Below are 119,698 nucleotides of genomic sequence, written 5' to 3'. Positions count from 1 at the left end.
GTGGCTGGGGGGGGGGGGTGTAGCCGCAGTGGTAGCTCAGTGGTAGAGCATCGGACGCGTTATTCGATGGTCGGAGGTTTGGTTCCCGCCCACGGCAAGTTATCTTTTCACCCACTCTTCTTTCTTCACATTTACATTACAACTCGGTCTAATAACTCCCCAATACTTTCTTTGGCATTATTGTCTGTTACATCTCATTATAATTGTGTCAAACACGGTAAAACGAGCCCTTAAGTATACACTTCTTTCCCTATTCATTAACGAGGGTCTCGTACTGGCAGACTTGGTGCCTTGAGGTTGTACACGAGAGACTATTCGTCAGCTGCCTGCTCGCAATAAGTTCACGTGCTATGTGACATTGAACAGGCTTATAAAAGAGTGTACCACACCTCCCGTCATGGTTACTGGTGGCGCTGACTAACACTCCCGCCTTTAAGTTCGCATATATACGCAATAAAGTGGCTGGGGGGGTTGCCGCCTTGGTAGCTCAGTGATAGAGCATCGAATGCGTTATTTGAAGGTCCCAGGTACGGTTCCTTCCCACGATATATATATATATATATATATATATATATATATATATATATATATATATATATATATATATATATATATATATAATGGCTATTTTACACATTACACAGTCCACCAAGCTTTTTTCCTTTTTGGCATTTGAGAGCGGAAAAGTTTTCCATTATGACATCTTTACATTCAGTAATATAGATACCACAGTCTTACTGACATATCTAACTTCATTTGGCGCTTTAAAAGACATATGAGTATATTTTGCGTGTCTGCCTAAGCTGGGAATGTGTTGTATGACTGCGCATCCTGCTTATTGACGTTGATATTGCATTAGCGTCACAATAACAATGTTTCTCAGAAATGGTTCGTATAAAGGCCGCAATGCCACAGCTTCACGCGGTAATATAAGAGACAGATGGGTGTGCATCTTAATCAGACATTAGCCAACTTATAGACTGTCAAATGCGTTGCGGCGCATTTAGTGCGAATAATACATCGTATGTATAACGAGGCGCTACTAACAATTAACTTTGTCATTTCATTGGCTGCAGCAACCGCTGCCCGCATAATTCACGCAAACGTTCCTCACCTTAGTGAAGTAAGGGAAGAGGGCCTGGAAAGTAAGAAACAAAGGTGAGTATAAGGTTGAGTGCAACCAGAAGCTTTATACCATAGCAAAGTATGAATAGTAAAGTTTGAATACCATAGTAAAGTTTGAACGCGAACAATCATTGACACATACTACAGTTATGTTTTGTTGCATTACGTGAATAATCATTGACACATAATACAGTTATTTTTTTGTGCTTACGTGAATAATACTGACACATACTACAGTAATATTTTCGTGCATTGAGTGAATGAAAAGCTGCTTTAAACCTCGGACACGAAAAAAAAAAGATTTTCTTATTATGCTTTACTGCGTCTTTACGGAGGGTTCATTCAGAAACTCTGAATACAGCAATCATGAATCAGTGCTTTGAATTGGTGCCTCCTATGAATCATCTAATCATAATCATTGAATGAATGAATGACTCAATCAATCAATTATCAATATATCAATTAATATATCAATAAACCAATCAATTAATCAATCAATCTCTCTTCCAGCATAAAATTTTGATAGCATTCAAGACTGAAAGCTTCTCTAGACAGCTTGAACGTGATTCTGAGGACACTACTCGGGGACAACTTTCTGTAGCAGTTGAAGGGAAAGTTACGGAGGCGGAGCTACTGCCTCTGCACTCCTCCGCGAAGTAGTCCGGTTCCGCTCGCGTTTCACATGACGGTCGTGTTCAGGGGTAATCCCACTGCACACATTTTGATACGTCTGCTTGCACAGCTATTTGTGAGTAAAATTCGACACAAGCTCCTTCGGCAAGTCGTCGGAATAGCCGGAGGGCAACGCGCGGTTACCTAAAGAAGACGACGCCATTTTTGACTGTGAAGTGCTCGTAAAACGTGCGATGTTTTCAGACGCGCGAAAAAGCGAAGCGCCTCTTCAGAAAGCAAGCATATATACGAATACCTCCTTGGCGCGTGCAGCGTCTTTTCATAAACAGCATCCAGTAGAAAACACTGTTCTTTTTATTATCTTAACGTGAAAAATGCGGGTGCACTTGCGGCACTATATTCTACAGCGGTGGCACACGCCTGCTTTGGCTCCATGGCCTTCCCTTCATTGCCACAGAAAGTTGTCCCCGAGTATACGGCTGGCAGCGCATGACGACCATGGCTCAAACATGCTGATCTGGTTGAAATAAGAGCGTATGTAGGCAATATGTAAGAACATAGTTTTAGCTGGCATGACTTTCCTTTGGCTTCCAATAACGTACATGATATGAAGGGAGTTGCTGAAAGAGCCGCGCACGATATTCAAGAAATGTTAATTAAATTTATCGCAGAAACGTATAGCTGTTCTAAATGCACATAAAATATCACAAAATTGAAATTCGGAAGAAAATTACGAAGTACACGACTAAGATGGTACAACACGTGCAGTTGCGCTTGCAGCAATAACACAACGTGCGTGGGTGGTCGATTCGAATTTCTGGGTCACTACTTAAGGAATGGAAGGGAAGACGCCTCAACATTACCTCAAGGGAGACAGTGATGGCGAGCGAGCCCGGGAGAACCAGTGGAATTGAGGCATACTCGGCTGGAACTGACGACTCGGGGAAGCTGCAACGATGGCCCCACGGTGAAAGCAAGCGAAGGAGTGTGGTTTAGTTCGGGAATGCTGTTCGAGGGTCACGCTCGACTCGCTGGAGAGACAAGTTGGTTTCTTGCTTGTTTGTTCCTATATGCCATGGCTCGTACCCACTGTGGGGGATTGGCTATTAAATCGGCAGTTATTGTAATGAAGAGAAGCGAATCTTTAAATTTTGTTCAAAAAATAATTATTGAGTAATCTGTGGAATAATAGAAGTAGATAATCATATGTTGACTTACAAATAAATTAGGTAAATAACTAATAACTGAAAGAAATAAGTGGATGGTAATTCCAAACAACTAAAATTTCATTAGTTAAAAAATAAGAAGCAAACCTTTTTGCGTCTTTGAAAAATTCACAAACTGCTACTTAGACGCCCCTGTTGCTGTGACCTAGAGAATAAGCCCCAAGGAAAAGGATATTTTCAGAATTATGGGTAATGTTCAATTTTCTTAATATAGTTTCTAAATGTTTCTTCGTGTGCCTTGTGAAACGTGGGCAACTCAGCAAATATCAAGCAATATGATGCACATCAAGAGCTGCCTTTTCTTATTCTCAAAACTAATGATATATAACCCTTATGTGGATTATCGATTATGATGATGAAGATAATCTTGACAATGATGGCTAATATAGCAGCCCCTAATTTTTCTGGAGGAGGGGTCAGCGTTCATGGGGGAGATACGAATTTCCGGAAAGTTTAGAAGGGCACCATGTACAGGTACAACTGGCCTGCCTGCCTACCTTACGGCCAGTTTTATTCAATCAGGGCAGTTGTGAATCACCGAAATTGGTCAACTATACCTCTTCGAAACAAGGGATTTAAATTTTGTGTTATCATGATTTCGTCATGCCTAATAGAAATGCAGACGTTTTCTCTTCCGTGTTCAAATATTTAAATACCAAAAAAAGATTTCCGTTACGGTTGATTTTCTTGTTCTTTTCAGCTATTGACCGCAGCGCATACCCACTGTGGGGGATTGACCGAGAATATAGTGGTTCTATAAAATAGTATGGAGTGTCAGTCTTTTCAAACTTCTTGTTTTTTGTTTGTTAAACATATCATTCAAGTTGATTTTTTTTCTTTTTTCATTTTTCAGAAGATGATATTGGTTTGGGTTAAATACCCTCGCATATTTTTACCATCTCATTGCGTGTATGCTCCGTTGGTATATCTGCTTATTCACAATTTAGATCTTCTGCCCCCTCCTCCCCCCCCCCCCCCTTAACTGAATGCATGATCCTAATACACTCTCAGCTCGCCGATCCTGGCTCGTACGCCACAAAGGCTACGCACTGTAAAAACAAAGACCATCATTATCATTACGGTATCAATCCCTATCAACCAGTCCGCAGAATCCAGGAGAAAATTTATTTATTAGACCTTTTTTTCAGTCTTAAGTTACAGCGCTTGTTCTTCAGCTTCTTAGGTCATTATTTCAAACATTCTACTGCGTATGCCCCCTTGTGGGTGAGCGCCATTGCAGAGATGATACCATCATCATCATAATCGTCGTCATCACCACCAACGGCCTCGGCATCCCGCGAACTCTCCAGCGTCGTTCGTCGGCAACATTATAAAACAGCATGTTTCCCCCGAGGTTTAGACCTTACAGACCACCGTTTATCTTGCCCATGAGGTAAGCCTATGCCTTTAGGTTATCGTTGTAGCTGTTACGCAGGACTAGGGTGGTCGCGTACCTGCAGTCAAGACGATGCTTTTTCCGAGCAATGCCGGGAATGTTTTTCGTATGCCTCTTCTCACAATCATGCGAACACATTTCGATACATTCACAGTTGGAATTTTAGCTGCTCCAGCATCTTTCATGCGCTTAATTTTCGCGTGTCGATTGTGTTTATATTTTGCCGGACTTTGTTTCCATAGTTTGCTTCCGTGAAGCGCCTCCTATGTGACGTGCATGTTATCGCTGGAGAACCGACTTCTGATATTGAATAGCATATATTGATGATATTTGGAACGGGGAAACTGACTCTGCCTGCAGGCATGCTATTAACGGCAGCTCACAAGAGCGGTTAAATTAGTTTATCGTACTGAAACTTCGAACTAAATTTCTAGCACATGAGAGCGTTAAAATTTTGCGCTCCTGTATCTAGATTGTAACAAAAGAGATTGATTGAAAGCGAGAAAAAAATTACTTTCAGCGTTGAACTCGCTTTCACTTCTGCAGGCATGAAATGTGTTTATTTATCAGATACCCCGCAGCGCCCGAAGGCGTTATAGCAGGGGAGTTACATCAATAAATGACGTACATCTCCGTTCACACACACAATATAACTTTGTTCACACATAAATAACTGAAATACATTTTTGTTCACACACATAGTAGAATTTTGTTCACACATCAATACATCTTCGTTCAGGTTACAACACGGGTTTACAGCAGTGAATAAAATATACCATCGTTCCCACTATGTACTTGCAATTCAGTTAGCCTGTTCCATCTGTTTAATCGTTCTAGGAAAAAATGAATTGGCATACATGTTCGTTTTAGCTGGGTATTCCCGAATTTCGCAACTATGATCAAAACGTTTTGAAGTGTAATGAGGGTTGTGTAGGCATATTTCTCTAATAATTCCAGTTTTATTGTAGTAAGTGCAGTAAAGAAATTTTAATCTCTGCTTCTGGCGGCGGTCAGAAAGACACTCCCATCCTAGCTCAGCCTTCATTGCAGTGCAGCTCTCCCCCCTTCCGTACCGTCCCAAGACGAACCTGGCAGCACGATTATGTAATTGTTCCAGAGCAGCAATGAAGGTTACCTCGGCGGGGTCCCACACGACACAACCGCGTTTTAAGATAGGTCTGATACAAGTAGTGTATGGCATACGTGTTCTTAGAAAATCATCACATTTAAATGATAATTCGCAGAGGAGTATTACCCACCAACGTGTATGAATTGAATGATTGAATAGAAATTATTTATAACTTGACATATTGCTCAGCTCATTTGACTACTTTGCATATACCGTAAAAGTATTGCATAGCAGCAACCTACTGATAACTCTCAACATGATCTTCTTGTTATGACATTAAGAATTTGCTTATCTTATTAGAATGTCCCGGTGTTGCTTACGTTGTTTGCATGTCTACTATACTTCTGTAGCGCTCATATGTGCTACGATATTTATTGGTGCATTTATGTATTACTTTATTTTTACATGCTGAAGTCATTCATAGGGTTATGGTAGGAGTGGAAGAGTAAAATGGATCACGCGTACAAAACAAACAATGAAAAACTACGAAAGGGAGTCGCACATTTATAGAAAAATATTTGCGTAGAGTCTGTTTAGAGTGAAGTATAGATAGGTATAGGCGAATACAACTTGAAAAAATCAGGAAAAGCGCCACATAGATAGCCGTAGCCCGAGCGTGGCTTGCCTCCGCAAATAAGCAAGCGTGTAACCGCGAATAGATGCGGGGTAGCGGAATCGCCGTTCGTCCGTCTCATGATGTCAATCTGAAGCGCTCCCCTCATTGGTGCACCGATTAATGCTCCTTTTAGGAGGAAGTGCCGTAGACCGCTCAAATTTTATATGGCCATAAGTAGCACTGACCGTAGCGTGAGCTGGTACAAATACATGTATTTAGAACGCCGCTACAAAGACAAGAATGCTAATTATTACACGAACATACAGTATACAAATGCATGTATTCAGAACGCCGCTACAAAGACAAGAATACTAATTATTACACGAACATAAGCAGCGTCCACCTCGCTGGAACAGTGGTTATAGGGTGCTCGGCTGCTGGCCCAAAGGTCGTGGGTTCGATTCCGGCCGCGGCGCTCGAATTTAGGTGGAGGCGAAATGGTAAAGGCCTGTGTACTGTGCGATGTTGGTGCACGGTAAAGAAACACCGGGAAGTCGAAATTTCCGGAGCCCTCCGGTATACGGCGTCTCTAATATTCGTATTGTGGTTTCGGCACGTAAAACACTAGATATTATTATTACGAACATAAGCGCCGCTTACGTTCACGTGATAATTAGTCTTTTCGCCTGCTCTGTCACACCGTTCTTCCAGTAACTCCACGCACGCGAAAACAGTTCGCAGTCGATTGAGGAGTGACCATCTTTGAAGTGCCGAACACTCTAGGGGCCCGGGTCGCGTATGCTGCAGCCATCTCATCTAGTTTAGCGTGACGACCCACCGCGGTGGTCTAGTGGCTAAGGTACTCGGCTGCTGACTTACAGGTCGCGGGATCTAATCTCGGCATCGGTGGCTGCATTTTCGATGGAGGCGAAAATGCTGTAGGCACATGTGCTCTAATTTGGGTCACGTTAAGGGACCCCAGGTGGCCGAAATTTCCGGAGCCCTCCACTACGGCGTCTCTCATAATCACATGGGGGTTATGGGACGTTAAAACACACATATCAATCAATCCATAGTTTAGCGTAACTCTAGCGAGACCACGTACGTATAGCGCAGCTAAATGTAGCAGATTGAGCGCTCACTCACGCCAATAAGTTTTATTCCTATTCTTCAAACACCTTAATGATGACAACAATTAAGGAACACTACGGGAGCTCGGGATGTCGTATGCGGTCATTGCTTGACATAGCGTCAAAACCACGTGGAAAATTAGAAAGCAATACAAAAGCAAGCGGGAATTGAGTGAAGAGAAAGCGGTAAGACAAGAATAAATGTAGAAATAGAGAAATAAAAAACGGTAAAAATTGAAGGGTGAGAAAGGAAGAGAGAGCTGGAGAAAGAAAACAACAACAACAACAACAACAACAACAACAACAACAACAACAACAACAACAACAACAACAACAACAACAACAACAACAACAACAACAACAAAAAGACGAGAAGAGAGACACGGAATTTTCCCCAGGTCTGTCTTTCTGTCAGAGGCGGCATGGAGCCCGTGATTTTTACGTTACTTTCGAAAATTGGTAAATGTTCGTTAACTACTTTTTGCTCTATCACTAAGTGACTAAACTTCCACGGCATCAAGCACACCATGTTTTGCTACTTTACCCACATTTCTCGAATCACTTCGATCTCATGCTTTTGGAAAAAGAAAGATGACAACGCTACGAATACTGTTTATCTATGTATTAATGGTTGGTTTCGTTTCTGTTTTTTTTTGCTTGGACTGCACAACACCATCCTTTTTTCGCAGGAGGCCTCCTTCTCAGCCGAGCGTTTTGTACATCAGGTGAGTACTATAGCCCCGTGGCAGTAGCGCTTGAATTCCACGTATCCTAAAGCTTAAGCTGTGTGCATGCATTGCTAACTCAAAACAGCGCATTGTACAGCATTGGCCACGCGATACATATATACCGTATTTGCTCGCATAATTTGCGTACTTTTTTTTTCTCGATTTGGGGGCCTCGAGAAGGAGGTGCGCAAATTACGCGGGGATTTCGCGAGTGCTTACAAAATATTGTGTCACAGTCGTAACTCGCGCAGCTTTACATTAAAAAAAGAAGAAATAAATTGGAGCACAAATGAAGTGTAATTGTTAACTTTGAAAGAATTAGCACGTACTTTAATCAGTCAGATTCGGCCACGCGCGGTCTAGCGGGAATCACTGATCACGAAGTCCGATTGGGAATCATCGTCGCGGCCCCTGCCACCACCCTCCCGAAGCACATCGTCCTCGATTCCATCGAGCGTGTTCGAACCAAGGAGGATTAAAAAAAAAATTGCTGGAGTGGAAATGATTGCGCAGAAGTGAAGCCATTCCTCTGGCAAAATGGCGGCTGTGGCGGCCATCTTACAAGGGGCATGATAAAGTATCACCGTTCAGCGATTAAAAACGATGCGTTTCCCTCGCACACCCGATCAGTCAATGTGGGAACTTTTTTCGGGTCACATAGTGCTCCAAGTCCGTCTTAATGTTACTAGTTTTTTGTAGTGAGCCTCTAACTGGAGGCAAAGTTCTTTGAAGATTCAGTCATTCATACTTGTTTCTCCGTGTTATTTCGTCGGGAACAACTATCCTTTAATGTAGAACTAACGTAGTATTTACATAAAGTATCAAAGCCACTTGATCTTTAAGTGGCCACTATCGGAAAAGAGCATGTTTCCGCCATCTTGGCAGTGGCAAAAGGTGGCTTCACTTCTGCTGGCAAGGCATTGCGGGAGCTTCCACTCCAGCAATCTTTCTTTAATCCTCCTTGGTTCGAACGCCCCATTTTCTTGAAGCTTTTTCGACAATGTTAGGAGAAACTAGGTCCCACGGCATGGTGATATAGTAAAAACTAAGCATTCGCACGTAATTGAAAACGCCTCCTTCGATGGCAAGAAACTAGCAAGTTTTCTCGCGTACCGATTCCGCCGGTCATCACGTCGAAGCACGTCCCCTCGATGTGCTTTGCGGTGGCACGCTTCACGTTTTCTTTGGCGAAACTTAGAACGGCGAGCTTCGACTACGCCGTATATATAATTATTGTCACACATCGCAAGGAAACCGTCAAAACACGTCAGCTGTATGGCAAAACCTAAACTTATGAAATCGACCAAGCATACGTTTCAGCATGGACGCAGGGAACAAAGGAAACAGCGACAAGTTCTCGCGTGCCTACAATGCAGAAAGTCGTCCGTGTGGTGATGCGAGCGCGCATTCTCGCCATTATCGCAGTGGTATAGATGAGGAGATAGGGGAAGGCAAACGCTCCAGTAGTTCCAGCTTCCCATCAACAGGTTTGTGTTCGGGTGCCGTATTCTAGAGACCCTAGTTCGGGAGAAGTCCTGGGAAGAAGGAACTTCGCACTCGCAGCCTGTTTAACTGCTCTCGTCTGCTTGGCGAAGTGTGCACCCGGCCGAAGCATCGAAATGTTCAAAGGTGTGCGCACCGGCGAGCTAGCTCGGGTGGGTCCGGCAGCGCGAAAGATGCGATTGAGATTTTTTTTTCAGAAAATCTGACAAAATATTAGGGTGCGCAAATTGTGCGAGGGCGCAAATTTTGTGCGTAAATACGGTAGCTCCCATGGTTAAAGTGCAGGGTCCGCGGGCGCAAAATAAATATTGATGGAACAAAAGTATCATATTACATTTAACTGGCGCATGCACGTAATATATAATAATAATAATAATAATAATAATAATAATAATAATAATAATAATAATAATAATAATAATAATAATAATAATAATAATAATAATAATAATAATAATATTAATAATAATAATAATAATAATAATAATAATAATAATAATAATAATCGCTAGTATTACGTAAAACTATACCATGTGGTTATGATGAACGCCGTAGTAAAGGACTCGAGAAACTTTGACCACCTAGGCTTCTTTAAGGACTTAGTACACAGGCCCCTATTGGCACCAGTGTGCGACGGATGGCGGCGCTCCGAACGGCGCTTGTATGACGTCAATTTGGGGATTCGCGCGCTTTCATTTTGAGGCCTGACGCTGTACAGATACCGCCGTGCGTGACAAAGCTCGACAAAGAAGCAGTTGCGTTGGTTATCTGATGTGTGGTGGCTACCGACACTGTTCGAACAACTACGAGTCTCCACTTTGAACTCATTATTTTATTTTTATTTTTTTATTTTTATTTTTTATTTTTTATTTGTTGAATCATATAACACAAAAGATCATCATACTGCTTGGACCCGTAGCCAAAGGCTAGTCCTGGGTCCAAAAAGAAAATGTACCAGTGATGCAGGGTTACTGTTACATAAAAAAGAAACTAACACTCAGAAACACAGGGTGTTGTACAGTACTACTACAAGCATTTTTTAGCATGCGATCTTCGTGCCAAACGCCAATAAAATCTATAATCGTAATAGTGTCAAAGGTGCACCAACGCAAGCAAATCACTAAAGTGTACATAATAACATAAACAAGACAACTCAGAGACACATTAAGTAGTCAACAATGCCAGTATGCGTATTCCCAAATGCAGTACAAATGGCAGAGACTGCTGCGCCGCGCGGCGCACGAGCCACCCCCCACACAGAAACGGCTGCTGCGCCGCACGGAAGTGACGTCATGCATTTTCCGGTTAGGCGCTTTGTTTGAATAGTCGGGAGTGTCTAGCGGTACGTCTAGACATAACGATAAAAGCAGTTAAAATCACGTCCAAACGAAAAAGTGAACAAAAATGTTAGTTAGGTTTAGCGTGACAACAATACAAAACCGGCTTGTTTGCCCTCTCAAACTGATCGGCAGCTGTGGCGTAGTTGGTTAAAGCAACACATGAACTAGTGAGGTCGGTGGTTCAAGTCCCATTGCAGTTATCGATACTTTCTCTTTTTTTTGTTCACGCATGTATTGTTTTAACATTTGCGCCTCCTCATCAGCCCGACTTGCTGCTGGTGGTGGTCCCGTCCACAGGCCCTTTAATATCGGATCTTCGATGACTCTTGCAGGATTGACTGTATCTATTATGATAAAGTGTTTTGCGAATTAGTGCTCTTAATCAGCGAGACGCAAAAAGACACAAAAAACTTGAATGCAGCTGGCTGCATTCGTTTCTTCGGCACAGGTGTCAGGAATGTTGATTTCCACGGTTTATCAAACTTTTGATGACAGAAAGGTGCACTACAACGTAGTCTCGGGCAACTTTTTTATGTCGCTCAGTGTACCATCACCTGACGAGGTAACCGGCAGGCCGCTTTCTTTAAAAATACTGACGTGTCACCGCAATGTTCTAGGCGATCAGCACATGATAAACAATGCCCAAGGGCAAGTGCCGACGGCGTTAGTCCATCTAACTACAAAACAGCTTGTCTGCCTTGCTCAATAACACGCGCGGCCTGTGACAGCACGGGAGCATTCACGTAGCAACGGATGAGAACGGCCGTACGTGTTCGCACTGGACAAAACAGACGGCAATGCAGTAGCTCTGGCCTTCGTAGATCACAGGCTTCGTAAGAACATTACAATAAAGTTGTTTCCATCCACCGTATGAACACTTCGCCGACGCACTGGGGTTTCATGCGTGTGCGTCCGGTCAGTCACACGTGAACTGTGCGAAAGCATTTATTTCATCGTCGACCTTGTCATTCGCGACAAGCAAAACTCGGCAGCAAGAACACTGTCACCTTTGACAACACCACGCTTGGCATTGCAATCTAGAAAATGCAGTACGTCCAACAACTGTAATCCGCACATCATACTGAGAAACTTTATGGCGTACACACTCAGATGAAGCTGCGGCGCGGTGGACGGCCGCGCTAGCTCCAACCACCAGGTTCAACTAAGCATCCAGCAATCACATGAAGCAGCGACGACACTCCAGTCCTCCTTGGGAGTGGCCTAGGCCATGGCCATGATTTCATCGGAGTTTTCACCACCTCCTAACACATCGCAGGCGGCTACCATCTCATAGTGTTTACCTTTCGCAGCCACAGCGCCCATGGCGCCCCCTGTATTTAAAGTACTTGTATCATGTATTTAAATAACAAACCTAGGCTCAATGACTCGTTATACACCTGCTTAGTAAAATTTTTTTTAGGTTTAACGCATTACACACGAATAATTTACACATTTAACTAGCTTTAGGTAATAATTTTTAACGTGACGTCACTTCCGTGCGGCGCAGGAGCCACTTCTGTGTGGGGCTGGCTGCTGCGCCGCGCGGCGCAGGAGACGCTGCCAATACAAATACAACATTCGTTGCTAAGAAAAGACAGGGCTTTTTTTTTTTTCACAGAACTGCGTGTAGCCGCTTGTTTCCGCGCAAGTGCTGCGCAATGTTAAAGGATAAATGGTAAAAGGCTTGTATTGATTATGTTAACTACATTAAATTGCAATTTTATTCACCTTCCATGCTCTTGCATAAACTATGAATTCATACTCCACCTCTGTAATCCGCACTCGTATGTTGTAATGGCCATAAAAAGTTTAAAACTATTTATGACATCTTTTAAATAACAAGAATAATAGACGTTTCTGGCATCGCGTCTAAATATTTAAACAATAATAAATTGAGAATGGTGCCTACAATAAGTATGCAAACTAGTTCAAATTTGTATTTACATGAGCTTGATAGCAACTGCAGACCAGCAGAGAACATGACTGCTACGTAAAGTTACACGCGTATACAATGCCTCATCCTGATTTGCACGAACAGCGAGCATTCACCACTTCACCGCAGTCGATCACGATGAAGTGGTGTGGCGGGTTCGCAAGTCCACTTGTTTGCAGGACGACAGCCGCGATGCTGATGCGGCCTCCGGTGACAGCCTCGACCGCGCATCAACAACGTGGCCTGCGTCGTACACCACCGCGCCCTCCATGAGACACCACGACGTTTCACAATCTTTATCTACATACTTGTAAAGGCTGGAGAAAGGCACGAATACTGAAACATCGAAAAAACGTACAAATTAGTATGATACGTCGGAAAGTGGGAATAACGAGCGAGAACACAACACATAGTTTCACTTTGCTACGCGCAATGCAGTCGGTGGCTTCGGCGCACTGGTAGGCCATCCGGGGAATTTCCTAGTCCTCTCAATCAGGCCGCAACTAAAACAAGATTACAACGGCCCTCGGAAACAGTCGTTGAAGGCGTTCTTTGACCAACGCGAGGATGTTCGACAAAGTTTCCGTCTGGAGAAGACGATCTGCGTACAGAAGCTGCAGCGGCTGTAGCGCGGTTGAAAGTGGAATCCTCAAATTGACGTCACACGCGAGAGGGCGCCACTCCAAGGTCTCGAGGCCAATAGCATTTCACCTCCGTGACTTTACTTCTAGCAAACACCACGACTTGGGTAACATTGACGACGAGTTGGGCCAATGGCCGAATTTAACAAGAATACGATAGAAGAGCGGTGAATATGGTACCGGAAAAACAAAAAAAGAATACCCTGCTTTAATAGTACTCATTGTAAATAAAGCATCAAATAGTTTTAAAGAACATTGTTTAACTCAGGCAGCGCTTAGAACTGCAATAACACGCTTTGCTAGCTCACGGGCCAAGGAGTTATAGGCTATAGTTAAACGTCGTAGATTCGATTACCAGCCATGGCAACCGCATTTCGAGAAGGGCGGCATTTCAAACAGTCCTTGCACTTATATCTATGTAAGGGTATACATGGTATAATTTTACAGGTGGACCACCACTGGGTCGCTTAAAGTTATTTTGCTGTTCCGGTGTACCCCAAACATTGTGTATTGACACGGAATACCCAACAAATCAATAGAGCATCCAAGCAATCAACTAGGCAAGTCTCGATGTAACACACTCGTGAACATTTGCATTGTTTATCGGAACATGAAATATAAGTTAACATGAGACCAATCCACGAGCCTACTGAAAAACAGCGTACTTCGGCTGTTAATCGCGGCTTCACCAATTTTTGCTTCATTCGCAGAGGCCGATCTAGGTCACCATCTGTGATCTCCATTAGGTAAGTATCAAGTGATGTGATATTATTTCTTTTTGTGTAATTAGAGTCTAGGCGTTTAGATAATCATCCCAGAGTGAAAAATGAAACAGGAGACGTGTTTCCTCTGGTTTATGTTACGTATAAGCTCCGGCTTCACCTTTCTGTTCGGGAATGTCCTTTGTCATTATTGCCAAAAAAAGTAAATGTTCGTCAGATATTTTTATACGTGAATTGTAGACATTATGAGGAAATTATACCCGAAAATGCGTTCTTCGTTACCAGACACACCCCCACCACTCACGCTCTCATGGCTGATCTTAAGAGCGTCGGTACACATTTCTTACGGAACAACGTCTCATCTATTCGAGCTTACTCCTTGGAATGAAGTTCTATCGTCGTAGAGCGCATTAATTCAATACTTGAATTACGTAAAGCTTCCTACTAAAATAATCGCTGGCGTGGTGCCGCGTTATCAACAGTTCAGTATTGCATTGTCTACCACATCGGCCTCTCTGTTTTATGTGTGAAGCTCCTTTGGGGCCCCGCGGCTAAAGCGTCTTGTAATTTGTCACACTGGGAAAACCGTGTATAAGATCACCACGTATACAGCATAGGAATGTATAGTATAGAAATCGGTAGCAAAGGGAAGTAAGGGTGACAGGTGATGCAAGGAGGAAAAGGAAAGAAGGAAAGCAAGATGGGAGGGGGAAGTGCACCACAGCCGTGTGCTGGCTGAGTTGAGCAAGCGACGGGAAAGGAAATGTGGCTGCATGGGGAGAAATAATGTGAGAGCGAGGAGAAGAGAACGTGGAGTGCAAATCACGGCACAGTCGTGTGTGTGTGGTGAAGTATAGAAAGGATGTCGAAAAGGGAAGTGAGGTTGAGGAGCAACGATGTGAGGTTGAAGTGGAGGGAAAGGATTAGAAAGCGGAGGGATGATGTTGCCACTGCATCACAAATGAAATCTCCCTTCACCGTTATGGATGCCAAGCTTGCTGCTCGCTTAGAGTAGGATCCTCGTAGTTACTAACGTGTCAGCTTTCCGCTCTTATCTTTGCATTTTTTTTCCACAAATTTTTGAAAGGAAATTGCCGAATAAACGTTGAATCGAAGTGTAATTAAGCTGACTGAACTCCAGCGCTCACTTGCCTGTAAATGCCAGCGTCGCCGAATGGCATGTGAATCAGTGCTCCGGACGTCCAATTGTTCTCATTTTGATTGGAGCAGCATTTAATTATTTTTTTCTTATTACGCCTTCATGCTGTTACGAACTTCCACACGTTACTTCACAGATAACTTGTGAAGGAACATTGGTAACTCTCATTTGGGCCTAGTTGGTACAGATTGCTGAGGTAGAAGCTGATAGGTTTAGAGCTAAGGGGTCTGTGAGGTTCCGAGCGTTCTACGTGTTTCTGAGTTTCTGAGTTAAAAGCTCTGAAAGAAGTACTGACGTGGTTTGAAGACATCGTCAAAGGGACATTTTTCGTTTCCTTGCTAAGCGGTGGCAACACCATTCACACGCATAAGTCAGGCAACACGCATAAAATATTTTATAGTCATTTAAACTCTTGTACGCTGAGCATCAGCAAGCCAGCTTCACTGCAGTGGACATGATTCTGACGAGTGGAGACAGCTTCCCAATTCGCAAACTGTGCGTCCTGCTCGTCGCCAGAATCACAGTAGTCCCTGTCAAGGTCCCTGGACAACAAATAAGGCATCATTGTTTACGTGCACCACGAGCATATGACATATCTGTCGCTAGTACGTCAGCAGTTCATATCTTCTCGTGATGTCACACTGCTCTGACACGTCACAGAGAAGCCAGCTCCGTAATATCGAGACTTGAAAGTGTCCTTCGAAGGTAGCGGTAATAAACATATATTCGATGCGTCCCCAAGCCCCACAGTACTCGTTTTAGATTTGTCGGCACCAGTACTTTTATTTAGAGCAACAATATCAATTTTTCCGTGACCCCTGTAAGTGCTCCTTTTAGAAATGCTGTCACCTTCATACTGTATCGCCTCTTGAAGTCATAAGACTTTCTTGTTGTGCAGCAGTTCGACTGGCCCCCTGGAAGATCGAAGCGTTCGGCGTCGCATTCGTGCCAGCACTCGCAGCAAGTGGTACGGTGTGCTGGCATCCTTTGTACTCATCGCTTGCATCCTCATGGTGCTCATCTTTGTATCTAGGTGGTCGTCGTGGGTGGTGAGTGAGGCGGAACGTTTGTAGATATGTCCACCATTTGGATACCCTTTGTCCACAAACATTGCAATTCGGTGTGGCGCACTTTTCGTGTTTATTTTTTCATCGTACTGTGAGCTTCTTTTACAAGTCCTTCGCAAGAGTGAGTTTAACATAGGAAAAAAATTAACAGAATAATAGAGAGCGAGAACCGATAAAAATGAAATTCAACAAGCGAGATGACATATAGCGCTAAGGAGGATATGGTCAGCACATTCATAGATTACACTAAGACAGAGCGATACTATAAAAAAATCACCGTAAACAGATAATGAAACTTCCACTATGCGATAGAGCACATGTTTACACACAGGTTTAATCCTACAACGAAAAAAAAGGGCGTGTTTTTATAGCTTATCCGTATCGGTCACTAGTGTACTTGGAAGCGATTGCGTAGTATCTTTGACCTTGAAGAGGTGTGTTGATAGTGTTGCAGTAATGTAGCAAATTGGACTAATTGAAATTAACATACTCATGATGGTCTGCGCAAAAAAAAAAAAGGATTCAAAAAGAGGAGAAAGTACTCGACTCAAGTGCTGACTGAGTGTTGCATAAAATGCTCGACTAAACTTCGCAAGAAAAAATGCCGCTAATTCACTTCATGAAATTGTATGATAATAATTTTTAGTTTCTCAGTCAGTCGCAGAGGCCTTCTACTACATAATCTCTTAAAATCGTATGCTGGTTTTGCGACGTTAAAACCCATCAGTTATCATATGATTAGCACGGCAGACAACACACGACAATAAATTTAAAAGCTACCTTCGAACTTCCTGAGTGTTTTAGGACAGCTCTCTCACAGCAGAGCAAGAGGTGCTTCGTTTACCGTAGATTGGTATCACGAACACGCTGTGATACTGTTGTCAGTCTTCCAGGTACTTCCGATGAAACTCGTGCTTGCGGTGTCCCGAATTTCAAAGCTACTATTAAAAAAAAAAAACAGCTATGAAATCAATGGTGATGGTTCAGCTTATTAGCTATATGGGTTAGATGTGAACTCGCAGCATAACATTACTTGAAAGAAAAGCCGACTAATCGTTGGGATAACAAATAGAAATAAACTGAACGAGTTCACGATAAACGTTAGAGTACACTGGGTTAAGAGAGAAGCTCGAAACACGAGAAGGACGACACAAACACTCGCGCCGACTAACCAACTAGCCCACAACTACATTTTAAGTTGAATGACTTTATTTAGACAGCAGATGGTTTTATGGTGAGCGTATAGTAGCTTGGGCTAGTTGGTACATTATGATGAATGCTACAGCATGAACGGAAGACGAGGTCACAGACAAACGAGGACGAGCGCTCGCCCTCATTTGTTTCGGTGTCCTCGTCTTTGGTTGCTGCTTAACGTTGTTAGCAGCTCGGATTGAAGCCCCACCTGGCGGAGCAAATCTGAACTACGCGCTTCTCACTGCGTGGCCTCCGAAACCCTCTTCTGAAGCGTGATGACAAAGAAAGTAAATTGAAGGGGCAAACCTCGTCCCTCGAGTGCCGACGTATACGAGTGCAGCTGCCAGACACCCTAATAATTGGTTGCAGTCACCTTCAATCTTTTGAATAAAATAGGAACTTGAATGAAAAAGTCATTCACCTGCGGCCCCTAAAGTTAAACATTTTCACTGTGATTGACCTAATGGGTTATTTTTCGGTTGGTTCCCCAGAGGAGTGATTTTCCTTTTTTTTCGTCTGTATTTATTAAAAGGAGCTCCGAAGCTCAGCCGAACTGCAAACACAATGTGCTAATAACACCTTAGTTCGAGATTGCGGCTAGCTCGTTCTCGCCTATGGCCTTCAGGATTCTACGTTATTTCCTGCAGCAAGGGCAGCCCAAAGAATTTCCCCCACAGCGCCTGGTGGGCCCCTTTGGGCGTGCGGAGACTGCGGCCCCGCTTGATCGTTTGGTAAGTTGTTGGCTATTCTTACCTCTTCTAGATGACGATTAATTCTGTCTGTTAAGTTCCTTGCCTACAAGCACCTTTTTATCAATTGGTCAGTGTTCACTCATTTCCATTTACGTGTGAATAGTGCTGGTTTGTTGAGCGAATTGAAAAAAACAAAGACGAGGTCCCTCCGGTGTTCCCCAAAGATGACTTAAAGATGGACGGCATCATTTTTTTCTTTTTGTTCTGAGCCGATTTCATTGATCCTTACTTTATTGAAGCAAAAAAAAAATATATGTGCCTCTTGAAATACCAAATGCGTCGTCAGCGTCAACACTAAGTGACCATGTGACATCATCAATAAGTCCCAAACTACCAAAACACACATTGTCATAGCGACGTAACCGCGAAGCCACATAAAGCCGGCAGGTACTGTAAGAACACGCGACGTGCAGAAACGTTTCAGGAGAGGGATGCTAATGCAATTTGCTGACAAAGCGAAGGAGGGGAGATGACTTTGACTTCAAGGTCATTGAGCGAACGCATAAGAGAGCATGCGATTTCTTATATTTCATTGAAAATAATGGAAATAATTAATCGAGAAATTGTGACGAGGGCCTTCGTTTTCGACAAACAGATTAGTCTTTATGAAAGCAATGACTTTCGCTGTTTCTTAGGAAACGCTTTGATCGCTCTCCCCAACCTCGAGAGACAAGCGGAGAACAAATTATTCGCAAAAAGGAGGATAATTGCGACCATACTTTTTGCGCATAATTTATGTTCTCCTTCAATTCTGTCGTATAGAAGAGACGCCCAGACCTGCTTAATCATGCTGCTTAAAAAGCAGTAGCTGACTTCAAGACAGGTTAACTTGCAGAATTGATGATGAGAGGCCTACTCATAACCGTACGATGACTCTACCTGTTCCACAAATTTGTAGAGTACGCTACACTGGCCGAGCTAGAGCAGTTTCGTGTGGCTTATCAAGAGCCGTGCTGCGCATGCGGGAAGCGCAGTGACGTGACGTGGCGCACAGCTGGCGCGCCGCAGAAGGGCTGAAAGCTCCTATAGTGAGGAATCACTTGTGGGCTGGTGCTTGCTTCGCATAAACTAACTCGCTAGTTCACTCATCGGTCCATTCGTCCGTACGTCCATAGTTCACGCTACGTATATCCCGGCATCGCCGAGCTAAGCACACTACTAAATGCGTTTCTATCGTTTTTTGAACCCTTCACTCTCCGGTGATTGTTTGTCTGATAAAAATGGTTATATCACCTTTGATGCGCATGAGAATTGAAGAATATTTTGGTCACTGGGCTTCTTTCCAAACTATATCCCACTTACACAGACAGATGATGCGGGAGAAAGCATTGTGAGGGCAAGGGCCGCAGTTGAGCCAGCGCCGACGACGATGGCCACGGACAGAACGGAGAGGTACACGGGCGAATATTTCGCACCCGCTGTGATCGCAGAGGAAGGCACTTCAGCCGTGTGCAAGACATCGGCCTGCCTCTCACTACGACAATGGTTTGTGGAAACGGTCATGTCGCAGGCAGATCCCTGCAGAAAAAAGAACAGGTTCACCTGTGAGGCGTCCCTAAGCTTGCCAAACTTTCAACGATTGACTGAAGAGGTCAGTGCTTTCTTCTTTGTCACGCTATGTATATTTTCGCTTAGAGGCCATAGTTGTTTATGAGGTAGTTTGATGGTCATTGATATGTAGGGTTTAACATCCCAAAACCAGCATACGATTATGAGAGACGCCGTAGTGGAGGGCCCCGAAAAGATTGTCCACCTGGGTTTCTTTAACGTGCGCCCAAATCTGAGCACATCGGCCTACAGCATTTCCAGCTCCATCGAAAACGCAGCCGCCACAGCCGGGATTCTATCCCGCGACCTGCGGGTCAGCAGCCATGTACCTTAGCCACTAGACCACCGCGGCGGGGCGTTCATAAGGTAGCCAGAGAGCCCGTTTCATTGTATGTCAGATAGTTATCAGACTTTACTGGTACCATATAGGTAGCCTCTTGCTGGTACTAACCTACGTATCAAAAGACTGGATGATTACAAAGCGGGTTCAAGTTAAATTTAGGACGACCAACGAGCAAGCGGGAGGAAAAGCATAGGTGAAACCTTAAGGATCAAGAAGATCTCAGTGGGGTTCAGGAAGCAAACAGGTGCTAAGGAGATCTTTGTCGAAATCAAGAATAAATGAAGAAATGACCATAGACAAGGCATGTGGCGCGAAGAGAACCGACGTTGACTAAGAGTAACAGACTAGATTCTGCGAGAAAGCAAACACGTGAGATGGAGACCGAGAGTTAGGTGGCTAGAGGAGGTTAAATTTGCTGGTGCAACATGGTCGCAGCTAGTACATAACTGGTTTGATTGGCGAGACATAAGAGAGACCTTTGTCTTGCAGGTGACGTGGTGAGTATATTGTTTATCATTATGATGATGATAATAGGTACCATGAAAGCAACAGTGTAGAGGCATAAAAAGTGTTTTTCGAACAATGGTTACTTCGCTTTGAGGTCTACAGGGTGGCTCGTGAGGAAAAATTAAAGCACGAAGATGACGCACGAGGGAAGCAAATAGAAAGTGAGGATAACATATGATAATAAAGCAGACGGTGAAGACAACGACACAGAATAAACAAAAAAAACTTTCGATGATGCAGTGCACTAAAAGCCTTGATAAACCTTGTTTCTCCATCATAGCCGTGGTTATACGATGTTTCTTTGTTACTCGATTATTTCGGCCGGATTATTTACGCTGCAGGAATTCCTTCCGTCTATGAAATTTTCTGCATCTCGAATCGTATGTCACCTTACCTGAGCATAGTCCGATGAACTCTTTAAACGTCGAAGATGAAAATACATAGTAATGCAAGTGTCTTTGCCTCGAATTCCTCAGGGTATCATACTAGCGCTCTCATAACGCCTTCCAGGAAGTTTTTAGTGCTGCGCTTTCTACTGTCGACACGCGTGTTAGTTCTTATTACACGTATGCCCATAAAGTCATGATGATAAAATATAAAATCAGAGCTTTGCGTTAGCGAATAATTTCTGATACAAGAGTGATCTAATGGTATGCAAGCAAGAGTACCTTACCCATGTTCATGAACATATCTAAAGCTGCCGTGACGGTCTGAAGGTTATGAGGCTTGATTGCCGACGCAATGGCCACCGGATCAAATCTCGGCATATGTAGGTGCATTTAAAGGGATGTGAAATGCTACGTGCTCTAGTACTTGTAATTTGGAGCACGTTTAAGAACAGCAGGTGGTCCTAACTTTCGGAGGGTTCCTAGTAATCATATCGTAGTGTAAGACGTAAAACCCCAATAATTGTAATTATATTTCCAGTTGCTGCCAAGAAGTATATATGTTTACAGGGCCGCATTTGTGTTTGCCAGGTGTCCACTGAAGCGGGAAGTCTTTCAAGCACCGAAGAAGTCGAGCCAATAGCCGGCCCTAGTGCCACCAAGGCGCAAAACAAGATGCGGAGGACTGAGAGCAGGAACGAACTGTTCCAGTCGTGCGTTCAGTACGCAGTGGTTTCTGAAGAAGGCGTTGACGACGTTCTGCTGTTGCTGTCGAACTTTAACCTTGAACTTCTCAACATGACTGAAGACAGCGCGGAGCATCCACTGGCCAGGATGATGCAGTTGTCACTAGATTACGGCATAGAAGTCCCGGTGTCCTTCGCGAGGAAATACAACGTCTCTGGCGAAGGCGCGCACGCTTTTGAGCTTCGGGTAGGTACTTTTGATCTATTTCCAGTTCAATAATCTGGAAACCTTCACTGTCCAAGCTGGAGTGGTTCACAAGATATACACTGTAGTTACAATGGTACCGCATAAACAAAAATGCCTGCGGCTTGGTTCGGATAGGCTCGCTTATGCAAGCGAGAGCCTTAAAAGGGAACGACATGCCGCTAAACCCCCGTAACCGCCAGTAGTGCTCACGTGCTTTTCTGCTAGAAGATGCTTACGCTCCTTAGGCTTTGAAGGCAAAACCTTTAATGGCTCATACTGGCGGCGTCCATCCGTCCGTCCGTGCCCTGCAACTGCATCAACTATGGCATCTTATCCTCACACTCTCTCAGCGATCACGTGATGCACAGCGGCGCACAGAAACAGCTCTGCCATCACGGCCGCGGCCTATTCCGTTTGCCCTCACTCAGCCATCACGTCATGACGCAGCTGTGGTGTCCAACCGTCCATACGTACGCGTCCTCTCACTCTTTCTTTGCAATGACGTGATGTCACAGCGGCGCACGCGGCTGATTGGTTGATATGTGGGGTTTAACGTCCCAAAACCACCATATGATTATGAGAGACGCTGTAGTGGAGGGCTCCGGAAATTTAGATCACCTGGGGTTCTTTAACGTGCATCCAAATCTGAGCACACGAGCTTACAGCATTTTCGCCTCCTTCGGAAATGCAGCCGCCGCAGCCGGGATTTGATCCCGCGACCTGCGGGTCAGCAGCCGAGTACTTTAGCCACTAGACCACCGCGGCGCACGCGGCAGACGTCTCGTTGTAGACGTCATGGTAACCGGTGGAACGTAGCATAATAATTCCAATGGCCGCTGGATTTCGCTGAACACACTTCAGAAATCACAAAGTGCTTGTCAATTTTAACGCTTCAGACGTTTTGGAAGGGCGTTCAGAGAGGTGCAAATGAGTGGCGACGAACGCCTCCACTCAATACACTCGCGCCGAACTGCAACGCCAACTTCATATTTCGCGCAGTTTTTCATAGGAAATCTTTTCTTCGCTTCGAAACCACGTGAATACAGAAAGCGAAATTCATTCGTCTAGGACAGCCCCTCTCTAAACGACGAGCACAACAACAGCAACCACACACACACACACACAAAAAAACGCGATTGAGTCTTGAGTATAGTGTCAACAATAGTGTTCCGCCTACATGCGACAACACACAAACTCAATGCAAAGTATAAGAAAAAATAACAGTTTATATTCAATGGTGCAACTCTACTCATCACCTTGTGTGGCTATTATTTTCTTCACGTATTATTACAGAACTTCGAACAAATTAACATCTTTGTTTCTTGAGCGAAGGATTCTGTCATTTCAAAGTTCGCTGCAGATCATGATAGTCTATACCAGTGAGAGTCTATATCACTAGGGTAACTTATGTAAGACACAAATAAAGGTTGAGCAGTACACTAATATCAGTGATAATTGTGAGAGAACAATATAAAACTACTACAAGAACGAACCCTCTTTACTAGTCGGTGACTTCAAAGTAGGCCTTACGAACCCCAGGACCTAGCTTGTGCAACTGATGATTCACTTTGTGGAGATGCGTAGAATTTTTTTTTATCATTGTTCACCACAGAGGGGGGGGGGGGAGGACAGGGTGCTTGTTTGCGACGTAACGGTAAGTAGCAAAACATGTTAGCCATGACAATTATGTTTTCTACATTGTATTCACTTCTTTTCAAAATGTGCTGCCACAATCGTATCCATTTCCAATCACGCAGATCGACGTCAGCCGAGAGATAAACGATTTTTTCCATGCCCTGATCGGCCTTGGAGAGGCAGATGTGATGGCGTTCTATGAGCACGTCCTGAGCCAGTACGCCCTACTCGATAACACCAGTATTGCCGAGGAGCTGGTGAACGCTGATGATGAGGGTAAGTAACTGTTGCGGTGTCCTTGCGAATGAGCACTGTATACGATCAACACGCGCTGTCAGGGTCCGTAAGATGGCAATAATAATACTGAATAGAATATATTCTTTTGTTTCACTATACTTGAGCATTTCAATATTACTTTTTCAGTTTAACGCCTTACGCACACTGTATTTTCTTTTTTCTTAGAATCAGATAAGGAGAGTAGCGCTGACTGTACCGTTTTTAAGAACCAAATATACCGTTTCTGACTCCATGTACTTTGAACGTTCTTTTTTCGCGCCCCAAGTTTTTGTTCATTGCCATATTTGAAAATTTCACATCTTGTTAATTTCACATAATGGAGCCGAACCCCGAGATTAAAGTAAGTAGAACAAAAAGGACGGGGTGGAGAACATTCGCAAGCATTCTCAAATCATGACTAGTCGATTGCCTCTATCCCTCAAAAGAAAGGTATTTAACTACTGCATCTTACCGGTACTTAGTTACGGAGCAGAAATCTGGAGGATTACAAAGATGGTTCAACTTATGTTGAGGATGACGCTACGAGCAATGGAAAGAAACATGATAGGTGTAACGATAAGGGACCAGAAAAGAGCGCATTGTGTCAGCAAACAAACGGGTATTAAGAATATCATAGAAGAAAAAAATGGTCATGGGTAGGGAACGTAGCGCGTAGGCAGGATGACCGCTGGTCATTAAGAGTAACTGACTGAATTTCCAGAGAAGGCAAGTGGGTATTGGGGAGACAGAAAGTTGGATGGGCAGATGAGATGAACTTTCTGGGTATAATGTGGCAGCAGCAAGCACAGGACCAAGTTGACTTGTGGAACATGAAAGATGTATTTTAGATGCGGAGCATCTTATACTCGCGCCTTGTAGTGCGCCGTCCGCGCCGTCCGCGCCGTCCGCACCGCTTCTCGAACATTCGACAGCTGACGCACGCGCATGCGCCGTCGCGCCGTCGCCCACTCTTCCACCATCTGTGCATCCCTTCCTCCTCTACACACCGCGCGCGCTTCACTCCTCCACCATCTGTGCACCCTTCCTCCTCTACACACCGCGTTCGACATCTACAATTCTCCTGATTCTCCAGTGGACGCGCATGTGGCGTCGCGCTTCGAGAACATTCAACAGCTGACAGTGCATGCGCCGTCGTGCTGTATATATACTCAAGGTCGGCGCTCGCTCGCTCAGTTGCCGCTCGTCGGTTGGTTTGTACGGCGCGTCGACGTCCAAGGTCGCGGTGAAATGAATTCCAACGAATCCACAAACACAATGATCGACGTCCCTTCGACCAGCGCCGCCCTTTCGCATACGTGTGTACGTGTTCACTCATTTAACACCCCCTCCTACAACCACGTTAACCAATTTAGCCATCGACCCAAGTAAGTCGCAATTTAACACCCCATTTCACAACCACGTTAACCAATTTAGCCATCGACCCAAGTAAGTCGCACTTTAACACCCCGTTAACCAATTATATGGTCCGCATCCTCCTCAGTGTTCCCCCGAGGGAAGCTGCGGGCAATTTTTTTCCTGGAGTGGGCGTAGTCAGGCTGATGATGTTGATGATTATGTAGACGATGTACAAATAACTTTCGTCACATGTACCACGTACGTAGTTAATTGAACGCCAGACGAAGTGCAATTATTCGGCAGCAGCGTTTGACTTTCTTACTTCGCTTTTTTTAGCGCGTTATGGAAAGAACCCCGTGTGAAATACGCATAGCAAAATAAATTGTAAATTGTAACTTTCAGAAACTACACTAAGTTACAAGAGTATGCTGGATGACCGCGAAGCCATTTTCATCACGTTTCAGGGCCTCTGAGATTGTGGCGTGTCAGCGAACGATCGCCAAGCCCGTTATTTGTAGGTCAACTAACTCACTTCTGCTGCGCTGTCCATTAGTGTTGCTACATACTATCTTCCGCGGAACACATGAACGCCGTTTCAAAACAAATGCTCTTTATATTCCAACGTAAGGTGTACACTGTGGATGCAAATTCGAATACTGCAGACGCCAAAAAAAAGCGCAATAATAATATATTCACGTCTGTAGTAACACTATGACGCTGTTGAACTATGATGCTGTTGATCGAGTAGATTTAACGCTTGAAAATGACAGTACTTGTTGGATGGATTCATGCTTGTGAGCTAATAAATGAAGGAAGAATTCAATTGGATATCTTAGGCGTTCAATATCTTTCATATACCTAGCGTTATATTCAAATATGCGTCGCACTGAAGGCGTGCTAGTACGTCGAAATGAAACAGGAGAGTAACTATGTAAAGGCACATGTCCAAACTGTAACTGCAAGTAGTTATTGTGAAATACTTTCAGTTATGTTTTTAACAAGTTTATCACGCATTATCACTTATGGCAAAGTATTTCTCTCTCTTATTTGTCATGTTATTCTTCCCCATGCTATCAGTTGCTGACATTACCAACCGACCGGCCAATCCCTATGATACCAGGAGCTTGGACGTCACATCCCTCTCCGAGCACACGGGTGTTGAAGCAGGTTAGTTAAAACTGACTGTTTATAGCCTACACCTACAAAACAGTTTTCAGTGCTTAGGCTGACTAAATGAAGGCTTAAAGAGGGTTTACGGTCGGAATCTTAGTCGTGAATTTACTACTTCTCAAAAGTGCAAGGTTTAGCATTTCAAGTGGAATATGTAATTTAGGTTGACATAAGACCATTCAAAGAATTGAGCTTGAATAGCTAGATTTTGCTATGTAGTCCCGGAGATCACAGATCAGCACGATGAGAGAACAGGCCGCAAATGGGCCCTACATGGTCCTCCAGGTGTTTCATCTCTTTTTTATATATCCTGCGTTTTGTTCTTAATTAAAATGAACGAATGAGCCAACCGATGTTTTGTGCTTGTCCAATCTGCTTCCATCCCCATTTTTTTTTTCGCTCTCTAGTTGAAGTATGACCTTGTTTATGTATCTTGTTATTGTATGAGTTAGCGTCAATAGTTAGAAGATGTATTAGTACGAGCAAAGGTGCCCACAAAGCAATGAAATAATAAAAATGTCAATAAATAATATGAAAATTGTGTGGCACTTGGAGTTCTTGTAGTTACAAAGGTGCCTAATAGCAGCAAGGCTCTACAATGTGATAACCTTGATATGTAATCATCACTTCCAAAACATTGTGCATTCTGCAAGCTTCACCAGCGCTGAATTCGGCACGCTAATATTAAATATTTGTTTTTTTGTTCACGTGTGGTTACCGGTTGTGATAGCATGCAGCATATTCGCGAGGGACCTCATCGGCGTGTCGCCGTGAGCCATTTTGACCGTGGAGACGTGCTCGCTGCACCTTTGCATTGTACTTTCGCCCGTGGCGTGGATAAGACTCTTCCGCTTTCCCGGTGCCTTCGCACAGGGCGCTGTGCTGCATTTTGGTGCTGCCGAAGGTAATAAAGTGTAGCTAACTGTTTGAGAAAAGTACTGTGTATTTGCCATGCTGCGCTCCGCGATTGGATTGTCCGAACGCGTTCGTGCAGTGGCATTAGTTCACGTGAGGCGATGGCGAGCGTGGCCCTGTGGATCGCTAAGGCCGACCCCACGCTAGTAGATGTACCCCTGTGGAATACATGCACAACACAAGAGTAAAATACCATGTCTTCTACTGTGAAAAGGGAAGTAACGTATAATGATTACAAATATTGAGTCGAGTCAATGTGAAGTCTGCAGATATATAGTCGAATAGAACTTAAGAAGACTGCTGGAGTTACTCCTCAAAGGCTACATGCATGACATGCACTTCGGATAGCCGTGATGATGTGCACGGCCGGTAACCGTGTTTTCAAAGAACGTTGTCGAGCGCCTGAGTGAGCCTGCTTGTTAAGTTGCGGAGATTGTCGCTTACTGCGATTTGATTGATTGGCTGGTTGCACCTGACTTTAGTGTCTTAGTATCTTAGGCTGATAGCTATAACACTAACGTGTGCAAAATGATGTCTCCAATAGACGACTGGTTGGCTGCTGTCTCGTTTTCTGATTGAGTACCCTGCGTCAATAATATTTAGTTTTTTGTCTTTTTTGCAGATTTTTCGGACAGGTGAAGATGTTAAGTTTCTTTCGCCAAAAAAAAAATAGAAGTAATTAAACGTTAAAGGCGCATATTTTCAGAACGGGAAAGAGAAAGGGATGGTATTGTGAGTGATTGGAAATGTTTGCGTTCAAGCGTTCGCACGAGAGCATGGAGCCAATATGCGACAGCTGCTATCCCTTGGGCCCTGCCGCGGTGGTCTAGTGGCTAAGGTACTCGGCTGCTGACCCGCAGGTTGTGAGATCGAGGCCCGTGTGCTCAGATTTGGGTGCACGTCAAAGAACCCCAGATGGTTGAAATTTCCGGAGCCCTCCACTACGGCGTCTCTCATAATCATATGGTGGTTTTGGGACGTCAAACCCCACATATCAATCAATCAATCAATCAATCAATCAATCAATCAATCAATCAATCAATCAATCAATCAATCAATCAATCAATCAATCAATCAATCAATCAATCAATCAATCAATCAATCCCTTGGTTCCTGAGGCACGCCTTTCAACAGAGCCAGAGTTAGGGGTGGTTTTTTGAAAGCTATGGGTGATGAATCAAGGTAGCGGGAGGCGTTTTTATGGTTCAGAATGAAGTGATGCCAGAGATTTTGATCGTAACGACAATGCCCACAACTATAGGTGCCCCATTTTGCAAGACGTGTCTGCAGCCTTTGGCCACTATATTAATATTGTCAACAAATACATTTGAAATAACTTCTCGCACACGAAATGCAGGTCTATGGAAGCAGCTGTTGAACACGTACCACACCCGCACAAAGACCAAGGAGCTCGGAAATGTGACAGCCGACGAACGTGCTTTGGCTCTGGTGGCGTACATGTCGCGACCTGGTGACAGGCTAGGAATGCGGCGCCTCCTCGCGTGGCACGTCCTCGTCTACTTGCTGGGTCCCAAAGTGGACCTATTGCGCAAGCTCTCCGGGATGCAGGCACGCCAGAACACCCTTGATGATGAAGCACTTAAGGTAATGTCCACTAGAAAAGCCAAACATGGCTACTCGGGCATCCTAATGGGTGAAGTGTAAGATCGGGGTAATTATTACCTTACGATATCATACGCCAGAGCCCGATATGATTTTGGAACAGGCACAACGAAGACAACATTCGCGAACTGTCTTATGTGCTTCCTTTGTAATATAACCATTGTATGTGCTGTGTTGGTAAGGTTGTTAATATGGCGAGCGAGCATACTCAAAAACACACGCACACACGCGCGCACACGTAAAAACAAACTAAAGGTAAAAAAATAATAATATATTTGTCTACGATTTCCCCACAGGTACTCCTGAAACGAAAATGCGAACGCATGATGGCTAAACTAGACGGAATCCGCTACGGAGCTCTCAACATTTTCGAAGGTAAGTCCTCGCCGTTATGCAGAAGACAATTTAGGTAGTCCCCTTCACGCTGGCTGATTTTGAGGCAAGTACATAGCATGGACTTTTCGGTGGAAAAATAACTTCAGAGGAAGATCTCCTTCACTGCTGTCACGTATTCGCAAGTGCCAAAACCTTAAGATAAAAGAAAAGCGCCAACAGAGTGAGTCTTTAATATTCTCTCCTGTGGCACTACAGTTCGCGTGCTGGTAAACGTATAGCACTGAACTGAATATGACAGTACTATTTATACCATTTCTATTCTGAAATTTACGCCATAGTTATTTTCGTGCGGAACATTGTTGGATGTTTGATGAAATAAAACTTCTATCCCGCCAATCTTACAGTTACCTCAACGGTTGCCAGATTTATATCGAGGCTACTTGTTGCGTATATACCTTATTTAGCAGCTGTGCGAATATGATGGTATTCACGTAAAATATATTAGTCCAAAGAAGCCCTTCTTCAAGCCCATATACGAATTGTGCCATCGAAAACCCGCGATTGACGCAAGGTTCCTCGAAGAGCAAATTATTTGTATCCATCTATAGCACAAGGACACCTGAGAAATGATAGTTTTTTTTTCAGAAATGAAGCTTTCCTTATTAAGAAACAAATTTGCTACGACAGCGAACTTTGTGTCAATTCAAGTGTTATCTTTAATGTCTGAAAATTTCAGTAAATTTTGGAACAAATGCACGGATGAAAACTTCCTCTTTCATTGAAGCAGGAGGTTTCTTTCAATGTTCATTTACTTAACATGCCTTGCAGGCTCTGTTAAGAGCACAGGCTGATGGGCGTACAAAGTGGAAACATAAACTACACAATACACAAAGTAGATACGACAAAAGTGTAACAATAATATTAACAACGAAATGTCTCATTGAAGTCGCAAGCACTCATTAGATTTATACGAATAATAAAAATTGCTAATAAAATTAAGAAAATATAATATGACTGCAGTTACTCGCGGAACATACTGCCGTTTCTGAAGAAAATGTTGTAGTGCAGAGCAAAATAAGGACAGAAGAAGTGTAATGAATCGATCTTCGTCTATCCTTGTGATGGAGTACTCTAGAACCTTTTCCTGAGAAGTGATCAACCAACTAGGTAAAAAAAAAGCGTTTTTCTAAGCCGTATCACTGTCATGTCAGGAAAGTGAGGGTGCTTGTGGCCAAACAGGTATGCCGAATGCGCGTCTTCGGCAAACAATACACAGCGAGCTGCACTTATTTCGCTATGGAAAGGTACAAATGTTGAGAACACTCTCCCGCTTCATTCCTATACGCCTCTTGCAGGGGACCATTCGGTTTCGACAGAGACCGTCGCTAACGTGGGAAGGTTCATGGCCCAGTTCCAGAGTGCGATGGCGTTCGCCTTCAAGGGTTCAAAACAGGACGCGAAATTTGCCTCAAGAGCAGCGTTAACAAGGCTATCGTCTAATAGCGCTCGCATTGAAGACTTCGCGCTGTTCCCCGTTGGGATGTCCCAATCCGGCACACTGAGCGAGCTCTTCGCGGCTTTCGGAGACGTTGATAAGGTGCCACCACTTCGCACTAGCAAAATACACTTACATTGTCACAAGGCAGCAGTGGGTTTGCGGCGTAAGGCAGTAGAGGGTCCCGGTCTCAGAGAGACAACCGCGAAGTGTGAAGAGACTCGGCTGTCTGGTCATTTCAAAATCTCAAAATTTCACTTTCTTTTTCTCTTCCTCTCACTCTCTTTATCTCAACGCATTTTTCTTTCATTATTTGTGCTTCATTCAACTATAGTAATTGGTTTATTGCTCATAGAATAAATAAATGCACTACGCTTTCTTGGTCAATCACCAGAGTGGTTATGAGCAATATATTAAAGTAATCAAATCAAATCAAATCTGGCTTGAGCCCACTATTGTGCCGGCCGCTGTCTCCGCCTTCGAACGTTTGTAAATAAACGTTTTCCTGTCGCACTATTAGTGGAGGCGCCGTGGTAATGCAAGGCGGCGTACCCAGCAGTTCCACCAAAAATGTTACAAGAAAACGTACCGCATAACATTATTCTACTGCCGTCTTTCTGTGGCCAATGACTCGCCATATCGCCATGCATTGTCTTCGTCTCTAAATGGGTGTAAATATCTGTAAACGTCTGAAAAACGTTATCTACCGTTGTTGGGCTCGAACTTCGTGCGTTCCCCGAATACCTTATGTTACCCACCCAGCGGCCGGCGACCCCTCGCCAACAAGGAAGCAGGGCCACCGGAATGCGGGACGATGACTGTCTGCTGGCCACAAAGGACGCGACAACTCCCGTGCCGCTGTCGGGCTCAATTATGGCGCCTTACAGGAGACCAAGCCAGGCTGCAGGTGGCCGGTACACGTGGCCGGTACACGTGGAAGGTACACGTGGAAGGTACACGTACGCGTCCGACGGACAATCAGCGGAGGCGACGGCATTGGCGCAGGGGCCAATTGTATTGATGGCCTGTCAACCCGGCATCGCGGGAATTTACTCGGAGGCGCTTTTCCACGACCTGGCACCACCCGTCATCGACCATTCCGGGAACCGGTGTGAAAGAAACCCAAGCGACGGCGGAGAACCGATGAGTGGGCAAGAGGCGGTGGGTCTTCGAGCTTGTGGCGAGGAGAGACACATCTGTGTGTTTTGATTGGACTATAAGAGTGGTGCGTTTTGATTGGACTGTAAGAGTGGTTGAATGGGGGGACAGGGGATAAAACCAGGGGTGCAGGGACAGTGAGAGGAGAAGAGAAACGAATAAACGTCTCTATATCCAGATGATGTCGGAGCGGTCGTTTTCTCAAGGTGCCAGCAGATGAAAAGTTCTCGTCTTCGGCTTCCTTGGCGGCAGCAGCAAATGTCGCGCATCAAGCGAGAGGCGAGTGCAAAGAACCAAACGGAACGTAACTTACCGTATTAATACGATTGTAGGGCGACGCATTCGACCCATACTTGCTATTCGAAGTTGGGGGGTCGACTCGCGATTCAAACTGCACTGGTTTCGGTGGCAAGCACGACTAACAATCGAAACTTACATAAACGAGAAATCTAGCGCGCTGTGGCATGGTTACGACTTTTCTGTTTACGTTCCGCCTCTGCCTGTGGCACATACCGTGTTTTGTAGTGTAGGACGCGCATGTTCAGCTACGATTCGCAGAAATGTTTCAAAAAAAAAAATGACACCCACTTATTGTCGCAAAGTTGGCTGTTCTACACTTTTGCGTGTTTATTTTTTTCATAATTGCCGTAAACGATTATGCTCGCCCTATGACGCCGTATAATCGCCGTATGACGATTGTGCTCACACTTTTATGTTTTGTTTCTTTGCTTTGAAACTTGAAATGTACGTGGCTACATTCGGTTTGGCTTGCAATCACATAAATACGGTACTTCGTGGACAACCTGAGACATAGTTGCCTGCTTGTACATCCAATTCAATTAGCCATACAGCACTTTGAATCCCACATACAATTTCTTGCAAAACTTGGTGACAACGTTAGTGTAGCACTAAACATGAAACGGGTTGCACCAGCATTTACTTTTAGCGAATGCACAATAAGCCAAAGATGGAGGGCGCTGGTTCGATCGACAGGTGCGGCCGCCACATTTCAATGTGGACTTAGTGCAAAAACATATCGGGTTCTTAGATTAAAGGGCACTTTAATGTGTCTGAAGTGGTCAAGAGACAGTTGATAGTTCTCTGCGGCGGCTTTAGTTATATAATCATGCCGTTTGTTCAGCGTGTGAAACGACGTAGTTATTATTGTAATAAAAATGCTTAAAGTATGGTAGCCGTAACCATGCAGATTCAAGAGGTGGCACTGACGTGAAGAAGCCTACAAGACAAACATTATTCAATTCTGTACTCTAGATATATCCGAATAGAAAATACTAATGAAGTTTGCAGGATTTTATTTCAAGTGCACAGTTCTTTTCATCACAAACAATTTCTTAGGAGAGCAAAGGATAAGAAAGAGATATATCAAGTAGGCAGATATAAGTAAAAAAAAAAAGGTTGGTTCTCAGGCCACATTTTTAGCCTTCGTTGATGAATGGATGATGAATGATAATGAACGATGAATGGATGCAACTAGTACCTTGGATGTCGTCACGGCTACGCACGTGAGAAGAGGAAGCGGTGAAAATTGACTTTGGGTGACCTTCAAGGTCAAACGCATTCACTAAGTTGTTCGGGTCTGTACCGGCGGGCGTAGTATATATATATATATATATATATATATATATATATATGGGACGCTTGCTTGTATCTTTATTTTACTAATTTTAGGAGCTGCTTGTGCTTACGACGTCGTGAACTCACTCACGCCATAATTTTTGTGAACTCGCCCTCATCAAGTGTGAGGCCCCCGGAACGGGTATATGCTCTTCCTAGTAGAGTACTTAGTACACTAAATCGTTAACTACTTTTTATAAGCACACAGTAATCCATGTCAGTATTAATTACCAACAATAATTTTTCCCGGTACTCCTAAGACAGAACATTATACACACAAAAAAGTGAAGAGCTAAGCGTGTTCGCAAAACACCACATGACGTTTGCGAGATATACATAAGACGCTAGAGCACGTTGTATGCCGCGCTCTCTCTAAATGCGAACGCCTGCGAATGTTTTTCCAGCAAACACCTCCGAATGAAGTTCTCAACTTACGGCTTTAGTTCGCGTGCATTCAGGACAATGAAGACTCCGAAGAGGAAGAAGAGACGGAGTTCAATAGCAGCTTCCCTCTTCTCTGGCTTCGACGCCTTCGAGCGTGGCATGCCTTGCCACCCCTGATGCAAGCCCTGCTTCCGTTCATGGCCACGCTCGACAAGGGACAGCCATCGGACTTCTTCCGGATTCCTTACTACGACGACCGCGCCCTACCGGCCTACAATTTCGCCAGCCTCGGACAGGCGCGTGGCTTTACTTGTGAAACATTTGCGATGTTTCATGTCTGTTCATTGATTGATGGCGTTTCGCAGTTCAGTGGCTCTCGGCAATATCGATTCGCCGTTCACACGAGGGCCCTGCGCTTAATTCTTGCCACAAATAGCCTGCATTACAATATTGGTATTTGGTTACTCACCACTTTCATTCCCAATATCAATGAAACCTTAGTGACCACCGCGACAACGAAACGGTAGAAAAAAATATACATCTTTTTCAGAGATTATGCACGCGTAAGGATTTTCGAAGAAGGGTACGTCGTTTATTCTAATCGATTTGCAAGACGTACATTCATAATTCACAAAAAGCGCAAAATATGAGACCCTTAAGAGCCTATTATCTCATTTTTCCTTCGCCTTTATCCATGATATTGGAATCATAATGGTGAAATTTGCAAGCAAACACCGTAAATCTGCAGAGCTTGTAGTGTGCCTAATGCAGTGTCTTTCGTTAAAACAGCAAGTAATTCTATGATAATCTTCATTTTGTCCTGTGGGCACATGCTAGAACTTATTGAATAAATAGAGCAGGACATAACAAAGACTGGAGAGCACAAATACCGTCCTTGTGTCTTCTCGTTTTCGTGTTGTTCTGCGCTGTCTCATTGTTAAATGTACCGCAATGGGGTATTTCAAGATACTGTTGACGATGCACTAAAACTAGTGCCAAAGAATGAAGTGCCACCTCCTGGCAGGCTAGGTATTCATTCGTTATCACACAGATTTTATGCAACCCTTGAGCACATCATTTATGTCGGGATCAGCGATATTTTCGCGAGGTAACAATACTTGACGGAGCGGAAGCTCCCGCAGGGTTAGTAAAAAGTTTTTTTTTGGGGTGCTTTCTATCATGCCTGAAAGGAGAAATCATGACCTCGAAAGCCCCGTTTCCTTATGACAACCTACGGGCTGTCACCAGGAGAAGCAAACCCAGTTCATCTGCACGCATTACGTGGGAGGCAGGTTTTTTGGTGCTCGTGTTAAATGTTTTCATCTGCTAATGAAAACATAAAATATTTACAAAATAGGAGGTTGTTCTTCCACAGGAAAGCATGAGTATTACTGCTGATCAATTAAAGTTTTCTGAACCACTTTACTAGGTAATCGTAGAATTAGCCCAGTGTCGGAGTTATTTGCCTCACAAACAGAGTACCGCGAAAATTTCTCGGATCCTCCGAGAATGAGTGAAGTTTTGAGTGCCGCAAAGCGGACTTGTTAAATAAGTCTGAGGAGTTTGTTACAGCGCAAACGTGACACAAGGACATAAGAAGGAAAACAACACCACTGCAACCCACGTGGAATGTGTGTGGTAGGAACTTGACACAACGACGCAAGAAGGATTACAACACACGTATCGTTGCGTGTGTGCCCTTGTGTCAAGTTTGGGCTGCAGCAATTCCTGATGATTCACGGGGATTCGTCGCACCTTAAACGAGTACTGACACGACTTAGAAACATTGCAAAATGAACAATTATTATTTCTTTGTCATGCAGTATGAATGCTCCTCACACACCGCAGTGTGACGTCACACGTGAAGTGCTTTACTCTCATTGTAACGTCTCCGTTGTTGACAATGCGCTGCTGAAGGGACATTATTCCCAGGTGTCAACACGGTACTCCTGAGGTTCGCGAGGTCTGCATCCTGCATTCAGTTAAAACCGCAGAAATAATTGTCAGGGTAACTCGACGACAATGCCCTCATGGTTGTTTTCGTGCACCGCCAGCAGATGACAGAGTTGACGTTGGTACACTGCGAGTCCCTCCGTGACGCCACACTGCTATGACATGTCACTGAGAAGCCATGCCCGCGATATCGAAGCTTATGCCCGCGATATCGATATCGAAAGAGTTGGTACCAGTGGCGTACCAACTCTTTCGCGAGTGGGGGGGGGGCAACCTACTGCAGTCGCCAGCCGATATATATATATATATATATATATATATATATATATATATATATATATATATATATATATATATATATATATATATATATATATATATATATATATATATATATATATATATATGTATATATATATATATATACTTTGACGCGCTCGCACTTTCATGTGATAATTTGTCATACGACAGCCCTTGTTCAATAGCATAAAAAAGAGACAATCATTTTAAGCAGGATGCACTGGGATAAGACATATATGTTTGTCATGCATGTAATAATAATATTACACGTGACGCTTTTTGTGCATTACCTCAGAACTTCCCGCGTGAATGCAATTATGTTGATGGCTTCCTCAGCAGTAAATATTTTTATCAGTCAATTAAATTTTTAATGACTAAAATAACTCACAATGAACTCAGGTTTTAAATGCGAAGCAATGCTTGAGGAACCAAACGTATTCTGAGCCTTTATATCTATTATCTACCTACCTGGCCAGCTACGTCTTGGTGCTCTCGTAGTTGCGGGGCAAGTTTACAAGCTTAGCAAGTCCACTGCTTTATTCATCGCCATTGCAAATTGCAAGCTGCGCCGCCATCGCTCTAAGTTGCCAAATCAAGGCTGATCAGATTTATTGGAGCGGAAACCTTTTTTTTTTGCGCTTCCAGTACGGCAAAACTAAAACATTTAGAAAGATTTGTCGCAATCGTCGGCTCACAACAGTTTCAACAGAGCAGCGGTGATTCTAATCCTTTCATATGAAAAAAAAATGATCTTCCTGAAGAAGTGGATGCTTTGACCAGTCCATAAAAAGCTTGTCCGTTCCCATCCATAAGTGCGTCGGCCAGTCGCAGCAGAATAAAAACACGAACAATTGAAGTAATATTATAGGGCCCCTGTTCAGCGCTAGTCTGCTCTGCACTACAGCAAAGAGCGGAAAGTGTGACAAAGAGCCTTCAAGGAAAATATTCACTGCTGAAGTGTTAGAAAAGTATTTAACATTCCCTCGTAATATTTTCAATTCATCGTAACAATATAATAGAGTGATTAGTGTGCTGAAAGAAAATTTTCTCTTAGTCGTTTTCCCCAGCGTGCAGCCGACAGTGACCACTGTCGAAAGTGGGGGAAGGGGGGGGGGGCTTAGCTTTCCTAGCGTTTCTCAGTGGCGCCCCCGGCTGATACGCCTATGAAGCTTACAGTGTCTTTTTAAGGCAACTGCCGTAAAAAAATGTAATCTATGCTTACCTAGCCACCACAACATTTGTCATAGCTTTCTCGACACCAGTATGTTCATTTAGAGCAACAATCGCAAAATTTTAAAAATTCGTGTCAGTAGTCCATCAAGCGCTTTCTCTATCCTTTCGTCCTGCCAAGCTCGCTGGAAGTAGCACAAAGAATGAAACACGTACGATCATTCTCTCCTGCCGTGATTAGTCTGAGCGGTATAATGTGTAATGTGATCACTGTGTATAGTGACCACGTTACGGGACACGGTGCAAACGCATGTGTGCACCCTATATGGCAAGAAGTGCATATGATTCAAACGCCACAATTCGCTTTGTCGGCAGTTGGCCAATAGCGTACGTGCTTTCTGTTATTCGACGTTAGCCGGCTGCTACCTCGTTCACCGAATAGAGTGACAATGGCCCTCTTTATAAATTGCGTGCTTAAAAAAATAGTAATTCTGAACTTCACATTAAAGTCTCCTGGCCGGGCACAAAGTCGAGATTTGGCTGAGGTATTCATAACCTTGCCTGCTCTCGGTGGGATACAATTTCTGACCAAACTAGAGAGGTGTTCATTAACCCTTTAATCACGTTCATCTCCAATAAAAACCTCCTTCAGGTTAAAGTCAATGTGTCTGCACATTTAGAGCGAATTCGTGATTTAGAGCCCAGTTGTAGCACCTGACAGCACACCGGTCATGTACAGTGTCAATTTTTATGGAAGTGAACACGAGAGCGCGTGGTCTGCGCACTCCGGTGGCTGCTAGCAGCGCGTTCAAGCGGCAGCAAAAGCAACCACAGCCCCTTTTAGTGTCACCTGGGGGCGAGAAAAACAAGCTGCCATTGGTGATATAAAACCAGAGGCAAGATTGCAGCCCCCTCACCCTGCCAGGCGATTAGTGGCCTCTTGCATAATCGTCTTGAAGAAGGAGGAGGTTACACTCTTGCCACTGGTTTCATATCAGTGTTCCCAGTGACTGCTTGTTTTTCTCGCCTTCAGATGGCGCGAAAAGAGGCCATGGTTGCTTTGACTCACGCTTGAACGCGCTGCCAGCAGCCGCCGGAGCTCGCAGGCCACGTGCTCCCGTGTTCGCTTTCATAAAAATTGTCGCTGTACCTTTGAGTTTTCATCTAACTGTGCTTCCAGCTCTGGCGATACCCGGAAAAGTAATTTCTTTTCATTTTTTAACTGAGGCAGCAGTTGAGCGTGATTTGACAACATCGCACTATCTTTTAGGTGGTTGCTCGAGCTCTTCTTCGACACGCAGAAAAGTTGCGACGCAGGGACCCAGCCACGAACGAACGCTGGCAGCGTTTCTGGGGAGCGACGGGTGCAATAACTCATGGCGCCACATACTGCCTCGTCAATAGCCGAAAACAGGTTGGACCACGTTTCTTCAACTGTGCTTTCAGCTGAGCTCTCGTGGTTAGTTTTTACTGTGAAACAAGTTGCGAATTCCAAGTTGTGAATTCCTTACTGGAAGCAGTCGGTATAGTTGTATGGTTGCAAGTAGGTGTTCGCATTTTACGTATGGCGTAGCTTTATTGAAGTTAAGTATAGTCGCTGGCAAGCCAAAAATAAAAAAAAGTAAAGTGTACCACTATCAATTTGTACTATGCACGTCCTACTAGAGCTGCCCTTTGCTGTTACGTAAACGTTCAGACAAACCAATAAATAATGCAACTATTACCCGCCCATACACAGCAACATTTTCGATGGTCGTCATTCGATGCAGTTGAAGCTTGCGATTGGGCCGCGTTTGACGTACACCGAAGCGGCAGCAGTGCGGTATGTTTTGCAACGCTCTATCACGTTGTGTCATTTCCGCAGCGTGAAAATCAGCAAGGTGGAAATATAAAAAAGAAGGGCATTGCGGTCTCGCGGGCGGTGCCTATAATTGTTATTAGGATGTCGATAATTGATTGATATGTGAGGTTTAACGTCTCGAAACCACCAAATGATTTTAAGAGAAGCCGTTGTAAAGGACACTGGAAATTTCGACCACCTGGGGTTCTTTGACGTGCACCCAAATCCGAGCACACAGGCCTACAGCATTTTCGCCTGCATTGAAAATACAGCCACCGCAGCCGGGATTCGATGCCACGACCTGCGGGTCAGCAGTCCAGCACCTTAGCCACTAGACCACCGCGGCGGGGCTATTCTTTATTGATTGATTGATTTGTGGAGTTTAACGTCCCAAAACCACTATATGATTATGAGAGACGCGGCGGGGCTATTCTTAGGATGTCGCAAAATACAGAGGAAAATTATGACCGTGAAGACATTTATAATCTAAGCAATTTCAACTGAATCCAACTAAAAAAAAACGGATGATACCAGACAGCAAGTTGCTTAACACCAACAAAAAAGCTTTATAACCTTATTAAAATCAGCGTATTCTGTCTATGCCACTTTTGTTCTATAAGGGTCTTTGTGAGGAAGATCTAGTCGGTATGCACGGTAAAGGAAAGAAGAGGATGCTTATGAGGATCAAGAGGATGCATCCCATCGGCTGAAAAAACTTGTAGCTTAAGCATCGAGCAGAGCCCGAGCTGAATAAACAGGGCCTCGTAGCCGAGGGAACCAAGCAGGGCAGACCAACGAGGGAAGGCGGTGCAGCAGTGTGTGACGTAGGGTTCTAAACTTCCCGTACATGAGCGAATGGTTCAGGCACTACCGTGGTGACTTACTGCTTGAAAAAGTGTGGCTTGTATGTGAGGAACATGAAGATTCATTCTGTGAGAAATATTGGCTTCGGGGATATATAGCCAGGGTCGTAATGGGAGCAGATCTACCTGAGATCTATTTTTAAGCCCTGATAGTATTGTTGAACACACTATTCCCTCTTCTAATAAGAAATAGATGATAAATATAAGATTTTTCTTCAAGGTGCCTAACTAACGAGGATTTTTTTAGCTTCGCTATTAGATCTGGGTGCCTTACTCGAGTAACTTTCATCAATCTGAGCACAGGATGGCAGCAAACGTTCAAGTTCTGTCGGACGAGGCATGATGCGAATGTCACCACAGATGTCTACCTAAACTGCGCGTTTTGGGAAAAGGGTCAAGAAAGATAAAAATAGGTTTGACCATGAATACGCTGAAGGGTTGGCACTTCAACTTTGCTGTGATTTTAACCTTATATATGGAATGGTAGTCTGCATGTTCACCCCGGGCCACCATCTGGCTCTCCGAGAACACACCTCCAGGTTTCATTGGTCACACAGAGTGGATGTTATATCTGGCAAAGCACACCATATCCGCAGCCCTATAGTGTAGAACACAGGTTGGCGAGAGGGAATGTTTTGTGATCACTTTTCAAGCAGCGTCTGTCCCTTTTGATTCGCCACTTAGCCTCGCAGCCCCACATGTCGTCTTTACTCGCTAAGCGTTTTGGACGCTGAGCTTCGGCCGACGTCTCCGTTTCTCTGTAAGAGACTTACTATCTGCATAGTGGGGCTTGGCATTCGAAACTCAGAGCTTCTACATTGTGGGCAATATCCTAAGTTATTGACCATTGATAAAAATTTAAAGGGTGTTAAAAAGATTTCAAACCGAAGCAAGAGCTGTTTCTGGGAAACATGGAACCTCTTGAGCACCCATAAACTTGAGTATGTGGTGGAACTGACATATGTAGAGATGAATTATATTATTAGATGTTATATTGTTATATCGTTATATGTATCAAGTGTATTTTTAAATATGTTCTTTACAACGAATGGATGTACTAACATCACAAAACGAATGTACGCAATTGCATTACACTAAAATAATGTCATGGAATGATTCATTGTCTATTGATGTAACACAATAAGATAACTTAAAATGATATGAGGCTCAATATCGCGAATGGTTTTGTGATGTTTCAATCCTATATTCGTATTTATTTATTTCTTGATACATCCAGGGACTATAGCAGTATTCTTTAACTTCTAAAAGCCAACTCTATGCACTTCCTGTGATAATCAATACACTGTACATAAGCGTGTTATATCTCACTCTGCTCTAAGCTTTGTACAGGGGGCCCGAATCTTCGTCGATTGCCAACTGCCCCCTCTTGCTGGGGCCTTCTTTTAATTTTTATTAAAAAAATTCAAACTCAACTTCCATTATGATCCTTCTTTTTTTCTCGAACAGAACGACACCCCACGGCTAGAGACCGCGAACGGAACCGCGACTCCGAATGGATCCTTCAGAGCCCACGGCTTGGCCTTGAAGTTGAGCTACCTGGCCTTCTTGATGTCACGTGGCGCGAGCACCGCCGTGACGACGAAGCTCGGACAGCGGCTTCCGGGCATTCGTCTGTCTCGAGAACAACTCTTCCTGGTGATGCACTGCGCCCTAAGCTGTACTGCGGGAGGCGGTCCCGGCAGTGCCTTCCGACAAGCGGCGGCCCGACAAAAGTGCGTTGTGGACTACTCAACGACCCTGGAACGCTTCGCCGACGGGCCGTGCACGAATGCTTCGAGAGTGGATAGCCTGGATAAATGTAGCTACGTGTAGGCTGCTAATAAAAATTGCTCACAATTTCAAGTTACGTTGCGTTCCCTTTGCCCACATTCAGCCTCAGTGGATGCGCTGTTGCCCCTGTATAGCGTAGAATCAGCCCTCACCCGAAAATTTTCAAAATAATAATAATAATATATATATATATATATATATATATATATATATATATATATATATATATATGTATATATATATATATATATATATATATATATATATATATATATATATATATATATATATGCTCTTCAACAACACACGTCCTGTATACAAGCTTCACAATACAACATGTAGCATCGCAGCAATTATTATTGCGCAGTAAAAGCGTACATTGTATTCCAGGCATGAGAAGGTCACATCATTACCACGACGACTTCGTGGTTTCAAGCCAGCCACCCATTACGAAAGGCACACACATGACTTCGCGTATTTCCTCAAGACCTTGTAGTGGGTGCACAGCACGTTCGAAAAGATGTCACGTGCATGGTTGCTCGTGGTTTAAAGCATGCTACCCATTACATAGAACACAGCTACACGCGAAAGCGTCACTGATACAAGCCACTTTAAACTTTATCGATTACCTTGTAGTAAAGCAGAATCTAAAATCCACGAGTAACGGAATACAATGAAAAGTGTGCACTAAGTAGTTGAAGCACGCAATAGGAACAGGATACCGCTACCATGCACGCTAAACTCTCAAAGGCAAAGCTTGAGGATCCCCCAATTTTGTTTTTCTGGAAAAAATAATTTTCAACAAATAATTTTAAACTTATCTTTGTTTTTCAGTGACTTTTCTTATATATAATTCAAGTATTTTCAAGAATGAGAGAAATCATTGCATTCCCACTTCTTTAGGCCTTCTGCGCTATAGTTGTGGCCGTTTGTTGCAGGCCTATTTTTGTGATGATTCTTTTATTGCTAGCCTGGTAGCATCTCACAGCTCTGCAGGGAAGGCAACGTGGATTAATATGATTGCGTAGGCTTAGTTATATAAGCATTTAATCTGGTTACGTGATACAAACACACCTCTAAACTGCGCCACAGCACCCGGGGCCTTATTTCTTCGTACCGTAGAAAAAAAAAGCCGACCTTGGGCAAAGGTATACGAAACTAAACCTACGAAAGAACCGTTGATAGTAGTGGAACTGTTAGCTAAAAATTGACAGAAGAAGAAAACGACGAGGCTTGGCACACGTTCTTTTCGAGCAGCGAGCGGGTGACATTTTTGACGTCTAAGGTTTTCGCTCTCAGAGATAAGGCCTCTCGTCTTCGCAAGTCTTCTAGACACACCGACTTTATACTAGCTGTCGCGACCTGTGTCACGACTTCCTCCCATTCTTCCGGCCAACTGTGCTTCATAAACCATGGGGGATCAAGAACAAGGTAAGCCTTCGCTTGTTATCGTCCGTAGGGCAATTAGGGTTACTTCAAAAGGGTCCGTTAGTCCTAAGCAGTCTGAATTGTATTACACTAAGCACACGTATAAAACCTATTCTGAGTTTATTAAGCACATCACAAGACAGGGTAAGCCGTAAATTTTGTCCTCTCCGTGCCACCTGTCGAGAGGGCAAAATATACCTAGTATGACTAGATATACTTCCTCGTATCTTGCTATACCTAGTTATCCCTGTAATCGTGTTTGACTAAACGCGTGGACAGTATTCATTCTGAATCACTCATAACTTCATAAGTCATAATAATCCTTCATTTTTTTTAATCTTAGAGTTATCTCGTTAAAGACGGCTAGCAATGACTTATTTAGTGTTCCATTTTAACAAGTTAGTGCTAAGTTTGCGAGAATAAAAGCGTGTTCATCATTTATTCTTAATTATCCATCACTTCGTAAGTCGTCAAAAATGCTTCGCTTTTTAAACATCAGTGTTGTCCCCCGTAAGATGACTAGGGATACTTCATAAGACCCGGTTAATTGAGCCCAGTTCATCATCATCATCATCATCATCATCATCATCATCATCATCATCATCATCATCATCATCATCATCATCATCAGCCTGACTACGTCCACTGCAGGACAAAGGCCTCTCCCATGTTCCGCCAGTTAACCCGGTCCTGTGCTTGCTGCTGCCAATTTATACCCGCAAACTTCTTAATCTCATCTGCCCACCTAACCTTCTGTCTCCCCCTAACCCGCTTGCCTTCTCTGGGAATCCAGTTAGTCCTGTGAGAAAAAGTGCATGAATGGCATTGGTTGGCCGAATTAATTGTACACTGCGCAATTTGTGGTTATGCCTTCGTTTTTGTGAAATTAGTGTTATTACTTCTGGGATCACTGGAGTTACTTCACAGGGATCAACTTATGCCTAATTCGTCCTAAGTGAGTCAGTCCAAAGACGTAGCTTTTTTCGGCATTTGCTCGGTTATAAGCAATGGCTAAACCTTCGCTTCTTTTTCTTTTAGCGTGATTCTCTTCAGTTCGACGACTGGAGTATTCTACAGCATTCTGTTAAGCTTATAGTCAGTCCTGGTTGCTTCAGATTTTACTATGAGGTAGTATTATTTTTTGTGCAGTTACATGAGAGGAAAAAAAGGTCGCGTGTGAATAATAAAGTATAATGCTGTTTATGGCATTCTGCCCATGGTAAGTAACATGACATGGGGGGCATTACTAATCAAGGATTCATGTGGCTCACCTTTTTTTTCTTCCTCATTAGATGTGGTGGACACAGTTTCAGTATGAAAGCCGACCTCGTAACGGAACAAGCTATTCGTTTCGGTGACTCCAACGAAGGTCGAGTTGGCCTGGAGTTGACTGGTCCGGTCATAGTGCGAAAGTTTGTGAGTTTGTTTTAGTTAATGCTGCGAGGAAGGAGAGAAAAAAGCCTCTAGTAAAACTTGGCATGCAAGTTTGCCCTCATCACCACCGGGCTGGTGGACATACCAAGTTTGGGAGGCCACAAGCCAAAGCTGTTGCCCGAGCCCACGGGACCAATGATTGGTTGATTGGTTGATTAACAGATATGTAGGGTTTAACGTACCAAAACACCACATGATTATGAGAGATGCCGTAGTGAAGGGCTCCGGAAACTTCGGCCACCTGGGGTTCTTTAACATGCACCCAAATCAGAGTTTGCTGTTCGTCCAGTTTTGAGCTACGCAGCAGGGTTGCCTCCCTGTCATGTTTGGTAACATGGACAGCTGATGTTAATTTTGGGTTCATTTAGCAGGCCCAGGCTACATGGTAAGTGTCGCTACCTTCACTACAGCACTGGCAGTGCGCGAGAATAAGCCGCATTTCAGGCACTCCCACATATTACGAGGTGGAAACTATGCCATTGAATTTAGAGTACGTCTACGATTTGAGTGCATCTTTAATGACCTATATTCGAGATGAGGACTCATTCACACAAGGTGACGAATTGTTGTTTTTTTTTGCCTGCTTAAGCAATATACCTCAAGCATCAGATCTCTATTGAAAACTTATGAAAATCTTCCCCTACGTTATAGCTGGCTTCACTACATTTTGTTTTCCATGAATTTGTCTCACAAAAAAAGGAGCCAGTCAAACCACTGTCACTATTTCACTCCGTATGGGGATCAGGTTCACACAAACTGCAGTGGGTGACATTGAACCAGCGTCAAATGGAGTTAACAAAATGCAGAGTTTGCCTCTCCAAGTTGCAGAGAATGGGCTTGCTCGGTCACTGACTCGACCGACTGAATCTTGGAAAGAAATTATCAACTCGAATAGTCGCACAGAAACGCTGATTCATTTTGTCCGCCATATGACGTCTTTGTTAGAGAATTACCGCTCTTATTTCATAACACGCCCTCGCATTCAGAACTTTATTCGCAACAGCCAAACCTTGCATTGTTTCAGGTTCTTCATTCTGCCTTTCGCAATTTAAAAGTCTGTAGTGGCAAAAAAAAATTCTCAACAGGTCTAATTTTATTTTTGTTTGTTTTTTCAAAAGGTGAAGAATCCGCCTCGGTAAGTACAATATGCACCGGTACAATGCTATCTTCTTTTTTTTGTATGCGATGCGTCGATATGATGACCGTGATGATGCGATGGATGTAATATTGAAACAATAGCTCATAGAAATCTAGCCAGTTTGCATGCAAGGGGAGAAAATTGTCCCTATACTTACGCGTGATTGCCAACAACGATCGCTTGCGTATATCGCCCAGAGTTCCGAACTAAGATTCTCTAGATGTGTGATATCTGGGCAAATGAACATATGGGCAGTGTTGCAACTTTTGCGTCAAAAGCAGGCCATCAGGCAGTCAGCACATAAGCGCAATCAAAAAGCGTGATCCCGTATTCATAATGTCCAAGTGGAGAACAGTTATAAATGGAAGTTGAAATAAGGTTTATACTTACTTGATCTGTTGCTTATATAAGGTTGCGGGAATAATGTTTTTTTATTATCATAGTAGCCTACAGAATACTTATGCCGAACGCAAAGTTACATTACAAGGAACGTTTCTATGCTATCTCCTGACGCCGACAAGAGCTCTCGCCAGTGATGCCCCGTCCTGCAACCGTGTCAAACTCTTGCAACCATGTCAATCTTTCCTGTCTTCTTACTTCCGTCGTTCGCTGTCCCTACTCCTCAGTCTCTCCTTCATCTCTCTCTATCTATTTACCTTTTAATCTTATCCTTTTAATCCCTTCTCTAACCCCATCCCTCGTGATCGAGCTACTGTTGAGGTGTCCTGCCACTGAGAGACAGTTACGGGGCTCACTTTTCTCTTCTTTTCACTTAAAATTACTTCCCCCTATGTTTTCTGAAAAAGTTATTTCTATTGGTTAGGTGAATGTATTGATTATAAAAACCCATTATAGTTTGAACCAGAACACAAATGTTAGTGTGCGCTTACTAAACTTGGGCACGAGTCGTACCTTCCTTGTTTTAACCAGTTGTCCGTGGTATACACGATGCCTCTTCAGATATTTACATGCCACAATACGGTGGGATTCACAGTAATCGCCCAACGACGCAGATTACACACCAGTGTAGTCACGCATCTAAAACGAATTAACTGATGACGCAGGGCGAGGAACAGGAGTCTTCCGGCCACGAACCTGAACCTGCAGCCGGCCAGCCGCAATCCACTGCAGCGCTTGCCAATGCTGAGCCGACGGCCCCCGCTGCGATTATCCCTAGCACGTAAGCTAGTGATCTGGTTGCTTTTGTGCGCACATGCCGAAGGCCAGAGAAATGGACATTCTGCGCCACCACGGTGGTCTAGTGGCTAAGGCGCTCGGCTGCTGACCCTCAGGTCGCAGGATCGAATCTCGGCCGTGGCAGCCACATTTTCCACGGAGGCAAAAATGCTGTTGGCCCATGTGCTTCTGGTGTACTTTATAGAACTCATGTGGTCGAAATTTCCGGAGCACTTCACTACGGCGTCTATCGCAATAATGTCGTGGTTTTGGGACTTTGAACCCTAGCAAGTATTACAAAAGGACGTTCTTGCATGCAGCGTGGAAAGGTGGGCACAACATGGTAAGAGATTATTATGATATAACTGCGCGATAGGACGAGACGCGTCGAAAGAAAATACAAACAAAAACAAACATGTGCATACTAATAACTCATGCACATCTGTTCTCATGCGCATCTTGTTTTTCATGTTTTTTATGTTTTATGGCCTGTCACATGCGGTGATCGATAAATTTTTAACGAGGTATAAGCTACGGCACCTGAATTTTTTATGAACATCATTTTACTCATAAGCAATCGCACGTTAAAGATACCGAGGAAGTTGATAGCACCCCCCCCCCTTCACCCACTGTCGCTTGTTTCACCCACTATCGCCCACTATCGCTTGTTTTCAATACACCAAAATGTCACTCTAAAAATGAGGTATAGAACTACCGAAATGACGCTAGAAAAAAACCTCACTTAAAAAGCAATACGTGTTGTTGACGATAGCGGCGAACAGAGAGTCGCCCGTCGGGGATCTGCCAAGTGGTACAGCACGTCAACCACCATATGATTATGAGAGACGCTGTAGTGTAGGGTCCCGGAAATTTCGACCACCTGGAGTTCTTTAACCTGCACCCAAATCTGAGCAAACGGACCTACAACATTTTCCCCTCCATCGGAAATGCAGCCGCCGCAACCGGGATTCGATCCCGCGACCGACAATTCTTCACACGATCTACATTTCCACAACAGCGAGGTTGGCTTAAAGCTTTGCATAAAAATATGTCAATGTTGTTTTGCCATCCCACAACAATGCCTCCTGAATGCACTTGTCAACTGACGATCTCCTAAACATGTCTTTCCGGTTCATTACTCAAGCGGTCTGTTTTTTTCTTTTTTCATGTCGACTTCAACAAACGTCATTGTGTGTTGTCTTAATGGTCCATTTGATAGCATGCAATGGTAAACGCACGACTGTAAAGGTGACGTTTGAATGCCCTTCTAAAGTGTCCTTCAAATATCGTGTAGGTGTGTGCAGGGTTCTTTTTCAAGGGGTAGGGGCGAAGGTTCGTTGTAGCGCCCCCTCCCGATTATGTCAATGCACGGAACTGACTTTGTGCTCCCCCATTCACCCTATAGAGTTACTGTATATGCTAGCATATACAGTAACTCTAACATACCCCGAGCAGCAGCGCCCCTTCTCTGTTGTGGGAGTGTATGACACTGGATTTGCGCCCCCCTTTCATCCCTCTTGCCCCGTCCGATAATATTTATTGACTCCAACTCATTGACTCCAGTGTTTAAAGTGAATTGCGCATGGTTGTGTGCTTGAGTGAATGGGCCATGGGTTTGCACTCAGAATATTTTTTTTCGACTCAAGCTTCTACAAAGGCTTCATACTCGTCTTTCCAGGAAAGTACCTAGAACACATTAACTGTAGCAGTATAGCCCTTCTGTTCACCGACCGCGCTAACGTGATAACATATAGAGCGGCGTAATTCATAACGAATATGTGTATTTTTTTTTTGGAGACAAGTGTACATTATCTGCCTATACTTCACGCTTCGCACAGAGAGACGCCAGCCTGCATGATCCTGGTGGGTGTCGTCGCAGTCATGACAGTGGGCGCGGTTGCTGTGGCCGTCGCGTGGTACCTCTTGAAAGAGATGCGTGAGTTGGCGCCGCCTTGTGCACGACTACTGTGACTGAGACAACGCTGCTTTTGTTTTTCGCGTTGGTACTGTTGCAAAATAATAACGGAGGATCTAGGAGCTTGCCGCACTCTATCGAAGAAGAGGAAGCAGGGGGTGAATTGGGGCACGCGCACGTGGTCGGGCCAAGTTCGCCTCTAGAATTGGCATTAAACGGACGTCTCTTCTTCACGTCTAGGCAACGAGTCATTTTGCCACAGGTCTTGAACAACGTGACCGGGAACAGTCAAATTGCACGGTCACATCACCTGAATGCAGCCGATTACCGCGGAAGCGTTTATAACACTAAAGGCTCCAGCGGAAATGTGTGCCTTGCAATACAACATGTGGCGTTCGTATTGGTACATTTCGAGTAAACGTTTATTAGATGGAAAGACCCCTCTTAAATTGCTCCCCACTGCACACGTCTCTTTTGCAACTTTCTTTTTGGCCGAAAAAGGTGCAATGTACTTCAGAGAACACGTGCGTGTAGGTTTCGTCTGTTATTTATGGGAAGGTCGCATTAGCATTTTTTAGATGGGATAACATTGTTAACCTAAACCAATCGTTCTGCGCATGTATTCCACCGAGAGAGGGCGTTAATGAGAAATTTCGATGTTGCGCTCTCTTGTATTGTCATTCGCATTCTTTAATTTTATTCATTTTTGACAATTGTTGAAATAATGAAATATTTACAACTTAAAAGTGCAGTAACTTTTCTAAAAATAAAAATGATCATTCACTTATCACTTCTAAAATATTCGTTCAGAATAGTTGGAACATGGAGCATATGTCACATTTTTTTTTAATATTGCAAACATTTTTGCTTCGTAGTGTAGCAAAAATCTCGAAACCACTATTTGAAAATTCATCCATGAAATACCTGAAAATAGTTCATTATGTCTTAATGCATAGTTCATAGTGTATTCCAAACAAAAGTAGAATTTTCAGAAGAAACTACGTTCTATGACAGAAGGACTAGAAACACGGTGCTAGTGCAACGGCGCTCCTGATCGGCTGTCGCACTGCCGATACCCTCCACTTCGCTACCAACGTATTATGAGAGATAGCAGAGACGCTGTAGCAACTGTTTCATTGGAGTATTGAAAAAAAAAAAAAGACTGCAGAGAAATTTATTTTTCGAGCGAGTTTCTAAGGGCGGCACAAAAAGCTCCCCCACCCTGGCTGTTAAACCTGCCGCAGTTGATTCCAGAAGCGCATGAATATTTTGTAAGCAGAGGTTTCCCTTCTGAGAAGCCCCCTCAAAAAGTAAGAGTCCCTGCCCCTTTAACACTGAGAAGTGATAACTTTGTCGATAGGCAACCTCACAAACTGTTCATTACGATTAACATTGTACTTTCACAGGAGTTCCACAGCGGTCCACCATCTCTTTTTTTTCCATATTTTCGACCGTTTTTTAATACAAAAAGCCGATAGAATAGGCTTTCTGAACACTCGTTGTCGCGTGAAATGCGTTGGGCACGTTGCCAGTCAAGCGCTTCCGGTGCTTGAACTTGTCGAGAAATGCCATCAGTCTCTTCGCTGACAACTTTCATGCTACAGGTGGCTGACGCTCATAAGCACCAGAATAAGAACCAAGTGATGGCGCCTTCATCGTTCTGAACTTTTCAGACAAAGACCTATCTGCTCATTTTATATTACATTAAGAATTTGACGAAAATTGTGCTACATGCCAGCAACATGCCATGCCCAGTATATATACCATTAAACGCGCGCACTTCGGTGTTATATGCATGTTATGTTATATGTTATATGTATGTTATATGTTATGTTATATGTATGTTATATGTTATTGCACCATCAGTGTTATATGCATCCCGGCTTTCTAGTCGCGCGCAACGCCAGCAGTCAGTAATCTTAACCGACTTAAATAAAAAAAAAAACCTATTAGTCCACTTTCAAAGAGAAAACTTAAGCTGTTTCAGCAAAAATAACAGAGAATCTATCCATTAGTGGCATTCTCTGAATTAGAGTTTCGAACTTATGTTTGTCCCTCTCAGGCTAATGTATTAACATGCTTCGTTACTGCACACTTTGAACGAAACACGGCAGACTATTGAATCGAAACAAAAAGCCGCGTGACATATGATAGTAATGACGTCATAATGCGTCGTAAACGTACGATCGTTATGACGTCACGGTGTACAGGATCATGGCTAGGCATGTAGGATTGAAAACTGGGGAAGTTGGTAAATATTCAAAGCGGGTATAATCAAAGCAGTGCAAAAAGAAACGAAAACCAAGACTGGACAGAACACGAGCACTAGCCACCTTATAATACTATTATTATAAAAGCTCCCCCTCTGCCTCCCCCTCCCCCCCCCAAAAAAAATGACGTGGCGTATTGAACTCTTGCTTTCTTAGACCTCATTTATTTTCGCGCATTTTCGTTTATACCGGCTCTGAGTCACATGCAGGTCACATAATTTTGACGTCATCGTGATCTCATCGTGACGCTGTATTAAACTTAATCACAAGGCATCGTTCAGTGGTCAAATGTATAGGCCGGAAGACGCCAAAGTGAGGCCCAGAAAGAAAGCTACTGGCGGGCGGGGGGGGGGGGGAATAAATGATGCAGTTAGGTGGAAATATCAATTCAAATCAACGCGTATCTCTTTCAGCGCGTCTCGTTATGCCTTGGTGAAAGTATAGTGCACGATTGTTTAACTTAATACATTGTGGTACAGTAGTCTTTCACCTTCAAATTTTAGTGTTTCCGATAGCTCCAGTAATTAGATATTGGCTCTCACCCTTAAAAACTGCATTTTCGTCCCTGGCGAATGTAACAGCTTACGCCGTGTCCTACTCGCTTTTTTTTTGTCATCATGTGTTGGTAGAATATGGATATAAAGTGAACACTAAAAAATCCTATTGCTTTCCGCATGTCACTGCCAGCCGCAAAAGACACAGGATTGCCGCCGAAGAATACGCCATCGACGACGCCCAAGAAAAAGACGGGTAAAGTGGAGTAACCTTTGCCTTTATGCAGTTGAGCTTAATATGAATTCTATCGTAGGGGACAGGTTTTATCGCGGGAAATTTGTCCATGGCGTCTTCAGGATAGTGAAAATTATGACTACGCATTTATTTCGCCCGTCTTAAATGTTACATGCTACAAAAATCATCCCTACGACGAGCCCTACACGCTTCCTTTGTATTTTCAAGAGTACTAACACTGAATTTCCCTCCAAAGTTATGAATTTCTGTGAACATGTGTATATCACCGGCAAAATATCAACAGCGAACATAGCTTGGAACTTATTTTTCAAAAATTTTTGAAGTTCGCGTGAGTAATCGGGCACTGGTATCTGAAAAATAGCCCACGGTGAAGCCCCACTCCCTCCGCTGGAGTCAATACAAGTCATGCTGACGTCATAGCCGTGAATTTTCTTTTTTTGCCGCGTTTGCTCCAGCAGATACAACGCGAATGCTGCTCGCGAGTCCATGGCCGTGGCGCAGGCATCGGATGTTTTGTTTGGTGACACTGCTGTCCCGTTCTCTCAAAGCTCTTTCAAAGCAAACCTAAGGCTGATCGGTAATGAGAAGCCTGCAAATATCTATCTGCAACGCACAGCGGCAAAAGATGTGCCGGGTAATGACTAACAGGCACTGCAACATGTAGCAAAAAAGCGAGAGGCCGAAAATTTTGTGTCAGAGCCTTTTTAAGGTTTTTGTTATTTGTGCTTGTCCCTCATCTCCGTGGACGATTACGAAATTGCTGGGAGAGCTAATGCTTGGCAGTGCTTTGTTCATACTGAAACTTCTTCGCACTCAACACGAGACCGCAGATGAATGGTTCACAAGGATTATTGTTTCGTTCGAAGGGTTGCTGCTTTGAACGAAATATAGAAATTAGTCTAAACAAAAAAAAAAATGGGAATAAAGAAGCGCTTTCAGTGGACGGGAGTTATCGCACCTTAGGGAAGAGTAAGAAGAGTGATACAAGTTTCCGTTGTCCGACCTCTCGGAACACTCTTCTGGGACGTGGCGCTGTAGTAGTTATTTGTCAACGCTCACGCGCTAACCCGATAACCCTGAAATCACGATCGCCATCTATCTTGAACCTTTACCTCGCTAGCTCGTAGAATAACAACCCATCTTCAGAATGTTGCAAACTTCCGAATCATACGGTCTTAATATTTCGAGGTCTGACTTCCCAAACTCTATATGACTCTGAGTGTGAGGCACGCCGTAGTCGAGGGCCCCGGAAATTTTGACCGTCTGGTGTGCATTAATATTTCACAGAGCGCAGACTTCTAACATTTCGACTTCATTGGAATGTGACTCATGGCAGGGATCGTAACCGTGACATTCGAATCAAAATCATACAATAAGCTGAGCCCCTACATGTCAGTTTAAACAGTAAGTGTAAATGCAGATAAATACTCGTGCCACATGGGCAGAGGAAACGGTATTTACTTCTAAATGTCTTCAGATTTACTGCCATTCACACGGTGCTACACGCACAAACGAAATTGCATTCGCCCGATTGCCATTCTTCACAGCTTGCGAGCTTGGGTTTACTATTGGTGGAACCTGCACAATGTGCAAGATTGCCTTGGTAACATTTATTACAAGTTGTATATCAGGTTTTATTACAAGTTTCATTCGAGGTTAGCACTGAGCACGGCCGTTTAGCAGCAAAGGTGACAAGCTGTCAAGTTCGAGTAGGTGGAATCGACTGCACGCCACGGCTGCTGCATTCTGACGGGGGTGAAATTTAGTGGGCCGTGAAGTTAGAAATATGCGAATCATCCCGTACACAAAGTATTCAATGTGTTACAGTCCACGATTTCGTCCGATAACGTCATAATCTGTCAGAGTTGATTATGTCATCGCGCGACGCCATATTGAACGCGCATGGTGAACAGCGCCAAGGACCACAGTCGAGAGGAGACGAGACGACCCGAATATATATATATATATATATATATATATATATATATATATATATATATATATATATATATATATATATATATATATATATATATATATATATATATATATATATATATATATATATATATATATATATATATATATATATAGTTAAGTGTTCTTCTGGACAGTGTAAAATAGCATCACCATGTTGAAAAGCTTCATGACGCGCTGTTTTAAGCCAATCGGAGAGGACATCAAAGACCGCTGGACCAATCGGAGATGTGCAACGGTGGACTCTGGCAATATCGAGAATAGCAATTTGAGTCGCAACATTTGTCCGTGTCTTTCTACACAGTTGGACGAGAACGTATCCTTTTTGGTGGTGTATTTCTCATGGTTCTTGACTGTAGAGCCAGATTTGGTGGCTTCATTTTTCAGCCGCACCAGACTCAATCATTTTCGACGAAGGCGAAAATGCTTGGCGATAATGTACTTTTCAATCATCATCATCATCATCCTCACCATCATCATGATCATAATCAGCCTGTCTGGCTGGCTACGTCCTCTGCAGGACAAAGGCCTCTCCCATGTGTCGCCAGCCAGCTCGGTCCTGTGCTTGCTGCTGCCATTTTATACCCGCAAACTTCGTAATCTTTTCTGCCCACCTAACCTTCTGTCTCCCCCTAACCCACTTGCCTTGTCTGGGAATCCAGTTAGTTACCCTTAATGACCAGCAGTTATCCTGTCTACGCACTACATGCCCGGCCAATGTCGATTTACTTTTCTTGATTTCAACTACGATATTCTTAACCCCTGTTTTTTCCCTGATCCACTCTGCTCTCTTCTTGTGTCTTAAGGTTACACCTACCATTTTCCTTTCCCTTGCTCCCTGCGTCGTCTTCAATTTAAGCTGAAGGCTCTTTGTAAGTCTCCAAGCCTTTGCTCCGTAGCTAAGTACCGGCAAGACGCAGCTGTTATATACCTTCTTCTCAAGGGATAGTGGCAGTATACCAGTCATGATTAGAGAGTGCTTGCCAAATGTGCTCCACCCCATTCTTATTATTCTAGTTACTTCAATATCGTGGTTTGGCTTTGCGGTTATTACCTGCCCTAAGTAGACATAATCTTTTACAACTTCTAGTGGACTACTACCAACCTCGAAGCGCTCTCCTCTTCCGAGGTTGTTGGACATTATTTTCGTTTTCTGCAGATTGATTTTAATACCCACCTTTCTGATCTCCTTGTCTAACTCCGTAATCTTGAGTTGCAATTCACGTCATTTTTTTTATTTGGGCACGCCGTAGAAAAGGGCTGGGAAAATTTTGATATTTCTAAATTTTCTCAACCTTCCTCTACGGCGTCCGTCATCACCAGGTCGTGATTTGGAGATGTTGAAACAATCCTGATCATAAACATGACCTAGCTCCTCCTGTTTTCTAATGCCGAATGATATGACACAATGAGTCCGTCAAGCAACTTCTGGTACCATTAATCTTGACATCGAACGACGAAATCACTTTTTTTTTGTATTCGGTGAGGCATACAACGCTCTTGCATTCATGGACTGCCGAAAACATTCTTGTTTGTGGTGCGTTTCGGGCTTCTTCGTTGTAGACTTCTCATCAACTCTTCCTGGCTACCATCATCCTCGCACATGCGTTCATGTTCACATCGCATCGTGTTGGCATAGTTGTTCATCGCGCATTTTTTTCAGCTCAGAAGTGGACAAAAGAGATTTCCCGAGCAATAGGTAAATTAGCGCAAATCATTCGTGACATTGCTCAATCTTCCCATTTTCTGGAATTAGTCATTTTTTTCTCCCTTAGTGCAAAAAAAAAAAGTGCGTGGCTGAACACTAACCAGTTCTAAATTAATTTTTATTTCAGATGTACCAGTTATTCCAGATGTACCAGTTATTCCAGATGTACCAGTTATTCCCGATGTAACACCAACACCAAAGGACCCACCACCTCTGATGATCTGCACGTACAACTACAACAAGTACTCCAAGTCAACAGTACTTCCAACTGATGGCATTTGCGACGTGCTATACTTGGACTCTGTGTGCCGATCCTCGCCCTGTAACCCAAGATCACAGTGGTTCCCTACGGGCACCACAGTGGACTTTCTTCTAGTCGCAAAGGCGGCAAGAATCGGCGGCAACAAGACGAGGATGGGCCTCGCATTTGATGCCTTGTAAGTGGTCGCGCATCTCGGGCCTGTTTTGTCGACGAGTGACCCAATGATATGCCCCATTTGCGTTTGGATTTCGGGTCCCTTATTTGGGTTTCGTGACCCTTTGAAAGTGCCACGAAACCCAATTTTAACGGGATAGCGTTAAAGAGCTCGTTATGCAGAGATTAAGGTGTTGGTGTAGGGGTTGTCCAGGGCATCGTTGGCTGTGAGCGAAATATATCATCACCTTGTCCGTGACCGAAAAATGAAGAAAGGTGCAAATAAAATAAAGATAAAAAAATTCTGGATCTAAGTGAGGATCAAACCCTGGTCGTTTAGGCGGCAAGCAGACGTTCTACCACAGTGCCTCGCCATTGCTTAAAAATAACCCTCTGCTTGGAAATACAGTGAAAATGCCTCGTGCTTCACAAAAGCACTCGTCCTTTGTACTGGCCTTACAGCACAAGTTATATCGCAGTAATAATACGTGTAACAAGCGTAAATTACTGTGGCGCATCTGAACATGTGATTATTCTTACGAAGTCGGGGTTTAAAGTAGGCAACCCATTAAAAGAAAGGCACACGCTCATCACAGTGCGTGGGAGCATAGCAAGTCCGAAAACCATTCACGCACGCAATTTCTCGTGATTTAAAGCATGCTACCCATTATCCAGAATGTGGTCATATGCGACAGCTCTACTGACGCAAGACACTTTCAAGTTACATTTTAGTAATCCTCAATGTAATCTTCTCGACCAACATCATACAATAAAGAGTTCGCGCTAAGTGGCTGAAGGACGCGCTAGAGACATGATATCGCCATCGCGTTCAACTCTTTCAGCCAAGATTAAAGGTCCCCCAAATTTTCGCTAATAATCCATGTGCTGTGGGTTAACCCTTAGTTGTTGACAAACAAGTTGGTGAAATGTCAGTATTTTGCTCGAGCACCTAATTTATAAAGATTATTTTTTACAAGCTCGTTAGCCACCCGAGAATTCGACAACACTGGTGTACTCGTGATCAGTGACGCTACAAGCCGCCTCTTTTCCGACCATCTGTATTCCAGCGAACGATATTGTTTCGTGGCCAGCTGAGCGTGCAGTTGAGCTATTAGGGCCTTATTACTTTCGGCAATCAAAATTGAACTGTCTTCGGTGGAAGGCTCCACTTCTTCAAGCCCCTCCCGTTACACACGTCATAGCCAAAATGCCGTCGTTGGAGGTGGGCGGGGCTCATAGCCAGCGACCTTTAGGGCTCATTGAGCACTGAAATATTTTTTCGCAGTTCATTTTTCTCATGTACAGGCTCAATAGACCCTCTGCTTCTGTATTTCGCTGAAAATCGCCATCTGTTGCGTGACCATGTGATGGCCGCTTTGAATAACTTCTGAAAACGCAATGAAGGAGTGAATTATCAACGCGAAAGCCTTAGATGTTTTATCAAATGTGAAAAGGATTGTCCACCTAAATATGAGTGATGTAGAAAATGATCAGGTGAGCGAGGCACCAGATGGCGTCATTATGCACCTCATGCGTATGATGTCTAAGTTGCATGATTATGGTGTAAAGGGCGTGGCAGCTAAACTAATAAAAAGTTATCTTAAAAAACAATAAGTTAAGGGGAGTAACCTTGTTTCCCCCAATGAAAACTGTAAAAAATGGTGTACCGCAGGGTTCAATCCTTGAACCGTTACTATTTCAAACATATAATAATGATCTGTGTGACATTCCACGATCCCCAAAATTAATTATTTACGCTGACGACACCAACGTATTTTGTACAGGTAGAATACTCATGCACCTTGAAACTGAAGTAAATTATTACATACTCAAATTAGAAAAAATGGCTTCATCAAAATAAGCTCATGCTTAATATATCTAAAAGCAAGTACATAGTATTCCAGCCTATCAACAAGCCCTACGAGGAAGACATTAACATTTTTTTTTCAAAAAGCAAAGGCTGGAGCAGGTTAAATCACGAAAATTCCTCGGAGTGTGGTTCCAAGAAAATTTGTCTTGAAATACCCATGTTGATAGTCTCGCATCCGAACTAAGTAAGACTGTTGGGTGTATATTTAAAATAAATCCACTTATACCAATTTGGCTAAAAAAAAGATATACTACGCTCTTTTTTATTCGCGTTTGAGTTATAGTATGCTAGTATGGGGCACTACAAGTGGGAAGAATTTAAATAAACTAGAAATATTACAGAAAAAAGTTTTCCGCCTATTCAATGATTAATATGCCAACCCAAGGGACATGCCTATCGGTCCACTGTTTATAAAACATGGTATACTCAAAGCAAGACAGGTGTATGAATATAAGCTATTACTTTACATTTATAAAAATAAACTCCACACTATTACGGCACAGGAAGGCGCACTCAAATAGTCGCTCCGTATGCAACAAATTCGCGTTCCTGCTACTAGGACTGGATATAGTAGAGCCCTAATTGCATACCGCGCCCCACAGCTTATAAGTCATTTAAGCGAACAATTAAATTTTAACCTCTCATTAACGCAATTCAAATATCACATAAACACCTTCTCATTAATTGAGTATAGTAAACATCATGTTGCCAATAAACTTCTGGCTAGGTTCCACATATACTCTCACCTTTAAGTATAAAACGCGTGCATATACAGTAGTATGTACGTACATATGGGCAGATGTATGTACGAATATATGAGTGTACTATAAGAATATATCAATATGGAAGTATGTGCCTTTTTGTAATGAAAAGAGCCTCGATGTCCGATTCTGTGTGTCTATGCAGCCTATTTTTTGTATTTATATGTCACCTATTTTTGCTCTTATGCTATTTCTGTGTTCTGTTATTATGCGGCTCCTTGTATTGTGATAATTATTATTCAATGTAGCACTGTTTGCTGAACTTTTATCATTTCTCGTAGCGAAGCCACGTCAGGCCGAATGGCCTTTAGCTTCGCTTTGTTTTTCTGTATCTCTCCAGAAATAAAATCTGTTCATTTTCATATGACCAAAACTGCTAACGTCATCGCGATGTCTGTATGACGCCACATAGCGTGAAGTGACGCAATGACTTCGGTGCACGACATCGTGGTCACATTGTGACTGATCACGGAGGCATTGCAATACCAAGTGCGGTTTCGGTGCCTCAGATCTTGGAGGCAATATAAAGCCACGCTAGGTCAGAGAGCTTTCGGAGGGATGACCAGGAGAATCAGTACAAACATGGTGTTTTCTAGAATTACCTAGCGGGGACTTAGGGCCCTGCAATCGTTCAGCTGCCATAAAAAAGATGGGCAATAAATGAACTTGTTTAGCCTTCGCGGTTCTGGCTTCGTTTATCGCTGTGTTTTGATTTTGATTTGAATAAAAGAACGGACCATTGTGATCGTGGTGGGACATTTGGAATCGGTGAACATAATGCGGTGAAAGTGATAAAGCGTAACTTCTAAACCTTTGATGCACACGGATTCGAGCCACACAAAGCCAAATGGAGCTGTAGTAACGAAGATGAGACAAATTTGTGTACTAGCCATCATTCCCTCGAGTTCCCTCTAGTGTAGTTATGTAGGAAACTATGCGAGTACAATGGGTGAATAACTAACTGGTTGCCTTAGGCATTCGCCTAAGGTCATTTACTAGGGCAACCTGGTGATTATTCCCTACGGGCGTTTCTCAAATTTTCAATGTGATTTGCGACGACAGCTGCCTGTTCACGTTAAGTCACGAAGAAATTGACGTCTCCATTGAAACTTATTCGATCAACGTCCGATGGGGTCACTGTTTTCGGGACGTAAAACCTTAAACATTATTATTCTAAGTACGTAAAGATAGATGTAAAGGACAATAAATGTGCAATTCCTTCTTGACTGAACCTATGCTAAGCTCCTTTAGCCACCATGGGGATTTAAAATGGTATATGGAGTCATCTACTATTGATTCTTTCGGTCTCAGGCGTCTTGTTGCGTTCCTTTATTGTAGTGGTCTATAATGTGTGATGCTACCGAGATTACTAAAATCTTCGCTTTGTGACGCTGCTACAGTCTGAGTTACGAAGCACAACCAACCTCTCATTATGCAACCGGACGTGTTGCATCGTTACGTCACACTTGTCCGCATTTCAGGCCATAAAAATTTATTAAAAACTTTCTTAACCAAAACTTTGAGTTGCCTCTGTTCGACACTCCTATCGAGTTTTATCAGGAACAGGGCATAAACAACGGAACTGTTCTCGCCGTCATTGACGTGCGCGATGTTCCTCGTTTATTCGGGAATGCGAACAGGTTTTTTAACTTTATGGGTAGTGTAGGTAGAGCGTTTACAGTCGAAGGCGTGTAGTCGTCGCGAGTTTAGAAACCAAACGACACAATAAAAAACTTGATATGCCCTCTGCTTTGGTAGCCACGCTTGAATTTTAGTATCTGGCCTGTTTGAAAACGCACCAGCAACACTTACAGTGCAAGTAAATCGGATAAAGTAAGGTACTGCTGCAGAATTCAGTTTTCTAAGACACACTGGACATTGACTGTGCGATTATTGACGCCGACTGAGGTCGGCAAGAATATGAAACTCACTATCGAGAAAGACAATATGAAAGCAACCACCAAGTATACTTAGATGGCATTAGTGTTTTGTAAACCGCGAGGTACTTGTTTCGTGCCAACGTAATGCTTAGTTTGAGAAGAAATCATGTTACCATGGTCTCCATACCGTTACCTCAATTGAAACGGCCCGCCTCAGCGAAGAGGCTTGTGGCACAGCATACAGTCAAATGCTCACGCTGTGGCGCAGCCTGGCACATGAAATTGAAAATTAAAATGAAATTCGTGAGCCAAAAGCGTAGCCTGAAACGTAACGTGAAGACACTATAGTTTCTTCCTTGAATCAAACTGAAATGCGCACATTGGATTTGATTGCGTCGTGTAATGCACGGAAACGCTCTTTCAACACGTAAGTGTTTTTGATGCCAGTGATCACAAGGGCCTCGCTGACGCATTTACATTAGGGATATGATGTACAAAAATATATACTTAGAGACTGCAAAGAAAAAAAAAACGAGAAGTATAAGTTCCGTAGTAGGGCGTTGAGTCAGCGACTTCTCACTTTTCAACGCGCGCCACAAGCTACTATGCAACAGAACGTTTGTTGTGAAGTTTGCTAACCATATACCGTCGGCGGTCTCAGAGCTATAACCTCACAGCTTTTTCGACATGACTAGTGAGATGATGCAACGGCCTCGCGTTGGACTCCTCTCGCGTTGGACTCCTCTCGCGTTTTTCGAGCGCGTGTCTCCACGGGTCAAGCATCTCTCGAACAGCGTGCGCGCTTAACAGATCAGACTCGTGACTCAGGAAAGCACGAAGGCCACTTCCACTCGCTGCTTCGGCCGCGTTTACAAAAGGACCAGGCTGCTCACGCTCTAAGGAGTAAGAATTGACAGTTGTTCGCGCTTGTCTCGTGTATGCTTGTGCGTTTGTTTCCTGTGTCCTTCTTTATCTTTGAACGGTGAGCTTTAAGTGTCAAGCTGGGGCAGTCAGCGCAAGTCCTGTGTATGCTCAGTTCGTGCGGGCTTTCTGCTTGAGGTGAACGCTGGAAGTTCTGAGCTGGTCGCCATTCTTCGCGTATCATTGTAATTTGTTGCTGTAGCACACGTTCCTTTGCCATTGTAGCGAAACAATGCACAACAAACGCTCAACTATGTCGCGTTTCGCCTATTCTTAGAAAGAGGGATCAACTATGCTTTTTTTAATATATGTTCCATCGCGGGTGATTGGAGTACTTGAGCCTACAATGTCATCGGTATGAATGTGCCAAAATGTAGCACAAATAGTTCGAATTGTGTACCTGAAATTTTCAATTACTAAGGTACTTCTTAGCTACTTCTGTTGACGCTTTTCTTAAGCCCTGAACTCCGAGTAAGACATGAAATCATATTTTCTTTTAGGGTTGCCTTAAAGGAAAGATAAACTGCATTTTTTTGGGACCGGAGCCTTCCTAACGGCTTTATGGTGTTGTGAGCCGCCTTTAAAAGGCGACTTACTTCGTAATGCAATCGACCTACACTGTTGTACGATTCGGCCAGCAACGCTGAAGGTTTCGATCGGGAATCGTCTTCAGGTTTCGCTGTTGTACAGCAGCCTTGTTATGGTCGCCATAAACGGGCACTACTCTCTTCGTTCCATTTTTTTTCGCCTTCATGTTCTACCCCTTGTGCTTCGTTTCCAGAACAAGTGCGGTAATGTTTCCGGCGAAGAATGCAATAATTCCGATAAGCAAAAAAAAAAATCGAGTTCACACACACAAAGAGAGAAAGAGAGAAAGGTAGAAATATACAGAAAGAAAAATTCTTGACGAGGTGGGACTTGAACCCGCGTCAGCTCGAGCGTCGTATTCACTCGGATATGCAGCCACGCTAGCAGAGTGAAGCATATCCTTGTATATCAGGAATAGCCTTGTGTAATAGCCTAGCAGAGCTTAACATAGCTTTGTGTAAGGGGTGTGGAAAAGAAGTGAATGAACCTACAGTTCTAGGATCACTTGTGCACTGCCTACTACATGTTCAAATTTAGTACGATAAAAACAGGACCCATTGTTTGTGTTCGCTTTCACAGTTTTACTAGTTCGCAAATTTCCGCACGTTATCACTATCCCTTTGATTAATCTGAATCGTTCGCTCTTTTTCCAGCGCCAGTCAAAATTTATCGATCTTTCAAGCGAGTGATCGAAGGAAAAAAATTGTGGAGAATCTGTGGACGAATTACAATGTTTCCCACTACGCATCTTTGAACGTCAACATCCGCGCCTTCTCTAGCCCAGCGAGGGCAAGTATCGTGTGGTATTCTTTGACGGTGAGTCAGCTCTTGTTCTACTTTAAGCCCCACAGAGTACATTAAAAGGATGAACGCCTTAGAGTCACTGCATATGCTACCTACGGGAGCAGAGTAACGCATAGGTCCGGCTGGCAACCACAGTTATGCGATGAAACCGTGCTCTGCTTTTCGCAGACGACTGAGGCGATCAACGTGCATGACATATAAATAACGGGATATTGAAATAGAAACACATCCTTTCGTGACTTGGCCCAGGGGGGGGGGGGTACAAAGGCGGACTTAACAGTTCAATTTTCGGGGAGTCAGGTCTATTAAGCTGACGATGACACCACCGACAAAGCCCTCTAGTCAAACCGGTTCGCTGCAGTAGCGGCGGGGTGTTCAGCTTGTACGCTGTGCGTGGTTGCCAGTGCCGTTTGAAAAGCAGATTCACAGCTCCACTACCTAAAGGTAGCATAGACAGTAACATTAGGCCTTTCGAACCAGTGCATTAATTAGGCCAGGAATGTGCAGGGTTCGTCGTCAGGAAATGAATGTGTACCGCAGCGACTCCCTGTGTTCCTCTTAGTTGAGTCTGGAAGAAAGGTTTCCCAGTGATTACGAGCTTGAAAACGAAGCTATCACACCCTTCTCACAACGGCCTATACCTATGGTCTCTCGCTTTCCGGGGTTGAAGGTAGCACCCCCAGGAATGCGACATAAGAGGCCCAGAGCCATGATTATTGTCAAAATCTTGCGTAACCGTAACTGTTCCTTAAACAATGACGTCCGACCGAGCAGAGGCATAGGGCTGAGTTGACTACCACGGAAATGGTCAATGGCGGGGGCCCCGCCAGCTTCTGCCAGCCCTCGTCACTCCTTCTGCACATGTCTATTTCGTTGAGCATCGAATGAACGCTAAAGTGCGCCACAAAATTAGTCGTTAGGAGCGAAAAATCAGTTTGGACTGGTATATTACCGGTGAATATGTTCTAATGAGTTTAATATTCGAAGGTTAACAAAAGTCGTATGTCAGATCGAAATTTATTAGCAAAGCTTCAGCAGATGAATTGGAGCTTTTTAAACTATGTCTATGTTCTTAAACGCGAAGTATTTGTTGGTGAACCAAAGGCAAGTTCAGTTAATCCATTTATTCATCCATCCGTCTATCCATATACCCATCCATCCACCGCGCCAGCTAAACCTTTGTGTTCTCTTTCTCTTGGCTGTTTTGTTGTCTTGACATATCACAAAACCTGTGCAGAATTGCTTGAATGTATGACGAACATGTGTGACTGTGTACAACACGAGTCATGACACCCATTTTATGTGCAGCCGCCAGCATCCTTGCGCTTTCTTGGGCGTGTAATTAACTTGATGGACCACTATTTGCATTGCATGTCATGAATATATGCGGAACACTATGGACCTGTCAAGACACGAATATCTATATCTCCAGTTTGTGTCTTACTAAGCAACTTGCCGTGACCAGTGCAGCGTTTTCATTATATGCTGAGACCATAACGGATGCTTGCACACAAAATTGCACGCTTTATATTGATTGATTTGGCCATTTTTAGAATACGCTTTAATGATATGGAATCCTCCCCCAATTGGCCTTGCTAACATGCCCTAAACGGCACACAACAGAACTACTTGGAATATTTTGTCATCCTACTCGCGTTACAAAAGTGTTCTTTTACTAAAAATTAAGCTTAGCCTTACTACACTTTCCTTGCGTAGGTGAACTGCTCGACGACTCTTATTTAAATGCCGTTATCACAAAAAATTGTACTTGAAGTAGTCACGCTATATTTTTCCAGCCTCTCATACCTCCGTGCACCTCAATCGTGCGCAAGAGGTGGGGTCGATTCCTGCCTTCGTTCATGTCTTTTTCGAGCGCCGCACATTTTTACGACCTATTTATTGCATTTGTAAATTTGTATATTGACCTAAAGTTTTCCTTATAATACCCACGACTGCTTTTAAGTACTGAAATAAATAAACGAAAATAAAAAAGTAATTAGGCAAGCAAACATACTTTACCGATGAATTTAAATACTTTTTCAGATTAATTTTAATACCGTGAAAGCATTTGGATACTTTGTTTCTTGTGTACACCGCTCAACTCTCTAACAATCTATACACTTGTCGTGGTAGCCTAAACATGGTGTTCGAATTGTGGCGCGAAGGGCACGTGACCAATTTTCGGCCTTTGCGACAATGATTCAGCGGAAGCAAAATTCTACAAGTTGGCGTGCCTAAATGTTGAAGAACCCGATGAGGCCGAATTTTTCGCAGCCCTCCACTACGATGTCTCTCAAAAGGATGTTGGGGTTCGGCGACGTGAGACCCTTCAAAATTTCATGTTAAACAAGCGCGTTAGTTTGGGCAACATCTGTACGAAGCTTTAGGAGATGATTTGTCTAACTAGTTTCTGCAAATTGTGTTGTGACAGTGTTTACGTGATTACAAACTTTATTTCCTTTCTTGTCCACGCAGCTCCTGAAAGCGAATATAAAATCCTATGCTGACATAAAAGATGATTACGGAGTGGTACTTGGTGTGACAGGAACTGATATGAAGGGGTTCCGGAATAAAGTGGCAGAACTCATTAACAGGTGAGAGTGGACAGCTTTTTGCATTTAAAGACAGTTTCAGCATAGCAACCGTTGTACCCCAGAAAACTTCCGGTCAGCTTATTTACCGACTCTTTACCTCAAAACTGAAAGTCCGTTTTCAAGTTACTTTTGAGAATAAGGAATCTCTCTTTAGTTTTTCAGATACAAGGACCGTGCATAAAGTTCGAGGACATCTCTTATGGTTTTTTATACAGGTCAAAAAATTTTATTTAAGTAAATAGGGGAAAGTAAGTATAAAAAATCAGCGGGCAATTTTAAAGCTCGTCTTGCCCACCGATGGTATTAAGGCACATTGGTGGACAAAACAATGGTCTGTAGCTTCTACCTACTGTAGCTTCTGCCTACTGAAACAGTCCACGCCATCATATAGGTGGAGCTGACATCGGGCCTGGCACATGCAGGAGCTGCAACCTATGATAGGTAATACCGTTCCCAATTTTTCAACTACACACCACCAATATATTGAAGTCACATTACCGAACGTGCTCACACGTTTTATCTCTCGAACGCGTAGAGATGATTACATACTCTCGAAAGTCCACGTCTAGCTTTCTTTTTCCCACTTTCCTTCACGCTCTAAAATGTAGCAGTTTGACCGTGACCGAGAAGCAACCACTGCGATAGCAAGAAAACTATGAACAATCTCCTCGAAGGGCACCCTGATAGGGTGCGAACCAGCAGCGGTGCGCAGGGCATTGACCCGGTAGAAACGGCCATCGAGCGGGTGCTCGAAAGACGGTTTGAAGCGAATCTCAGTGTAGCGTTTACTGGAGTAAACGTTTGTTTGAAACGCGAAGACACGGGAGCAGGGTCGCGTTGAAGATGCTTGCGTTTGGCTTTCTCGGCTCGCGTCTCGTCGGTGTTACCCACATGCCGTCTCTATTTTCGAACGCGATCGGCGTTCTTGACTCGCACTTCATCGGTGTCGTTGGTCTTCCACTGCTGACGCTTGCGTTGGGCTTCCCTGGCTTGCACCTCGTCGGTGTTCCAAGTTTTCTCTTCTTGGTCAAAAAGTTTTCTCTCTCGTCGGTGTTCCAGGCGCGACGTCGTCATTAGCGAACGTGATCGGCTTCACTGACCCGCAACGCTGGTTATGGCCGGGAAAGGTACGCGCACACTAGCGGGAAGCATGCCCCGGCGGCGTCCAGGCCATTGGCGTGACCGCGCGGCAAGCTGCGGCGCGCTGTCCTCATGGCCGGCGCCGCAAAACCACGGCCGGGCTAGACGACGGCGCGCAGCCCGCCTACCCACGGCTTCTTCTCGTGACAGATGGAGAGAGGTGGCGCGGGTGAAGAGAGGCTGCCAATTTGAGGAGTGGGCTTGAGCGTTGCGAGTCGTGGAGAGGGTGAAGCGAGCGAGATGACACGCGGCGAGCGGCGACAGGCTAGGAAGAGAGTGACGTAACGCGCGCGAGGGAAGGCGGAGCCTACTTGGCACCGCCTGGTGCGGAGGGACCGGGTTACACGTTACACGGGCTAGTCAAAGGGCTGCTTCGCATCTGAAATGGCTAGTGTTCTGTGGACGTATCACGACCTACTGTATTTTACTGACCTGCCCAGCGAGCGAAGCGCCAACACGCTTCTTCTGGTATTGGTGCCTGCTGCTATGCGTCCTGTGGCGCAGCAACTTACCTCATCCGCACCAGTTGCTGGCGGCCAAGACATGGGTTGCTGCGCTTTTTTTTTTGTCGTCTGCTCGTGGGACGCTGGCAGAAAAGCAGCAAGATTACGCGTGCATACTTTCTGGACGATTAAAATGAATAAAAGCCTCTTTTTTGAACAAACCTAAAAGTATGATGACGATCTAAATATAAGTCCCCCAAGATTGCCCGCTTCGTGGTAATTAGAAGCAAAGACATGGGGCGAATTTTCGCGCAGCCACCGATCTCCCGAAGACACGCCGGCAGTCACTCTCATCGTCGCGGAGTCACGGAAACACAGAGAGGTGTTTACGGCTGTTCCGTCGTGCCGAAGCACCCTCGCCCCTTCGGTGTCTTGGAGGGATCGCTACCGTGCGGCGAGGGCGCAAGCGAGTGAATTTCGATAATGGCGATAGCACGGTGATGGTTTCAATGAGCGAAGAGGTTGCGGCTGTCAACGGGAAGTGCCTCCACGACGCTTTCAGCACAGACAGCAGCAATGCAACTAATGCAACATGGATCGCAACTAATACGACGTGGATCGTTCTATTAGTTGCTTTGCCGTAGCTGGCGAGCCACTCGTGCGCATCCGTTCGTGCAGAGGTCGACGAGGAGGCACTTCACGTCAGATGGTGGTGGTAGTGGTTAGAAGAAAGAGGAAAAAGGCACCTAATTTCTGTCTGCCTTCAGGCGACACGGCGCAGTGCCTGCCGAACTGGCGTCTATTTCGCACGTAAATGTGCGCGAGGCTTCCATGTCATTCGGAACTGCGTCGTTGACTGAAACATGCTTCACGTTTGATGTGTTGGCGTCTAATTCAGATGTGAGCGTCTGGACGTCTGCCATTACTGTCAGAATCGCGTTTCTGCAAGGGCAGTTGGAACTCGCATGGTGTGTGACAGAAGTGCGATGCATGTGATTGAACGTTAGATGGTAATTTTGAACTTTAATTCGCACATGAGCGTCGACCATGCCAGCAGTGGCGCGTATGATGTAGCGGTTGATTGAATAAAACAAAACGAAAAAGTCACTCTTATACAACTCTTGCGGCTAGCATGGTTTGGCTCACCTCTTACAGGGAGAGGGAAAGAGGGATGCAGAAAGGCAAAATGGAAGACGATAGTTATAGCGCGAGAACAAAACGACGACACAGAGACAAGTAGACGTCTCCTTCTTGTCTCTGTGTCGTCGTTTTGTCCTCACGCTATAACTATTGTCATCATCATCATCAGCCTGACTACGTCCACTGCAGGACAAAGGCCTCCCCCATGTTTCGCCAGTTAACCCGGTCCTGAGCTTGCTGGTGCCAATTTAACTCGGAAACTTCTTAATCTCATCTGCCACCTAACCTTCTGTCTCCCCCTAACCCGCTTCCCTTCTCTGGGAATCCAATTTGTTACCCTAATGACCAACGGTTATCCTGTCTATGCGCTACATGCCCAGCCCATGTCCATTTCTTTTTCTTTATTTCAACTATGATATACTTAGCCCCCGTTTGTCCCCTAATCCACTCTGCTCTCTTCTTGTCTCTTAAAGTTACACCTACCATTTTTCCTTCCATTGCTCGCTGCGTCGCCCTCAATTTACGCTGAACCCTCTTTGTAAGTCTCCAGATTTCTGCTCCGTAGCTAAGTACCGCCAAGATACAGCTGTTATATACCTTCCTCTTGAGGGATAGCGGCAATCTACCTATCATAATTTGAGAGTGCTTGGCTGCGATGTCGTAGTGGTTAGAGCATCCGCCTCGCATGCAAAAGGTCCGTGGTTCAAATCCCGGTGCCGCTCAGCTCCCAACTGGATAAAAAAATCCGCGTGGTGATGGAACTGTATTAAGAGGCCTGGGGTATGGCCTCACCGGTAACCACCGCCGGGAACGCACTCCCTCACCAGAGAAGGATTGGCCACCCTGGTGCAGTATCTGGCCACTACCTCCTACATGCATACGTCAAATAACTATTGTCATGCCATACCAACTAGCCCAAGCTGCCGCAGAATGAAAAGGTAGAGAAAGAGTGTGGCGGCAGGTTGTGGGTGCTTCCTTACGATAGCACAGCCGGAAAAACTCCACACATTCCATCGAGGGCGCGTGCGTGCGTCACCAACACGTCGCATATAGGCGTGCACGTCCCCTACAGAGAGGAACCAATAGCGCGCGAGCTATCCTGATGCTGGCGCTGGCGCCCTCCTCACACTCCCTCTTTCCCCCTTTCGTGTGATGCGGGGCCAGCAATTCCAAATACGCCTCCCGGTGCCTGTTGCTTTGCTGGCCGCGCTTTCCCGGCGCAGGGAGATTCGATGGCTATGGCGAGGTGTGGCCCTAAGAAGCTTCGATTCTAATGAAATGTAATGTTTTATGGGTGGGGCATTTTCTTTTTGTTGGAGTAGCGTTTAAGGACAGGCCTAACAAGCGGGGGGACGGTATCGCATGCACCCCCCGAGCAAAGGTGATAGATGGTCTTGTTTGCTGTCTACTTCAGCCGTGTTCGTCAAGCCTGCTCACCTGTTTATCCGAGGTGCGACCTTGGCCGCTAGATATGATGCGCGTGGAGATGTTATAGATGAACTATGTAGTCATGTAGAAAAACGACTGTCTCGGCGCCGCAAGAAGCCGTTGAGGGTGTGCGTATCCTTGCTATCGAGAAAAAAAAACAAATTGTGGCTACCCGTTCTAGGTCATGGTAAATGCACCAACTAATTCTCAACTAGACACTTGAAGACAGCTTGAAGAAGGCCGTCTTTTGACTAAGAACTGTGACGGTGAGGTAGCTTTTGCAAGCTAACAGAGCGATAGAATGTAACTTCAAGTAATGTTCAAAGCGTTCCTTCAAAGAAGGAGAGCTCTGTGAACCATATAGAATCTATTGTACAGTATACTAAGCAAGTCGTATACATTCCTCCTCCTCCCGACGCTCTAAAATGCGCCAAGGAATACAGAGGACAGACAATGCTCCGTATCAGTGAACGTCTGCTGAACACAGATATACATGTGACCAACTTCAAGAAGCATGTAATTTAGCGCGACGCTCTAAGAAATCTTCATACACGAGCCTTTTGATTGCACACAATTGCTTGAACGCTGCGGAAACAAATATTTCGGTGATACCAGAAGAGTTTCAGCCATGACAACAGAAAACGACAAATGCATAACATGGTCTCATCGCAGCTAACTCATTTAGGCATTTATTTCCTGGAACCATTTATGCACCGAATTTCCGAGGGCATTAGCTGTTGTTACTCTTCGTACCATATTTTTCGTGTCTTAAGTGCTCTTTTAAATGCGAAGCAATTCTTAGAGGGCAACTTTTAGCGTATCTATCTATCTATCTATCTATCTATCTATCTATCTATCTATCTATCTATCTATCTATCTATCTATCTATCTATCTATCTATCTATCTATCTATCTATCTATCTATCTATCTATCTATCTATCTATCTATCTATCTATCTATCTATCTATCTATCTATCTATCTATCTATCTATCTATCTATCTATCTATCTATCTATCTATCTATCTATCTATCTATCTATCTATCTATCTATCTATCTATCTATCTATCTATCTAGCCGCCTACGACATATAGCTCTCCTGGCCGTATGGTATGGCATAACATTACTATATGACGAGCATATTTGACTAGTCATAACATGAAAATCATGACATGTATGTCATGATTTACACTTCATGGTCTTGCTGCTCTTGCAGTGGTTTCGTTCACTTGACATGTTGCAAAACCGGTATGGCATGACTTGATTACATGGCGAACACAAGCGACAGACCCTAACGTGGAAATCATGACATGCATGTCATGTAAGTCATGAGTCATGAATACACGCCACGCTCATGATGCACTCGCAGCCGTCTCGCTAGCTTCATATAAAGCAAATTCGGCGTCACGTGATGCGAATGCATGATGAATGTATGTGACTGGTGCAAACATGATAATTATGAGATGCGTGTCATGTGACATTATGACGACAAGCCACAATCATGATGCCCTCGCAGCCGTTTCGCTAGCTTCACATACACCAAATTTGGGTTACGGGACGTGAATGAACGAAGAATACATGTGACTGGTCAAAGCATGATAATCAAGTGATGCTTGTCATGTAACAACATGACTACACGCTACGCTGATGATGCAGTCACGGCCGTCCCGCTAGCTCCACATGTACCAAATTCAGTATTACGAGATGCGAATGGACAACATATGTAAATGACATGTCCAAACATGATAATCATGACATGCGTGTCATGTAACATGACTACATACCGCACCCAGGATGTTCTCGGGGCCGTTTCGCTATATTCATATATGCCAAATTTGGTATTACGTCACGTGAATGGATGACGAAGCTATGTGACTGGTGCAAACATAATAATTATGAGATGCGCATCATGTAAGAGCATGACTACATGCCACACTCAAGGCACCAGTACACTTAAACGTGACCCGGTGCGCGTGTGCTCCAGCGTTCATTTCGTCGCGTCGTGCCGGTGATGTCATCCCAGGTGCCGATCTGCCTGGCATATACTCGCAGTTACGCGCTGCACTGCGTTGCTTTGACGCATGCGCTTTTGGCACGCCCGGCGCCCCTTTGTCACGAAGCTAGGCAGACGCGGTGCATTCTGGGTAACGTCATTGGTGCGAAATGCAGCATGCCGCATTTCGCACCGGTTGCCGCCCTGCTGCGCCGACAGACGCTGGTTGCGTCTGGCGTCAAACTATAGAGTGTTCGCGTTTTGCTAGCGTAGCGTCACTGCGCCCAGTGTGCGCTCGTCAACCTTACGTCGTTATATTGGGACCTTCATGATGCTCCCCCCGCCGTTTCGCTAGCCTCACATATTCCAAGTTTGGTGTTGCGGGACGTGAATGGACGACGAAGGTATGTGACTGGTGCAAACATGATAATCATGAGATGCGTGTCATGTAACAACACGACCACATGCCACGCTCATGATACGCTCGCGATCGTCTCTCTAGCTTCACATATACCGAATCGGTATTGCATGATGTCAATAGGCAGCGAAGTTAAATGACATGTCCGAATATGGTAATCATGATATGCGTGTCATTTAAAACATCACTACATGCTACGCTCATAGCACACTTGCAGCCATGCGGCCGTTTCACTAGCTTCACATATACCAAATTTGGTGTGAGGTGGCGTGAATAGCTGATGAAGGTAAATGACACGTCCAAACATAATATTTATGACATGAAAGTTATGTACGACATAATTTACCTCCGCCTCATAACGTTGTTCTGATTTTAAACTGACATATAAAGCTTCCTCATTCGTGCTTCGCATATCATTGATTCCCGCTGTACCTGAGATCTGCCAATTTTTTGTCTCTAGATCTAGTTGTTAACCCTTATTCGAAATATCACGAGAAGGTGTCAGGAAAAAATCATGTTAATCGGGCCTCCCCGTAACAATATGAATAAACCAACTTTCAATATGAGCAGTTTTCATATAACCATGTCCTTGTTTTTGCTCTTGGTTTTTCAGTATCAGAGTAGCAGTCGCTTGAACTTCCTGGTGCCTATCGATGTGGAATATTCCTGAAGTGGCATAGCTTTCGCTTTACTGGTCTTCCTAAATCAGTACACTTACTTGCCACCTAGATTGCTCGCAATTACGAATCACCTTCGCGAAAGTGATCGCTTATGTTTATTCTTTTTAGCGCCAAACCTGATATCACCCAGTTAATCATCATCAGCCACACGTCGTACGCAAACTACGCCAAGTCGCCGTACAATAGTACCAACTTCGACCCAAAGAAGTGCCTCATTGCACCGCCTTTGATACACAACCACAGCGGTCACTACAACGAAACATACCACACGTCTTTGGTAAGTGAGAATTCATCATGTTTTTCGAAGTTTCATCATTTTCCACGAAATATTCAATCATAGTCGCTTTAAAAATACCGTATAACTACTAACAGAAAAACATTTATTTGATTTAGTGGCCCGTACAGTGGAATAGTTTTCATCACTATAGCGTTAAAAAAATTGGATTAACAAGCTTCGGTCTTGGCGTCATAGATTTTGAGCGAGACATCATCTTCTGAGTGACCAAAATAATGAAAAGTGCAAATAAAATACATAATAAAAGTGTTTCAGTCCAACTGAGAATTAAACCAAGAACGTCTGCACAGGAAGTCCATACTGTTCAATCAAGTCGCCATATCTGGTGAAAACTGCTTTTGAAAAAAAAAAAAAACACTATATGAATGCTCTACAGTGGATGGAGTCTTCTTAAAACCCTGTAATGTCCAGGAACAGTAATGCCTTCAGAAAACTTCGAGAATACGCTGACTGTTTTTACTCGCCTTGTACAGGTCATTTAAACAAAAATACGATTTAATTTTTTTAGGAAAGCGATATACCTAATTAGTACTAATTGGAAATAATTAATTGCTATCGTATGATATGTAACTGACTGTACCTTCTTACATCTGCAATAGCTACTTATTGGGACACATACAGCATGGGTGTACGAGAGTACTATAACGGGTAGCGACAGTCAGCAATCGCGCTCTGCATGGGCTATACACCCACACTGAGCGGGAGCACCAACGATTCACAGTGCCACCATGGCATCCTTTCTACAATGTTACCGACATGCGTTTGCGTGTTTCAGCCCATATACTAGATTCGCTCAATAGATTTCGTGCTGAACGGTTGCGTCGTCAACAATCTCCTGGCGCCGTAGAGCTCTGGCCAATCGGTGCCCCGTCCTCGAACTCCTCCCACCGTCTCGAAACACTTACTATCTATTCTCTCTATCTTTTATACCCTTACTGCTGTGCCAAGTGCTCTCATTACTTTATCTTTTACAATTGTTTACACCCCTTCCTACACCGCCAAGGCACTGCGCAGTGCTCCCTATAGGGCTGCTGAAATTAGGTGCCTTTTCCTTTTAACCACCGCCACCACCACCGCTCATACTGCCCAAAAACTGTTACGTCACAGAAAAAAGGATATTTTTCTGCAAAACGTCGTCCACGACTGCGTTATGGTGTCTGGAGAGAGCATAACCATGTGGCCACGTGCTGTATGCATGAGGCGCTTTTCGTTTCTCTTTATCACGCTCTTGCAGAATGAGTCATCCAGGTTCCTCAAGTTTATTCGCAACTTGACTTTTAATGACACTCCGGTATTCGTGTCCGTGACGTTGAAAGGCACCTGGTACACGCCAGCGGACCCAGTAGCCCAAAACCTGGCACTATTCTTGAAATGCAACACATTCGGCCAGACCCGCGATGCCCCACCGTTCTCTGTAAGTACTGCTCTTTTCTTCTTGATACGTGGTCGTTCTAAGCTGTTTTTTTAAGGGACACTAAACAGCATAATAAGTTTTTGCATACCGGTAAAACCAGACACTTACCACGACATATATGACACTTGGTAAGCAAGTAAACGTGCGAAAAGAAAATGAGGATAGAGACGACGCCTCAACATTCCCGCCCCAAACACCATGACGTCATAAATTTCAAAGGTGTCTACTCAGAGCTTCATGGATTCTAATCGGCAAAACTGAAGTGCGCTGACGTCTGTGGGTGCCACAGACTTCGAACATAATATTTAGGAAAATTCACTGAGGAAACGTTGCGAAAATACGAAAAATACATCATGAAGTTTGTTAAGAAACACGCGGATACTTCGGAAGAAATTTGAGAATGAAACTTCAAGCATGATTGTCTCCACTGATACTAAATTTACGAAACTGAAAATTGCGGCATCAAAGTTCTCATAGTGAAGTTCATTGATGTAAACTGAGTATCCAGTGTATCTTATATATTTGGATCTGTTAAACTTCATTGAATCTGTTAAGCTATGCCGTTGTAAGAGGGCACGTCTGGACCCAGTTTATTTGCCCCAACGACACTTTCTAAAACACATAGTAACGCTAACGAATTAAAGTAATGCGTTATTCACTGCTATCAGCCATCATTGTCAATAGGAATGGCACAGTGAAGACTTGATGACAATGCTCCGGCACACAACGCACTTTCTGGTGCATGGGACCGCCTGCAGGGAGTTCTGTTCTCTACTTGATGCGACTTGCGCAGTTGCTCAAGAATTCAGAAAACACAAGAAGTTGTACAAGCCTTTAGAAGAAATAGTACTTGAATCTCTTCTTCATAGAGAGCTATACCGTGTAAAACATAATCACAATATACTAAACAGCATGAAAATAACAACTCAAGCACCCACAGAAATACTTTTTATCAGCTCTCTTTGTTATGTTTTAAACAACGCATAACAGCTGTACGAGTTGTACGAAAACTTAGAAAAACGTTAAGAAAAATTATGGTATAGTTTAGGATATTATGATATAGCTTAAGCTAATATAATAAGTCATCTCATAAGCCAGAATTTGAGTTCTAAAATTAGTAGGAATCAGCATAAACAGTAATTAAGTTTCAGAAGCCCATTCAGTCAAGCTTGGTGTGGCACCTGACGAAACGGACTATCAACCACGTAGTGCTTTCTGGGTGGTGGCTTCGCCAGCGTGCGAATTAGGAATGCCGAAATCGTGCATGAAATTGGTTCAACCAGTTCTGAGCTCGTTTCCAAAGTCTTGCATACCTCTTAGGGTCGCCTTTGTTAACATTCATTTCAAGCGACACATTGCCCATGAAAACACTGATGCGGCAAAGAGCGAGCATGTCCCTCTAGACCGATCCTTACTTTCTCAGCAGGTAACCGTGAAGAAACACACATTTCTTTTTATTTCACATTCTCGGGACGTGTTTTCTTTTGGGTAGTCGTTCATGCGCTTTTAAAAAGGACACGCTTTTAGACGCCCAAGAGATTCCTTTGCAAACGTGTGTTAAGATCTATTTATTCTTCATATGTTACCGATCCTGCCTTGCTGCCTATATTTGCACATGACCATGTCAATATTTAACACGGGGTTGGTTCTACAGAACTTACTTATGTCTACGTGTTCATTCGTGGAAAATCTACCTAAATGGCTACAAATATAGGAAGGCTTTCCCATATCAAGCAGTATTAGGAAAAGCACGTACTTGCTTAGCAATCCCGCTTTTCGATGTATTGTTGTACATTGGCGTAATGCTGCCTTTTAGGGGGAAAAATAAAGAAAGAAAAAAGAGCACCCGTGCTGTCGTGGTTACAGTATTCGGCTTTCTCTACTAGAGATCCACCCGCAGCAGTGATTTTTGATTATGGTGTTTCACCACGGGATCAACTTCTCCTCACGTCTGTCTCACCTCGATGAAGGCTAGATTCTCGAGGCCTGTGGCGCGCATTACAGAACCCCAAGTGGTCAATACTTCCGGAGGCGTACACAATATATAACGTGTTTATTAATCACGTGGTGATTATAGACAGGCAAGCCCTGCTAGTTATTAATACTAAAAGTACAGATTTAGAATTGCAAACTTAAAACATTCACTCGAGTTCGTTGTTCTTTTTGCCGGGGCGTGCCACCGACTTCGTTCTACGTCTGTGAGTGGATGATGGCAGACAGGAAGGAAATTAGTTAAGCATGTCTGGTTCGAAGTTTCTTTGAGTGTTCTCAAATCCACGATGTGAATCTCGGGGTTAAGGAAGGCTGTGGCGTAAGTTGCCATCTGCATTTCTTGAGAACTTCATAATCGCACGACCGAGCTTTACACGTGAAAGCTCTTACACGTGTTATAACCGGTTGGCAGATGCACCGTAGAAACGTCCGAGTACCTTCGGAAATTCGCTCAACAAAGGTTTGCCGAACACAAGTTCACCCGACGCATTATGCACTCATTACACGCTTTGACCAAAGCTGATTGTTCAAAGTACGTGGCCGTATCATGCGATCCGATAGACCTATATACAACGTGGCCTTGCGCGATTGAGTCACGTTTTACATGAAGCCAGTGGTAGCGAAAAACTCATACGCTTTCTTTGAAATCTTTGCCTTACTGAAGCGAAATCAATGGCTGTAATGTGGTTCTACTTTTTGTGTGTATAGCATGCCCTTATGCTCTTGTTTTATGTATGCCTGCAATTAGAGTGATACTGCTGCCTGCTCCGTTTCCGCTTTCCGGTTTTGTCCGAACGTCCTTTAATATATATATATATATATATATATATATATATATATATATATATATATATATATATATATATATATATATATATATATATATATATATATATATTCAAGAAAAGAAAGTTAACCAGTGAAGCGTCTTGAGGAAGATCAAAATTTTTTCGAAGTCCTTAACAATCGCCTTTATCAATTAGTGATTCGTTAACTTCCCCCAACGCAATAGTCGTTGGTATAAAATACAGAATAAATTATCCTTTTAAACAGTGCGACAGCAGCGGACAAGAAAGACAACAGGACTTTGCGCTGGCTAACATCATCCTTAGTGTTTTGGCTTTCTCGTCCTATTTGCCAGCGCTACTTTTTACTCTGAAGTCATGGCAACAAGCTCCTGCTTATATTCTTTTAAATTTCTCATTTGTCGCACAGAAAATACACATGTTCTGCACGAGGTGTTCGACTCACAAAACTATCGAATGCAGTGGATGTTCTTGACATCGCAGATGTGGTACAAAACCTAACCGCAAGCGTTATAATTTTTCGGACTGTTAGCTGTTTCGCTCACTGTGTTTCGTTTCTACAGCAGTTCCCATCCTCCATGCGTGAGCCTTACTTCGTTGCCCTCATCCAGCCCTAATATATATAAAATATGTAAATGCCCGGTAAGAGTGGTTTGAGCCAACACCCCGTTTTCACACGTTTGCGTTTTACTCAATGTAAAGCACTTGTAACATTTGAAGCGGCTTCAGTCTGCCGAAAACAGGTATTTGGGGTCGGGAACACGTAGCACACGCTCTTGTTGGCGACAACAGTGGCCTGCCGTAACTGCACGGGTAATAGGCGAAAAAATCTTATCTGACGAAAAAAAGCTAGTGGTCAAAAACAATTCCCGGTTATATGTAGCAGAGATCAATTGGAACATTCTGGCAAAATAACAGTGCCGCAGTAGAAACCGCGTGGCTTGCCAGAGTATTTAACAGTGGGGCTAATTGTGCTCCTGATGGGTTGTATTCAGTTGTTCTATGAAGCAACACTTTCCTTAGTGCGACATTGAAATTTCACTACAACGCTCTAAAAAATCTTAGATGCATATACCTGGGCGTCATTTTTATTAACTAGCTTTTTTTCATGGAATTCGCGTACTTACCATTAAGTTATGGTGACACGCCATTTCTGCTGCCGAGAAGTGGCACCACCTACAAGTTCTCTCAAATCCCGAGAATTGCGCCTTTCTGCCAATTCACAATATGCATAACTATGAATGTAAGACAGTATAGCTTCCTCAAATAGATTTTTGGTATGCGTAGAGGCTATTTTATACCTAAAACTCTCTTTGGTAGCAAAGGGTGTTATAGACAAAAAAAATCTACCTAAGGGTGCAAGCAAATTTATCGGGATCCTCGAAAACCTGCAACAAATATGAATGCACCATCGCTTTGTTCTATATCATGAATGATAACAAAAATTTTTGTGCTTTCTTTCTCATACCAAAGCTCTGCACAACCAACCAGGTCGGCACGTACAAATACGATTCGGACACACTGTCCGAGTCCTTCGTCAACCAGTCTATGGTTTATTCGATTGATATGGCACTTTCACTGAAAAGCAAGGTGAGTTTACCATCATTTTCGTAACGATTTCAAGGTTATTTACAGTCTAGTTTTTGTTCACACCAGTACGAAGACCTTTTCAAATGATATCCATTGTAACTTGTCTTTCTCTAGTAAGCTTACTGCTTTTCGCTCCAGTTGACTCTTCATCTGACCTGAACAAACGTTTGTTTGGACATGTTGGTATTTTTTTTCACCGTCTATCGAGCTACATGAGGCCGGTAAGGAAGTGAAAACTGGCCAAGAGACGTGGTTATACTTCCACCAGGTTTGCTGAAATTTAATGCTTGTATACTTTCTAACCTGATGGCCTCGATATTCGGGAGATCCGTAAGGTCGTGTGTGTGTGCGTGTGCGTGTGAGTAAGTGAGTGAGTGTGTGTGTGCGTGTGTGAGTGAGTGTGTGTGTGCGTGTGTGAGTGTGTGTGTGTGTGTGCGTGTGCGTGTGTGAGTGAGTGAGTCAGTGTGTGTGTGCGTGTGTGAGTGCGTGTGTGTGTGCGTGTGTGAGGGAGTGTGAGTGTTTGTGTGTGTGAGTGTGAGTGTGTGTGTGTGTGTGTGTGTTTGCGTGTCGGTGTGGTTTGCGGACGTGCGTGGTGTGTGGACTGATTGAAATGGCACGTCAAATTCTTCAGTCACATTATGTGCAACTGCTTCAGATAACTACATCGATTGACTGATTGATTTGTGGGATTTAACGTCCCAAAGTCAATATATATTTTTTTATTTGGGCATAACACATACAGGGTTTGCCTGCGAGGTAAGGCAAAAGGAGGACTTAAACCCCCTGACAAGGCCGTACCTCGCTGGGGCAGCAGAAACAGCGGATTCAAAAGTTGCAATTTCACTAGAACATAATAAGTCAGCGTGAACATAATCTCATATGATTATGAGAGACGCCGTAGAGGAGGGCTCTGGAAATTTTGACCACCTGGGGTTATTTATCGTGCACCCAAATCTGAGCATACGGGCCTACGACATTTCCGCCTCCATCGGAAATGCAACCGCCGCAGCCGGGATTCGAGCCCGCGCCCTGCGGCTCAGCAGCCGAGTATCGTAGCCACTAGACCACCGCGGCGAGGCTCAGGTAACTACATCACGTCACGACGTCTATCCGCTATAAAGATGATGTAGGCTCTGAGCTAAGCATGTGACTCAAAACTACGCAGATATGATCAGAAATGAAGGTCGTAGCAACGAAAGGGCGTGCGTTACAAAACCCTTAATGGTCTTGTTTCAATCCATGATTACTGCATGCATTGATTCAACACTAATGGCTGCAGCAACGCGCTAAATGAATGATTGCCAAGAACTTACAAGATATTATATGCAATCACTAAAGACGACTTGAACACACAAAAAAACATTGGCCACATATCTACATGCTACACTGCAAATGTCATCGAAAATAGACTTGCGTCTGGAGAGAGTGAGCGAAATGTTTATTTGATGCTTTGCGGAAGAAAATTGGTGATCGGTATTCTGGAGGCGCTGCGTTAGAGTGCCTCGAGCGTGCAGCGAGGCGAACGAGCGCATCAAGTCACGTCATACGTGAGACGTGAGCGCTATCTGGCAGTTACCGTGGAAAACGAAGCGCGCGCGCCCTGCGTGCCCATCTCGGAAATGGTAAGTTGTAGAACGCAAAGTGACGGGTAGGCGCTTCCACCGTGTCGTCCTAGCAAAGCGTTGCAAACACTTGCCTTTTCGTGCAAGCGTTGCCTGGTCAGCGCAACATGATAAATGCTAGGGTCCTTATAATTACTTGTGTATGTTTTTTTCTAGTAAGAGACACACATACAGAATATTGACGTGTTATGGTGCCTAAGATATGCGCAATTATTACTCTTTAATTCACCATCACACAAGTATGAACGCTGAATTGTGGGCGCTGCGGATGGCGTCGGCCATTTTGGGCATCGTTTGGCCACTTTGGTACGGTTTAGGGTACCATTAAGGGCGGAAAAACAGACAAATGTACTACCAGACACACTAAAATTTTCACGTCGAAGGTCCCCAAGAAAGACTATCGTCTTTAAAAACATCATCGTTTTATTTAGCGATAACATGTAAAACATGCTCCCCACATTCCGAGACATCCTTGCGCTTGACCTGGTTGCAGTGTTGTCAAATGATATCAGGCAAACAAGCGAATACTCATTACGAAAGAACGCCAAAAAGAAGCTGATACAATAATTTTTGAAAGTTTCAAGTATATTTAATGGTGACAAAATAATGTTAGTGAAAAACAAGACGAAGCTTGGACAATCACCTAATTGCTTTGTGCAGCACACTATTAAAGACAGTAGATAGCTGCTTTTTAACTTTGACTCCATGCAGGTTAGTCTCCACTCGGTTGAAAGTACGTTTGCCTGTGCCAATTTTCGTTACCTTCTGATGCCCGTATGCTAGACTTCACCAGACAACCACAAGCTTGCGCACGGGGAGAGTGTCAGAGGGGCGGCCACACGCCACCCTCCCCTTCTCATCCAAAAAGGGGGTGAAGCGCTAGATCTGCGCCTGAGGGGGGGGGGGGGGGGGTGCTACGATGAGCCTTCAGCCCATCTGATGGGTTACTCTGTGCGCCTTTAGACTCAACTATTGACAACCACGTTATTAGTGAATGACAAATGTTCTTTCGTGAATGAATGATCAGTACTATAGCTGTAATTTAGGAAACATTGCAATTAGGTCCATATAAGTTACACCATGCATCTCCCACTAAAAGTACAATCTGAGAACGCGAAGCAGCAATGGTGTTGACTTGAGTTTCCATTTGGTTTTTACGTTTGTATGCTTGCGTGTATGTTGGTACCATCGCCGCTACACCTGGCATGAACATTGACGTCCATAGCACCATTGCAAAGGGGAGTGCAAGGGAACGAACACATGCAGCAATATATATCAGTGCCCAGCCGTGGGGAAAACAAATGGAAGAGGAGGAAGAAAGCGGAGGCAGCACTTCGTCAACTCTTACACCCAACATCCCCTCACCTTCTCACGCTCAGGCGAGAAGAGGAGAGGGAGTTCGTGTATGCGCAGTGCTAGAGTGGACGGTCACCTAGGAACGGACAGACTCAAGCAAAGGCTTCTACGCATCCAATTGCAAAAATCTACAGGCAACTCGGCGAAAAAAAACCCGAGTTTGCTTAATATAAACGGAACTAACAAATCTGCTTAGTTGTGTGACTGCCCCGAGGATCTTAGGCACTGAAAGGCTTCTGCACCTATATATTGGGGCTGACCTGTAAGTAATAAGTTCGATCCCAGTCGCGGTGGTCGAGTTTACAGCTTGGTCATATTTTAATACAGGCAAAATGCTATAGAGGCTCGCGTATGGTGTGACGTTAGTTCCCGTGGAGGGACCCCAGAGGGTCGATATTTCCGAAGCTCTTTACTACGATGTCCCTTGTAGCCATATCGACATTTTGGCGCATAAGACCACAGGTATTATTATTCTGCGCCTGAGCTGGCTATGCATGCCTCCGTGATCAGCGGATCTCTGACCAAAGTGACAAGGGAAAGGAGGACAGGAAAGTATAAATAATAACGTTGCCTTGTATATCGCAGTACTGCAAGGAAGGGCGGTGGTAGTGAGAGTGAGGAGGAAGAAAAGAGGAGATGATAGGATGAAGAACATCCTAGCCTTATCTGGTACGTCATTGTAAAGGAGTGGTAAGAGGGAGTCGGAGTGAGGAGAAGAGGAAGTTGTCTACCTTTGCTGTTTCTTGACTTCTCACATTACTGATACGTAGACACACAAATCGTTTGATTTTAATTTAAAATGACTGTGTAATGGCTTGATGAAGCCCGAGAAATCCCTTTTTCCGCTCGAATGACCCTGTTGATGGGTTTCCTATTTTCTACACACCGCTGACGCAGATGTGCGCCTACAAGGAAAAGGTCAAGGACATACGGTTTGGCCTGGCCGTCTACGACATCGACGCCGACGAGAAATATAAAGCCTGCGACAGGATCAAGTACAACGGCCGCTACAACCGGCTGGTGATGCTGCGCAAGCTGCAAGACTTTATGGCGAATTACACCAACAGAAAGGATTGCCTAGCGGTCTCGTAGAAACTGCTGCACGGTGGCAACGTGTCTCGGGACAATTTTAGTTCTTACACGATAGTCAAGCACTGCAGGGCACTGCGTGTTGGTTACGTAGTTTGTTTATGTAATGTTTTTGTTCCTTGCGATAAGATTTACGTATTACGAAACTGCAAGTTTTGTTTCGTGAACAATTCTACCTTGTAATCAGCAAAAATATGTCAATATTACTTGCCGTTGACAGCATACGTCCTTCATTACATTTCCTTTCCATGTGATGTTTTTTTTTAGGCAGCAGCCGCTTCAACATATCAGCCGCACATTAGCGCACATGTTTCATGACCGCTTTTCCAGCTGACACCACCTATGTTGTTCTCGTTTCCTCCTCACGTGTTCAAGTGCTATGAGTGCAACAGTGCAGTGATAATAGTGAGTAAAGTGCGTTACGTAAAGTAGTCCGCAAGCTTGACTCAAACGCTCCGTAGCGTGTCCTCAGACGGTTTGACTGACGCTAGCACCGCGTAGCTCTGGGTTCTGTTGCCCGAGGTGTTACCTGTGCTTGCCGACATTCTATCCAATCATACCGAAGTATTATCTCAACAACAGCCTCTAGTGCTTCACTGCTGGCATCATTAAGAACAGTACAGGTTACACTGAGGATAGTTTCAATTAAAGATTGCTGACGACTGTAGGCCCGTTAGCATAAGTTCACGGACCTCGGGAGTTCTTGGCCTATTGGCCGTAAGCAGTGTGTTTAATTGAGCTTGGTTGGTTCATAGTAGATTGAGGATAAAGCCGCTCTTGAGTCGGGGTGCGATGGAGGTTTGAAGAAGAGCTTATCTCAGCGAAACAGAGCAAAATAAGCAGGAATGCACCAAGTATATGTGATGCAGGCCTTAGTGTTAATAATTTGGAACGTGTTTCTAGGAAGTGAGGCTAGTACCCACTAAACATCTGATTTCCAGGCCGAGATAGGAAAGTAAAAGGCACGTTTACAATAAAGACATGACGTTTAATGTGGAAGACTTTTCTTATCTGGCGAGGCTTTGCTCGTTATAGCGCCCAGTGCGGTACCACTCATTTATGAAGAACTCACTTTTTGCTGTTTTCACAATGGTAAGCCCAAGGACTGAATAATTACAGCACATCGTGGTAATATAATAATACTATCCGGAGTTTTACGTCCCAAAGCCATGACCATGCAGTGAAGGAGCACACTTTGAATGGAGACAACGTAGGCAAGCAGGACCAACTAGCTCATGTCTCAAAAATATTGAAATGTGAAACGGAGCTTTTCATTGAGTAAGCGTGCCCATTCAGGTGATAGTATTGTCGATATAATAGCGCCCAATACACGATGTTACCTTGTACAAAATCATGCAGGCACATCTAAAATTGAACACTTCACTGAGACGCGAGTAGTGGTTCTCAAGGGGGACGTTTGCACAGAACCGATCCAGCAAGGAACAGTAAAGAAAAGTGATGAACTTTTTTTATGAGGGCTTGCTGTATAATAAACACTCATTCGGGCATAAAAATTGGTGCGGTTCTTTTATTGACGAAAACTTCTTCAGATGAATGTAGTACGAATTTCGGAAACATGAAGTTGTTTAGTCGAGGCAGGCTAACCTGTGCGATAAACAGAGAAGAAAAGGCACAAGTTACGAAGTTTTCTAACTCTGTATGACGCATGCATATTGGACAACCGAGAAAGAGACATGCGCAAATTTCACAACCACTATCTTGTGACACGACAAACATCATAATAAAAAAAGCATACCGGACGTCGGAAACAATTCGGCCTTATTTTGTCAACTTCTAACGCAGTCTCTTGTTTCATCTTGTTCTGCTCGTAATTGCATGTCGGTAAATGCTCTGACTTTATTCGGAATGTCAGCATGCTTTCTTTGGATGTTTATTAGTTGCAGCTTATTGTATTTGCCCAAGCATATGAGAGTGAGGAAAATATTTAACCTTCTACGCCCTGAATTTCGACCCTGAACCCTGTTCTCTTTGTCGCACCCTGAACACTCCTCCCGCCACTCGAAACTCTGCCCCTTAAAGTATATGAATTAAGAGACTGAATGTCTGGGTTTCACTAAAACTTTCTTTATATTTGATATGTATCTGTTTTAGTTCTGTGTTGGAAGCGGCTATACAAGTGTACAAACACTTTTCTTTCGAGATTTTGCGCGAACGCAGAACTTCGGAACACAAATCGTCGAAACATCGAAAGACAAACCGAGGCAGGCTAACAGCGTCATAAAACTGCTCACTTATAAGAATTAGGCTGCAAGTGATAAACAATAACACTCATACCACGTCAATCATGTAAATGAACGTAGGACAAGTGGCCTCGTTGCTTGGTGCGGAACGCTGTTGTGTCAGCTGAACGAATACGACAATTGAGATATTTGGGGGCAATGGTATTGTGGTGTAGTCTACACAAGAATTCTCCCTCCTTGTTGAGCGACAGGTGGCTTTTGAGCTTAAGCTTTGCCTTTACACCCCGGCTGCATTTTGATGCTGTATTCTGATTTAATAGGCGGAAATATTTGTGCACAGTAATTATGTCTCCCATGGCTTGGCTCAGTTCACGTGCGCGAACGAACACAGGTTAAGAACATCGGCAACATACATAGTTCACGTTTTTGTTAACACAGATGAGCGTTTTACTATACATATAATCGAAATAAACCAACATTCTATAAGCAGTAACTGGTCAAACAAGTACAAGCCAAATATGCATCAACATTCCACTCGTATTTCACGCAAAGACCGGATAACGTTTTGGAAAATGTCGAAATCCACCATGTTGCCGAGATAATCATTTTCGTTGCTGTTGTCATTGTCTGAGGCAATGGAGTGATTGAGAGATTAAAACTGACATGCTTCCACCTTTGGAAATCAAATATTTAGATTTTATAAGCATTGAAAACGAATAGCACCCTTGCTGCAAGGCGGCTGTTTTTTGTTGTTTTGTATTTTTCTTCAATCTTATGGCACCTGCCCACTCTGAAGAATTGTACAAGAATGCGTAGTTGAAAATTTGAAAGTTTATTCGAAAGGTTATTTTAAAAAAAAGAAACAAAGTGGAAGTAAGACGTATAATACTTGAAATTAAAACTACAAGTACTATGCTGTGTACCTCGTTTTCTCAACTTTTCTATTCCAAACAACGTCTTTCTTACTACTTCGCACTAGTCAAGCACAGTGGCCCAGGATACGCTGGCGTTCATCGTCATCACACTATATCATTAGGCACAATACCGGTCTTGGCCTCCACGGACACACATCAACATACATTAAAAGTGCCGTCTGCCCCCCTCTCCCCGGATAAAGTTAGTCTGTGCTCCTGGATCTGATTTTCTCAGAGGCCTGCTACCGCAGCCTCTCTTATTGGCCTAAAGTGTGCGGTCAAAAAATTTTGCCTGCTCACTGAACTTGAAGCTGTCCAGAATGGCGCCCCTGTATTGAGACGCACAATACGCAATCAGTTCACGCATGTGATCTGAACGTAACGAAGTCACCAGAGTACTGTAGGAATACTTACAGAATATAATCTTTGCCAACTCGTAAGTACCAGAACCGACGAATGGAATCTTTCCAAACACGGCTTTAGAGCCCATCAAAATGTCACAGACCACGCCACGGAACTTATCTATTGGCGTTGTGGTGGCAAACTCGGTGAAGCCACACTGAACAGACAAAGAAAACACCATAATAGACAGTTGAACTACCATCGTGCCATTGTAACTGACAAGCTCTATGGTCACAATAGTAAAGCTAAGCCATTAAGACCATGGCGCCAAGTTCAAAACTCTGCCATTGAGAGCTTTCTTTCATTGCGATAGAAATTATATGGACACTCTCGGCTTGATTTTGCCGCCGGCATCGGCGTCGACATGGGCGTCGTTGTCACTCACCGTATATGTAGACGTATCTATATATATGAAAATGCAAGAAAGAAAAAGAATTCAGCAAAAGATTCCGTCACACGGAATCGCAGTTGGGTCCTCTGAATCGTGAGTGTCAGGCGTTAGCCACTGAGCCACCAAGGACCATGTCCTTCAACGTTCAAACGGCAAGCTATCTACATCTGCCTTGTTACCGCTGCTGACGAGAATCTCGGAGGGGATGGGACTATCATGTTTTTAGCATTACCAGAAAGATGGCGCAATGAGCGCGCGTAGCAACATCGCCCCGACGCGACGGCCACACGCTCATCTCCCACGCACACTTAGCCCTGCGAAGAGCAGGGAGTCGACGCTCCCTCGCACGTCCTTAGCTCGCGGTAGGGAGGATTGTACGTTTTGCATGGTGTTCAGCTTTTAGCGGAGCGATTCTCTTTTAGTTACCGTACAGACAAAGGTCACTGCAACTGTTGCACAGTGTGCGTTTGCGAAAAGAGCGCACTTTTCAGACACAGCAAAGTAACAACAGAGGCACTTATTTGCGTTCATCTGTCCCTGAGAGTCCGCTTCGTGGGTCATTTGTGCATGAGAAACGCGGGGCATGTTTCGATCTGCTGGCCATTCTGCACGTGACCTTCCAATTCGTTCCTATCGCGTTCATTGCTTCACCTTTGCGCCAAAGCTGTGACTTTTTGCAGCGAAAGCTGTAGATGTAGATGTAGATCCTAAAACTTGTGGCTCACACCCCTCCCCTGGGGTATCAGCCAAGAATCGGGTAGCTTAAGAAAAAAAGCGAAAGTATATATTTAAAGACTGGTGAAAAGAAAATTACCAAAAATATTGATCCTTTCGTAAATTATTTTTGAGAAAGAATTTTGATGAATTAGTTCCTATCAGCAATAAATGATTGATATCACAGAAATTTTTTATAGCCTACATGAGTTAACTGAGAACCTTTTGGTATTTAGGTTATTAAGTAAATATCTTAGACTGTACAATAAAATCTTGCATAGCCGCACACATTTTTCCGTTGCTTTGCCCTTAGGTATGAGCACCTAGGAATAGTAAATTTCACAATGAGAAGCTATAGACCAAGGATTCGTAACGGAATTTCCAGTGACAGCTTTCTTAATGTTGAAAACTTTCTACAATAGTGCTCCACAGATTCCTTTGTTATGAGATCACAACTCCACAGATTCCTTTGTTATGAGATCACAACTCGGGTCACGCGCAGGGGTCCGCCACCGCCGCCGCCGCTGGTGTCCATAACCACATCCCGCGAAATTAGAAAAAAAAAAACAAGCACCAATGACACAGAGGGGGTCGAAGCCGGGTCCGCTGGGTGCCAGCCAAGTATTTTACCGCTGAGCTACACCGGTGCTTGTGGCTTTTTGGCAAACTTGCATTAGGTGAACTTGAAGTCGGGAAAGTCGCGGTAATACGACCTATAAAGTGTTTTAAAACGGCGAAATAACAACCAGTCATCGCACAATGCGTATAGCATAACGAGTGGGCGGTCTAGTGCTCCTAACTATTACAAAAGCTTGTTCTTGTTGCCCTATTAACTATTGTCTTCCTGCCTTAAGAAAGACAAGTCCACTTTTCAAAACGTCGGCTCGACTTAACTCGTGTTTCTGCAATTTTTCATCACAAGCTTCCATCTTCTCCTTCCTGCCGTGTTTCGCACTAAAAATGGAGGTTGTATGAAAGGTTGCCGAAATAATTGGAAGTCAAGCGAAGGGTACTTGCGGAAAGCAAAGGTGGAGCTGAGTGTCTTGTTAAGTTTGTGGATCGCATTTAACAAGTTCAATAATACTGATTGGCAAAAGGCAAACAGACACCCAAATAAGCATTGCGAAGGTAATCGGTACTCTGCAAAAACCAGTCAGACAAAATCCTCACGCAAGAACGGCTTACGTCCCAATTCGCGGGCTGCTCAATCTGACAACAAGAAAACAATTTTTAAAGGGCACTGACACAAAACTTTGTGGCCGAGATAGCCTGTAGAGTTGACTCCCAGGGACATTCTTATATAATCTGCAAAATACCAACAACGGATATAGCTGGGAAGGTATTTTAAAAGAACTTTGAAGTCTGCGCGAGGCCTCGACTCCATCGTGCCATTGACACCATCGAAGGGGACCCCTAGGGGACCCCCTACTTCCCTCACGCCACCACGCTGCAGTCAGCAAAACAAGTTTAGATGACGTCATAGCCGCCATATTTCTTTTGACGCATTTGTAACCACAGTCTATGTTTCTCTGCAGCTGGTTGCAACTGCGTGGCCTTGGCACAGGCTTAGAAATTTCTGTGTTTGGCGACATCGCAGTCCCGTTTTCTATTCGAAAGCAATTCTTGATGCGGATTGTGCGAAAGTGTGTCATAGTTCTGTGTGCTGACGTGTTCAAAAGCTGCACACGATAGGTGGCGACAGTTGCAGCCAGTTTTTGGAGCTCTCTCAAACCAAAACTGAGACAATTAAGGGCCTGTAATTAATTATCTAATGCGTGCTGCAGAAAATGATGTGTCGTGTCATGACTAACAGGCCCCCAGCAACACATTGCAGCAGAAAAATGTGAGGCCAAAGTGTTTGTGTCATCATCATCATCATCATCATCATCATCATCATCATCATCATCATCATCATCATCATCATCATCATCATCATCATTTTCAGCCTGACTAAGTCCACTGCAGGACAAAGGCCTCTCCCATGTTCCGCCAGTTAACCCGGTCCTGTGCTTGCTGCTGCCAATTTATACCCGCAAACTTCTTAATCTCATCTGCCTACCTAACCTTCTGTCTCCCCCTAACCCGCTTGCCTTCTCTGGGAATCCAGTCAGTTACCCTTAACGACCAGCGGTTATCCTGTCTACGCGCTACATGCCCGGCCCATGTCCATTTCTTCTTCTTGATTTCAGCTATGATATCCTTAACCCCCGTTTGTTCCCTAATCCACTCTGCTCTCTTCTTGTCTTTTAAGGTTACACCTACCATTTTTCTTTCCATTGCTCGCTGTGTCGTCCTCAATTTAAGCTGAACCTTCTTTGTAAGTCTCCAGGTTTCTGCTCCGTAGCTAACTACCGGCAAGATACATCTGTTATATACCTTCCTCTTGAGAGATAGTGGCAATCTAGCTGTCATAATTTGAGAGTACTTGCCAAATTTTTGTGTCAGTACCCCTTTAAGGTGTATCTTGTGCAAAATTTGAATGAACCAAGGGTAACAAAAAGCAACAAACTTCAAATTTAGTTAACTTTGTCTGTTGTCTAAGGTTTACATGACCCATTCTTGAAGGTTCTAGATCTTTGGTGTTGATGTTCCTAAATTTGCACCCATTTTTCGGCGATTTCAAATTCTAACCAGAACAACTTTTGTTATGCGGTATTTCTTAATATCAGTTGTACATTAACCTTTTTATATATGGTTGAGAAAGAAACTGCCAAATACGAGAATTCCATGCAAACCTTGATATACCTATAGCTTGCAGCAGTAGTGCGTAATTAAAAAGTGTTCCTATAATATTACCGCTGTGATTACTGAAAGATCGATACTCACCGTTACGGCAGCAACGAATGATGTTGCGTACGAAACCTGCATACAACAATTTTATTTACAAAGAGATCGAATGTTGCCGTGCACGTAATTGATAACGTAAAGTCACGTAAGCATGAAACTAGAAAAAGCCCCAACATTTTCGAATTCACAACTGTACCTTCTTGAATACCCATAGTTTCTTATGTAAGTTTACCACAATGCCATACCTCAGTGTAGCAGTTATCTGAGAATGCACCCACGCGCTATTCCTCTGGTTACCTCAAGTGGTAGAGGGACCACCCTGAAAAGGCTTCCATCCCGAGTTCAAACCTCAGACAAGGACGGATTTTTCGGCAACTAAGAACCTTCATAGTTAGGAAATCTGTTTGGATTTTCTAGTGGCATCGCCCTACAAGCTGGTGGATGTCAAATTTCCTTTTCTAATGTGGTCATGAGCTGCATACAAAGAAAAAGCCAGCACCACTTTCTTGTCCACAGTATCTTTTTATTTGGGCATGCGCACTCATTTCTTATGAGTATAGATAGACAGATAGATAGATAAATAGATAGATAGATAAATAGATAGATAGATAGATAGATAGATAGATAGATAGATAGATAGATAGATAGATAGATAGATGTCTTTCGGAAACCTGTCTTTCGGAAACCTGCATTTTTAAAACGAAATTTCAGTGTCACAGTCATGGGGACAATCTTTCTTATCTTGCCACTGCAAATCGCTCTTCCTGTGAACGCTTCTTGTGACCATTCTTCCTTTGAAACACTGCATTGATTACTATGTTCTCGTATTGCTGTTTAAAATTATGCATATAATTATACTGTGTTCTTTGAGAATTAGCTACCAAACATCCCATACCCGATACGATCAGTTACGTCAAGTACATTAACCATTCCAAAGTCTCGCACGAATTATGGATCATTTGCATTCACACATACCGCATTACGTCTTTGGAACACACTACCAACAGACCTAACAGAAGGCCAGTTGTTTACCTGGTATAAGGTTAACCAACATTGGTTCATGCTCTCTTCACTTGTTTGAATTCTACTCCATTCTATCACCATCATACTAATTTCTTGTGCGCTCTAGTGTTTGTATAACTGTATACAACATAAGGGACCCCTTCACAACTCCTCAGCGTGTTACGGGGCTCTGCCTTTATAACAAAACCGATGTAGATATCTTCTAGTGAATAATAAATTAATTAAACTGAATTGACTGTTATTGCTGCTGTCTTTTCTATCAAGGCCTTGCCACCTTTCAAATTTTCTTATAATAAATTTCCTCCCAGTTTTTCCATCGCAATCGTATCATGCTCAGTTTATTCCTGTTTGGTTACGCAGCGCACTACGTACAGGAAATCAAACACTTGGCTTATTTTTTTGGAGATATTTGAGTTGAGCAGACGTAATTGTATCGCGTGATCGGAAGTGTCGTATAGACTTGCAGAAACTATTTTGAACTCGTCTTTGACGCCTTCTTATGGGTAATTCAAAATAATGTACTTACGTCAACCATATCTCCTTCATTGCAGAGTTTGTACATCTCCCCTAAACACTGCAAAGGAGGAGCAGAATTAGTTATACACCTAAGCCAGCCCCTCTCAAACAGTACATTTGGGTTCAAAATAATAATAATAATAATAATAATAATAATAATAATAATAATAATAATAATAATAATAATAATAATAATAATAATAATAATAATAATAATAATAATAATAATAATAATAATAATAATAATAATTGGTCAGCTTTTAGCTCGGAATAAGCTCATGTGCTACGCGTGACGCCAAACAGGCTAATAAGAAGTGTTCCACACTCGTCGTCATGGCAACAGATGGCGCTGACTGACCCTCCCACGTTTAAATTCACATATATACCCAATAAAGTGGCTGGGAGGATGGCCGTGGCAGCTCAGTGGTAGAGCATCGAACACGTTATTCGAAGGTTGCAGGTTCGGTTCCTGCCCACGGCAAGTTATTTGTTCACCCACTTTTTTTCTTGACATTTACATTACAGTTCGGTCTAATAACTTCCCTATACTTTCCTTGGCATTACAATAGCCAATAAACAAAACAACTACACTGATAATACAAACCAGTGTCATAAACAGGCGTTTGCTGTCTTTCAATAGCATCCCGCCTACAGGAGGTTTCGAAAGCAGCAGAATATGAGCCGTCCATATTAAATCAGAACTGGTTATAGTGAATATTCAGGCAGGATAACAGACAAACCGTCTATAGAACCACGCTTTTCAATATGCTTAAGATAACCTCTATCCCAAGAGTTTCTCACTCCGATGTAAATTCGTTTTGTCGACTCACTCACTGACTCACCTCCTGGCATGATAAGCACTTGAAGATTGTATAAGCGATGCACAGTAGGCACGAAAGCACATGATTAGAGCTATTGGGATAAGTCTTTTAGATAGCATTATGATCCTCCGCAAAACTGGCACAATAAAGTTGAGTCATCACCAATATAAATGTGACAAAATTACTTGTACACGGTGTTCTCATGAAGCAATAGAGCGCATGCTGAGTCGAATGAGAAACAGTGCTGTGGATATTGTAGAGACTCAAAGCAGGTCTACGTTTTCTTTGTGGTTTTGATACTTCCCCGCTCATTGTAGTTCTCCAGTAGAAACCCATGATTCACCGCAGCTCAGAGCGCTCCTTTCATGCCGCATAACATTAGGTGATCGGCTGGGCGGATCCATGAAAATTTGTTTGTACGTCGTTTTCTTTTTATGTGTCTGTGTAGGCCAGCAGCCTCTTGAAACATGGAATTTCATGACGTTATTTCGGCACGCCTGCATATTCATTTCGTGCACCATGGTGCTAGGCAGGTGCGCTCACACCGACAAATGCTCAGCACTGCATTAAACGCGATAAAAACGAGTCGCTGCATGCTTTTGCTGGCTACGATGGTCACGCTCCGAATGCCGATGCCCTTGACATTTTCAGTACAAAGCGACTACAGCGCCGCCTCTACCGTCACCCGCCGAAGTATCAGCGGAGATGCGGCGCGGCCGCGTCGTTCACTTCACTGCCCCCTTCTAGTGCAGTGCAAGGAGACTGTCTTGGAAAACAATGCTTTTAACGGTGGTGAACCTTAACGCACCTTTCCCATGCTGTTGGGAAAGCCAAGCTTGATCGGTTTTTTGCATATGTTATTGTTGAGATCACTGCCGTCTGGCTTGAAGTTCATATTCTGTAATATGGCTGCCCCTGAAAAGCAGAAATACGACCACTAATTGATTAAGCGTGGACAGAATCGCGCAAAAGTGTGAACGTACCTAACTGCGGAAATATTTATGAAATCAATATACAGTTAATCCAAAGTAAGAAAATGAGTACACTCAGACTAAACCTATGAAATAAATGCGCCGGAATAACTATATTCGATACTGTTTCTCTATTTTTAGCAGGAAAATCAGCTTTCTCAGGCATACAGAGATTGTTTTTTGAAATCGGCACTAAAAAAAAAAATCCACCAGCTAACACACATTCTGGGCAAGACTTTCATGTGAATTTTTTAAGATATTGAGCCTGGCGTTAAGAAGAGCAGTGTCGTTTCAGGCAAATCAAGTAGTCGTGAGTACATCGTAAACTTACCAGGTGCACCGACCAGACTGGCGTGTAACAGGCAGCGCGTGGTGCGACATAATGTCAGCACGCACGTAGAACAGATAAATCAGCTTCATAACAACGAAGTGTAGGCTACGGTGCGATAATGTGCACATTGCTGCATGTTGTCTTTAAAGCCCTACGCTACTTTTATTTTAATAAATGTTCTCACCACCACCATATCTCGAAATTTTGTCTCCCCATAAACGAAAATCAGCGCGGAATGACCTTAAACTGAAGCTGACACTAGTACAACCAAGTACTAGCCTACTTAATTACAATTTCTTTGCACACACCATTTAAAAGTGGATTTGATTTCCCGGTACCGAGAAATCACTGCCTTTACAAAGTTTTCGCATGCATAAACATATTGATTCACACTATGCTTTTTCAAAGTTGCATAATGGTTTTATTTCTTTTTCTTCCAGTGTTTCATTGCCTTCAGTCCTTTTTGAAAAACACTCTTGTGATAGCTTTAGTTGGGCTGCAATATGTAAAAATAAATAAGAATACATAAATATTATAAGTAGCGGTCTTCTGCGCATTCTACCAAAACTGGACAATAGTTTGTTAAGTGATAGGCCTACATACGTGATTATGTTAAATTATTAAAAAGGCTCATAGCCAACGTTGCAACCACAAAAGGGGTTGTTCCAACGCGACGCCTGTGGAAGGTCTTTTTCCAGAGGAGCTAGAAGCACTGCGTGGCTCTATAGGGTTTAATCGATCGTACTTCACCGTGAAACGCAATGTTGAGGAATTGGCGAGTAGCTTACCTCTGGGACTGACCCTGTAGATGATGGTCGTGAATACATCCCGTAAGGCAATCAAAGAGTTGATAGGAGACATATTTTCAAAGGTCACCTTCGCCGTGCACTGCAAAACCGTAAACAAGGGGTACATTGCTGAAGGGATGCATTTGGTAAAAACTTTCTTCATTTTAAGCTTAGGGTATGTGATTATCCATGCAATTTAAAGGTGAATTCTGGATCTATCGGGTACATTTATGACTATGGTGTCTAAATTACACCGAAAGCAAGTTTTGAGGAGTAATATCTAGACAATACTTTATTGTGACAAAGCGTATGGGTCGTTGCCTAATCGACTCCGAATTTATGGACGAACAACGAGTATGATTATCTGCAAAGACAACAGCTTTCGTTTCTACACCATGGCTGTGCGTCTGCTTCTGCTTTTATGAACTTTTTGTTCTTTTTGTCTAGTCCTTTTGGCTGCGAGAGCACCAAATAGCTTGCCAACAGGTCTGCAAGGGTGTGAGTATAATGGCACTAAAAGCAATACCGCATGCCAGCTCGTTCGCCTAACTGGGTGAAAGATAATTTTTATACAAACATGATTACATGATTACTCATTTATGTACTGTTCACCAAGGACAAATACATTCGAACCTTAGTGTCTCCTACACTACCACGCATTTGTGAAGTAGATGCCTTGCTTTCCGCTTCTTACGATGAATTAAAATAGAATACAAAGATCAAAGCAGCTTTGTAAGCGGTAATTAGCTGGCATTGTTATGTAAAATAATCCTGTATAGTGCTATTACAACAACTTATTATTCGCATTAATACGTTCTCTATGTGAAAACTTGATGTTTCGTATGTGCTTTTCTTATTTGAGTTTACTTTTTTTTCTGTCGTTACTTTTAGATTTAGTTTGCATGCAGTTTTGTAACCGTTCCGCTAATTGTTATTTCTTGTCCTTACTGCTGTATACAAGCTCACAGTGCAGTGCCTTGGAGCGGTCCCGCTTGCGTCACACTCTAGTGTTCTTTTTTTTCTTTCGCTAAAAAACATGGTGTTTTCGAATAACGATGTGTGCACTGGCGTAGCCGTAGCATCACATCCTTTCTCGAACCCCACCCCGAAGTTTTTTCTTTAATTTTAGTGTTTGTACGTATGCACGCGCTTATTACAACTCACGCATGATTGTAAATAAAGTGAAGTTGACCCCCTCCCCCTCACACTTCCTGCCAAAAACAGTTTATCGCAGCGCTATCAGAAACGACAACGCCATGATATCTTTTTCCTATATTGTAGGGGCTCAAGCGATGGAATTTAGCAAAAATTTGTGTGAAAAGGCGTGGTATTCAATTATGCAAATTTGAGCGATGTCAATGAGTATTTTAAGACAAAGATTTACGAGATGAAAATCAGCTAGTTTTTTTTTTCTAAAGGCAAGTGCCTACTTACCCTCACAAGTGACATGAAAGCTTGCCCAGCTATCTGGAAAGCAAAATAAAGTAATACCTGCTGTTAAAAATATAACGAAATACTACAAATGAGGCTTCATGCAACAGTGTGCATCAAGTGCCCAAAAGGATAAAATAGGGGATAAGCTATTGCGCTGCTCAGTTCGATGAGAAAGGTTTAAATCCCAACTATTACGACCGCAGTTTAGATGATACATGTAATGCGAAGAACTTAGTTTCTTTTTCTGCATTAGATCGCTGAGAACTGAAAATACTAAGCTTTATTTCTGTTGAACATTACTTTCTGGACCAGGTTTCTCTGCATTTTCTACACCTTTGATAAGTTTTTATTGCAAACTGATTATTTTCTTTGTATTTGCCGTTGAAGATAAAATTTCACCAGAAGCAGTATTAGGTCTTCATAACCCACCTTATTAAGCTAATCGATTTCTTTGCATGAAGGTAACTTCTGAGTGAATTATTTGACGCAATCAAATCGGAGGACACTTGAGCTCCGCCTTCGAAAATGGATACCGATAGCATGATTGGGCCTCGTGCACGTCACCGTCTGAACTGCCAACCTGTTTTGGTTCACGCTGCATTCCCCAACAATGACGTAAGGAAGCGAACGAATGGGCGTGTAACATGGGCCGTTTCAAGGTATCAATGAATACCTATTGCAAGTGCAGTTACCAAGTGTACACTACGTCATAGTTATTCCTTTTGTGAATCAGTGAATAAGGGCACGCTACGCGTCCGTAGCTATGGTGCAGAGATTTGGAGACCTACAAAAAAGGTTCAGCTTAAATTGAGGACGACGCAGCGAGCAATGGAAAGGAAAATGGTAGGTGTAACCTTAGCAGAAGAGAATAGAGCAGAATGGATCAGGGAACAAACCGTGGTTAAGGATATCATAGTTGGAATCAAGAAGAGGAAATGGACATGGGCCGGGCATGTAGCACATATACAGGATAACCACTGGTCAATAAGGGTAATTAACTGGATTTCGAGAGAAGGCAAGCGGATTAGGGAGAGACAGAAAGTTAGATGGGCAGATGATATTAAGAAGTTGGAGGGTATAAAATGGCAGCAGCAAGTAAACGACCGAGTTGACTGGCGGAACATGGGAGGGGCCTTTGTCCTGCAGTGGACATAGGCAGGCTGCTGCTGCTGCTGCTGCTGCTGCTGATGATGATGATGATGACGCGTCCTTAGGACAACACGCGAACCTACGCAACTGTTGACATTGTTGGTGACCCTACTGCTCATTATGAATAAAAATGCCTGGGCGCTTCTTAATGAGTAAGCCTGCACAACACCCACTTTTGCTGAAGTCGCATGTTTTGACATATAAGAATGGCAGATTGGGCTTGTTGGTTTGAAATACTTGAAGTTTAAGGCGTGAGTACGACACGGATGAAGAAAGACAATACACACTGGCACTCCATGCTTGTTTGTTGTATTTCTTCGTCCATGTCCTCTTCGCGCCTTGAACTCCAAGTATGTTTTTACAGTGTCGCGATTCTGCCACGCAATTTACGATGCGCTAAGCAGACTGCATCCTCTACATGACATTTCTATAGCGTTTCTTTTTCATCGAAGTTTTAGCAGATATTGTCGCTATATGGTAGAGCGCCTGCTCGCCACGGGGATATCCTGGCTTTAATGTTCCCTTGGACCAAAAATATTTTATTATTTATTTACTTTGCGTGTTTCTAGCTTCTTTGGTTAGAGACGAGAATGCTTTTTCGCTCACAACTATCACCACCGTCACCCAACACTTCTGCGAAACCAGCTCTTTAAAGCTGTCGTGTTAAATATCACTCACCTTTTCTCCAGAGCACAAATCGAGATCTTCTCCAAGGCACTGTAAACAAGTAAAACAAGTAAACGTTGTTCTTATTCTGATTGTCTGCAAATTGACGTTTAAGACAAATGATGAATTCAGCTATTTATTCGATTAGATCTTTCCAATCGGAGACTGAGACTATTTCAACTGATTGGGTAAACACACCTGTCAGTAAAACAATAACAGGATGCCATGCGCCGTTAGGTTGAGAGGTATTTCGCATGACGTAACACAAATGTTTGCACGTTTCAAAGAATAACTGAGATTTCTGTAGATGTATAGACGAATGTATGGACAGATCCGGCATATTTCCCTTGAGTAGGAAAATATCATTGTTTTGTCTCTAGCATTGCTAGGAAAATACTCCTTGGGCTTTCTTTAATAACAGCACAGGGTTACCACGACATTTATTCGGAGGTTGTCTTGGTTATCATGAGGAAAGGTGTTTAAAAAAGGGAACCGCATTGCGCGACGAAAGCGCACTACACTTAGTTCCCGGCATATCAGACCAGTCAAGTCACCAATAGCGTTAGTTGACAACATTTCATTAGCTATGTTCGATTGATTGATAGATATGTGGGGTTTAACGTTCCAAAACCAACATATGATTATGAGAGATGCCGTAGCTTAGGGCTCCGGAAATTTCGACCAACTGGGGTTCTTTAATGTGCACCCAAAATCTGAGCACACGGGCCTACAGCATTTCCGCCTCCATCGGAAACGCAGCCGCCGCAGGCGAAATTCAATCCCGTGACCAGCGGGTCAGCAGCCGAGTACCTTAGCCACTAGACCACGGCGGCGTGGGGCTATTAGCTATGATCGGTACAGGCAGTCTAACTAATATATTCTAAGTAATGTGCTAACCAATCCTCCTTTTGCGGCTCAACAACAACAAAAAAAAACCTACGAAATATTGAAGTTAAGGCCACTTCGCACGACAGGGTGCCCCGGCTCGAAAAAGCGCAGTTTGATTTGGGTGCACGTTAAAGAACCCCAGGTGGTCGAAATTTCCGGAGCCCTCCACTACGGCGTCTCTCATAATCATATAGTGGTTTTGGGACGTTAAACCCCACATATCAATCAATCGAAAAAGCGCAGAGCTGTACAGCCTTCTTTATTTTTCTCCAGTTTTATCTCTCTTTTTTTCTTTTTTTTCTTTTATTTCTGTCTTTTTTTTGCGTATTTCCGTTTTCTTTCTATTTTTCCTTAGTTTATTTATCAGGGAACGACATTCTGGCAACGAGCGATAAACGCACGTGCGCACGCGTGCCATACTTGAACAAGAGTTCGGGACGAGCAGCAGCAACAGAAACTACAGCGAATTGTGCTCCACTTGCATGGAGGCGTTAACGTCGGGCAAGTTGCCCGTGATGAACGAAACATTTAGGTCGACTCACTGCCCTGTTTTGCATGCTACTCATGGTTCCGCATTGCGAGAAATGGTGCAATTTTTTTTCTCTTACCCCCATTTCTCATGCACTCGCGCGACCGTTCAGTCTTTGTTCGCATAGCCATTGCACGCGACAAATTGATTTCATTTCGTCTTGTGCGTTTTCGACAGAGTAAGCAGAAATCAAAATTGGCAATTCAAAAATCGTGAAAACCTGTAGGGTCAACGCTTATTGCCGACATTGTCCACCTGTCTTGACCCCGTGTCTGTATGTTTCACTGCAAATGCCATCGAAAGACGATAGTCTTGCGTGCGGAGAGAGTGAAAAAAACGTTTATTCGATGTTCTGCGCGATAAAATTGGTGAATTGTATTCTGGAAGCGCTGCGTTAGAGAGTCTGTGCAGCCAAGGTGAACGAGCGCATGGAGGTACGTTAGACACGAGCGCCCGCGCGGAGAGATGCGCGCCTGTCTCGGAGGCGATAAGTAGTAGAACGCAATGCGACGGGCAGGTGGCACCACCGTGTCGTCTTAGCAAAACGTTCGATACACTTGCCTTTTTGAGCATCGCGTTGTATTGTCAGCGCAGCGTGATGAACGCTAAGGTCCCTAGAATGACTTATGTACGTCTTCTCTAGTATAAAGAGAAACATACAAAATATTGACGTGTTGTTGTGGTGCCTCATATATGCACGATAATTGCGTTTTAATTGACAATCACACAATTATGAATGCTGAAGCTTGAGCAATATTGGTGGGCACTGCGGATGGGATTGCCCGTTAGGGGTATCGTTTGGTGCCGTTTACAGACAGACTAAAATTTTTTTCGTTGAAGTACCCTCCAAAAGACTATCATTTTTAAAAATAGCGTAGGCGAGGAAGAAACCAATGTCTCTTATTTAAACTCGGAGCGGTGTTGGGGCTCTTCAACTGTCAAGCCTTGGTGAAAACACTGTGCTGTATATTTAATGCGTAAACTAAGCTCTGGTGGCTGTTGTCAAGTTGTTGAAGTTTACGAATGCATGTGTTTTCAGCTTTTGTGCAATACCTACAGTGATGAAAGAAAATTGATAGAACCAGGAGGTATTTGTCGCAGGATGTGCAATGGCGTCCTTATCAATAACATCAACCGGCTGTCAAGCAAAAAATATGAGTGTGGCGTAGAAGCAAGTGGGTCGCATCGCTGCGAAATCGCCACATGTTTTAGGTTGTGTTCTAATTCTTTGATCGCATCGTAGGCAACCTGCGCTGGCAACTTAGAAGACAACATCGCGCCCATGTTGTACGAGAAATGGAACACGCCTGGACAGCTTCTACGCGACGAGACGCCACCTCGCGTCGAGAAACGAAAGCTACGATAAACAAACGTAACCTATGTTTTTAGATACATTCGTGTTAAAATCGAAGAGAAATCGCACGTTACTCGCATTGAGTGTCTGGTGAAGCGTCTGCTTGTGTGCAGACGACTGTTCCGGTGAGATCCTAGCTATCAGAGCAATTGGCCGAGTCACCATATTGCTTAGACAGCAAAGTAGTCTGCATCGTATTTGTCTGCGATGCTGTTTTCGCGAAGTCTATTTTACGGGCTACGTAAGTATGTGAGTGGGACTTTAGATGGCCGCCGTCCATTTAGCTGTCTATGTAGCCGTCTACGGTGGGTATTGGAACACGCCCTTAGATGCGAAGCAGCTTATGACGCAGTTCAATGTTGTGTGCGTAACCACCCTTATTGCGTATGCGCGACATCTGTCCCAAGAGCACTGCCAGAACACGTTCGCGAGCTGGCGCGTTCCGGCCTGTATTAGAGGGCTGGGAAAGAGACTGCGGCCTCTCCCCCTTACACATCCTCCCTCAGATGTCGCGTGATGGCGTCGGGGAAAGATATTCTGCAGACGTAGGATGACCCCACGTGTTCCCGCGTGTCGTGGCGATGTACCGCGAGACGTTCTCCAACAAGAGTTCGAGACGAGTAAAAAGGGAAAAGGAACTACAGTGAGTTCATAATGTTCTCCAATCGGAAAGAAACGTTAACATCGAGCAAGGTGCCCATTACTAAGAGAACTTCAAGTTGACCGATGCGCTACTTCACAGGCTACTCATGGTTTCATTTAGTCGAAGATGGTGTAATTTTTTTCAACACTAAAGTGTTTTATGCCGGGGTCCACCACGGCTCCGCTGCCGTATTTTTGTCACGGATATGACGTTATGAAATATATACTAACAGATTGCAAAGAAACGAGAGGCGCGTGGCGTAGAACCAGCAACCTGTTGATTAGCAGCGCGCGGCGCTAACAACTACGCCACAGAGCATACCTTGGCGAGCATTCCAATAGCAGGCCATTTGTATACACCATATATACCATTTGGTGGACCTCATAGGTCCGAAACTTTGCCGCGCATTCATTAGCCACGAGATGGCGCGACGGCTCCGCTTCGGGCGCGCTCTAAAGGCTGTCGCCTTCACGGAGCTTGGTCTATCCTGCGCTCGTGCTCATCAGACTCGTAATTCGGGAAAGAACGATGGTCACTTCGCTCGGTGCAGTGATCACATTTACGAAAGGAGAACGCTGCAGACACACCACGAAGTAAGAATTGTGACAGTTGTTCACGCTTGTCCCGTGAATACGTCTACGCTCGTTCGTGCGCCTTCCTGTTTGAAAAACGGTCTTTAAAAGCCGAACTGTGACAGTTATTAGTCCGCGCTTGTCTTGCGTATGCTGATTTTTCGCTTGCTTTCTGCTTGAGGTGCGCGCTGTGAGTTTTGAGCTTCTCGCCGTTCATCACGTGACTCTGCAATCTGTTACTCTTGCTTAAACAATGCACAATAAACACTCAAGTGTCTCCGTTAAGACAGGTTGCACTTTAGTGTAGATAGGGGGATCGGCCACGTTTTTTAAAAGCAAACCACGTGCCACGGTCAAGGGAGGTAACGCTGTCCATGAAAGCCTGAGAACGGCCACATGGTTAACTCTAACAAGCTCCAACCAGCTTGTGCAACAACCAGTCGGTGTAGCATATTGAAGATTGTATAAGCTAGCAGAAAACAGAAGGAATAAAATGAAAGAATTTGACACGGCAGTTAACTGGAAATATTTCTCACATGAGAGCACAGAATCGCGCATGTGCATATTAATCAGGGGGCGATACCATGTCACTTTAGTGTTGGCGTGGAGGTTGCCGAATTGAATCTCGACGGAGGCGTCTGCTAGATGGCCTACTTGTAGACCATGTCGCGCCGAGAATAGGCAAAAACATAGAGACAGAAATAGCACTCAGAAGTATTCCTCAGTTTGCCTTAATCTCATCCAGCCTGACCAACAGTCGTACATGCATCAGCTCACTCAACAATAAGTTCTCTAAGATGCCAGACTTTGCGAACGTCTGTGGTTGAAGTGAGAATTCCGAAAATCTGCTTACTACGGATGTCCGTCAAACAGACACAAAGAAAAAAAAACTGCCACCTGTCATCCTTGCTTGTTCGCCTATGGCAGCCGTGACTGCAGTGCTCACTAACCTTACGCGCACCGAAGATATGATTACTTCGTGGCTGGTTCATGACAATGAGCCCCACCGCGGTGGTCTAGTGCCTAGGGTACTCGGCTGCTGACCCGTAGGTTGCGGGATCAAATCCCGGCTGCGGCATTTGCATTACCGCTGGAGGCGGAAATGCTGTAGGCCCGTATGCTCAGATTTGAGCGCACGTTGAAGAACCCCAGTTTGTCGAAATTTCCGGAGCCCTCTACTACGGCGTCTCTCATAATCATATGGTGGTTTTGGGACGTTAAACCCCGCATATCAATCAATCAATCGTGACAATGATAAGAACATGGTTATCGCTTGTGCTGCCGCTAGCAAAATGTACGTCATCACGCAGCCCTGTCGAGGCAGCAAACATGGATAATTTATGTGGCATTTTTCACGCGGGACGTTACGGCGCGCAAATGGGCATGCAACACGATATTTTTTTTTCATTTCGCGGATATTTGTAGTACGCAAAAAAACGCTTGTACTTCATAGATGAAAAGTCAAAAACTGTCTAATCGATAGTTTTGCAAACTGATCTACAAACTTTCCCTTGCATGTTTTTCGAGGCTTTGTTGTTTCATAACTTAGTTAATTCAACTTGCTGAATTAGGCAAATGCGCAAAATACAAGGACTAGCTTTACGTACACCACGCAACAGTCAGCAACTTCCATTTGGTCGGGCCGTCGCAAAGTGCTCTGGCTCAGTTATAAGCTCACGCTAAAGTGCCCCAATTATCTCTAGCACGAACTTAAGACTATGCGCCGGCGTAGCCAGAGGGCAGGATTGGGCCTCCAAGCCACCCAAACGTTGACCAATTCTGCGTGTGTATGTGCAAGCACACATATAAATTCGAATACAAACATGCACAAAACTCCCCTAAAAAGAACGCTTCTGTGTAAACTAATGATGACGTGTATTTTCCTATGTTTATATAATTTATTTCTCATAAACTACGAAAAATTGTCTTAGTACTGCAGTTATATTATCGCAAAGTTATATAAAAATGGAGGAAAAGAGACCTGTCATCAATTGATATTTTGCGAGTAAACTACGGCATTAACAGCTGAAATTTTATTGAACTACGACACCGTACGTACTAACCCGTTAAAGTAAAAATCAAGGTGTTTCGTCAGCAATAATATTAACAATAGATTATATTTTTAAGAAGCGGCAGCCTAATGGACTATGCAAATCCTGATATATATATATGCTTTGCTTGATATTTATTTATTTATTTATTTATTTATTTATTTATTTCAGTACCTTCAGGGCCCGAAGCCGTTACAGAAGGGAGTGGGTAATAGTATACGTAGTAATAAGAAGAATAAGAGTGAACAAAGAAAAATGTTGCTAAGAGTAAACATCGCATTCAACAGCAGTCTTAAAAGCAGTGACATTGGTCAATTCGGCAACAGAGGAGGGTAGATGGTTCCATTCGTTCGAGGTAGTGGGAATAAAGGAATCGTGAAAGAACTTGGTATGTCAAAAAAAAAATGTGTACTTTGTGGGGATGGCCACATCTATATGACATGTAGTGTGGTTTGGAAAGGAGGTCTTGTTTTAGTTGTGGATTGTGGTAAATTTCATAAAAAAGAACAAGACGAGACACTTTCCTACGCGAACAAAGAAGTGGAAGGCCCAAAACAAAGAAGAACAAAGAAGTGGAAGGCCAAAAAGTTGTTGATACCAGCGAAGACGAAGTAAAAAGAATCGTTTTACCTCTCCAATGTTCATAACGTTTGGGATCGTTGCCTCGATGCAGGCATCGTCTGAAGCTAGTCTCGTTGTGGTGTCGGGTGAGCTGACATTGTTCGAAGATGGGATCACCGTGGGCGTGGTCTCCTCGGGGCTAGTCGTCGTCTCGGTACTTGCAGTGCTGGCTTCGGTTGCTGTGCTTCCTAAGAAGAATGATCATCTGCACTCAATGCAGGAGTTCATAATCCAGCGCGGGTAATTAAAACACCCTTCATACCCTCGCACTTGCGGTATGCTCTGGGGAGTTTCACACACAATAAAAGACCTTTAGCAGAGCATAAAGATGGGTCAGTTGGTGCATAACTGAACAAAATACTTGTGAGTCAACTGGGAAGGAGGAAGAAAAAAAACTAGAAAACTTCATATTAGTTATGCCTTTGCTATCACTGTAGAGGACTCGTTTTGTGGCTTACACTGAACTTTTTACTATGTTACAAAATGTATTCATAGCAATATTGGCGCTAATTTGCACCGTCAGTCTTTTGACTTAGCCTACGTTAGCCGAAGTAGCACAATTCTTTCTAATAATTACTGGCACCCTACACTATGCAAATATATTTCCATTGGTTAGTGTGTAGTTTCGATCCTACAGAACATCTTTCTCTCATGTACTGACCAGACACTTGTTAGAAACCTCGACTCGAATTTTTCTACATAAGTTTGTAGTTATGTTGACAATTTAAATAAATTTCTAGAAGTTTCTAACTCTTGGACCTTCTGTGACAATGTTAACCATGTTGTATCAGTCTTTAGTGAACCCACTAAAAGCCCGACTTTCTCGCGCGAGCTATGTCAAGGCAATCATTAGCATTTTTGGACGTTAATTTGTTTTGAGCTTTACAAAATTCTGCTGAATGTATAGACCCTGTGCCCGTCAGGACCATCTATCTGCCTTAGAACTCTGCCAACTGAAAAACTGTGAAAGGAGCTTGACTAACTTTGGCCTGCGTTATGAGGTATGCGAGCATATTATGGACGACAGTTTCTAGCTAAATATTTCTTGGGTAGTGACAGCCGGCTTCTGTTCAGTGGTATGGACCAGTGTTCGAATCTTTGCTCCATAACTTCATAAGACGCAGCAGGTAGCCCGAGACAAAGCACAAAATGTGACCACTGATTCGGCCTTAGATACGCAAGTCTTCTCACAATTTGAAAACGAGGCTGCTAATCGGCATGATGTTTCAGTGGTTTCGCCCGAAAAGAAGCCGTCGAAGCTTTGTGCCCGAATTCATTCGCAAAAACAAAGGTCTTGTACGGGGAAGCACACGAGGCCAGTTCTGTGTCGCATAGTGAATATTGTTTAAAAGAGTTTGTTGAGCTCTGGCAAGTTGTACCTAGGCCTAACAGTCGCTGCTAAAATGGTACCTAAAGGAGCATATGATATGATTCAGAATAGTGCTTTACGACACATGTCACTTCATTGTGCTTCGTGTGGCTGCACACCAATGTTTGTAGCAACGCGTGCGATAGGAAGACGCAGAAAAGCGTGACTTGTAGTATTAGAAACGTTCAGAGGCAGAATATGGCGGGGCTTCAGTCTCTGAACAAGAGTAGATGGTTATTTTTAGATAGTACTGCCTGTAGCTTTGCAACGAATAACGATTGTGAGACGGGATTTGGAGTGCAGACACACGTAGAACAATACACGGCCAGTAGAACACCCCTGGCTTCAGTTGGGAGTGGGAAAAGTGATGCCGTCGCTCGCTGCACCCGCGCGATGTTTTTTGCTACTCCCTCCACCCTCAAGGCGGCGCTCGCATCACAGGTGTCGGCCGCATCGAAGGGTTTGCTGCGCTGAGGTCTTGCGCTCAACGAAGCTCATATCGCACCCTCCTCTCCTTCTTCCGCTACTCTGGTCTCGTGCGGCGCTCGCTTCCGCTTCCGCTTTCGCATTCGTTATCTGTCACATGGCTATATCGCGTAAGTGTAAGACATGTCAACCCTCTGCGTTCTCTGCGTTCCTGCGCAGTGAAGCTGGAAGACTGTCAACCCCTAGCAGACAACGTGTGCATTCAAACTCCACAAGTTTACGCAAAAAAAAACATCAAAGTTTATCAAAGCTCTACAATCTCCACGCAGTTGTTATCAGAGGATGTTAGCCCAGCTAGCATCATAGTACTGCTTCCGCACAACTGAGGATAGGACATCTAAATTGTTTCTAAGCAATCGTGAACACAACGGGCAAGCAGTGCGCGTTACTCACCACTTTGACTACTTGATTCACTTTTTGTACTCGTACTACTGGACTCATAAATAGAGCTTGTCGTAGATGTAGTCGCCTCACCTCCTGGAGCGAATGTCGTCGACGGCATGCTTGTCGCACTAGCCACAGTTGTCGTTGAATTGGAACCCACATTTGACTGCGATGATGAACTCTCTGTTGACGCTACAGTTGCATTCGTGGGGAACGTTGTCGCTGAAAAAGATTATGGACACGTAGTGAAGCGGCACGAATAGCACCGTACAAAAACAGCTCGTCGTAATATCATCACGAACCCGACCCAAAGCTACAAGTGCCACAGAGTGCTGTTAAAAAATCGAAAACCCTTTTTATTACAAACTGGATTATCTAGCGGTAGTACTGAAAGACAATAAAGTTATAGTTGAAGACATTACACCAGTGAACCTTTGAAGATGATTGAGTATGGCCTTGAATAATAGGAAACAATAGCATAATTGACCCCTATTGCATCGCATTCTCATTCACTTGTCAGTGAGTTATAATAATCAGTAACGAGTGCAATCTACTGATGGAGTTATAGCATGCTGTTCTTGTCACCCTCATCATCCATGTAACCTGGAACGGCTAAAGTATCTTTTTCAGAAGGTGTATCAATTCTATGCAGTGCAACGTAAATCAAAGCAAAAATCATAGCTAGAGGTTTATGAATTGCCTGCATTGTAGTAAGAATAAGGGCATGGTACTTGTGAAGACTTATGATTGAGCTAGTTGGTGATTTGGAATCAGCCTATTTGCACAGCGCAACAAAATGAGTAGGTACGGCGTAACTACGGAAGGAAAAAAGAAAACATGCACGGGAAGGAGGCATGGCATTAGAAGCAAACATTAGCAAGTTGAACATCCGCAGCATGTGGAACCTAATCGGAAATGTAAAAGTTTAAGTTTTCGTCGTTCTAATTATAACTTGAATTTATTGGTATCACTAAGCTACCATTAAAATAATAGCCTCTGCCTACTCATTAGGAACAACATACAGTTTGTTAACAACTCTTCCTAGCTCCGCTGCTCATGTGTCTGCCCATGCGTAAACCTAATGTGGTAGACGCAGAGTTAGAAGCATGTGTGTTGTGCCTTGAAATAAATTAAAAAAATATCTTGTTTCACAAACGATCAGATCCATGACATCAATGGATATTTATGTGTCGACAAACCGTAACAGAAAGAATCATCCCAGTGGAAAAACGCAACAAAGAGTTTAGTGTGTTCTGGTGTGTTTTGGTGTTACCACCAGAGTACGCTGATGTATTTTGGTAGAGCCTGTTGGCTGCGTTTTGGTGGGAACACCACACTGGTGTGGTGTGTTCTAGTGGAGCCACCGACCTGATGTGATGTATTGAGGAGAGATGCGGGAACATCACACTAATGGGGCGTGTTCTGGTGGGATGCGTTCTGGTGGGCTCGAACACATTTTGTGTAGAGGGGCTTACTACGACTCAGATTTTCTCGGGCTCGCACTCTCTAATATTTGCCTCAACCAGACTCACTCACTCTCTCACTCAAACTAACCATATATTCTGGGTAACATTTCGGTGAGCACACAGTGGAGTTGCGCTTGTTTGTCTCCTCGCCGTCCGTTTTCCCGCTCACTATGTGCGCGCCGAAATGTTACCAAGAATGTCTTCAAACCAACTCACCCAACATTTCATTCTATAACCATGCTTTACTTAGCCAGACTCCCCCAGACTCATGGTTCGTTCAGAGTCTGAGTGGGTCGATAGATAAGTACGTTAACTTATAATTAGCTTTTGTAAACATGGTGTAAATGCTCTTGAGGCATCGAAGTGTAGATGTCGTAACGCCTACACTTCAATAGGCACTTAAACTGGCTTTTCAGGAAGATGCAGCATATATAAAAACTGACATTCATCTAGAAGATGCCTTGGCTGAATGCAGGATTATTTTCAAGAAGACCAGGTGCTGTCTTGTCTTTTCTCTCATCATCATCAGCCTGAATATGCCCGCTATTGGGTAAAGGCCCCTCCCATGTTCGACCAATCAACCGGGACTTGTGCTTGCTTCTGCCACGCTATACCTGCAAGCTTCTTAATCTCATCTGCCTACCTAAATTTGTGTCTACTCCTCGTTAATTTTCCTGCTCTCCGAATTCAAGAAGTTGAGCTTAACCACGAGCGGTAATTCTGCCTACACACAACCATTTATTCAATGTCCATTACCATGTTCATTTATTCTTGATTTCAGCCATCATGCCCTTAACTCTCGTTTATTCCCTTAACCAATTTGCTTCCTTGCTTTTTCTTATAGATACACCTGTTATTTTTCTTTCAATTTCTTGCTTTTTTCTATATGTCCAGTCTTAACGCAGTTTTTCTGAAAATCTGTATGTACCAAAACGTCCGCAATAAGACTCTATATCAGGTCATGCCAGGCATACATCTCTGAAAACTGACGGAGTATACGTAAAGCTTTAGAACCTGGTAGATGACAAACAGTATTAGCTGGTCATTGCTAGCGCCAGTTCCTATAAGTACAAAAACGTGTAGCTGGACAGGCCATGTGCTGCGTGATAAAGACCATCACTGGCATGGCACGATGAGGCAAACAGTACCAAGGAATGGGATGTGAAGCCAACAATAGCAAAAAGAATTGCGGCACATCCACGAAGTGAAGGATGGTGAGGGGGCTGAGCAGGGGGATTGTTCCGTGTTACAGTAAATCACCATTGACCAATCACGTATGACATTGACCAATCACGTATGCAAATGAGCGACAAAGCGGTGTAAAGTTACATAAAGTGTTCCTCGGCCATAATTGGCACATTAGGTTTAGTTTCGAATTTCATTTTACTTTCATTGTGACTGCGTTGCGGTATCGTATCTAGCGTGAAGTTTGCAAATTCGAGGCCTGGGTTCGTTCCCTGGTGGTAGTTCGTTGTTTCCAGTTATGCGAAATTCATCGTAGAGCAAATCGGGACGTCATCTACTGCACAAAACAGCCGCTGTGTGTGATCATCGTCGTCATCAGCGTCAACGTCAAGACGTATGGTGGGTACCTTACTTGTACTGTGCCACGACGGCCGAATGATGTGTGGTCTGGAACGCGCTTATTCTTCATCATCTTCAGCGTCATAGTCATCGAGGAAAAACGGTGGGCATCGTCTCACCATACGAAGCTTCACCCCTAAAGACAGCGACGTAGTTAAACTGGCCAAAAAAAAAAAAAAACTGAGCCAGCCTGTGTGGGACTAGGGCACTGGTGCTCGTTGGATAATGCAGTCGTCTTACCGCAGGCATAGAAGTAGTATTCGATCGTGATCTTAGAAATGCTGTTTTTTTGCTTTGTTAAAAATGTAAACGACGGTGAGTGCAAAATGAGCAACGTGAGTGTCACCGTTTTTTTACCAACTGCCACCAAAACAATTTTCGTTTCTTTGGCGCCCACGTGAACCGCACGATCTCCGAACGTCTCCCACTTTTGTGCGTTTTACGCATGCAACTTCAACTGATGTACGGGGCAGCAGATATCTCAGGCTGCAGTTCTGTTGAATACAGTTTCTTCACTTCACAATTACCAAGAAACGCTAACAGAATATGCTTCGGTGGTTAAACAAAGTGTCTGGGAAAAATAATGCTTCAGCGTTACGACAATATTTCCAATACAAGTTATCACAGCTATAATCAGGGTACTTTCTTTGTTTTACCGAAGTTTAGGGATGGTTTAGAAGAGCATCGTCGTACATGCCACGAGATGTTACACTTTCAACGGAAAGAAAAAAAATTAATGAAGCTTCGCGTCACTTCAGAGTGCGGAGCTCAGTATAATATAGCCTTATGTGTTTATTTTGGTTTTCTTTTTCTTTCCTTCCTGGTTTCGTTTTTTTTTCGTTGTCTTTAATTATTTGCATTCAGTTTGCTCTATGTATTTCGTTATCTTTCCTCCTCTGTCTATTAAATGCGAACGCATTACTTAGTCGGGCTATATCAGGCGTCCGTCGGGAACTGTCTACCACCCTCTCCTATAGCAACATATGCGGGCGCCCTCGTCCCTAGCAACCGGAGCCCCCAAAATGTCTCGCTTTGGCGTCGGCAGCTGTCAGCAACAGCTGTGTGCACACGCGCTTATTTTATCCCTGCACGCTAGCTATTAGAGCTGGAAAAGCATACCACGTTTCACGCGACAGGAAAACGTCACGTGCGACAAACGGCGCTATTTGCTGCACGGTGTAAGAAAAAAAAAAAGAAAACGCTATTCTTTTAACGCTGGGTTCTCACGTGCGAAATGCCGTTATGGACGCTACGCAATGCTTTCGCATTTCCTCACGATTCCCTTTGGAGAGGTGGGGGCAGTTTTCTCCCTCGTGTTGCCTTTCTCAACATTTCTCACTTGCATCCTCTTTCTTAACGCGCATTTTGCCTGCGTTACACCAAGCAGCACCAGTTACGACAGCATACGATAGACCGGGCCTCTAACAAGTTACACACTTAAACGCTGCATCTTCATTAAATGGTTTGGATTCGTAAAACAGTACTCGAAAATTGCCTCATGTGTTAATATCTATGCAGCTGTGAGTAAACTCTGCCTACTTGACATAACACTTGCAACTTATCTGGTTACTGCAAAGGCGCCTACTCTAATGACAAAGTATAATGGCGTAATCAACAGCCAGTGTGAAATTAGTCGAAATAATGTCTTGTTGACGCGTTTTACGGCACCTTGTTTCTTCTCCCGTGACATGTTGTTTCATCTGACGTTTCTTAAGATAATGAAGTGAAAACCAAAATAACCCACTCTAGAAGACATCTCAGTTGAAATGACGATAGTTATAGCGCGAGAACAGAACGACGACAAAGAGACAAGAAGGACACGAAGGGCACGAAGGTCCTGCTTGACTATTTGTCGTCGTTCTGCTCTCGCGCTATAACTATAGCTATGTCCTACCATTTAGCCCAAGCTGCCACTCTTGTCAGACGAAAGCTTCACTGCAAACCTTACCCGCGCTGGTAGGAGCCCAGCACGATGTAGTCACAACAGAGACCACCGCGAGTATTCCCAAGGCTCTCATACTTCGACAGGGTACGCGGGGATGACACCTGTAACAATACGCACAGCGAGAAATCACTGGCGTTCCTTTTGTGGTTCGGCTCGTACTTATGCAGAAACAATGCTATTTCGTCAAGCCTGAAGCCAACAGATTGCAGGTGCTCTCTTGCAGGTGTTACGGTTGCTTCATAGGAACAAACGTACAGTCCGACAATACATTCGTTATGATCCTTGTCTTGCATATCGCGGCATAACGCTCTTTGTCAGATGATTTTGCATCTAGTTGGCGTATCCGGAAGCTGACTTTCAAAACGAGCTGCTGTGTCCGTTCTCGACGAAATATGTCTTCCTGCCCGTATGACGTCCGGCAAGATTACAATACGTCCAGGCGGTTGTAAGTTTTGCAGCGTTCATCACTTGTGGGAAGGTTTACGTCGGAAAATGCGCCACCCTACTCGGTGTGAGATGTTCGAAGTGATAAACCAACCGCACATGCTTTCGACAACGAATGTAACGATTGGGCCGCGTTTGGTGCTCACTGTATATTTCGCAATGACGTCTCACACATTGCGCTGCTTCGCTGCAACGCAAATTGCAACGTCTGGTTACAACGTAAGTTTACTGTTACGGAAATTGAAAACTACGAGTGTGCGAGGTCGTCACGTGTGTTAGTAGTCTTTTTTTTTTTGCTTTTAGATTCGAAGCCTCTTGTGCTCCGGTCTATGTTCCACGGCGATGGCGTCGACGCTCGCACTCAAACTACGCATGCGCAACTTCTTTCCGATGCTACCCCCTAGCTCTTGCCTCGCAACGCCGACAGCATCTGCTGACCCTCGCTTGCTTCCCCCTCGCCTATGGGCATTCTTCCGCCATTGCGCCTGCATGCAACGCCACCGAGACTGACTTCCTCTAGGTGGTGTTGATGCATGTCCCCATCACTCTCGCCTCGCAACGCCAGTGCAAGGAGATGCAAAGTGAATTCCAGTTTATCGGCTCTTAAGCTGTACGTCTTGGTAACGTATTTTGTTGGCCTTCAAAGCTGTTAATGCGCGCATGTGCACCATGTGTATATGCAAACTTCAAGCTATGATTAAATCAGTTAGAAGGGAGCGCTGTGCGTGATTGATGCCAGGGTGTGTGTGTGTGTGGTTGTGTCGTGTGTCTACGCTCGAATTAAATTTTTGAAATGTTTTAACGTGACAGCGTTAGAGAGCTCGTGTCAATGATTTGTACCAACTAGCCCCACAACAAGGTACATTACAGCGTCTGTAGCGAGTTTCCTGATTGAAAAAAACCGACTGTTCATGCTGCCCAACTGTTCACTGGCCATCCCGCTTATATAGGCACTGGATCTTAACCTCTAAGGTAGTGTCCGGGCACGGTTTCTCCGGTGTTGCCGAGCAATAAAAAATCGCAGCGCGCGCGTTAACTAAAGGTGGACTGCGGCTCTCTGTGTCCAAGCGGAGTCTTCTGCGTCTCACTGCACATTAGCAGCAAAGGGCATATTTCAGTAGAAAACAGTGGTCGATCACTCCGTGCTTTGCGCCTCCACAGATTCGTCTCCTGCGAAACACCGCAATGAGTGCCAGCGGCAACGTCACCGCCAGTGTAAGCGTTAGCGCCCGCTGCTTCGCTTCTACACAACGTTTTCTTATTTATTATTAAAGACTATAGTCTTTCTTGGGGACTTTAAGCGCCAAAATTTTGGTCTTTCTGTCTGCCTGTCTGTCTGTACATTTGTCTGTTTGTCCGCGGTAACAACACCCCACACGGCAACAAACGCTACCTCAAACGGCCAACCCCATCCACAGCACCCACCAATATTGCTCAAATTTCAGCGTTCGTACTAGTGCGATTGTCAATTAATGGGCAATTATTGCGCATATCTAAGGCATCATAAGAACACGTTGATATTTTAAATGCGAAGCATTTCTTAGCGAACTTCCGCAACTTTGAGCCTATCTATCTATCTATCTATCTATCTATCTATCTATCTATCTATCTATCTATCTATCTATCTATCTATCTATCTATCTATCTATCTATCTATCTATCTATCTATCTATCTATCTATCTATCTATCTATCTATCTATCTATCTATCTATCTATCTATCTATCTATCTATCTATCTATCTATCTATCTATCTATCTATCTATCTATCTATCTATCTATCTATCTATCTATCTATCTATCTATCTATCTATCTATCTATCTATCTATCTATCTATCTATTTATCTATCTATCTATCTATCTATCTATCTATCTATCTATCTATCTATCTATCTATATATCTATCTATCTATCTATCTATCTATTTATCTATCTATCTATCTATCTATTTATCTATCTATCTATCTATCTATCTATCTATCTATCTATCTATCTATCTATCTATCTATCTATCTATCTATCTATCTATCTATCATCAATCTATTTATCATCAATCTATCCATCATCAATCTATCAATCATCAATCTATCAATAATCAATCTATCAATCATCTATCTATGAATCATCAATCGTCTATCTATCAATCAATCTATCAATCATCTATTTACGGAAGGACCGCACTGCTCACACACAAAGTAAAAGGGTGACAGTTGTTTGTCGGTGCTCTTCTTGTGCATGCTTATTTCGTGCGTTCTTTCTACTTGAGGTGTGCTCCGCGAGTTTCGTGCCGATTGCCATTCTGCAGCATTCATTTCCTCGCCCTTGTGGCCAATCAATGCGCAATGAACGCTAAACCACCTCTGCGAGGACCAGTTTAACTTTCGTCTTATACGAATTTCTAATTAAAGGGATCAACCACGTTTTTTCTCTCTTTCAGCATGACTTCCTTCTTTTCGCGTGGCCTGAGGTTCTTTTCTTCTCTTTCTGCGACATAACTTGCCATCTCTCCTCGGCTTTTCTCTCCTCACCAGCAAAAATTTCTTTCCCACCCCTTTCCTATACAAGGCTATGCTATCCTCTTCCCTGCTGGCATGCCTCAAAACCGGAGTTGTTGCGATTTTAGTCTACTGGTCACTAATACATGACTTCAAATAGCGTCTAGTTAAGCAATATTTTCATTGAAAACATTGCATTTTCTTTTTCTTGTTATGTCTAGCTTGTTCATTTCCTGTCGCTCACCAGGGTCTAATGCTAAGCAGCAAAAAGTGGTACCAGTGTACAGGGAGCGAAGTATAAGAGGAAGCAGGGGACAAAGAGAGTGTGTATCAGTTTATGATTACGGCACTTTTGTATGGATTATTAGTAACATATTTAGAATATTATCATCTACACTGTAAAAGTTAAAACCCTTACTACAAGGGTGAATCAGAGCCGGAACATCGATTAGATTTAGCTTTGACTTGCGAATCCTGTCTGAACTAACTTCCCAAGCTCTTAGAGATTACCTGTGTCGCGTTTGCATGAGCTTGGAAAACACAAAAGCTGAATGCACTAAGCTGTGAATGTTATTTTCTTTACCCTTGTAGGAGCACCAAAATTCGCCTTACTACGTAATCGTTGCCGTGAATGACATTACACCCATATAATGTATGTCAGCTCTTATTTCATTATTTACATCTATTGAGGAAACCACGTGCGTCACTACATTTATTCAGCGGTGGTTTAATAGACACAGGCTCAACATACGCATACTAAAAGACCCAAAAAACACAAGCAAACGATGCGAAACATAGCATACCATACAACTTCGCAGAAAACACGCTTTCTAAGCTTCTGTTGTACAAACCGGGACATTTTACTGAAATACTATACCGATATAATATCGAAAAAAATAAAATGAGAAAAGACAGGAAGGTCAACCAGAATTTTAGCATCAAACTTGATACCCTGCCCTAAGAGGAGGGGAAAGAAATATGAAAAAAAGCGAAAATAGAAGCATAAAAAATAAAGAGTAGGTGCTATAGGTCTGTCGTCAAGGTATGTCTACGTTTGGGCGAACGAACTCGAGTGTAAATATTTCTCAAATTAATCAAAAATATAATATTCACGAGAAACGTATGGCCAAAATAAGAATATCACAAGAATGCTGTGTCCAAGTAGCGCATATATCCACTGATAAGCTTGTAAATTTCTCAGTCTCAGATGAAAGCTTTTCCTGGCGACGATGTCGCTTCTTGGGTGGGCAGTTGCTGACGGCACTATGCAATCCCCGTTTAGCGTCATCTACTTGATGCCCCTGCAATCCACCACACTGGTGAAGCTTTCATGAAGTTGATGAGCTTGCGGAGTAGCACCAGCCTGTTGTAGCGACCAGTGTAGTTCCCCTCGGCGCATGGGTTCATATCAGCGTCAACATCGATGTCGTATACAGCGAGCCCAAACTTAATGTTCATAAGGCCGGCCTTCAGATCGCATAGCTGGATAGCATGCAGAGAACGAAAGAAAGAAATTGAGGGAATCTTACATTTGTTCCCACACTTCAGGGCAGAAGTGTGATTTACAGTGCTTAATTTATAAAATGCACTCAGTTTCGCCTGATGTTAGACTTTGTTAGGTTATAGTTATGAGACGTTATAACGTTGTTAAAGATGACAAGAGAATTCACTCTAAGACAAGACCTAGTAAAAAGGGAGTCTCTTTGTCCCACCACAACAATCGCCGTCTATCTTGCGTTCCTTCCTAGCGCTATCGTCGCGCTCCCGCTAAATTTAGGCCATTAACGACATGCGTGTTCTTGGCGTTACGTAGCATTCTCAATAAGAAAGTGGTCAGCGCCGAGCTTTCAAGAAAGAAGGCGCACGCAAGCCTTACGAAGATTTTTGTTGTGGGACAAAAAGACACCCTTTTTTTTTCGATCTTTTTTTAGAATGAAGTAGAAGAAGAAGGAGGGGGAAGCTTGGATCCTGCCTCAGTAATGCAAGCATGAGTTTGCCTTAGTAGTAATGTCATCCAAGAAAAATAATACAGTAATGCGATTAAACAACAGACAAGTAATAGCACTACACAGAGTGCAGTTAGGAAATGCTTAGCTAGTACTAACATGAACAAACAAAGTAAGATGAAATTATTCGCATGTATACATTGTTAGCTAATTCAATATTTGAACAGCAAGAACAATAAAAAGAACACGTTGTTTTTCCAAGTTAGACAGCGACAGGTACAGACTTGCCAAAAGCTTGTTATCTAAGGTGACGGTGTCACTGAGAACGTGGTTCCATGTTTCTTATTGGATTTCTGTCTTTTGAAGTGATGGTCCATACGGTCCGATAAGTAATGCGGCTGTGAAATCAAATAATTTCGAAGAGATGGATGTTGGTATAACTTACGAAATAAACCTAAATGAGCTATATTACTCCAAGATGCTAGTGATGGAAGTCATTGGTTAGCTTTCTTTGAAGCTATGTTGGAAATGCGGTTATAGTTAGAATAAGTAAATCGAATTTAATTATGTTGAACGTCCTCTAAGGAAAAGCCGTTTTTGTTGTGTGAGCCCCACACTGCTGAAGCATGCTCTAATTTGGGGCGCACTAATGACTGATAAAGTAGTAATTTTAAGGATGATGTGGTGTTGTGAAAGTTATGACGTAAGTAACCAAGTGTGCTGTGAAGAGACCAGGTTAGATTTGAAGTTATATGAACGCTTCAGAATTTCTGTGAATTCACAAGATCTAAAGGGCATTATAATAAGTTATACTGCATTGAAGACATAGTGACCCACTGTGTGAGGCACGCATTGCTCGTCTCGTCCTCAGAAGCTACTCCTCCTGTACTGAAGCTTGCTACACTTTCCGTGGTGGTGAGCAACCTTATGAACCAACTCGTTCAAGCAACCACCTTAGCCACTTCAGCTCCTGGTTTTTTTGCCCGTGGACTCTACAACGCATGAAAACGTGAACGGCGTGTTGCCGGAGTGATCCGTGACGTTATGACGTCACATGATGAAGTTCCAGGAAGCGGTACCCTGTTCACACGCAGTGACTTTGGGAAAAAATTACTATGATTTGAGCATATCCTGACATCACGTCTTTCGTGAAATGCTTAGTTCTGTCACTGAAAAGAACGAGCCCGAACGTGCTGATTCTTTATGTCTTGTCATGAACTCATTGTCGGAATAATCACGATGAAGAAGACAGGTATATCAATAATTCAATCCCTAAGATATCGATGAAAGAAACGATTTCTGTTTTTCCAATTACGAGAAATTACATTTTATGAGATAGATGATAGACCGATTTCTGACCTGAAAACACAGACATTGAGCTCCGACACTGCCAGAGCTGAGAAAAGGCCTACATGAATGGGAAACAATTTATGACAACTACCAAAAGAAGGACAAGCGGGCATCAAAGAAAAAAAAAAACTCGGTGGATCCCACGTTCTAGGGAATCGACGTTATGCGAAGCATGTGGAGGGAAGGGGACCGTGTTGCAATTTTTTTTATTGAGCGACAAGTCTTGAAATGACGCTAAATATGAGTACAAATGTTCCACACACAAACGTTTGTTGAAGAGTTACAAATGTTTACATAACCAGTTGTTTGAATTTACGCTACAATGTCAGCTGGAACATGCGCATTAGCAACACCAGAAGCTAATATGAAGCGCTGATGATCGCGAAGATGCTGGCTCCAGACACTGCTACATGAATCAACTTCAGCGCATGGCACCTAACCACAATTGGCGTTCACCTGACGTGACGGCTGTATCAAAGCAGTACATATGTAATGTTTATAATATTGGGTAGGCAGAACTGCAACCACTATTGACGTTTCACGAAGATTAGCGTCTATTTGAAGTTGAAGTTTATTTCAGGCAAAAGCAAATAAAAAAGAAAGGTACAAATTTGAAAAGTAGTTCCGAAACCTGGCGTTGCTCTGTGGTATAATTACTGCCACGCAGAATGCTTCAGTTCGACTCTTTCTGGGACATTGAAGTTTATTATTTGCATTCGTCGGGTGCTTTGCGTCAAAAAATATGACCAAGCTCACTGAAGCAACTGTTCTCGGTCAACACTAGGATCTAGAAAAGGTCAATGTCCTAAACGCCCCAGACCTTGGTATTCGAGAACTCTTAGCTACCGTTTGCGCCAAAGTTAGCGGACGCAAAGTAAATACAAGGCCCTAACTTTCGGGGCTCCTATTGAAAACCTTCCAAATGTGAAGTATCGTTCTAGTTGGTGTTGCAAGAATAAAAAGCTGCGCCAGAGTTACAAGGACAAAAGAAGTTAGGAAGGACAGACCTAACATCTACTTCGTCACGTGCATACTGTCTAACTTCTTGTGCGCTTGTAAACGTAGTGAAGTTTTTTAACCCACTGTTCAAGTAGCGCTATACAGGTCATGCTATTTCACACGACGACATTATTGGTACTACGCTGAAGCCGAGGAAAGTGAAAAAAAAAAAAACTGCTAAGACTTGAGAAACTCAAAGGTTAGAGCCTCCGTCATTCTAGCAACTGTCATTGCGCATGTAGCTCGAGTGATATGGTTTCGAGAATGGTCTCAAACACACCAATTGGAAAGTCTGTACTTTGATATGATTGATCGATATGTGAGGTTTAACCTCCCAAAAGCACCATTTGATTATGAGAGACGCCACAGTGGAGGGCTCCGGAAATTTCGACCACCTGGGGTTCTTTAACGTGCACCCAAATCTGAGCACACGGGCCTACACCATTTCCGCCTCCATCGGAAATGCAGCCGCCTTCGCCGGGATTCGAACCCGCGACATGCGGGTCAGCAGCCGAGTACCTTAGCTACTAGACCACCGCGGCGGGGCTACTTTGATATGAGTCTAGTGTTTGATATTC

The 119,698-nt window shown here is 43.7% G+C and overlaps 3 protein-coding genes across 4 annotated transcripts; 2 read left to right on the top strand and 1 right to left on the bottom strand.

Annotated features, from left to right (window-relative positions):
* The first annotated feature begins 4,263 nt into the window (after nt 1-4,263).
* LOC142792738 (uncharacterized) lies at nt 4,264-41,905 on the top strand. Its single transcript, XM_075885662.1, has 16 exons — nt 4,264-4,377; nt 7,885-7,920; nt 14,051-14,086; nt 16,120-16,270; nt 18,130-18,213; nt 19,541-19,825; nt 21,610-21,951; nt 23,709-23,862; nt 26,296-26,385; nt 28,661-28,908; nt 29,223-29,301; nt 30,618-30,859; nt 34,009-34,246; nt 38,391-38,557; nt 38,628-38,771; nt 41,528-41,905. Exons 1-16 carry the CDS (start codon nt 4,325-4,327, stop codon nt 41,891-41,893), a joined length of 2,715 nt encoding a protein of 904 aa, XP_075741777.1. The 5' UTR covers nt 4,264-4,324; the 3' UTR covers nt 41,894-41,905.
* Nucleotides 41,906-43,263: 1,358 nt separating this feature from the next.
* Nucleotides 43,264-73,499, top strand: LOC142792736 (uncharacterized). Its single transcript, XM_075885658.1, has 9 exons — nt 43,264-43,282; nt 45,832-45,848; nt 46,916-47,031; nt 48,866-48,963; nt 51,900-51,962; nt 55,775-56,084; nt 62,736-62,898; nt 72,853-72,999; nt 73,491-73,499. Exons 1-9 carry the CDS (start codon nt 43,264-43,266, stop codon nt 73,497-73,499), a joined length of 942 nt encoding a protein of 313 aa, XP_075741773.1.
* A 10,899-nt stretch (nt 73,500-84,398) lies between these two features.
* On the bottom strand, nt 84,399-112,020 carry LOC119179653 (uncharacterized). 2 transcript variants are annotated; one of them, XM_075885659.1, is made up of 11 exons: nt 111,890-112,020; nt 106,901-107,113; nt 104,662-104,840; nt 98,007-98,045; nt 96,180-96,212; nt 94,746-94,845; nt 93,464-93,570; nt 91,845-91,892; nt 90,335-90,370; nt 86,416-86,560; nt 84,399-84,491 (listed from the first exon to the last, which is right to left on the bottom strand). In XM_075885659.1, the coding sequence occupies exons 1-11, from the start codon at nt 111,957-111,959 to the stop codon at nt 84,487-84,489; spliced, it is 975 nt and encodes a 324-aa protein (XP_075741774.1). In that variant the 5' UTR covers nt 111,960-112,020; the 3' UTR covers nt 84,399-84,486. The 2 variants fall into 2 exon arrangements, with proteins under 2 accessions (XP_075741774.1, XP_075741775.1); XM_075885660.1 differs by having other exon boundaries at nt 106,982-107,113.
* Between the last annotated feature and the right edge of the window lie 7,678 nt (nt 112,021-119,698).

Source organism: Rhipicephalus microplus, unplaced genomic scaffold, assembly GCF_043290135.1.
Source record: "Rhipicephalus microplus isolate Deutch F79 unplaced genomic scaffold, USDA_Rmic scaffold_237, whole genome shotgun sequence".
NCBI lineage: Eukaryota > Metazoa > Arthropoda > Arachnida > Ixodida > Ixodidae > Rhipicephalus > Rhipicephalus microplus.
Note: the sequence above shows the minus strand (reverse complement) of the source record. Positions and strands in the feature narration are given on the sequence as shown.

Excerpts from the sequence above, each read along its gene's own strand:
- LOC119179653 (XM_075885659.1), bottom strand. The coding sequence starts at position 111,959 with ATGAGAGCCTTGGGAATACTCGCGGTGGTCTCTGTTGTGACTACATCG. Across the intron at positions 96,213-98,006 it reads ATTTGTGCTCTGGAGAAAAG|ATAGCTGGGCAAGCTTTCAT; the intron begins GTGAGTGATATT and ends TTTGCTTTCCAG. Across the intron at positions 86,561-90,334 it reads CATTCGTTGCTGCCGTAACG|TGTGGCTTCACCGAGTTTGC; the intron begins GTGAGTATCGAT and ends TTGTCTGTTCAG.
- LOC142792738 (XM_075885662.1), top strand. The coding sequence starts at position 4,325 with ATGTTTCCCCCGAGGTTTAGACCTTACAGACCACCGTTTATCTTGCCC. Across the intron at positions 4,378-7,884 it reads CCGTTTATCTTGCCCATGAG|GAGGCCTCCTTCTCAGCCGA; the intron begins GTAAGCCTATGC and ends CTTTTTTCGCAG. Across the intron at positions 16,271-18,129 it reads CTAGGTGGTCGTCGTGGGTG|CAAGGGCAGCCCAAAGAATT; the intron begins GTGAGTGAGGCG and ends TATTTCCTGCAG.
- LOC142792736 (XM_075885658.1), top strand. Across the intron at positions 56,085-62,735 it reads GGCCTCGCATTTGATGCCTT|CGCCAGTCAAAATTTATCGA; the intron begins GTAAGTGGTCGC and ends CTCTTTTTCCAG. Across the intron at positions 62,899-72,852 it reads TCGTGTGGTATTCTTTGACG|TTAATCATCATCAGCCACAC; the intron begins GTGAGTCAGCTC and ends GATATCACCCAG.